The 115,641-nt window shown below is 44.8% G+C and overlaps 13 protein-coding genes across 14 annotated transcripts; 7 read left to right on the forward strand and 6 right to left on the reverse strand.

Annotated features, from left to right (window-relative positions):
* Window positions 1-15,824: 15,824 nt before the first annotated feature.
* On the reverse strand, window positions 15,825-16,682 carry LOC4349125 (uncharacterized). Its single transcript, XM_026020856.2, has one exon. It carries the CDS (start codon window positions 16,576-16,578, stop codon window positions 16,015-16,017), a length of 564 nt encoding a protein of 187 aa, XP_025876641.2. The 5' UTR covers window positions 16,579-16,682; the 3' UTR covers window positions 15,825-16,014.
* Window positions 16,683-18,201: 1,519 nt separating this feature from the next.
* On the forward strand, window positions 18,202-21,433 carry LOC4349126 (rab GTPase-activating protein 22). The gene is made up of 5 exons (XM_015758762.3): window positions 18,202-18,518; window positions 18,624-18,759; window positions 19,014-19,063; window positions 19,685-19,738; window positions 19,972-21,433. The coding sequence occupies exons 1-5, from the start codon at window positions 18,364-18,366 to the stop codon at window positions 21,335-21,337; spliced, it is 1,761 nt and encodes a 586-aa protein (XP_015614248.1). The 5' UTR covers window positions 18,202-18,363; the 3' UTR covers window positions 21,338-21,433.
* A 525-nt stretch (window positions 21,434-21,958) lies between these two features.
* LOC4349127 (cytochrome b5) lies at window positions 21,959-24,482 on the reverse strand. The gene is made up of 4 exons (XM_015758764.3): window positions 24,384-24,482; window positions 24,146-24,262; window positions 22,556-22,622; window positions 21,959-22,444 (listed from the first exon to the last, which is right to left on the reverse strand). Exons 2-4 carry the CDS (start codon window positions 24,230-24,232, stop codon window positions 22,194-22,196), a joined length of 405 nt encoding a protein of 134 aa, XP_015614250.1. The 5' UTR covers window positions 24,233-24,262; window positions 24,384-24,482; the 3' UTR covers window positions 21,959-22,193.
* Window positions 24,483-24,834: 352 nt separating this feature from the next.
* Window positions 24,835-30,476, forward strand: LOC4349128 (protein HLB1). The gene is made up of 14 exons (XM_015759499.2): window positions 24,835-25,286; window positions 25,858-25,980; window positions 26,090-26,159; window positions 26,276-26,386; window positions 26,654-26,737; window positions 27,635-27,685; window positions 28,274-28,303; window positions 28,432-28,494; window positions 28,594-28,659; window positions 28,799-28,915; window positions 29,009-29,044; window positions 29,368-29,487; window positions 29,618-29,788; window positions 30,008-30,476. The coding sequence occupies exons 1-14, from the start codon at window positions 25,021-25,023 to the stop codon at window positions 30,116-30,118; spliced, it is 1,419 nt and encodes a 472-aa protein (XP_015614985.1). The 5' UTR covers window positions 24,835-25,020; the 3' UTR covers window positions 30,119-30,476.
* A 23,753-nt stretch (window positions 30,477-54,229) lies between these two features.
* Window positions 54,230-63,708, forward strand: LOC4349130 (uncharacterized). The gene is made up of 22 exons (XM_015759112.3): window positions 54,230-54,618; window positions 55,691-55,945; window positions 56,028-56,152; window positions 56,245-56,289; window positions 57,048-57,129; window positions 57,529-57,597; window positions 57,706-57,876; window positions 57,960-58,025; window positions 58,839-58,907; window positions 59,001-59,069; window positions 59,614-59,672; window positions 59,908-60,189; window positions 60,716-60,849; window positions 61,317-61,411; window positions 61,513-61,557; window positions 61,680-61,739; window positions 61,913-62,014; window positions 62,282-62,333; window positions 62,412-62,464; window positions 62,568-62,632; window positions 63,009-63,060; window positions 63,210-63,708. Exons 1-22 carry the CDS (start codon window positions 54,421-54,423, stop codon window positions 63,285-63,287), a joined length of 2,226 nt encoding a protein of 741 aa, XP_015614598.1. The 5' UTR covers window positions 54,230-54,420; the 3' UTR covers window positions 63,288-63,708.
* A 295-nt stretch (window positions 63,709-64,003) lies between these two features.
* LOC4349131 (DNA excision repair protein ERCC-1) lies at window positions 64,004-67,500 on the reverse strand. Its single transcript, XM_015757478.3, has 9 exons — window positions 67,186-67,500; window positions 67,045-67,108; window positions 66,829-66,932; window positions 66,382-66,481; window positions 66,200-66,276; window positions 65,732-65,831; window positions 65,437-65,508; window positions 65,215-65,283; window positions 64,004-65,002 (listed from the first exon to the last, which is right to left on the reverse strand). The coding sequence occupies exons 1-9, from the start codon at window positions 67,452-67,454 to the stop codon at window positions 64,694-64,696; spliced, it is 1,164 nt and encodes a 387-aa protein (XP_015612964.3). The 5' UTR covers window positions 67,455-67,500; the 3' UTR covers window positions 64,004-64,693.
* Window positions 67,501-75,048: 7,548 nt separating this feature from the next.
* Window positions 75,049-77,020, reverse strand: LOC4349132 (AAA-ATPase At2g46620). The gene has a single exon (XM_015757383.3). The coding sequence runs from the start codon at window positions 76,916-76,918 to the stop codon at window positions 75,320-75,322; it is 1,599 nt and encodes a 532-aa protein (XP_015612869.1). The 5' UTR covers window positions 76,919-77,020; the 3' UTR covers window positions 75,049-75,319.
* An 8,000-nt stretch (window positions 77,021-85,020) lies between these two features.
* LOC4349134 (uncharacterized) lies at window positions 85,021-88,235 on the forward strand. The gene is made up of 8 exons (XM_015759409.3): window positions 85,021-85,226; window positions 85,407-85,551; window positions 85,641-85,809; window positions 86,594-86,864; window positions 86,961-87,223; window positions 87,306-87,521; window positions 87,649-87,760; window positions 87,864-88,235. The coding sequence occupies exons 1-8, from the start codon at window positions 85,076-85,078 to the stop codon at window positions 87,905-87,907; spliced, it is 1,371 nt and encodes a 456-aa protein (XP_015614895.1). The 5' UTR covers window positions 85,021-85,075; the 3' UTR covers window positions 87,908-88,235.
* A 542-nt stretch (window positions 88,236-88,777) lies between these two features.
* LOC4349135 (mitochondrial import inner membrane translocase subunit TIM23-2) lies at window positions 88,778-89,791 on the reverse strand. Its single transcript, XM_015759411.3, has one exon. The coding sequence runs from the start codon at window positions 89,691-89,693 to the stop codon at window positions 89,106-89,108; it is 588 nt and encodes a 195-aa protein (XP_015614897.1). The 5' UTR covers window positions 89,694-89,791; the 3' UTR covers window positions 88,778-89,105.
* Window positions 89,792-91,651: 1,860 nt separating this feature from the next.
* LOC4349136 (uncharacterized) lies at window positions 91,652-93,351 on the forward strand. The gene has a single exon (XM_015758493.2). It carries the CDS (start codon window positions 91,733-91,735, stop codon window positions 93,050-93,052), a length of 1,320 nt encoding a protein of 439 aa, XP_015613979.1. The 5' UTR covers window positions 91,652-91,732; the 3' UTR covers window positions 93,053-93,351.
* Window positions 93,352-97,964: 4,613 nt separating this feature from the next.
* On the reverse strand, window positions 97,965-100,834 carry LOC136353735 (uncharacterized). 2 transcript variants are annotated; one of them, XM_066304949.1, is made up of 7 exons: window positions 100,699-100,834; window positions 99,553-99,744; window positions 99,259-99,467; window positions 98,859-99,153; window positions 98,684-98,782; window positions 98,239-98,612; window positions 97,965-98,151 (listed from the first exon to the last, which is right to left on the reverse strand). In XM_066304949.1, exons 2-7 carry the CDS (start codon window positions 99,742-99,744, stop codon window positions 98,106-98,108), a joined length of 1,215 nt encoding a protein of 404 aa, XP_066161046.1. In that variant the 5' UTR covers window positions 100,699-100,834; the 3' UTR covers window positions 97,965-98,105. The 2 variants fall into 2 exon arrangements, with proteins under 2 accessions (XP_066161046.1, XP_066161045.1); XM_066304948.1 differs by lacking the exon at window positions 100,699-100,834 and having other exon boundaries at window positions 99,553-100,652.
* Window positions 100,835-102,191: 1,357 nt separating this feature from the next.
* On the forward strand, window positions 102,192-103,605 carry LOC4349138 (F-box protein SKIP23). The gene has a single exon (XM_015757897.3). The coding sequence runs from the start codon at window positions 102,223-102,225 to the stop codon at window positions 103,456-103,458; it is 1,236 nt and encodes a 411-aa protein (XP_015613383.1). The 5' UTR covers window positions 102,192-102,222; the 3' UTR covers window positions 103,459-103,605.
* Window positions 103,606-108,183: 4,578 nt separating this feature from the next.
* LOC9268809 (putative F-box protein At1g65770) lies at window positions 108,184-109,703 on the forward strand. The gene has a single exon (XM_015758233.3). The coding sequence runs from the start codon at window positions 108,235-108,237 to the stop codon at window positions 109,348-109,350; it is 1,116 nt and encodes a 371-aa protein (XP_015613719.1). The 5' UTR covers window positions 108,184-108,234; the 3' UTR covers window positions 109,351-109,703.
* The last annotated feature ends 5,938 nt before the right edge of the window (window positions 109,704-115,641 follow it).

Consider the following 115,641-nt stretch of genomic DNA (forward strand, 5'->3'; position numbering starts at 1 on the left):
TAAGCTCCAACTTCAAGAGAGGTAGAGCTAGAGGTGGAGCTGTGCTAACTGCCAAATAAACCATTATTAAGATTTTATAGCTTTAAAATTTTAAAGTCCAATTAACAAAGTTAAATTTTGAGGAAGCCAAAGATTACTTCGTCCGTTTCAAAATGTAGTTATTTTTGAGGTTGGCATGAGTATTAAAAAAAGTATGTGAGAATGATTGGAGGAAGTGTGTAATTGGTTAAAAAGATAAAGTAGGTGAAGAAGAATAGTTATTATTGGTTGAGATAATCAAGTAGGTGGAGAAATAATTTCATTTTGACAGGACATTGAGCTAGAAATAGCTACTGTAGTACATTTTAAGACTGAGTTCGGTGTTAAAATTTTTTTAAGTATACGGACACACATTTGAATTATTAAACGTAGATTAATAATAAAATAAATTACAAATTTGGACTGTAAACTGCAAGACGAATCTTTTGAGCCTAATTAATCCGTCATTAGCAAATATGAGTTACTGTAGCACTTATAGTTAATCATGGCGTAATTAGGCTTAAAAACTTCATCTTGAAATTTATATGCAAATTGTGTAATTATTTTTTTTCTGTCACATTTAATGTTCCATGCATATATCCAAATATTTGATATAATGGAGAAGTTTGAAGTTTTTGAAAAAAAATGTTGGAATCTAAACTGTTCAAATTGCAGCTGTGGGCTTGGGTGGTGGGCAGCTTGGGTACGACGATGAAACTTTGGAACTCACCGCGGACGCAAAAGCCCCGAAGCATCGCGCGGCGGAAAACACGTGGAGCCGGGCGTGGCGGCCGCTTTATCCGCAAGGAATCCGAGTATCCGACCCACGCATCCGGCAATCCGCGACATTGGGATGTGGTGCGGTGCACAGGGCCACAGGCGGCCAGAGCCCCGGAGGCCCGGAACTCCACGGGTTTAGGATATGATTTGTCATCGTGTCTTATCGCATCATCATCACCAGCGTTGCATCGACTCTCTTATCTTTTCCATCTTCTAGTAGTATTTCTTTTCCTAACCTTTTCATTATGGCATATGTGGTGCACTATTTTATACTCCTGGGCCCTGGCTAGGCAAAGATAATCCCAGTGCCGGTGTTTGTTTGCGTTAATTAGGTGTATATGATGGACAAAACACGTTATCGTACCTAAACATTCTGGATTCTGAAATTTTGATCTTCATTCTGAATTCTGAAAGGAGACAGCAAATGAAGATCTCATTGTTTTCATTATGTAGAGAGCAAGAGAGGAACTTGTACAATAGCAGTGAAGCAAGCGGCCTGTCAAGTGTTATGTCAAGTTGTCGAGACCCACTCAAAGTATTTTGCACTGTGGAGCATGTATCTTTATTGGGGCTTGGGCCTACTCCCTTTATAAAAAAAAATCTTTAGAATTGAATGTAACATATCCTAATAAAACGAATTTGAACATAGTCATGTTTAAATTTATTGTATTGTGACGTGTTACATCCAGTACTAACTTGATTTTTATGACAAGAGGGTCATCAAGTACTACCCGCACTGCTATATCGCACTAATAAAAGATATCGAGCCTGCCACTTGTATCCCGTTCTGTCGGCCATTTGTCCTAATTTATTCAAACCCTTTTTTTTCAATGGAATAACCGGTGTATCTAAAGCCAGACAACTTAACTTGCTTTCATGAGAATGGCACTGAAGGATAGAGTGGAGTGAATTAGCACATGCTTATCAGATAGGGGCACACTAGTACGGACTTCCTCCGTTTCACAATGTAAGACTTTCTAGCATTGCTCATATTCATTTAGATGTTAATGAATCTAGACATATGTATGTGTTTATATTCATTAGCATCTATATGTATGTGGCCAATGCTAAAAAGTCTTACATTGTGAAACGGAGGAGTACCACTTAGAATGACGCGATACACGTTGGAAATTACAAAAATCGAACACAACCAACTACTTCCGTTTTATATTATAAGTCATTAATTTAATTTTTTTTCTTAGTATTTTAAAGTTTGATCAAGTTTATAGAGGTATATACTAATATTATCAATACAAAACAAACATATTATCATAATATATTCAATGTTAAATTTAATGAAACTAATTTGATATAGTGGATGCTGCTATTTTTCCTATCAATTTGAAAAAATCTAAAGAATTTTGACTAAAAAAGTTAAATAATTAAAAATATAAAACAGAGGGAGTAATAAGCATTCATAATTCAAGCAGGACCATTACTTTGGCAGATTCGATTCGATCCTGCGCTGTTACTGTCATTCTCCCGTACTACTACTGATTAAGGCGTGCTTTTTGTTGGAATTAATGAATGGGCCTTAGCCCACTCGAAGATTAATTCTTTGGAAAATCACAAAAGCCCACCTCATGGGATGGCATGCATGTGGAGTTTAGTACCACATTGCTTATTCTAGGAGAGAGGGACCTCCTTAAAAGGGAGGATGCCCTCCTAGCCACTTGAAGCATGTGTGGTGGAGAGAAGAGGGGAAACACGCGCGCACGCTCGCTCGCCTGGCCTGGCCTGCTAGGCGGCGCGTGTGCACGACGTACGCGTCGAATGGTCCGAAAAATTGGCAAAATTGGCGTCGAATGGTCTGCAAAATTGGCTCCTCACCCTTGCGCAGATGCAGCCTCCTTTTGCAGTTTTGTTTTGCTGCAAATTCGGATTCGTTTTTGTTTTGGAAACGTTCCGAAAAATCCGGTGCGTGCAAACGGCGTGGAGTCCGGATAAGTTACGCGCGACTTATCCGGTTCGGTTACGCGCAGTAGAGATCGTGCGGGCGCCCTGATCAAGCGACCCTTCTCTATATAAACCGACCCGCCGTCTTCACGCAGGATATGCGAAAATCAATCTAGGGTTTGCCTCCTACTCTGTACTGCGCCGTCGCTCGTAGACTAATCCATCCCGCTCGCCGGCATGCACCAGCGATCGGGAGAGCAGGTCTTCGGAACCTCTGCCTTTGACGTCCTGCACCGGGAGAAGGCGGCAATAAGGTTTTTGGGAAGCGCTTCGCGCGACTGCTCCCTGTTCGTTCGCGACGGCTCGCCTTCCTCTTCGCTCGCGTGTTTCGTGCCTTCGTAGACACCTGCGAAAAGTTTCGACCAAGCAGCCGGTCTTTTCGTCACCTCGGTATGTGTTCAATATGTTGCGCATATTTAATCTGTTCATGTTATTCTGCGTAGTTTACATGTGTAGATCTAATGATGCGTTCATACTAGTTTTCATCTGTAATATCATGATTTATTTATGGAATAAATTAAATCATTATATGCCCATAATCTCAACACTTTTCGTGCCGTTCACTGTGGGAGATATGATGATCTATGCATGATACGATGGGGATCGAAGACGTTATCATTCTTAATATGCTAATGTATTTAGGGTCTTAAAATGGCATTATCGTTTAGGCTTACTGTATCTTAATTTGAACGTTGAATCTTAGAGAGGGACATCCTGTTAAATTTTGAACGGGAAAGAGTACGTGCAATGCGTGGTGCATGTGAGCAAATCATTTATAGTTTAGCGAGTCGTAGCTCTAGCAATATGTAGTAATAATTAATAATGTCCGTGAAATAACCATCGTCAGTTTTTGCTATTTTTCTGTCTTTCCAGGAAACCGGTAAGATTTTCTTGTCCTTCTGAAAGCAGTTCATGATTTTTTTTTTCATCGCAACGTGACATTTGTAGATAGAGCAATCGAAACAGTAGCAGACAAGCTCACAAGTCACAAGGCAGAGGGATCTTGACAAAGCCGTCGTCCATATCGAGCTTTTGAGCAAGCCACCTGTACTATCCGCGTATATGCACTCTTGTCTAAAAAACCCACTCCTTGATATGACTCTGGGCACCAGATTCATACACAGGAGAAATGAGGTTTTCTATACTGTGCTTTTGGATGGAATCAAATTTGGTGTATGATTCAATGGCTCGGATTAATTCACTACTGCTTCCTCCATGTCATATTATAAGACTTTCTAGCATTGCTAATATTTATATAGATATCAATAAATTTAGACATATATAGAAATTTTGAATGACAATGCTAGAAAATCTTATAATATGAAACGGATGGAATCCGTATTTTCTATTTAAATATATAAGTATGTTTATTTTATTTGGTCACTTTTATAAAACTTAGACTATGAATATATTTCAAAATATTCAGTTTGAGAATATGTAAATCTTATGGGTCGTTGTATTTGTTAGATATTATCGGTATATTTTGATAGAAAATAATGGTCAAAGTAACATATTAAAACCCGAATAAAGGTACTACCGTAGTAACGATCGGTTGAGACAAAAATTAACCAAAACAATAACATGTTTTCTAAAGAAATACTTAGTTCATCGAAAGCCAAACAACTTGCTTTCATGAGAATGACGGTGAGCATGGGCCACGGAATGGAACCAAGCGCATGCCCAAACCACTCCTAACAGAAGTTTCATTCTCATTGAATAGAGTGTTATGTCAATATTTTTATGATGTGACAAGGAATTAATAAAGAGAGATGGACGGATTTCATTTAGGTGAAATCATGTATGCATTATTTCCAATATAACTTGTGTTTGCATGTACGGTCTACGAAGAGGTTTTTTACTCTCTTTGAGGTTGTGCAGTATCAAATCCTGACTGTTGATCTGGCATCATTCAACGGTTATAAATCGTCCGTACCTCATCGTACTGCACCTTCTCATTAAAGCGGTACCGTGGGTGGAAGGATATTTCTGTACTTTCGCGTGGGCATCTCTTTCTTTCGCGTTCGCTTCCTTCCCTTTTCACGAGAGGAAAACATTGCTGGGGAAGAGCAGCGAGAGATGGCGGCAAGAGGCAGGGGCAGCGAGAGATTGCAGGACGGCGAGGACCTCGATGTGCGACGGCAGCGGCGCGGCGGGCTCGACGGGCGACGGCCTCGATGTGCGACGGCGGCGGCGCGGCGGCCTGGATGCGCCTCGATGTGCGACGGCAGCGGCATGGCGGCCTCGATGCGCGACGGCAGCGGCAGCGGCGGCCTCTCTTTTCCTCCTTTCTGCTATGAATTTTGTTGACGGCGGTGGCAACGACGGCCTGTCTCTTCCTCCTTTCTGCTGTGAATTTTGTTGTTGGATTTGCTGAACCAAATGTAAATGGCTAAATGGTTGATTACCAGCTTACTCTTGAATTGCAAGTTTCGTATTGATGAATAAAAAAACAAGGTTCAGAAATTGGATCTGCTGTAAATAATATCGATTCATGAGAAAGTCTCGTGTACTTTGAGTTACGCATTGTTTTTCCTCCTAAATCCTTCCTCTACAGATTAAAGTTGCAAACTCAAATTGAGCATCTCCTCCTGGTATTTCTCTGTTCAGATTAAAGCAGCAAACTCAAATTGGTTGCCTCCGAGCAAGGCAGGCTCGATGCACGACGGTAGCGGCGCGACGGCCTCGATGCACGGCAGCGGCGTGACGGCCTCGATGCGCGACAGCAGCGGCAAGCTCGATGCGCGACGGCGGCGGCGCGGGAGGCTCGATGCACAACGGCGGCAACAGCCTCGATGCGCGACGGCCTTGATGAGCGACGGCGGCTCGACAGCCTCGATGTGACGGCGGCAGATGGAAGAGAGAGACCTCATTTTTGTTAGCCTGATCATACCCAGCTAAACCAACGGTTAGATTAGATTAGATTGGTACCTCGTGATATCTTCTTAAGGATGGGAAAAATGCTCGTCTACGAAACAAAAAAAACAAAAGAATGTATTCTATGAACTATTTTAACCATCAATTAAATATTTTGTTGTTTCTGTAGCACTATTGTTGGAAGCATAAAAAAGAAACCACCCACTAGGTGGATGGCCTAACCAGAAATTCAGAACAACGAAGTACTCTTTCTTTTCAAATTACTTGCCAATTTAGCTTTTTTACTAAGTTAAACGCTTATGTCTTTGATCATAAATATCTAATAAGTTATATGCTTTCATTACATAAATCATAAATATTTATGTTTTTATATTATATTACAATAAAAATACTTTCATAATATATAATTCGTATGTTATTAAACTATATAAATCCCCTTCTTCCATATGTATACATGCATTTCCTAGAAACAGGCCAAGTTTGGATTGGGCTATGGAAGCCACGGATGCCATTTGCTGGCCCTGTCCTTGGGCCAAGTTTGCGCTGAGGTTTGCGTTACTAAACACTAACGCATTATGGAAGTCCTTACATGTGAACTGATCAGCAGATGTGTAGCAAATCCTTTTATTAAAAAATTAAAAAAAATAAAACCATAAGAATAGCATGTATGTACCACAAATTAATATCTTTTTGAAACACTCAGCATAGATAGTGCGATATTTCTATTGATATAGCAGAAAAAAAAATACAAGTCTATAGTCCTCATAAGCTATAGTCATAGAGAAAAAAAGGACAAACAAACCATTCGTCTACGTTTTATCATGCTAAAAAAACAAAACAAACACACAACATCCTCACAAATAGATCTTCTAAACGATGTCTCTAAATAGAAAACGATGTTAAGATTGTTGTCGCCGTCCGTCCTATAGAACACGGGTTCGCTCCTGGATCGTCCGCGCGGACGCGGAGGAATGACACTGGGGCTGTTCGGCTGCCATTTTTCCTAGCCGCACGGCAACACAGCTGTAGCCGCACAACGCAAGGTTGCAGCCATATGACAGCTGAACAAGCCCACTCTAAGTACTTTACCACAAAATTAATATTGCACCCTTGCTAATGTCACGTGCCTTTGCTTTAGGAACAAGATTAGCAATTCGTCACTGCATCACGTTTTTTAGGCTGCGTTAGTTACCTCCTGTTCCAACTTCCCTCTCTTATTTTTACGCGCACGTCAAACTGCTAAATGGTGTGTTTTTTTTTTAAAAAAATTCTATACAAAAGTTGCTTTAAAAATCATATTAATCTATTTTTTTAAAAAAGATAGCAAATACTTAATTAATCATCCGCTAATCGCTACTCTGTTTTTCATATCAGGCTCCCGAACGCAGCCTTAATTAGTTTCACCACAATAGTCAGTAGAAGTAAATATTAGCCTCCCCTGTATGATTGTGTGCAATAAAACGAGTAGATTGAGAAAACAAGAAAAATAGTTCTAATTTGGTAGCAGCTCAACTACTAACTATTTCTGGCCGTCAAACCATACCGAACATGTACTGTACTCCTTTCTAATACGAATAGATTGAGTATGTTTTTTTTTTGGATGACGCTTAATTAATGCTTGTCATTATAACTCCTTTATAATAAATTGATGCAACTCACATGAAGACAAAAAAAACAAAGGAAAAATGTTGTCAGTTATTCACTAGATTAATTAACGATTAGGACTAGCTATTATGCATTTTCATTATAACTGGAAATGTGTTTGTTGGGGAAGGCTTTTGCATTGTATAGTCTTGAAGTTGTTGCATTTCCCGATCGGTTCACTGTGCGTGACTGATTGCGTGCAGTGCGCGGCTGGGGTGTTGAAACAATTAAGCACAAATTTGGAGATGGCAATGAATAAGTTGGGTTTTGCTCGCCGATGGGTTAACTGGATTATGAAGTGTGTTACCTCGGTGAGATACATGGTAAAATTCAATGGAACCCTACTTCAATCATTCGCTCCAACTAGAGGTTTAAGGCAAGGAGATCCTCTCTCGCCCTTCCTATTTTTGTTCGTGGCAGATGGACTGTCATTGCTGCTGAAGGAAAAGGTGGCCCAGAATTCTTTGACCCCTTTTAAAGTCTGCAGAGCTGCACCTGGAATTTCCCACTTACTCTTTGCTGATGATACCCTCTTATTCTTTAAAGCACACCAAAGAGAGGCGGAAGTGGTAAAAGAAGTGCTCTCATCCTATGCCATGGGCACTGGACAATTAATTAACCCAGCCAAATGTTCTATCCTCATGGGAGGAGCCTCGACCCCGGCTGTCAGTGAGGCTATATCAGAAATTTTACAAGTGGAAAGAGACAGGTTTGAAGATAGATATCTGGAATTTCCTACCCCGGAGGGACGGATGCACAAAGGACGTTTTCAGAGTCTGCAAGCTAAGATTTGGAAAAGAGTGATCCAATGGGGTGAGAACCATCTCTCCACGGGTGGAAAAGAAGTGTTGATCAAGGCTGTGATTCAAGCCATCCCAGTATATGTGATGGGGATTTTTAAATTACCTGAATCTGTTATTGATGATCTAACGAAACTAACAAAGAACTTTTGGTGGGATTCCATGAACGGCCAGAGAAAAACGCATTGGAAAGCCTGGGATTCGTTAACGAAACCAAAAAGCTTGGGTGGCCTTGGTTTCAGAGACTATTGGCTTTTCAACCAGGCACTTCTGGCCCGGCAAGCATGGAGGTTGATAACATACCCAGATAGCCTGTGTGCTAGAGTTCTTAAAGCAAAATATTTCCCCCATGGTTCCCTGATTGACACTTCCTTTGGGAGTAACTCGTCCCCAGCATGGAGAAGCATTGAGTATGGCCTAGATTTGTTAAAAAAGGGCATTATTTGGAGAGTGGGTAATGGAAATTCAATTCGGATCTGGCGGGATCCATGGCTGCCAAGAGATCACTCAAGAAGACCAATCACTGGGAAAGCAAACTGCAGACTAAAGTGGGTGTCTGACCTAATTACAGAAGATGGATCCTGGGATGTGCCGAAAATCCATCAGTATTTCCATAATTTGGATGCAGAGGTTATACTGAACATCTGCATTTCTTCAAGATCGGAGGAAGACTTCATTGCCTGGCACCCTGATAAGAACGGTATGTTCTCAGTTCGAAGCGCTTACAGATTGGCAGCTCAGTTAGTGAATATAGAAGAAAGTTCTAGCTCTGGGACAAATAATATTAACAAAGCATGGGAGATGATTTGGAAATGCAAGGTTCCTCAAAAGGTCAAAATCTTTGCTTGGAGGGTGGCCTCCAACTGCCTGGCGACCATGGTAAATAAAAAGAAGAGAAAATTGGAACAATCTGATATGTGCCAAATCTGCGACAGGGAAAATGAAGACGATGCTCATGCTCTCTGCAGGTGCATTCAAGCTAGCCAGCTTTGGTCATGTATGCATAAATCGGGAAGTGTTTCAGTAGATATAAAGGCCTCTGTTTTAGGAAGGTTTTGGCTGTTTGATTGCCTTGAAAAAATTCCAGAATATGAACAGGCCATGTTCTTGATGACTCTGTGGCGCAACTGGTACGTGAGGAATGAGCTAATACATGGCAAGTCAGCCCCGCCGACGGAGACGTCACAGAGATTTATACAGAGCTATGTCGATTTACTGTTCCAGATCCGACAAGCTCCTCAGGCTGACCTGGTAAAAGGAAAGCATGTGGTGAGGACTGTACCTCTGAAAGGAGGGCCTAAATATCGAGTGCTTAACAATCACCAACCATGCTGGGAGAGACCAAAAGATGGCTGGATGAAATTAAATGTGGATGGATCCTTTGACGCTAGCTCCGGTAAGGGGGGTCTTGGAATGATCCTCAGGAATAGCGCTGGTGATATCATCTTCACTTCTTGCAAACCCCTTGAAAGATGCAACAACCCGCTAGAATCAGAGCTGCGTGCCTGTGTTGAAGGGCTTAAGCTGGCGATCCATTGGACTTTGCTTCCGATTCAGGTGGAAACAGATTGTGCCTCAGTGGTCCAGCTTCTGCAGGGTACCGGTAGAGATTTTTCTGTTCTAGCCAACATCATTCATGAAGCGAGGCATCTGCTGGTGGGTGAAAGGGTGATTTCTATTAAGAAAATATGTCGTAGCCAGAATTGCATTAGCCATCATCTTGCAAATACGGCTAGAGCTGATTTTCTTGCTGGATTTTGGTTGGGAGAGAGTTGTAATCTTATCTCACATTTATTAAGCGAGAACTTTATGAGTGAGTAATATATTTCTTTCCCCCCGCAAAAAAAAAATTAAGCACAAATTTGGCTGCTCAACCACTCAATTTCCAACCCACGCGGATGCCGCGTTGGCCGCCATCCCTTTTAAACCCATTGACGGATGTACACTGATCAATTAATCGATATTATGCCAAAAAATGATACAAATACTCCAGTTATAAAATAACAACGGAATATGTATAACCCATTCTGAAAAAACTCTCAATTATAAACTTGACCTATGCAATCGGAAATAAAAGGACGTGTTTTTAATTCAACTGGTTATCTATGAAGTGGGTGCAACTTAATTGGTTTTGACTCCTAGAGATGTAATATGTCCACTATGCACTGGTGGAGAAATGACTTTGCTGGGTCGACCCAAAACCACAATAATCCCGGTTCCAAAAAGAACCAGAATTAAGAATGATCTTTAGTCCCGGTTGAAAACCCCAGAGGCATTCTAACCAAGACTAAAAATCATCTTTAGTCCTGGTTCATCCCCTATCAAATTGATGTCCGGGGGCCGAGGATCTTTAGTCCGGTTGGTGTTGGTTGGGAACTAAAGATCGGTTTGATCTTTAGTCCCGGTTGGGAACACCAACCGGAACTAAAATTCGAAGCGTAGTATATAATCCCTATCCCTTATCCTCTCCTACACATATCGAATCTCTCCCCTTCTTTCCCTTCCTCCTCCGCTTCCTACATCCTCATCCCGATCCATCCCCTCCACCTCCTCCCCTTCCTCATCCGATCCCCTCCCCTCTCCTCCACCTCCTCCTCTCCCCTTTCCTGCCCATCCTCCCCTTCCTATCCGGCAACCGGCGGCCGGCGGGGCCATGCCCGGTGGCGGGCCGGCGGCCGTGGCAGGCGGCGGCGGGCCGGCGGCCATGGCGGGCGGTAGCAACGGAGTTGTTTTCTCTTTTTTTTAATTTGTGATTCACATGTATAATTTTGTGATTTATTGGATGGATCTGAGATGACCTGTGATGTATTTGATCTGTGTGTAATTTTTTAGAATTTGTGATGTATTTGATTTATGTGTATATGTAACTTTATGATTTGTGATGTTACTTTATTTGTGATGTGGGTTTGGGATGTTACTTTGATTTGGGGATATGCTTCCCACTTGATTTGGGAGAAAATAAAAAAAAAGAAACGGTACCATCTGGAACTGCCGTATTCTCTCTTTACTCCCCTAAAAAGAGGGATTTTGTAGCGCCCGTTCCGTCGTGGCGCCTAGCGGGAAAATTATCTCTTAAAAACCCTAATTGCGAAATTTGTTTCTTCGCTTGTCGTCTAGGGTCCATGCCATCTCAAGATCTCAGTCCCCGATCTATCGTCAAGTTCAAATCCGAATCCAAATCTTTCCAAATCAAATTCCTCCGCAAAAGTCTATTTTGCCTCCCCCGGGGTCGATGGGCCGAATTTCTCTCGGCCCATCTTCCCCTCTCCCCCGGCCCTCTCCTCTCCCCCGGCGCGCTCCCGCTCTCCCTCTCTCTCTCTCTCTCTCTCTCGCCCCCTCCCCTCCCCCGGCGCGCTCCCTCTCCCCCTCTCGCTCCGCTCCGCTCCGCCCCGCCCGCGCGCCGCGCGCGCGAGTGCGCGAGCGCCGCGCCGAGCGCCCCCTCCCTTTCCCCTCGCTCTGCCCGCGCGTGCGCAAGCGCCGCGCCGAGCGCCCCTTCCCCTCGCTCTCCTTCTCCTCTCCCTAGCAAGCTCCCCGCTCGCGAAGACGGCCCCCGCGCGCCGTCGTTCGCGCGCGCGCGCCCGCGTGGTTCCCCGCCCGAGCCGCGTCGTCTGCGCCGTCCACGTCGCCCGGCCCCGCTGCTCTGCCGCGCCTGCAGCCGCTCGGCCCCGCGAGCCAGCGCGCGTGCCCAGCCGCGCCGCCCGTTGTTTCCCGCGCGCGCGTGCTGAGTGGCCGACCGCCTGGTCGCCGCCGCCGTCACCCTCTGCCGCGCCAGCCCGCGCCTGTCGCCCGTGTCGTCGCGCCGCTCCAAACCGCCCCGCCGTCATCGCCGTCGTCATCGCCTCGGCCCCGCCACTCCCGCGCTAGCCTCCAAGGGACGGAGGCAGAGCCTCCCTCCTCCCTCTGCCGCGACGCCCCCGCTCCCTCCTCCTTTTCCCGAAGAGGCAAGGGGACAAGCCCCCTTTTCTCTCCCTCTTTTCCCCCTTTTCCCTCCCGCCGGCGTCATCCTCCTCCCTCCTCCCTGTCGCCGCTTTGGCCGCGACCGCCGAGCGCTAGCCCTCTCCTTTGACCGCCCTAAGTCGGTTCCCAAACCGACATTGCCATCCTATAAACCCGAGCTCCCCCCTTTTTCCTTTCCTCTCCCATTCACCTCCGCGCCATTGCCGCCCCTCTGTTTCGCCGTCGCCGTTCGTGTCGGAAGAGCCGACACGAGCAAGGACGCGGAAGGGGACTTCGGCCGCGCCCTCTCCTTCCTCTTCCCCGGCCCGAGGCCGGAGAGATTACTCCCGCGCCGTCGGCCTCTCGTCACAGCGCCCCGACCCGCACGGTAGTGCCTCTCTCCATTCTTCCTCCTCGCTCCATCTCCCCCCCTTAGTTTTCGGTGGTAGCACGAGTAGCCTCCCCGTAGCTAGCCGGCGCCGCCCCGACCGTTGCCGTCGCTCGCCGTGTGCTCGCCGCCGTCGCCGCTCGAGCTCCGTAGCACCCGCTCGTCGCCAGCCTCGCTCGGCGTAGCTCCGCCCAATCCGACGCTAACATCGGATTCCCGTAGCCGCGTAGATGCTCTCACCGTCGGGAATCGGCCCCTCGTGACCTCGTCGCCGTTTCCCTCTTCCCTCCCCGCCGGTTGCCGCCGCCGCGATTCGCCGCTGTCAAGCTTCCTCCGGCGAATCCGAGCCGTTGGCTCGTCTCCCCTCGTCTCGTGCAACCACCCGGTGTGCTCGTTTTCGCCGGTATCGCCGTGGTTCGCTCCGCCGCTCGCCGCTGTTGTCCGCCGTCCGTTCTGGCCGGCGTCGTCGTCTACCTCCTGCCAGCCCACGTGGCAGCCACGTAGGCGCCACGTCGGCGCCAGCTCAGCCGAGGTCGGGACGGGCCGACCCCGGTCAGCCCCTCCCGTGCGCGCGTTCCACCGCGAGCCGTGAGGCTGCGCGTGGGCCCACCGCATCCGTTCCTCCGCAGACCGTGCGCGTGCACCGCGTCCCTCCCCCGCCCGCGCGCGTGCACCGCATACTCCCTCCGCACGGTGAGACGAGCCGCTGACAAGCGGGTCCCACCCGGGACCGCGCGCGGTGAGCCCGGTCCACCGGCTCTCTCTCCTCCCTCCCGCGCGCGCGACCGACTTGGGCCGGCCGGCCCACCCATTTAGCTCGGCCGGACCGCCCCAATTCTCTTGGGCCGCGCCCTAGCCGCCCGATAAAAGTCTATTTTCCCTCCCTCTTTTCTTTTCTTTTCTTTTCTTTTCCAAAAAGGATTTAATTAAATCCTTTTCCTTTAGACCAAAAATCCAATAATCTTAGAAATTCAATATCTTCCCAACCGTAAATCCGTTTGACTCCGTTTAACTTCCAAAATTCCTCAAATCTCGAGATCTATCTAATGGCATGCTTAGAGGTCATTAATAGGGCTTTATTTTTCGCCGTTTGTTGAGTTGTCCCGTTTCACGTGTAGTTCCGGAGCCCGAAGACCCGCAGTGCGAGGATTTCGAGGATCAAGCTCCAGATCTCGAGCAAGGCAAGCCACCTTTGAACATCTTGAGCCTATATTTGAAATTTAATTATGTTGCTTGAAAATATTATGCACTGATAGGATCGCACTTAATCTGTTGTCCCGTCTGCAAGGCAGTTTGGCGGACCTACCTAATTTGTTGCATTGATCCTCCCTTTGTTAATTGTTATATCATGTCCCCTTGTAACCATCTAGATGCGTCTCGATATTCGTGCACCCTGTGCGAGTATCGACGGACGCCTTCGAACTTAAAATCTGAAAAACAATTTGGGTAAAACTTGGGTTTTACAAAAGACTTGGAAAACCCGACACCTGGGTCGGTGCTTGCGAACTAAATGAATTTCCAAAACCGCGGACCGGGGAACGTACCGGGTGTACGGTTTCCCGCTCTCGCACTTAAGGACCGATTCCTTGGAATTTCATCCAAACATAAGTCAAGTACGACCACATGGGTGGAATGGGACACCCCTGGCTGAGTAACTAGCTTATCAGGGGAGCCTTGATGCCGAGAGACATGTGGATTCGCCGGGGTGGTGTCGGGGAGGACCCCTGGGCTTCCTAGCACAATATGGTCTGGGACCTAACCTGTTGTTGGTCTGGGACCCCTCTCGTCGGCATATGGTAAACCTGTGTCGGCTTTGGAAATGCCTTGTCATGAAAGCTTGGAGGTCTCCCGACGTGGCTGATCCCCACGGGCTGGGTGATCCGGGTTAGTAATGTCGTGTGGGTAAAGTGTACCCCCTCTGCAGAGGTTAACAAACTGTTCGAACAGCCGTGCCCACGGTCATGGGCGGATGTGAGGTGATTCCTAGCGTAGTTTTGTTTGACTACTGCTTGTGAAATTGCTGTTGTGGAAAGGGGTTCGATGTTTGAAAAATCAGCAGCTGACGGGATCAGCTAGGCCCGGGTGGCCGTTTGAAAGTTGTTGTCCCGGGTGGCCGTTTGAAAGTTGTTGGCCGGGTGCCAATCTTGATCAATTCTAAAGACTGATACATTGCACAAACTCCGACCGGACGAGACGCACTGTCTTAACCGTGTCGTTTGAGAAGCACTCACTTAGTTATTTTCAGAAAGGTGTACAAATAAAATCAATTATAAAAACAACAGCCTTTCCTTGAAGCCTGCATTAAACACTTAATTCTCATGGCTTGCTGAGTACTCCCGTACTCACCCTTGCTCTATATAAATATCCCCCCCTCAGTTGCTGAAGAAGATGAAGCGGATCCTGTTGATGAGGAGTTCTTCCAGGAGCAAGCCAGCTACGATGAGTTTTAGGGTTTCGGCCTAGTTCCCAAGTCGCGCCTGTGTTGATTGGTCCAAGTCCTGGCTTCCGTTTCCCTTTTGTAATGCAGTTGTGAGCTCGGGATCTGTCCGCAGCCCAACATGACTGTACCTCTACTCTATAATAAAGAGACCTCTGTTGCTGTGATATTCTGTCTTCCTGTGATACCAGCACTATTTCCTGGGACTGGTATCGATTAACAGGTTAATTTGGAGCGTCACGGGCTAGTTTCGGTCGGGACTAGTTCGGGGCGTGACAGATTTTTAGTCCCGGTTGGTAACACCAACCGGGACTAAAGATCCATCTTTAATCCCGGTTATTTGAACCGGGACTAAAGATAGCGATCTTTAGTCCCAGATTCGTAGTCCCGGTTGGAAAACCGGGACTATAGGGGGTTACGAACCGGGAGTAAAAATCACTTCTCCACCAGTGATGTTTCAACTCTAGATTTGACATAAGTGTTCTCATTTATAGCTAATTATTTTTTCAATGATAAACTATGTAAAGGTGGACACTTCATAATCTCAAGATATGCCGTTTAATCTTTTGAGGTGCTTATAAAGGTGGGGTGTATGTATAAGGCATGCATACGTATGTTCATATGGATAGCGCGTGCGCATATGGGCGTCTATGTTTATATTATGTTTCGAAAAAAAAGCTAGCTATCTTTTCTTGAGGACTTCTTGGCATCACTTGGTATTCTTTTTCCCAACAACAGAACTTATTATGTATTTATTGGCATATGAAGGCGATGTAAACCATGTCTACTATACCTTAAACTAGAATGCACTATTTACAGCCAAATTATCCATTTTTTTTCTACTGCGTATATTGAGTTTTGTAATTGAATTTCAGTATACATAGTGGTTTGGTATACTCCTATAACAATATACTCCATTATACATGAATATATTGTGTTTGGTGAGTAAAAGCGCACAAGGTGGTGATGTCTTCTCTCAAGAGACTAAAAATTCGTCCGCAATATTTTGTTTGATTTTATTCATGCAGAAATTAATCGTGATTACATATATATGCAGACCCGATCATAAACCGAAAAAACAAAACAAAAGAAGAAAAGATACATGCACGTAACCACTCACGACTTCTTGCGCGTCACAACTCGATTACAATTCTCAAAGCACCATGATCGGTCGTCATCGATCACTCGTTGGCCGTGACGGCGGTGGCTGTGGCGGCGGCTTCTTTCTCGGCGGCGGCGGCGGCGGCGTCGGCTTCCTTGAGGAAGGCGGCGGCGGCGGCGGTCTCGTCGGCGAAGGCGGAGGCCGGGAAGGAGCGGCCGATGCCGACGTTGGACTTGAAGTAGACGCGGTCGGCGCCGTCGAGGCTCATCTCGACGATGGGGACCCAGAGCATGAGCTGCTTGCTCCGCACGCCGGTCATCCGCTTCATCCTCCCTTCCTCCACGAACGCCGTCACCTCGACGTCGTACCGCACCCGCGTCCCCGTGCCGCGGAAGTAGTGCTCGTACGGCGCCTTCTGCCGCATCCACACGAACCCCGTCTCCCGCACCAGCCCGCACTCCTCCAGCCCCCGCAGCGGCATCATCCCCTCCGGGAAACCCAGCGCCCTCATCAGCTCCATCGACTGCTTGAAGCACTCCACCGCCCCGCTCACCACCTCCGCCCCCTCCCTCTCCTTCCCAACCTCCGCCGCCGCCGCCGCCGCCATCGTGCCCGTCGTCACCGTCGTCGTCACGGACGCCATCGATCGATCGATCGCCGCGCGCTGCAGGTGACTGCTCGCTCGCGCGGTTGTGATGAGATGAGAGTTGGGTTGTGTGTTGCGTGATGCGGTGGTGTGCGAGTGAGGGGTTTTATAGGGGGGAGTGATCAGTAGGTGAGTGGTCGTTGAGCTAACGGTAAATGGAGCAAAATTTTGAGGGATTTGGTCACATTAGCTCACCAAGCGACCTGGGAGGAGGGAGGAACATAATGTTGGGTTCGGTCACGTTAGCTCACCAGCATGCGGCAAATGGATCAGCACTCCCTTCCCGATCCCGGGATCAGAACAGCTTCACCTGGCAGATTGGTGGTTGCAGGCAAGACTCTGTTTTCAGAAGGGCTACAGGGACAATTTCGACAGCGCTTGCATGCTCATCTGTTGGCAAATTTGGAAAGATCGCAATGCTAGAGTATTCGATCAGCGAGTCAGCAGACCAGACCAGCTTGCAGAGGCTATTAAGGAAGAGATTATGATCTGGAAAGAAGCCAGCTATTTCGCGAGTAGTAGCTCATAAAAACTTCTCTTCCATTTTTTTTCGTTCTGTAGCTGTTCCTAGCTTATGGGTGCTTGTGGCTAGGCCATAGCATCATTTCGACAGCTTCCTGTCGCTGTAAAAAATGTTGGGTTCGGTCGTTTGGTGTGTCGAATGGGTTTACCAAGATGCAATATCTAACGTACGTACGCAAGGATATCATGCTACGCCACACAATCTCTTCACGTGCTCCTTGCCTCTTGTTATGCGTGATGTTGGTGGGAGTTGAATTTAATGGGCTGTTATTGTAGTGGGCCTATTGAGGTGGATGTGCCATTAATGTCCCTAGGTGAAATAAGTTCACTTTTGCTCCTTTGACATAGAGTTTCAGAAACGTTCTTAAACCGCAATAACATATATAGCGTGTCCTTTAACTTGCAAAATTGGTTTAACTGGAAAAAAAATACCCGTGAGTTGCAACGGGTGAAGTCTATTTTAATCTTATTATTGTTATTTAATTTAGTTAAAATGAAATTCACGGTGGGAGTCCACTTGGATATATATATTTTTAGAAAATCATGAGCTGTAATTAGGAGTCCGATCGTCTCAAGTTAGCGTGCGAGTTTTTTTAAACAGATTTCTTATATGATTCCTTCTGTATTACCAAAAGTGAACGATCTTAAAAACTGACTCAAATACGGATATGTAATTCCAAAAGTAAACAAACTTAAAAACCAACTCATACACGGATAATGTACCAAAATACCGGTAAAATCATCTTCAATTTCTATAATAGTAGAGATAGGGTCCCAAGGTAGCATAGGTTTCGTCCGACGTGTCGTTTTGGCTCAAGCGTCAAACGAAACCAGGAGCTATACTGGCTTAGAACCCCCTTTAACCTGATTTTGTAAGTTAAAGGATATGGTATGATGTTTCTGAAATTCGACGTCGAGAAGAGGAACCTAAAATGAACTTATTCTTTTCCTAGGTAGCTGGTGTGAACAGCCCGTTGTAGGTGGTGGGCTATTGTTGGGCCGTTAATGTTGATGGTGCCCTAGTGGCCTGGTTTGCTAGGCACCAAACCGACACACGACGTGTGACGTGTTACACGCACCCCTTCCTCGAAACCGCTCGGAAATTGTAAAAAAAAAAAAAAGGAAAAAGGAAATCAGGTGGCCGGAATCCATCCATCGCGAGAGCAGAGGGAGGGGGATCGCGGCGGCGGCGGCAGCTGCGGCGAAGGGGGAAGCGCCGGAACGGGAGCCGTGGAGCGATCCGTCGGGCATCGGCGCCCGATGTGGGCGTGGGGCCTCGTCGAGCGCGCCGCCGCGGGCCTCCTCGGCCCCCTCGGCGGAGCCCATGGCGGCGGCCGATGGAACACCGCCGTCGCCGTCGGTGTCACGGCCGCCGCCGGCCTCGTGCTCGTCGTGATCGTTGTCTCCTCCCGCAGGTTCGTCGCCTCCCAACCCTTACTCCCCATCCTCTAGGAGGCCTGGTGTGGTGTTCCCTTCCTGGCTTCCTTTCGCTGAGTTGCTAGCGGGTGCTTTGATTGCAGAGGTGGGCTCAAATCGCCGTGGTGGCGGCGGCGGAGGAAGGCCGCGCTTAAGCCCCATGAATGGGTCAGCTTGTTCACGCCGGAGGGGAAGCTTAAGGACGGCGGAGTGAAGCTTCTGAAGAAAGTTCGAAGCGGAGTAAGAGAGTTTTGCTTTTTCGTTTATACTCCCTCCATTTCACAATGTAAGATTTTCTAGCATTGCCTACATATATATAGATGTTAATGAATCTAAACACATACATATGTCTAGATTCATTAACATCTAAATGAATATGGCAATGCTAGAAAGTCTTACATTGTGAAACGGATGAAGTATTCTACTATTATGTTTCCATGATTCGGTGTAGGTTAAGGAGTTATATGATTTTGTTCTATGTGCTTCTGTGACAGGGGATTGAGCCAAGTATCAGAGCACAGGTCTGGCCATTCCTTCTGGGAGTGTAAGTACTCTGGAAAACTTAATTTCGAGACGGCTATAGTCAAGGACTTACGTGTTCAGATGAATAATTATATCGGCAACATGCTATGATCATCTTGTACTTAAGCAAATGACAATTGATTTTGCCTCCTGGATTTGAGGAAAGACTTCTAGGCTAGCATCTCAACTTCTGAACATAGGCTAAGTGTGCAGGAGCATAACAGAACTTCTGATCATACCAGTTGTACACACATGCTGAGTAGTTACTAAGGGTGCGTTCTAAAGAGCTTATCTGATTGTCTACTCCCTCGTTTATTGTGAGCATGTTTCCCGAACCGCTAAATGGTGTGTTTTTTGCAAATATTTTATATATAGAAGTTTCTTATAAAAAAACAAATAAATTCATTTTTCAAGTTTGTAATACTTAATACTCAATTAATTATGCGCTAATGGCTCGCCTCCTTTTGTGTGCCAAGTACAACTTATAAAGTGTTTTTTTTTCTTTCAATCAGCAGAATGTGAGAAGAATGTATTGCTACAGTGAGGAATATTGTGTGGTTGCATATTGTAGCATATATATATGTGTGTTAGTTGTGTCTTGAAGATAGCTTCCATGTGATCTGAATTTTTCATTCTTATGCAGTTACAGTCTTGGTAGTTCAGAATCTGAAAGAGACGCGGTTAAGGCACAGAACAGGTACATTCTTCTGCATGCACATTTTGTATGTCTCTCTGTTCTTCCTGCTTTATCGCATCCTCATATACCTGCCCAAAGCTGACCAATCAAACCAAATCCACTTGAGAACCTTTCCTGATAGAGTTAACATGTTATATCTGCTACTCTTTATTTTGAAATTTGACTAGTGCCTCTTGTGTTCTTTTTTCTGGGTTATCTGAAGTTGACTTTTTAATGGTGGATGAATTTTGTAGGAAAGGTTATCTGTTATTGAGGAACCATTGCCTGCGAAAATCTGTCTACATCAATGAAGAGAACAAACAATCAAATGAAGCCGCTGGAGCCAAACATGTGGAGTGTGTTAGTTCTGAAAAAGGCGAAGACACTGTCAATCCAGCTGGATCTGAAGAAGTACCTGATAAATCTAGTGTAGAAGAGCATCTTGTTGGCGATGACACTGTTGGTCCCGTTGTATCTGAAGAAGTGGCTGAAAAATCTTTTGTCGAAGATCATCTTGTTAGTGAGGAGGAAAATCCATCTGCCAATCCAGGAGAAGAAGTGCAGGATGACACATCTAAAACAAGCCCTGAGAAGCTGACAGATGGAAATCATTCTTCATCTAGTTCATCTAGTGAGGAAGAAAGTGAATCAAGTGGCCTGACTCATGTAGAAACATCTCATATGGTTGTCGCCTCAGTTCAGCAATCTTTAACTGAGGATGAACAAGAAAGTATCCCGAGATATTCCAACACAGGAGGAAACATGGAAAATGATAGCGAGTTATCTAAGGCTGCTCGTCCTGTGAAATCTGTACGCACAATTGAGGATTTTGAGACTTGGCAACGAATTATCCGCTTGGATGCAGTTCGTGCTAATGATGAATGGGTTTCTTACTCCCCATCTCAAGCTGTAGTTTCCAGGGAGAAGGCAATTGAATCTGCTAAAGCTGTTTGTCTGAAAGATTACGAACATTTGGAACCACATAGGATCCGTCATGCAGCACGCCTTGTTCCAATTCTTGAGGCTTATGCCATCTATGACCCAGAAATTGGATATTGCCAGGGCATGAGCGACCTTCTTGCACCTCTACTTGCCGTACTGGAAGATGACAATGAAGCCTTCTGGTGCTTTGCTGGTTTTATGAGGAAAGCCCGTCATAATTTCAGGCTTGATGAAGTGGGCATTCGCAGGCAACTGAACATGGTAGCCAGGATAATCAAATACAAGGACTTCCATCTTTACAGACATTTGGAGATGCTCCAAGCTGAGGACTGCTTCTTTGTTTACAGAATGGTGGTGGTCATGTTCCGAAGGGAGCTGACCTTTGAGCAGACCCTCTGTCTATGGGAGGTTATGTGGGCCGATCAGGCAGCAAACCGTGCTGGAATTGCAAAATCATCGTTGGGGAAACTGCGGTTAGGAGCCCCTCCAACTGATGACTTGCTACTATATGCAATTGCGGCCAGCGTGCTGCAGAAGAGGAAACTGATAATAGAGAGCTATAGCAGCATGGATGAGATCATAAGGGAGTGTAACAGCATGGCTGGGCAGCTGGACATTTGGAAGCTCCTGGACGATGCGCACGATCTAGTAACGACCCTTCACGGTAGGATTGAGTAGTGATATACTGATACACTCTACTCATTTTGTACACGGCTTGTTGTATTACTTTACACATTTTCATCCTTACGTCATATTTCATCTCTTTTTCACTAACACTCCCTCCATGGATATGTGTTAGTTTGGGACTACAGACCTACAGTACCACAGGCTCAGTTGCATGGTGTCCCAGTCTAGCTGCCTCTCAGGATTAGGCCATTATCTTTTCTTGATCATAGTGGTGTAACTGGACCATCTATGCGTGTGGATTTCTTTCTTGCTGTGGTCGCTGTCAGTATCCTGCAAATCCATGTGATAGCATCATACCAATGTGCAAGGGGCAAATTCTACTTCCTCCGTTTTAGGTTATAAGGCTTTCTAACGTTGCCTTAAACAGAGCGTTTTAGGTTATAAGGCTTTCTAACATTGCCTTAAACAGAGGTAGTAGTGGACATGCGGTTGGAACCGGTAAACCAGTACCTAAAATAGAAACAAATCAATGGCTACCCCCAGTGTTTCTTGTCTGTGTACATAAGCATAGATGTTTGCTTCGTGAGGACTTCAACAAACAGAACACAAATATCAGAAGTTACATCAAAGAAGAATAATTTCACTTCTCTTTGTGTCGAATTCTCCGAAGTGTTCTACGCTACGAAAGTCATTTGTTATGTTATTTCATATCCCAGCCGTTCCAAATGAACAATATTTGGGCACAAATATGTAACACGGATGTTCGGGATACATAATACTCCATAATATAACAATACAACATACCGTTCCCCTCAACAAATATCATTATTTAGTTCTTTTGATCCAAATCATTTCACCTAATATAGCTTCATGGACCATATTGATTATCAACATTGTAATAACAGATCTACTCAGATTTGGTGTACTGCCGGATAGCAAATGCAAGCCCCAAGATCAAGATGGGGACAAGAAACTGCAAGATCTTAATGAGCATGTCATCGCCCTTGTCTGGGTTGCCGGGCGCTTGCTGGGGAGTGACATGAGTACGCTTTACTGGGATGGTTGAAGCATCAATCTCCCCAATGAGATACTTCTCCATCATCTCCCTTGCTGATTCACTGTGGCCAATGTCTTCAAAATCATTGGTTGCGTCTTTGCCTACGTGCATTGGAGAGGAGGGGTCAGCTTTGATATTGAGATGGCAATGGTTTAATAATGTTGACAGTCAGTTTCATCATTAATTATGAAATGAAAGAAAATATATCTCACCAGTTACTGCTAGCAACACTTCATCGCCACCAGGGTGCTCATCCATAAAAGAAGTAACATCATATACCTGAAATGTTAACAAGGATGAGATGTTATGGTCAAGTGCATAAATCTCCATATTAGCACAATTTCTTATCGGCAAGCAACATACGGCAGATGACATTAAATATGGGCCAAACATAAGTTTTTTATGTTTTCACCATGTTTTACTTCATACTCCCTCCGCTCCAAAATAAACAAGTCTAGAATGAGATGGGACATTACCTAGTACCATGAATCTAGACACTAGGTAATGTTTCATCCTAGGTTTATTTATTTTGGGACAAGGAGAGTACAATCCTAATCTTATGGAAGAGATGAATATGCATGTCTATACCAACCATAATTACTTAACCCAAGGAACTAGACAATTTAATGGTACATCTCTTTTTCACTGCAGAGAAAACCTACTGTTATGCATAGGCTGTAGTAGCACATGGTTCGTTGTACACAGGCCATACTAATCCATACACTTTCCAAATATCATAATTGTGAAGGGGAGAGACAACCAAAACTATTGACCACACGGAGTACAAATGCATAATGTTTTAGAGGGTCGTATGAATCAAATGCACTAATAACTCCTTTAATTCCACCATGCACGACTACTCTCTCTCTCTAATTCAAGTGGGTTGAATGTAAGCCATATCATTATTTGAGGTGCATGCAGTACCTAAGCACACTGAACACTAAATGAAAGTCACTCGACCTGCAATGGACATACCCGCTGATAGAATTATGCCTGCTTTCCATCTCTTTTTTTTTTTACGTAAAAAGGTAGAGAGATTCTACCTTGTAACCATTAGATTAATGGTGGGTACTTTCCATCTTAAAAACACATATTTGTTCGAGACTCCACAGATACCTTGCAGACATACCAATCATGAGTCCACAAAAGAATCTGATCGAGGAACTTTGCAAATACAAGTTACACAACCACCACATACTGTAATATGTTGATAGCCATATGTAATGCAAGCCCAAATGAATTAATTCTACCCTTCAAGTAAACAATCTATCGTGTATTGTCCTCTGGCTTCAAGTATCTAACCATCTGGCAGATAGCGCATTTATTTATCCTAAATGATAGAGGGGAAACGAGTCGATTAGTCACCAACAAGAACATTCTGCACAGTGCCCACAAGCTTTGTCATGGTCAGCATTTTATTTTGCTGTGTTTTCTTATGTTTGCTTGCTCTTACACTGAAGCAGATTCTTTATTCCAGGGATGTAGTAACCCAACATCCAAAACGAGGTTTGCTGGTGTGGAACCTATGCCCAGAGCAGGATAATGATGTGAGCTTGGTGTTTGCTTAGGGGTTGGGAGGACTACTACCTTTTATTTTTTCCTAAAAAAAGGTTATATCCCAGCTAGGGGTTAGGGGGTCATGTCAAGTCTGAAGTCATGTCATCTCAGATGCTGATAATTTGGACTCATTCCTATGAATAGTATGGGTTGCGAGTGATTTATTATACCTTCTTGGTGAGAATTGGTGACCACGAAACAAACACTAATCGCAGAGAAAGAGGATAAAGAAAGAAAAAAAAAACCTTCCCGGCGATGATGAGCCAGCAATCCTTGGTGACGTTGTGGCCGGCCACCTCCTCGAACCCGAACACCTTCTTCTCGCCGGCCATGTCCGCCGCCCACGCCCACGCCCTGCAACGCTGCAAAGAGAAATTCCCCCCCCCAAAACACCAGAGAAACAAACAATCAGCCCCCCTTCTTCGCGCACCCGAGAAGAAAGGAGAGAACTCCGCCACGCAAAGAGGCGCGCGGCTGGCTCACCTGCGAGGTGGTGGGAGGAAGCGGAAGCCGACGAGGAGCGCGTGGCCGCGGGGGGAGCGGAGCGGAGTGTGGGGGAGTCACGCGATCTGGACACGCTCCGCTCTCTCGGCGGCGCCGGAAACCCCGCGGTATTTGAGACGCTGCGCACCCCGACCCGAGTCCACCGTTTACTTGCTTGCCCATGTGGTTTTACCGAAATACCCTTCGTTCCCTGCCTACTACGCAACGCACGGCTGCTTTGGGTAATTGGGTCCGGCCCATTATCATGCCTCGTGGTCTCTTCCTCGCTCTGCACCAGTGTACCGTACTACTCGACAAGTGGTTTTACCCAAATACCCTTCCCTTCCTCAGCATGGCTGCTTCTTATGTGGGCCTTCCGTTGGGCCCGGCCCATCGGCTCGCCTCGTGGTGACGTAACCGTTGACACGTAGGCGGCGGCTTCCCCTACCTCGGAGTCAGTCGTCTCCTCCGCTTTTTGCTTCGCCATTTGATTTTTTTGCCAAGTCCAACGTCGCGCGAGGCGAGGCGAGGCGAGGCGAGAGGAGGAGTGGAGACCACCGCCGCCGCGGCGCGCGCGCGCTCGGAGATCTCGCCGCGGTAGCGCAGCGCGGGTGCCGTGCCCTGATCCGTCCGTGCGATGAAAGAGCCCGCGCAGGTGAGGACGGCGCGGGGCGGCGCGGCGGATGGGGTGGAGGTGGGGGTGGAGGAGGAGGAGGAGCCGCCGCGATCGGCGACGGTGAAGCAGGAGGAGGCGAACGCGGTGCTCGGGGCGGAGGGGTCCCGCCCGTTCGCCATGCGGGAGCTCAAGGAGGACCACGAGGTCGCGGCCGGGAGCGGCGTGAAGGCGGCGTCTGGGGAGAGGAACGGGATCGGATCGGCGGATGCCCAGGGTTCGTCGTACAGGTTCGTGGAGATGCAGTCCATTCAGATCTCACGACATGTACCGTATCAGTTCGATTTAGTCGTGTTTGCGTTGAGTGTTAATTGCTCTGTTGCCTGCAGAGTTTTATTCGATGTTTAACTATTGCTTTAGTTAGAATTCCACCACCATAGTTGAGTTAATCTCATCAATGTGAATTGTGATGCTGATACTTATGATAGTTGTTGTATTGGAATGATTAGCTGCAACATGCAAGCCTGCAACCATAATTCTTTGTTTTGATGAGAATTGTTTGTCAAGTATCAGTGGTCATAGTTGAGCAAAGCAAAATTACCGCCCTAGCAAATCTAGCAGACCTCTCACCTAGTCGACCTTCTTTTAGGTTAGTTTTACTGCTAGATAAGGATATATAAAAGCCACTTTTCGTGCCACTGTACATTGCTTTGCAATATCATGGGTAATTCTTAAACATTGTGGAATGTTTAATTCCATTCTTAAACATCATGGGTAAAATATTGTGTTATGTACAACATATAGTGCATGTCTATCCCATTCTCCGTACACATTGATGAGACTGTCTCGAATTTATTTCAGCCAAGAGAGTATGCAGCAGTTTTCATCCCATCATGATGTTGCAATGGACTTAATAAATAGTGTCACTGGAGTTGACGAGGAAGGCCGTTCTCGCCAGAGGATTCTTTCTTTTGCTGCCAAAAGGTTGTGTTATCTTTCCTGAATATCCTTTCTCTTGCTATTATCTTACACTTTAAATGTCCTTCATCTGTAATTACTTGTTCTGTCAAGTCTTATAAAATCTTTCATGCAGATACATAAGCGCAATAGAAAGAAATCATGATGACCCTGATGCATATTATAATTGGGCCCTTGTTCTCCAGGTACATCTGCATTCTTCTTAAGTTATGTGATGTGCCAGTTATTGTGTTGTACTGTTGTTAATACTTAACTGTGACCAATGTATGATTGATAATATTCTCTCAAAATATTGATTCAGGAGAGTGCAGACAATGTAGATCCAAATTCTAGTTCGTCCAAAGATGCATTGCTTGAGGAGGCTTGCAAAAAGTATGCTGAAGCTACCCGTCTTTGCCCAACTCTTTATGATGTAAGTTTTTGTTCCTCACATTTGTTTGATTTGAAGAATTTGAATTGATAAGAGAATTTTCTGAGTTGGTCTTGTCCAAGAAAAGATGAGAAGAGACATGGCCATTTTTTACCACCAATACTCTATCAAAAGCATTTAGAATTGTAGATCATCCCGCAGAATGTAATCTATGGTTCTGGTGGATAAAAAGTGCTCTCATTTGCTGTATATTAGATGTCCATATTTGACTATTTTGTACTTATTTCAAGCACCCATTTCCCCTTTTAGGCATATTATAACTGGGCTATTGCTATTGCTGATCGGGCTAAAATGCGAGGTCGTACTAAAGAAGCTGAAGAGCTCTGGAAGCAGGTTTACTTACAAGCCTCACACATGTACATGCTTTGTTAAAATGTTTATGCTATATATCTTGTTGCTCCCTGTTATCAGTATAATGTTTATTCATCTAGTGAAATTCCATTGATTGCAATTTGCATTATTTAAATGATCAACATTGTGCAATTTTCCTTTCAGTTATCAAGTTAAAATTCTATATGATAATATTTTTTAGTTATACTAATAAGTTGGTTGCTTCCTTCATATATCTCGATGGCAGTGTAAGCCACAACTTTCTCAATAGCCAATTGGGTAGTAAGCGGCATAAAACTCATAATGGCACTTCGTGATGACATTAATTCTTGCGGTTTACTGTAAGCTATGCTGACACAATGTGATCATCATATTTGAGGCTTATTTTTATCTGTCTTTTTCTATACTAAACTTAGCCAGTTTGCCTTTGATATTTGGGGCAAAATCAACCTAGCATATTCTTAAAAAAAGTTCTGTGTATCTCTTAATACCGCTGTTTGGTTTCGAACATATTCTAACGAAACAAACTGTATTGGTGGAAATAGGAATTGATTCCTACTGCAAATTTTGATGGTGATTTTCCAAATCTACCTTGTCCAGATAGTCTTGGAATGGGTTGTTCTAATGATCCATCACTTTATTGAAGCATATATGCTGCCCTGAGACTTGTTTTTTTTTCGGTTATGTGCTTGTAAATGGAAACCGGAATCACACTTCTAGTTTTGCATAGACTAACTTTTGTCATCACTCATCTATAACAAATGATACCTATTTTTTTCTACTAGGTTTTACTGAGTCATAAGGTGATCTTTTTCTTTACAAGGAATACACTGTCATACTGTTTAAAGTTTATAATGAAGTTTGATGCCACGTGTTATGTATGGTTCCATTCCATTGCAGGCAATACTGAATTATGAGAAGGCTGTCCAGCTAAATTGGAATAGTCCGCAGGTCAGAACCTAGATCCTTTTTCCTTATCTTCAGGACTTTACAACATAAGAAAAAAAAAGAGAAGATATGAAATGTTTGCCTTTTTGTGAAGAAGAAACATTCTTATTTGATTTAAGTGGAAGAAATTCACGTCAATGCAATTAATGAAATGGGAAGGTTCAAAAAAATATGGAGTTGTGCCATACCATAAAAATGCTATCATATGGGTTGTAGAATGTAGAGAACCGTTTGTAGAGGCCTTACCTTTACATTTAGAATACATTTTTTTAATCTAAATCCTAATATGCCCTTTAAGGAAAAAAGGCCTCACTGAATGTTCATTCTTCCATCAAATGGTCCAAAAGAAGAAATTTTAAAATTACATCCACTGAGAAACCAAAACTTGATATACCTCAATCGTAATACTGTACAATTCATGTCACTTCCTTTTAACCATTCTCTTCATTCTTCATTTTGGGCAAAGCTATGAGTTGAACATTGACAGATCATATCAACTTGGATTTTCTTTCCACACACTCCCCCTATTTTCAGTTCTCACTTGAGAACCCATGCCATTGTTGCTTATATTAGTTATATCTTTGATTACAGGCTCTTAATAATTGGGGTCTTGGACTACAGGTAATCCCACATTTGACTTCTTGTTATTGTAGCCTTCTCAATCTGGGATATTCCTTAGCTCTCTGCTCTTGAGCTATATTTGCTATGCTGTATTTTTTTTCAGCTAGGAGTATGAATTTGTATTGCAGGAACTGAGTGCAATTGTTCCGGCTCGTGAGAAGCAAACCATCATAAAAACAGCTATAAGTAAGGTAGATGCAATTTCTATTACTGTGCGAGAATCATTTTTGATGATTGTATCTTCTATAAACTATTGGGCTGTTGACGCCCCCCTTCTGATGTCTTGGCAGTTTCGAGCTGCAATTCAACTGCAATTTGATTTCCATCGGGCAATATACAATCTTGGGACAGTCTTGGTATGATTCCTGACTTCCATTACTCACCTAGCAATAATCTATTGTTTTAATGTAGCTGCAGTGACTTGTGAAAACCTTAGCTGATTAAGTTTTATGATAATAACAAGAATCTGTCTTCTTGTCTTATTAAATGTCTCAGTATGGTTTAGCTGAGGATACAATGAGGTCTGGGAAGCCAGGTGTGTCCGCTAGCGAGTTTTACAGTCAGTCTGCTATCTATGTTGCAGCTGCCCATGCACTGAAGCCAAATTACTCGGTATTTCTTTTTGTCTTTTAATTTTCTAATTTATGTATGGGACTTCTTCATAAAAACTTTATAGCTGACAATGTCCCTTTTTGTATAATTCAGGTCTACCGCAGTGCTTTGCGATTAGTCCGTTCAATGGTAAGACACTAATTTTATTTCTTGACAAACTCTTAATTTATTGTTTATTTTTATCAGTTGTTAGCCAGCAGTAGTTAAGATATGGCTAGAATATGTTTATTTCTTAATTTATTATCTTAGAATTCACTTATCTTTTTTTTTGTTAAGTCGTTTTTATGTGGAAGATAAAAGATGAATAGACATAGGACTTTGAACCTGTCAAATTTTTACTCTGCTGTTCTTTAGTTTTGAGTATACATTGTTATTTCAGTACATGGCTTCTTATCTTATTTCTTGATATGGCAGAAGTAACCTTGTTCTTGCTGTCATTCTATGTCATGCAGCTGCCTTTGCCATATCTCAAAGTGGGATATTTGATTGCTCCTCCAGAAAATAGTGCCATTGCACCACACAAAGAATGGGAGAGGTCACAGTTTGTTTTGAACCATGAAGAACTCCAGCAGGTAGTTCTGCCACTGTTCTTTGTGCACTTGCTTTAGATGATAATATTGTCCATTTTGAAGTTACTGCTGTCTGTAATTGTTCTTTGTCATTATCGTGCCTGCTCAAACTGCTATGTGTTGTAAATTGTAGGTCAATGCCTCTGACCAGCCTCCATCACAATCACCTGGGCATGTGGACAGCGGCAGAAAGCTTTTCAGGATAGTTGTTGCAGACATTGTTTCTGTGTCAGCATGCGCTGATCTAACCCTGCCACCCGGTGCTGGCCTTCGCATCGATACTATTCATGGCCCTAGATTCTTGGTATGCATTTCAATTTGCAATTGTTCATTTGTTCTATCGAAATGGATTACAGATGTTTTCCTTTATCTACAAATGGACTATTTTCTCTGCTTTCCTTGTAAAATGGATAACTACAACTCTATGCCTATAATGTCCTCAGCTATCATTATCAAGTTAGTGACAAACAACTGAGTATATAGTTTCGAGTGCATAACAAATGTTTTGTTGTGCTTGTGGCAGGTTGCTGATAACTGGGAGACCATTGACAGTTGGCTAGACGCTATACGCCTAGTCTACACCATATTTGCAAGAGGGAGGAGTGATGTCCTTGCTGGGATTATTACTGGCTGATGGCTCGCTGCTAGTGAAAAACTGCCAACAAGTATAGGCCAAGAGACTGTAGGAGTATGTCCCGGAATCAGATAGAAGTATCATAGAACTCATGGTTTTAGTAGGCGTAAGAGCAGATGTTATTTGTAACCCATTTATGGACTGGTAGGTCATAGGCCAATTTTCCTTTGTACTGTGGCGTTGTGTCGTCATGGTACATATGATGTGATATAAGAAATAAAAACCGTAATATCCTCTCTAGCCTGTGAATAAAGATGCAACGGCTTGTGGCAGGCGAGTAGGTTGTGTGAACTGCTGTCCTATCTCCCTCTCAAAGAAGGAATAAAATGTTTCCCCTATCTGTTTTTCAGCCTTCAAATCTCTGTTTCTCGGAAAGGAAAACCACATATTATTTACAATGTTACACGTACACAGTTCGGCTTAGCGAACATTTGTTTTCAGACATAATTTGGACATGCATGTCAGTACTTGATATCAAAGGCTCAAAGCGTGTATGCAATTTGCTCCTTGAAGTTTCATAATCTAAGCGTGTATACAATCTCGAGCCGCAGGATCCAGCCGCAGGAATCCAGTGCTGTTCAGATTGAGGTCATTTCAAACCATACTAATTTTTAGGTAAAGTTGTCAAAGATGTGCATATATTTAGTTTCTTATCAATCTTTGGTAAATACATAATAAATCCTGCCAAAATTTAATAAGGTTTATTTTGGTTACAATCTGAAGAGCCCCTCAGTCACTTGATGCTGGACAAGAGATGAATCTCTGAATTGACATCTCCAAGTATTCCACCACTTACTGTAAAGCTGAAGGGAAAAAAACTGAAAAAGAGAAATATTCCCCCGCCTGAGATTTCTCAGAGACATTTCGAAATTTCTCCTCCTCCCAGATCGCCAACTCAAGAAAGAACACCGCCTCCTCCTCCTCCTCCTCCACTCCTACTCCACCGCATCCGCCTCAACCTCCATCAATGGAACTCTCCTCCAAGCGCGAGCGCCCCAAGGACTCCAGCTAGAGTGAGCTCCCTGATCGGGCCATGGCGACGATAGCAGCAGCCCGTGGAATCTCCACCAACGACATCGCCCACATGGCGTTCGTGTGCAAGCGCTAGGCGGGCGCTCTGTGAGTTCACTGCTCCACCTTCGGAGAAGTCTTCAGCTCTGATGCGTCCGTCTCCATTGATGAAGCGCTTCTCCAAGGGTCCTATGGATTCGGGCTGGGGTGAGCTCCCTGCTTGCGCAGTCGTGAGGATCACAGCAGCAAGTGGACTTGCGGACAAGGACGTCAACCACATGGTGTTCCTGTGCCATCACTGGGCGAACGTTCTCCTCGAGGAGCTCACGATGGCATCGGGTGAGTCCCCCTCTTTCCCTCCCTTAGAGAGTTCTGCAGCGGCCACAGGGTGGAGAGGGGGGATGCATTCAGCTGCTATGTCATCATCGCGATGGAGCACCATTCTATACGATTTGTTGTTCGCAATTGCTCTTCGCCTGAAGGATTTGGCCGTGCTGAGGCTTGTGTGCAAGCCATGGTGGGATGCATTCCCAGGTCCACCGTTTCTGGTATGCTCCACACACTTGCTGGAAGAACCACTGGTTGGGGAATCACAAGTTTTGGGTCATTTTCTCCCATGCAAGTTGCAAAAAATTTTCCCCCAAATTCAGTCTGTTGGGGTGGATCTCTTGATGTACTTGGGATAGTCGATTCGGACGGCCACCATGATTGCAGGATTTTTTGTCTGCTCTGTGAGGGAGAGGAGAGATTACCACCATTGCCAGATTCACCTAATGGACTCTTCGTGTTCTAGATCTGTAACATTCTTATGAGAGCAGTTCATGTTGTGGCATCGTCATTACTTTATCATTTCCATGAGAGAAAATTTGTGCTAGTGAATGAGGGTTTACAACGATTTGTCGAGTAGGTCCAAATTAAGATTCCAAGGAACTATACCATTGGTCCAAATTCGGTCGTGGAGACAAACATTAATGGTATTGTTATCCAACAGCCAAAGGTAGCAGAATTTGCCCAAGGAAGTCATTATTCGAGACCAAAAAGACAACACCTCTTTATATGTAATGAGGAGATGTACTTATGTATCATCTTGCATGGAGCTGAAAGGGATGATATCATAGTTAAGCTATTCAGAGCAATTGAGCTAACACTACCACCATCAATTTTGTTCTTGCGAATAGTATTGGTACTTACTCACTTTACCTTGGTGCCAATCAACCTTGGTTCGCCACTTGAATAATGTTTCTACATGCAGAAGGATCAACACTGCCTATTTCGAGAATTGGGACGACAATATGTGGATTGCGTGTTTTAAGCATTAATTTCAGTAGCATCACATCTTTAACTAGACAGGTGAAATAATGGCACAGGAGAACATTAGGCCCCTGCAGTGTGGGTGTGTAAAAATCTCCATAGAGATACAAGTACCGCATGTCATTTATGCTATTAGAGTAGGGCAATACGATGGTCGACCAGAAGGATTGATGATGGCACATCATGGGTGCAATGTGCACAATGTAATTTGTTGTATTAATATCGACTAAGGAAAAAATCTCGCTTGTAAAGGATTATGGTTTTCTATCAATAAAATTGGGTTTGAAATTTTTAACCAAGAGGTTACAATACATGCTTGCATAATTGGCTGTAGTTTTTTTTCTATAATAATAAATGCTTATATAATGAAACATAAGCTATGAATTGGTTACAACAAAATCAGGATCACAAGACTATAAATTCACCCTATGGTGATACCTTTTAAATGACTATAAAGATGTTCCACAATGATTACGGCTATATTAATAGTATGGTGGAAAATATAACTTATTTTTTATGGATGAACTTAATAACTGGGTGTGTGGCAGTTAACTTAAGTTAGTTAAGAAATACATAATGTTTAGAAGTAGCTTTTATCAACCCATCTTACTATTCTTATTCGTATTGTCTATCTCCTCCTGCAGTAGAAGGCCCTTTTGAAAACTGAGTTTAGTCACTATTGAAAACTGAGTTTAGTCACTATGCCAATAGGTTGTCAACCGTTTAAGACATGCTAAAGTTAGAGTGTGTTGATTTTAGTTTAGTTAGAGTGTTTTATTTTAGTTTAGCTCTTGTGAGATGTTTTGTAAATATTGTTATTTTAGCTTTGGTCTATTTGATGGCTGTCTTTGAGATTGTCGTATACAAATGTTGAATTTATAATAGAACGTCATGGATAGTTGGTGTCCCCAACAAGACTCCTTCTATCTATCTACTGTATTGATGTTTTCTTCAGAATTTTAATTACTTAACTGATGTTTGCTGGTAAGTTTGTCATATGCATTATTAATATTTTCCTTCTATTATGGTGATGCTTCTTATTTAGTTTTAAAAAAAAAGTTTTCGGTTCCGCTTAAAATTCAGTCAAATATGGTTGGGATGTTAGATGTTTTGTTAGAACCATAATGAAGAATTTAACATCAAAAAGGTTTGTTTCATATTCATATCAAGTTTTTATTATGTTATTTTGTTTACAACTTATTCAAGTAATTTTTTATTTGTAGTTGCTTAAGATTAGTTGTGAAACTTTATAACAAAAAATATGCCAAGAGCTAAGCCCTTATAAGTATTTTCATCACTTATTTTTTATTTTGTTTATTTTATGATACTATGGTACATAGTGAGTATATTAAGTATCTTATATTCATTTATGTGTATAAAGTGATTATGGGAGGGAAGGTACTGATTGAAGGATAAAACCATTTTGTTTTTTATGTTACTTGAGTTTTATCCTGCTATTTTTTGTTTGTCCCTTTACGTAATTCACTATATAAACAAGTAGATTATTTCCATTTATTTAATCTTTTCAACATTATGAATTATGCAGCTATTTTGAATTTGTACATATGTGTAGTTAAAAAACTATCAAAAATAATAAGTGTTAAACATACTGCAAAATATGAATACGTATCCACCGTAAAAAAAGTAAAAAAAAGCTTTAAATTATAAGATACTATACATGTGTACAGATTTTTGCCTTAGACATTGATAATTACGCACAGATTTTTGCCCTTTACCCTGAGATTGCTAACATAAATAGATTATTTTTATTTTTACTGTTTATTTTTCTTGTTAAGCCTTGTCTAGCATTAGATTAAGTTAATATCACGGTGTTACAACATTTTTTCTGTTAAAAATATAGTTCTGAAGTTCCACAAACTTCAACATAGTAAATAAATGTATAATTGTTTCAGTTTTTGAAGGTTAAGTAGTTTAATAGATACATCCTTTTATTTATTTGAGTAAATTTTGAAACTTGGTGTTGTGTAAGAACTCAGGATCCTATTGTGCATGTGGGGAGGGGTGGGAAGATGAAAGTTATCGTGTGCTTATTAGAATAGTTTTCTACCGTTGGAAATTAATTTGCATTAATCCTAGTTAGACAGAAATATGTATTGATAATATGAATAAATAATTGTACCATTATGAGTATGTATGCATACAAGTTCTAATTATTACATCTTGGAAATATTTTTTTGGTACCAAAATATTAGAATTACCAATGAAGTAAAACTCATCCTAGTAATGTATGATTGTATGTTTTCTGAATTTGAATTTAGATTAACAAAATTAGTTCTTTAACGTAGCTAAGTAATCCACATTGCACTTGAATCTCTAGATAAATCAGCAGAGTATAAGCCTCACAAGCCTCATGTGAGTGCATGGAGTGTTGAAATAAGCATAAAGTATTTGGTGTTCAAATTATTCAGCATTATCACCAAAAAAAACAACGTGAGTAAACAACTGCAACAATCCACAATGATTATTTTTTTATATTTTTCTTATAACTACCAAATATCCCCTCTATTAGGCCCATTTTAAAAACATCAGCATTAACTGCTCATTTTTGTTTGAGCTTGTTACTGTCTACCTACAAAATCTTACACTATGATATTGTTAGTCTGATTGATAAATCGTCCTCTCTTCTCTAACATTTCAAGGCTAAGTAGATTTGTTAACGGTTGCCGTACCGCCGAAGGGCGGGCTTCACTAGTTAAGCGGAAAATGAAATGGTGAAATTGTATTTATTTCTTAAAAATTGGATCCTCTATTACATCCCCTTGGGGTCTATTTATAGGCTTACAGCCCTGGATTCTCAGTTCTAGGGTTTTGATATTACATGAATGCCCCTATGTCAGGGATATTTACGGGGGTAATGATAATATTTTAATTGCACTATGCAACTCATGGGTCCAATTATCCCTTTTTCATGGTGTCAGTGGGCCTCCATGGTTGAATCGAAGAGGCTATTCAGCAATCAGCCACTCACCGCGCGCGGCGCGCGTAGGGGGGCGGCGGCAGGACGCGTGTAGGGGAGGGAGCACGTGTCTCAATTTGGTTTTTTTCTTTGGTTTTTGCAGCTTTCTGGTTTCTTTCCTTCGGTTTTCTTTGGGTTTCTTTTTTATACGTACGGATACGTTCCCGGTTCAGTTTTTCTATATTTTTTCCTTTGGTTTTTTGCGGTTTTCTGGTTTCTTTCCTTCGGTTCTTTTGGTTTATAAAGTTTGTATACGTGAATGCAAAGTTTGTATACGTACGTATGCAAACTTTATATTTATATATGTGTATACATACATACATACATAAATTTTGCATACTTGTATATATTTTTTATACATATAAAAATATAAGTTTTATAGTAGTGGTATCAGTGTAGCAGTAAGTACTAGTTATAGAGGTAGTAAATAGTACTAGTACTATAGTAGTAGCACGTACTGGCACGCCGCGCGGGAGGCTGGGCGCGCGCCCAGCAGCGCATTAGCAGCGAATGTTGATTAGCGAACTGTCGTGTGCCTCTCCTCCCGTGCGGCGCAGCCGTGGCACGCGCGGAGAGGGGGCGGCGACGGAACGGCGCGGTGTGTGTTTTTTTTTCATTTTTCATTTTTCTTTATTTCTTTTTTCTTTTTTTCATGATTTGTTTCTTTTTTTTAATATGTACATATACAATTATATATGTACAAACATATACAAAGTTTGTATACATGCGTATAGAAAATTTGTATATGTGATTTTTTTTTTGTTTTTGTCTAGTTTATTTTCCGGTTTTTAAATATATATGTGTGTATACAAAATTTTTTGTACGAAATGTATATGTATAAAAATATATATATTATATACATACGTAAAAACTTTGTATAGTGTAATACAAGGTTTATATATATGTACACATAGTAGTATAGTAGTAGTATAAAATAGTATAGTAGTAATAAAGAGGGAGGATAGTATACTTGTAGTAGTACATATGAGAGACTAAGGGGTTGGCCTGGTGGTGGCGCGTGGTGGTCAGTTGCTAATCAGTCGTCCACTGGTTGTATAGGTCATTGCATTTGCTTCGGCTCCTGGCTTCGGCTTGCTTCGCTAACCGGCGACCCTCTTTCGGCAATCACCGGCGTCCAGCCTTCGCCTCTTTGTGCTTCGCCGCCAGGTGATCTTCTTTGATGGCATTTTGGCAGGCTTGGTCAAAGGCCCTTAAGGCATGCCTCTAACATTAACCAATGTCTGACTTGTCTTCTTTCAACCTAACTGAAACATCTAGGTTAGGAAGACAGCCAGAAAATTTGTTTTGTATTCGTCATATATGAATCTAGTATATTTTTCTCATTTTAGAGAAATGAGCTTAGCCTTATTAACGAGTGCGATAACCAGCCAAACATCTAGTACTTAAAAGAAAGCGAGCAATCAAAGAGAGCATGTGATTTTTTCTTTCCATTCTCATTCATTGGGGATCATTTGGTAATCCCATCTCTGGCGTCCATCATCGATGTTCATAGCAAGGCTTCCGTATGTCCTGCTGCAGTTTTAGTTCGATGTTATCACCACTGGAGCTACTTGAAGAACTACTGGCATCACCGGTAAGCTAGATCATCTGTTGTTTATCATTATTATTGCCAGCTTTATTCTTATAGCCATAGGATTTGGTTAAGCATGTTTTAGCCATTGTTCCTTCAATAGTGGTAGCTAAAGATGACTACATCGGCCTCTCTATGATTTTTTTTCTTTCGAGTTTGCGTATTTGTGTCTCATTATATTTGTTAAGAATCTTACATCATTTTATCCTGCCCTGTAGGTTAGTACCATAATCCAATTGACTAACAAAAGCAGAATGAACAATTTATTAATGTCGAACTACCATCGAGAATTACTGTTAAAATGCACACTGTCAGCTGCAAGTCTACAACATCATCTATTTCATGATGGATTGCATTGGGTAAGCTATTTTTTTTCTTAAAGTTGAGTAACATATCTATATAATGAATTATAAAAAATATTGAGGGCACACATTTTGTTTTATTTTGCGCAGTTAATATGATCATTCTGAGATTTCTCAAGTGATGTCTCTATTTTACAAACTTCACTCTATACATGGCCAATCTTAGTTTTACTATTTTCCTCTTCTTAGTACTCCCTCCATTACTAGGGGGTTGTTCGCTTGAACTAAATTGCAGCCAGTTGTGACTGTAGCTGCCTGCAGTACAGTACAAGCCAATATAAATTTTACTGCATTTGTTGTAGGTGTTGTGGTTGTACAGCCGCAACTATGTCCACCGAACACACCCTAGGTTGGATTTTTTAGGACAGAGGGAGTATGCATGAGTAGGATCAATAGAACCGAAATTTCGTTTCAGAATTTTGAACCCAACATGAGTACAAATTCCCTTGACATTAAGATATTGCGCAATAACGCGTGGAGTATCATCTACTTCTACAATAAGTTGCATCTCGATCCTGCTTTCGCTGGTTTCAGTTTGATGCTCTACTGTTTCTATCATGAAGTGAAGGTACAATCACTACTTGTTGAGGTTGCAAACTTGTGATATCCTTTTCTGGTTAATCTATTTGGATTTGGACAAAGGGAATGCATGCCCATCTCGACTTCCAGTTCCACCGGAGCAGCTTTGCCTACCTTTATGACTTTACTATCTAATGAACTGCAGAAATGATAAATATCACAGGAACAACTCCGATCCCTCAGCTTACCAGTTGCTGCACGACCTCCATTTTTTTTTTACGTTAATGGACACCCAAGGCCAAGGGCACATGCCACTAATTTCTACAACCACAAGATGCCAACTTATTCTTTCTCGATTTAATGCTGAGTATGTTTCTTTTTTCGAATAAGAATGTTGAATATGTTTCGATCATCCAGAATTTGGCCTGATTAGTATCACACGACACAAAATCAAGTGTACCCACATATGAGTTTATCTGAGAGGAGAGAAGTTGGTGAAGCTCAGTTTTCCTTTTTTCTGTAAATACTGTTGAAGCAATAGAATTATTTAAAAAATAGTCTTCATCACTGCTAACTACTCCTTGAGGAAGGGAGGAAGGGCCTCTTGAGACACAACCAAGAATAGGGCCAGCAGCTGCTAATTCCTTCCCCCTCATGATATTGCGGAGGACATGGAATTCTCTGCAGGACATCAGACTGTACAAAATATCGTTCCTTGCATAGTAGACACAGTTTCCTCTGATCAAAGGGAAGTCTTGTGCATGAACGGCGAACCCTTCTCCCCGCCCCAAGAAGACCGAGTAGCCGCCGAGGTCCGTCACCTTCTCCCCAAACTCCAGCTGCCACCGCTCCGCCGGCGCCGTCCACTCGGCGGCCGGCGGCTTGTAAACCTCGGCGAAGGACGGGAGCCATTGCACCTGAACGCCGGCGGCGCCGGTGGCGTCGTCCCGGCGGCGATGGAGTTGAGGTCGTAGACGACGAGGAGCTGCTGCCAGTCGACGAAGATCAGCTTCCCGTCGTGGAAGGCGACGCTCTCTATCCTGGAGGTGGAGTAGTTCGGCCTCGGTGGCGTCATGAGGCTCCACGACGCGTCCCCTGGACGCCAGAAGTACGTCTTCTGCGAGTCGGCGCGTGGCACGTTCTGCTGGCTCGCGAGCGCCATCCACTGCTGCGGCGGCGGCGAGGAGAGCGGGTCACCGGAGAGGAAGACCTGGAGGACGGAGCGCAGCGGCGGGAGCTCGACCTCCGCGCCGGAGGTGGGATCCCAGAGCACCAGCCGCGCGCGTCGGCAGCTCGTCGTCGTCCGTCAGCGCGAGCCAGCCACGGGGCATGCCGCAGCAGCGCGGGACGCCGGCGGGCGGCGAGGCGCCACGCAGGTCCACGTGCCCGACGCCGTCGAGGTGCCACACGGAGTAGGCGCCCACCGGCGACATCCGCCGCCACGGGCGGATGGCGGCGACGAGCCACGGCCGGCGGGTGGCGGACGGGAGAGCGGTGGAGGCGCGCCAGTGCGCGCACACCTGGTGCACGTGGACATGGTCGGCCTCCGTCACCAGCCGGCCGGCGATCTCCTCGAGCAGCTCCGGCAGGAGCCACTGCCATCCGCTCTCCGCCATCTCTGATCAACTTCGGATTACGTACGTGAATGCAGGTACAATCTTGTAGTGATCGAATCGCAATCCTTTTGATTAAGAACTATGCACGGAGAAAAATCTATGAGTTTCTTGGCGAATCCGCTGTTTCCTTCCATACATAAAGACACGTCTTGCAATTGCAGGCCCGCGGGCTCTATGTTTGGGTAACTATGATACGTGTTTGGGCTTTAGAATCGATTTCTAGAAGGAATAAGTCCATTTTACGTTTCTCATCTTTTTATCGTTCAATCGTATCCCTAAATTCCATTGCTGAGAAATCTTAGCCCCCAACTTATAAAACCAGATTAAATAAAGTCCATGGTATATGGATGTATGTTTTGGCTGACAAAACATCCTAGTCGGCAAAAAAAAATAGAAAAACATATGAGACCCACATGTAAGTAAACTTCCACCTCTCCCCCACCTATCCCTCTCTTTTGCAAGAGTTTGCCGACCAGGAGAGGGGTGGTGTCTGGTGGGAGAGGAGCAAGACGACAGCGACGGTGACTTAGATCCTCACCGGCGAGATCCACGTGGGAGGTCGAAGGAGGAGACGCGCGTGGTGGAGAGGGGATGGAGCGATGCAACCCTTCAGTTGCCAAGGAATGGTGGACATAGTGCAGCATCGACAGCGGTGCTTGGGCAAAACGCAACACGATGGCTCCCAATCTCTCTAGCACGGTGGCTGATGGCATGGAGGCCAAGCTCCATGGCAGCAATGCTGCCTCGTCAAGCTCATGTGTCCTCCTGCGTCACCATAGCCTTCCCGAGCTCCTGTTGTTGCATTGTCGAGGTTCTCCGTCCCTAAGCCGCTTTCAGCGTCGACGCGCAAAGGGGCTCCCCAGTTGACGGCGTCAAGGAGGGCTCGATTTGGCTATTGTCGCTCTAATTCGCCCTCCGCCATCGCTGCCTCCTGGCCCACCTCGCTCCTCCTTGGCGAGCTTCGCCGCCGGTTCTCCATCTCATAACATATACCCATCCCCCCCCCCTCTCGTCGGCCAACTACCACGGCTCCCGGCGTCGCTGACCATTGACGAGGCAACAAAGCTCGAGCTCGCGGGAGAAAGTGGTGCCTCATGCTCCCCCTACCTTCTCCCGAGCCTTCCTTGGCCTCCACTTAGGGGTGTAAGTGGCTAATCCGCAAAACCCACTTATATGCTAAATTAAACCGCGAACCTGCTTATTTGACCTATAAGTGGGTTCGCGGCTGACCCACTTACACCCCTACCTCCACTTGCTCCTTCCCCGCTGGCCACCGCTAGGAGGAAGAGAAGGGACAGGTGGAAAGACCAGAGATGTGGTCATGTGGAGAAGAGAGGAGAGAGGGAGATTAGAGGAAGAATATAGAAGCCTGACATGTGGGCCCACGTGGATCCCTTGTTGTCTTAGTCGGGTTGATTGTAATCAATTCGTCACGTCAACCAAACCGACCACTCATACCGCCATGGGACCTAATTTAATCTGGTGTTGCTAGTTTTGGATGGTTAAGATATCCAATATATTGCAGTGCAGGGAACGATTTGAACTTGTCGAAAACATGAGGGATGTAGAATGGACTTTATTCATTCGTACAATGCAGTAACACACGCACGGCCTGGTCCAACGGCATAAGAGAATCGTTGTCAAATAAAATCATGAGATGCCATTTTCATTATCTTAATTTACCATTTATTACTTGTAAATCATGAGATCGTTCAGATCCGATGCCGCGAGAGCCCCGAAGTCATAGATATGTCCATCAGATACCTCCGTCGTGTAGCCATCGACTTCAAAAGGCAGAAAAAACTTTGAATGAGCTTTCACCAATATGCAGTCAGATTATGGGCACCTGATAATGACGTAAAGCAATGACACGCTCTATTATTTACGCATGCAGACCAGTCGCTGTAGGCGGTACATTACAATTGTAAATATAAAAACAAACTAATAACACCCCCCCCCCCTCCGTTTTTTAAGTAGATACCATGGATACATTACACTATTTTATAAAATAAAACTAATGATTAAATATTATTTTAAAACAAACGGCATCATCTATTAAAATATGGAGATAATTAATACAACAAAGTTATAGGGCTAACTCTATGCATGATTCCATTTCTGGATCTTCTGGTCCGTAGCTATCTGAAAGTTGAAATATTACATGTGTTTTTATATAGGCGTATTAATCAAGATAATACAATTAATTAGTACCACCTAGCTAAGCTATATGGAGACCGACATTATTTGCAAGTTGGAAGAGGAAGAACCCAAAATTTCAAAAGCTTTCGATTGGATCTGCTTTTTCAACGAAAGACGGCACAAGATCTTCCAACAATATTCTATTGGCACCAATTTGCGTGTCAAGAATGCCAATGAAACAGCTCGCGGCGGAGACGACGACGTTGATATCAGCTCTGTGATTGATTCTGTCTACAAAATTTCTCACCGATATCATGCCTGGATCGATGGATCAGTACAAATGCGTATCAATCAAGTCTCGCACGATGCGTGCGAAAGACAACACATTTCGACTCTCGTTAGATTTTCTCCCTAGTGATGAATGCTTCTCTGAACGTTGAATGAGCAATCGAAATGCATGCGCATGTCTGCTTGCTTTTTTTCCACTGCCGTTATTATACGTCGTAGAACTACGTACCTGGCTAGTCCCATTTGTTCTTTTATCCTTATGAGCTTTGTAATTAAAAGTTGCTGTTGCGATGAAATCAATGTAATTAGTACTCCCTCGGTAGTGCTCACTCCCTCCGTTTCCATCTGTTTCATGTTATAAAACGACTTGACTTTGATTAAAATTAAACTACTTTAAAGTTTGATCAAGTTTATAAAAAAATAGTAATATTTTCAACCCAAGATAAATTTATTATGAAAATATATTTAATTATTGATTTGATGACACTAATTGAAATTAGTATTATAAATATTACTATATTTGCCTATAAACTTAGTCAAACTTGAAATAGTTTGACTTTAGTTAAAATATCTTATAACCTGAAACGGAGGGAGTATTAAATATATGACGTTGTTGGTTTTATTCATCATTTTTTAAAAGAATACCATTAATAATTTTAAAATATTTAGTTTGAAAACATAAAATCATATTCCTTCATTTTTTTAATATATGATGTCATTGACTTATGTTATAATATTTGACCATTCGTCTTATTTAAAAAATTATAAATAATGCTTAAAGTTTCTTTAGTGGTAAATCAAGAAAAAAGGAAAATAATATTTACTTATATTTTTTAAATAAAATGAATGGTTAAACATGATATAAAAAGTTGATGACATCATATATTAAAAGACGGAGGCAGTACCAGTATATTGTTGGAAATATAGTCATTAATCGGCATATTTTAATCCAAGAAAATGAAACAATGATCATGGCATAAGCAGTGTAGGATGATCTTAACATAACCAGTAGCATACTATGCGCATCATGAATGTCAGGAACAGGAACATACCAGTAACGCGATAACATGCTAGAGGCATCATGTAGAACAGGAACAAAAACATAGCGCACATAGTATAGCGCTAACAATGGGAACAGGAATAGCGCTAACAGCAGTAGCAGGAGGAGAAGATTATACCCCGAGAATGGCCCTCCGCTGGATGGTGAGGCAGAATTGCCTCCGTTGTTGTAGTCGTTCACGGCATCTCCTCCTGGCGCACCAGCTCCGGATCCAGATCCAGCTCCTGTCGGCGGCGGCGTACCACCTCCGCCAGCAGTGGCGGCAGCAACTCCAGACATGGCGATGAGCAGTCGTGCGGGAGGCACTCCCCAAAAACCTGATCACCCGCCTACCCGGTGCAGATCTCAGGCGAAGGTGTGGTTTCGGAGGCACTACTCCTTCCAATCTCTCGTGCGCGCAAGAGATCAGAAGCGGGGAAGCGAGAGCAACTCAGGCGCGAAGAAGGAGAAACTAACACCGGGGAAAGAAGCGAAGAAGTCGGATCGGACTCGCGGCCTCCTTATCTATCAGGAGAAAGAACGTGGACGCGCTGTTGCGGAGGGAATTGTGGCTGCAAGAGGATAGCGACGTGACGCACGCACGCCGCGCCTCGCCCTCGCCCTCGCCCTCGCCCATGGCCCGGCCCGGCGCGCGCGCGCGCGCGTGTGGCATTCCGACCCCCACCTCAACTGGTCAACAAGGAGCCTCTAATAACTCCCTATTTAGGTTGAGATATTTCTCGCTTAAATCCTGAGGTGGTATTATTATCCTCAACATTTATTATGGGCCTTTGAGATTTAATATTATAAATTGGGCCTAGCCCAATTATTCTAACAATCCCCACCAAATTTCAAGGCTCATAAGAAATGTTCCCAATGTTGTGCCTGTTTGATATACCAGGGTTTTGGTGGAGACTGTTAAGTTGAACTTCCACCTAGGAAATGAGCTACATCAAACCACAACTGAACAATGGACTATGCCTTGAATTGTAAGTTTTGTGTGATCAGGTTTCACTCAGAACCTTGACTGGTACTGGGCTGCCGTTCGCATCCCCTCTGTTTGGAGCATATAAGTCAAACTCCAGGCCTTTCATGAGTATCTAGAGATTGCCCAAACCTCATAGACTGTGACTAGCAGTCGAACTCATATAGGTGTGTTCCTTCTGAGATGTTCTGCAGGTCAATATCTCTGCTTGGAAAAGCCACTCGGATCACATTAAGACATAAGCCATCCTACCATGCAGGAAAGAAGAGAAGCACATCATGAAAATGAGCCCTTTTCAAGGGTCTCTTCTCTCAGTCACACAATAGTTTGTTTCACCATCCAAATTCACGGGATCTCCGATCACAATGGACAGGTTTCCACTATTATGCAACCTTAGGTGGGTATCAAGCCCATTTCCCTCGATGCACTGTCTATCACATTACGTGGTAGCCCCTTGGTAAACTGATCTGCCAGATTTCTAGCCGTTTGGACATAGTCCAATGCTATCACTCCGGAGTTTTTCTGCTTTCTGACAGATTTCAGTCTTCTCTTGATGTGTCTAGATGACTTCATGTTGTCCTTTGAACTGTTCACTTTAATAATCACTGTTTGATTATCGCAGTTCATTAGGATAGCTGGCACTGGTTTTTCAACCACCGGCAAATCCATCAGGAGTTCACGAAGCCACTCGGCCTCAACTGTCGCAGTATCTAGTGCTGTAAGTTCTGCTTCCATTGTTGACCTCGTTAAGATGGTCTGCTTGCAAGACTTCCAGGAAACAGCGCCACCTCCAAGTGTGAACGCATATCCACTTATGGCTTTTATCTCATTAGCATCAGATATCCAGTTTGAGTCACTATACCCTTCTAGTACTTTTGGATACCCGGTATAGTGAATTCCATAGCTCATAGTGCCCTTTAGATAGCGCATTACTCTTTCCAGAGCCTGCCAATGATCATCTCCCGGATTTGAGACAAACCGGCTCAGCTTGCTTACAGCAAATGAGATGTCAGGCCTCGTTGCGCTAGCCAAGTACATCAATGAACCAATGATTTGAGAGTATCTCAGTTGATCCCTTGCTATTCTTCGGTTTTTCCTTAATAGCACGTTAGGATCATAAGGAGTAGGAGCTGGCTTGCAGTCACTATATCCAAAGCGACTCAAAACCTTGTCCACATAGTGGGATTGCACAAGTGTAATCCCACCCTCATCTCCTCTTTGTAGTTTGATGTTAAGAATAACATCAGCCTCTCCCAAATCCTTCATTTCAAAACTCTTGGACAGATAGTCTTTGACCTCCTCAATCACATTAAGGCTAGTCCCAAAGATCAGTATGTCATCGACATATAAGCACAAGATCACCCCTTCTCCCCCACCATAGCGATAGTATACACATTTGTCAGCTTCGTTCACAACAAAGCCTGCAGATGTAAGCGTGGTGTCAAACTTCTCATGCCATTGCTTAGGTGCTTGCTTGAGGCCATATAAGGATTTCAATAGTTTACACACCATTCCCTCCTGACCTTCTAGTACATACCCGTCTGGTTGATCCATATAGATCTCCTCCTCCAGCTCTCCGTTTAGGAAAGCTGTCTTAACGTCCATCTGATGGACGAGAAGACCATGAGAGGCTGCCAGAGCAAGTAGTACTCGAATCGTGGTCAAGCGAGCAACTGGTGAGTATGTGTCGAAGAAGTCCTCGCCTTCCTTTTGGGTATAACCCTTGGCTACAAGCCTTGCCTTGTACTTTTCGATTGTACCATCAGGCCTAAGCTTTTTCTTGAAAACCCATTTGCATCCTACGGGCTTACACCCATATGGATGCTCAACGACTTCCCAAGTACCATTAGACATAATCGAGTCCATTTCACTGCGTACTGCTTCCTTCCAGTAGTCAGCGTCAGGAGATGAATATGCCTCTTCTATGGTTCTTGGGGTGTCATCCACGAGGTATACAATGTAGTCATCTCCAAAGGATTTTGCAACCCTTTGTCTCTTACTCTTGCGAGTATCTACAATGTTGTCCTCCTCAGGATTTTCCTCAGGCGTTTGATCATCGTGTTCTATCGGTGCAAAGTGCTCATGGGGCATGACAGTTTCTTTACTAGAAGTGCTAGGTGTATATTTCATAGGAAATTCATTCTCAAAGAATGTAGCATCTCTGGACTCAAGAATTGTACCAGCATGCATGTCGGGTACTCCAGAGTTTACTATTAAGAATCTATAACCCACACTGTGGATAGCATAACCAAGAAACACACAATCAACAGTTTTTGGTCCAAGTTTCCGCTTTTTGGCTATAGGTACATTTACCTTGGCCAAACAGCCCCATGTTCGTAGGTATGAGAGATTTAATTTCTTCCTTTCCCATTCCTCGAATGGTGTTACTTCCTTATGCTTCATTGGAATTTTATTCAGGACATGACACGCAGTCAAAACTGCCTCACCCCACCATTCCTTGGAAAGCCCCGCAGTATCTAACATGGCATTCACCATCTCAGTTAGAGTACGGTTCTTTCTTTCGGCCACCCCATTTGATTGGGGTGAATAGGGAGGCGACATCTCATGAATAATTCCAAACTCTTCGCAAAAGGATGCAAACTCATTGGAAAAATACTCCCCACCTCTATCAGATCTCAACCGTTTGATTTTCCTTTCAAGTTGGTTTTCTACCTCAGCTTTATAGATTTTAAAGTAATGCAATGCCTCATCCTTTGTTTTCAATAGATACACATAGCAAAATCTAGTGCAATCATCTATCAGTGTCATGAAATATTTCTTTCCCCCTTTAGTCAACACGCCGTTCATTTCGCACAAATCGGAATGAACAAGTTCTAGAGGTGCCAAATTCCTCGCCTCAGATGCCTTGTGAGGCTTGCGAGGTTGTTTCGATTGAACACAAGTATGGCACTTGGAACCTTTGACCAAAGTGAATTTTGAAATTAAACTCATGTTAGCTAAGCGCGTCATACAACCGAAATTCACATGACAGAGTCGCGAATGCCACACATTAGACTCATCATTCTCGCTAATATGGTTCACAGCATTATGATTATTACACATGTCATTCAAAGAAAAGCGGAACAAGCCTCCGCTGTCATAACCTTTTCCAACAAAAGTCCCATATTTAGATACGACACATTTATTGGACTCAAACACAAGTCTAAAACCTTCTCTACACAATAGAGAGCCGCTAACTAGATTCTTCTTTATTGAAGGGACATGTTGCACGTTCTTCAGCTGCACGGTCTTTCCCGAAGTAAACTTCAGATCGACCGTACCAACACCATGAACAGCCGCAAGCGACCCGTTTCCCATCAACAAGGAGGAACCTCTCCCGACCTGATAAGAAGAAAACAGAGAAATGTCAGCACATACATGAATATTAGCACCAGTATCCACCCACCAATCAGGTGAATGAAAAACAGAGAGAACTGTAGGTAATATTTTACCATACCCCGATGTTCCTCCGCCCTCGCTAATGATCATGTTGGCAGACTTCCTGTCTTTGCGCTCAGGACAGTCCTTGGCCCAATGCCCAGACTTGCCACACACAAAGCAGTCTCCCTTTGCCTTTCCCTTGCCTTTCTTCTTAAAATTGGTTGCAGCCTTGGGTTTGACATCAGGCTTGACTTTCTTGTTGTTGTGGGATGCATGAGGGTTCTTCTTCTGTACCATATTGGCACTAGAACCTCCCTCAACCTTTTTGCCCCGGACGTACTTTGCCCTCGCCTTCTCCTCAACACCCAAAGAGCCAATGAGATCAGGAACACTGAACTCTTGTCTCTTGTGCTTTAGAGAAGTGGCAAGGTCCGACCAAGAAGGTGGTAGTTTGGCAATAATGCCACCCGCCACAAACTTGTCCGGCAACTCACAGTTGTTGTTCTCAAGTTCCTTAGCCAGCATCTGAATCTCATAAGCTTGTTCTACTACAGAACGGTCATCGACCATCTTGTAGTCATAGAACTGCTCCATGACATACAGCTCACTGCCGGCGTCAGAAACTCCGAACTTGGCCTCAAGTGCATCCCACATGTCCTTCCCAGAAGGCATGTGCATGTACACGTCCACTATGTTGTCAGCGAGTACACTGATCAATGCTCCACGGAACAGGCAATCCGAAGCCTCGAACTTAGCCTCTTCGTCAGGAGAAAGAGGTGGTTCACTTCGTTTGCCCCGTGAAACATAGAAGCACTGCATCGCTGTCAACCACAATAGTGCACGTGCTTTCCATCTCTTATAGTTTGAACCATCAAAAGCATGTGGTTTCAGTGCAGCAGCAAAGCCAACTACCGAAAATGACCTATCAGGTTTTTGGATTGTTGGAAATATAGTCATTAATCGGCATATTTTAATCCAAGAAAATGAAACAATGATCATGGCATAAGCAGTGTAGGGTGATCTTAACATAACCAGTAGCATACTATGCGCATCATGAATGTCAGGAACAGGAACATACCAGTAACGCGATAACATGCTCGATAACATGCTAGAGGCATCATGTAGAACAGGAACAAGAACATAGCGAACATAGCGCACATAGTATAGCGCTAACAATGGGAACAGGAATAGCGCTAACAGCAGTAGCAGGAGGAGAAGATTATACCCCGAGAATGGCCCTCCGCTGGATGGTGAGGCAGAATTGCCTCCGTTGTTGTAGTCGTTCACGGCACCTCCTCCTGGCGCACCAGCTCCGGATCCAGATCCAGCTCCTGTCGGCGGCGGCGTACCACCTCCGCCAGCAGTGGCGGCAGCAACTCCAGACATGGCGATGAGCAGTCGTGCGGGAGGCACTCCCCAAAAACCTGATCACCCGCCTACCCGGTGCAGATCTCAGGCGAAGGTGTGGTTTCGGAGGCACTACTCCTTCCGCACTCCCCAAAACCTGATCACCCGCCTACCCGGTGCAGATCTCAGGCGAAGGTGTGGTTTCGGAGGCACTACTCCTTCCAATCTCTCGTGCGCGCAAGATCGGACTCGCGGCCTCCTTATCTATCAGGAGAAAGAACGTGGACGCGCTGTTGCGGAGGGAATCGTGGGAACGTAGGTTAGTGGCTGCAAAAGGATAGCGACGTGACGCACGCCGCCAGCCACGCCTCGCCCACGGCCCGGCGCGCGCGCGCGCGTGTGGCATTCCGACCCCCACCTCAACTAGTCAACAGGGAGCCTCTAATAACTCCCTATTTAGGTTGAGATATTTCTCGCTTAAATCCTGAGGTGGTATTATTATCCTCAACATTTATTATGGGCCTTTGAGATTTAATATTATAAATTGGGCCTAGCCCAATTATTCTAACATATGAGCTAATCTTTTATAAATATTTCTCATAGTATTATAATTTTATTAGATATTAACCACGAGAGAGCGATGTGGTATCTCAAATCGGTCAAGGGGCTGCTTTTGATGCCACGGATCGATTAGACAGAGAAGAAAAAGTATGATCTCCAATTCACTTTGGAGATACTGCCAATTGCTAACACGTCAGTTCATGCGTTTGCATTTGCCACCGTATATAGACTTCAAAGTGACGGGATCAAAGAAGTCTTTGTTTGTAGGGAAACACTTTGTTTCGTATGTGCGACACTGTTTTTTCCCCCTGTCTTTTGCATGAGCTCGTGCGTGGAATTAACGTACGAACGAAATTCATGGACTCCTGGATTTCATACGAAAGGAAGAAAAATCCTGATCAAAAGACATAGTACCAATAATGATCAATATATTCAGGAAAACGACTAGACATATCCACTTTTTCGGAAGCAGTCATAGAAGACTGGGGCATGCTGAAATTTCTGCTACGTATACGTACTAAGTTTTCTCATAGGAAAAATATGCCGTCATATATAGTACTAGCATATATGCATTGCATGTTCTATTTTCTCTGTTAGTTATATATGGTCAATATCCGCTGGTCACGTTAATAATGCGAAAACTGCTGACATCTGCGTTCATTGACCAGCTAATCTCCTTTGTGCGTAGAAACGGAAAAAGACGTGTCAAGCTTGTTAAATATATATAAACGCACGCATAATTGCATACACAAAGTCAGAGAGATATAGGAGTATATGCCTTCCAAGGATTAAAGGTCTTTTTTATGTCATCAACACCTAGACAACATACTATAAACAGCTAATCACTTGTTGTCTTCTGGGGACGTTGAGAAAAACGATATAATGACATCATATCATACGATTGACGCGACATGTCAGTTAATTGTACTTTATACTACTCAATATGATCTCATTATATTGCTTGCCCTCTGGTAGACAAAATCCGATCGCTTTAGTAAGTTGTGTCGTCTAGAATGAACAGTGAAATGTACGTGAACTTTAACGTACGAACCGTGAGTAGTTATCGGAAAAAAATCTTCGGTTGGTTCAGGATTTGATTCCATTCAATTCGTCAGCACGAACAATGGCACGGTTTGTTGTTGTTTTTTTCCATTCGATCAGAGGCTGGCTGGCTTGGGTTACGCTTCATTAAGCTCCAGTGTTGTCAATTGGGTCGTCCCGTCAATCCCGTTCCCACGCCACCAACCTAGCCCACGTAAACCTACACCCAAAGAAAAAAGAAACGAGTCTACACGGCAATAATTCTCGCGCCACCCACGCAAAAAAGCATAGCCTAGCTCGCCCCCCCTCGCACATGGCCGCGCCACCCTCGCCGGGAGGCAGGTAGGGGAGGAGCGAGGCGCCACCGGCCCACCGCACGCGGGGCCACACGTACACCACCCCCTGCGCGCGCGTTCGCGCCCGTGTGCGCGCCGCGCGGTTAGTCACACGGTGTGACGGCCGCGGCCCGCGGGGAGCCTTGGGGGACGATGCGTTTGACGAGAGTTTTTGGCGGAAACGGCTTTGTGGGCGGCGGGGATCCGCGTCGCTTTTGCGCGGTTTTAGTCAGGGCCGGCGCGGGGAGCCGGTAACGGCTTGAGAAGAGTTTTTGGCGTAAACGGCTAGGGCGCTAGGCGGCGAGCCCGATCACGGTGCGGGGAAGCCGGGGATATGAGAATACGGTTCGTTGGCGGTAAGGATAAAATCGGGTAGTAGTACGGTCGGTATCTCTGTTTTGGGGAAAAGGATTACCAACCATTTTAAAAGAACGTAGCTTATAAATCTTAAATTTTTATTCATGATTAACAAAATTCACATATAGTTCTTGCGCTCGTCAAACATTTGTCGCAGGATTTTAAAGTTAAAACAACATGATTCTAAAGTTAAAATAATAAAGAGGATATGTCGTCGTCCCAAGTTATAAATTTGAACTTGAAGTCTTAAAATAGACTCACCAAAATTAGCACCCGATCATTCAGTTGATTAGATCTTTGCACATATCAGTGCCGACAATTATACTTCCTCCGTCCCAGTAAACGTGACGTTTTAAGGTTAGAAACCAAAATTAACTGAGGTGTAAAATGACCAAATTGTCCGCCATGATTTGATTGAGCTATCATTTTCAGCATTTGTTAGTGCACCCAGATTATCATTTCCAGAAGTTTCCTGATTGCTAATGAAACCACAACTCCGTGCCACGTGCCTCTGTAGATTGGTCCCACCTCTATAGATTGGTTTGAAGTAGTAGTGCAGAAGCAGCATAACGACATGTTTACTGGGACATGGATAGATCGGTAGAATGACATATTTACTGGGACGGAGGAAAATATAGGGTTGGTGGAACTGAATTGCAAATTAATATCCCTGTTTTCATCACGAATGGAGAACTACACACTGTCGCTGACAAGACATAGGGGTCAAACACGCAACACACAAAACTAACAACAACAAGAGATGTTATTGTGTTGGCATCGTCGTTGTCCTGCTTCAATCACCACCACTATCGATGCCAATCACGACGATGATTTCGAATAATCCACGACCGATAGCTCAAGGTGAAACTGTCTCAACGATGTCGTAGAGGAGCTCGAGCGATGTGGGAACAAGCAGCACCGCTGGCTCCACTCTCAACGTCGCGGTGCAGGGGCGGCAAGCAGACACCACTCTGAATGTTGTGCTTGGCATCACTATTGCAACTCCATGGTCCCACGAGGAGGAAAAGAGCTGGGGGAGGAAGCTGCTGCGCCATAAAAAGGAAAGCACCCCGACATCTGTAGCAAGAAGATCGAAGGCAGAAGGTGGATGCGAGAAGAGTCCTCCACATGATCAAAAATCACGGTCATGACTTTTCCATCAACTATTCAATAAATATTGAGGAAAAGTTAAGCAGATGCTATGTGAAAACCCATAAATGGTGATCCCCCCTATCAATCATGCTTATAAGTGGCAGGACAGACAAAAACTTTTACCATATTCAATCTTATACTTTTAGCGAATAGCTTCATACATGTATACATATATAGTATCGAATATTCATTTTTCTCTCCCTTATATTTAATGTAAGCCGTCAGGAGCCATATACGGAGCTAGCTAGTGGTACCGCGAGTCATGGATCACATTAGAATTTCATTCAAGGTTAAAGCTCGATATGTTGTCTAAAATCATAAAAACTTATATACGAGCCACCTTTTGATCTGACCCATTATATTTTGATGGCCGAGCGTTCCCATGTTATTATACACGGGGTCATTGGACATGGGTATTTTTAAATTGTTTGTCTAAATTAACTACATTAATATTTCAGAATTAGAATATTATATATGTTATGATACACAATCTTGTAATTTTATTCTGGGTTGGTCAATATAAACTACGGGATAGGTGGATGATCGGGAAATAGGCCTTGTTTAGATTCTAACTTTTTTCTTCAAACTTTCGACTTATCCGTCCCATCGAACTTTCCTACACACACAAACTTACAACTTTTACATCACATTGTTCTAATTCGTTCAAACTTTCAATTTTAGCGTGGAGGGCGGATCCAGAAAAAAAAATGGGGAGACTCAACTACACAGTTTTTTCAACCTCCAGCCATTTAGGGACCTTTAGTTTATCATTTATGATGAAAAAAATTGAATGAGGTGTTTCGGGAGGTATTTATGGGTCCCGTGGGATCCGCCCAGTGAAACTAAACACAGCCATCGTACACCCATCTCATTTATACGACCAGCTGTCAGCACAGTGAGCGTCGCACGGTTTAGTCACGGTCACGGCGCGGGGTAGGCCGGGCCCCGGGGAACGAAACGCGCCGGGTTTGACAAGAGTTTCTCGCGGAAACGGCTCGTTGGCGGCGGTGGCCGGTGGGACGGATCCGCACGGCGCAAATCGCGCGTCGCGTGTGCCGTGCCGTGCGCGAGCCTAGCCTAGCCTTCTCGGCTAGGTGGGCCTGGCCCGCGCGAGGGGGGTTTCGTAGCGTACGTACTCCGTCCGTCCTCGGCCGTGGTACCACCGGGCGGGCCGGGGCCGCGGCGGCTTAACCTGGGGAAGCGCTAGTAGTAGAAGCCGCTTGGCAAGTTGCGCGCCGCTGCCGGGGGCGCAACACGCGGCCGCTGGCCCGGGCGAACTGTTTGGTGGGGGATCCTCTCTGCCAGAGAAGACGAGCCCGTTTTGTTTGTTTCTTCCGGCCTCCGTGTGGTACATCCGTACATACTACCGCATGTGTACAGAAACTGACTGCTAATGCATGGCACGACAATTTACAGTACTGTACTAGTACTAATCCATGGGATTTGCCAGTTCTCAAGCACGGCTGTTTTTTTAGTACTAGCTGGCATCGATTGGTTTCTTCCGTGTTCCTTTCGTAACAAGGGAGTTCTTCTTAGATAGGTTGTCGATACCACCGGCAACATTACATCAACAATACCAGTATAAAAATCTTATCTTAGTTGCTGTATTGGATTCGATTTAATTCTGCAATTTGGATCTAGTATATCCGCAGTTTGATATCGAAGAATTCTGTTTGTGTAAAAAAAGAAAAGAAAAGAAGAATTCTGTGTAGAAACATTCAGGAAACCTACTCCTACTCCCCATCTGTGATGTGCACAAACGATCCGCGCCGAAGGCCCAGCATCGGGAGGCGGAGATCTATCAGGCGGTCAAGCTCTGCTGTACCCCGCCACGCCGCTCCCTCGCAGTCACCGCCTTGAGCAGTTCCCCCCGCTGCCAGGTGGGCCCCACCTAACAGCAGGCCCCACGTGTCACCGACCCGCCTCCCACGTTAAAGCCTCCCCCACAGCCCACAATCGCCGCTCCCCCGCACCGCTTCCTGCCACGTCACCCCCTCGCCCCCGAAATTATTATTTTCCTCCCTTTTACGACCTCGTTTCTTAAAGCGTCCTTCCGTTCGCTATCTCTTCTTCTCCTCTTCTCTCCCCTTCTCTCTCTTGGTTTCTCTCTCTAGCCATCGGCTGCCTCTCTCTCTCTCTCTCTCCTCGCTGCCCCATAGGTGGACGCGGGTCAACGGGCCGGTCGCCGGCGGCGGCGGCTGCGGCGGCGAGAGGAGGTAGAAGCTCCGGCGATCGCGAGGGCAGGCGGCGGGTTGGTGCGCTGCCGGCTTCGAGTTCGAGCGGGCGGGCCATGGGGAGGAACGGGAGCGTCAAGCGTACGTCGTCGTCGGGGGCGGCGGCGGCGTTCACGGCGAATCCCCGCGACTACCAGCTCATGGAGGAGGTCGGGTACGGGGCGCACGCCGTCGTGTACCGCGCGCTGTTCGTCCCCAGGAACGACGTCGTGGCTGTCAAGTGCCTGGATCTCGATCAGCTCAACAACAACATCGTGAGCATCTGCTGCATCGCCCCCTGTGCTTCCTTGCTTTTGTACGGTTTCGGGATTGTAGGTATTGTTTGCTGTTTGATCTAGCGAGAGATCCGTAGGTAGATTGGAGTATCTACTACTGATTTGGTAGTTTCGAAGATGAGGATGGAATTTTAGTTCGAATGACATCCTATCAGGCTCTGATGCTTCGGTGTTTGCTTTTGGATTACGATGTTAGCTACTTAGCATTTACTGTATTTGGTACTGCGGTAGTAGATGCTGCTAAGTCAGGTTAAGCTCAAATGCTGTCCTGTGCATGTTTGTGTTTCTAGATTATTTCGGCGCGGTTACTCTTGCAAGTGAAATTGCTGGTGAGATTTTGAGTTGAAAATTTTAGTCGATCACTTAGGGGGAGAATCTTTTTTAGTCATAAACTGGACGAGATGAGTTGCATGTTGTGGGACATCATGGCTCACTGGCTACAAACCTGGGTTGTTGGGGTGAGTTGATTTTGCATGTGTCAGTTCGGGTCTGCATAGGCAGGGATGCAGTTTATGCTGATACTTCAGTACATATCTGCACAAGCATCTTTGTGTATATATTTCTGTGTATGTGGATGGTGGGCATAACATTGGGGACAATGAATTCTACAAGACGTCACCTAGTGCTACATGTACCTTAGGAAGTTCACAAGATAAGGTTTGCCTTGTGTGGTCCTTATCCTTGGGGACTTTGAGGGAGAGGGGAGGGGGGGTGGCATCTGCATTCTGTTGGTATCATCAGTATACCAGCATGTATTGCGGTATCGGTAAAGCAATTGATATTATACCAGACTAATAAAGCAACTATAGTACCAGGTCAACCGAGTTTCAAACAATACCTCTTATATTTATGCCATGGACTTCTACTTCTAGCCATTTGTTAGGATGGATTTACCTATCACTTTTTTATTAAAAGAAAGATGCGAAAACCTTTCTTGGAGTAAACAGTGTGGCATTTATCATCACTGTTGATATGTCTGACTTTCGTTTCTCATTTCCCCTTCCTGAAGCTATAAATAAATTTATTTCTTATAGTTGTGCACCATTTGTAGGATGAAATCCAACGGGAGGCTCAAATCATGAGCTTGATAGAGCATCCTAATGTCATCAGGGCTTACTGCTCATTTGTTGTTGAGCACAGCCTTTGGGTAGTAATGCCATTTATGACTGAGGGTTCATGTCTGCACCTAATGAAGATTGCATATCCTGATGGTTTCGAGGAACCTGTTATTGGCTCTATTCTAAAGGAAACACTTAAGGCTTTGGAGTACCTTCACAGGCAAGGACAAATCCATCGTGATGTCAAGGTTAGCTTCTGTCAAATATTGTAATCATCTGATTTGATGTTATTTACTTCAATTTATCTTTGCTCAATGTGACACTTGGCAGGCCGGCAATATCCTTGTTGATAATGCTGGTATAGTGAAGCTTGGGGACTTCGGCGTGTCTGCTTGTATGTTTGATAGAGGTGATCGACAAAGATCTAGGAACACATTTGTGGGAACACCGTGTTGGTAAGAACCATTTTTTTCTTCTAATGAAATTAAATAAACATTATGGAACTTGAGAATGCTGACTTGTTTTGTGGCTCTAATTTTGCTTTTAGGATGGCTCCAGAAGTGCTCCAGCCAGGCACTGGATATAACTTCAAGTATGTTTACATTGAATTATACATGGCATATGACTTGTGTGTATATTTACATCGAATTATACATGCCTCAATGCAATCCTGAATGTAAATGAAGCATATTCTTTGTTAGATTTGGTGCAAAAAATACAGCCATCACATTTTCCACGAATAGATTTTATACATGGCATACTTGCATTTGTATTATTCCGTGTATGCGTTTTTTTTTTCATTCATTGTTCTTGTTAACCATCATCAGCATGTTAGAACAAAAAATAAAGTATGATAGAACCAGTAATGTCCACCCTGGTTTACATGATTGCATTGCATTTTGTCATATTTTTAGGTAAGCCAGGAGCTTTTCTTTTCCATTAGGAATACAATGCAGAATAGAAAGAGGATAATATGGTGGCAATAGTGTCGGATGTCAGATCATGTCACACTTAATTTAAGTTCGCTAATGTATTCCTGGGCACACATTTATCTTCTATATACATATTTCACAATGATGCTATGCTTGCTTTTGGAAAAGTAATTTTTGACAAAATCTATACTTGCTGAATGGATGCAATCTGCTCACAGTGAGAGAATACATGATGTCATGACACTTAAAAAGATGATAACTTCTGATAATTTATATTTTTCGCACTGCATTTGATGAATTGCCAGCACTCCAATGTTTTCTCTTTGCTGTGTATATCGTCAGTTGCTAACAAAGATGGACTTACAACCTTCCTCTTTGTGCTAATAAAGATGGACTTACGATCAGTCTATTTATGCAGAGCTGACATATGGTCATTTGGAATCACTGCACTTGAACTTGCCCATGGCCATGCACCGTTTTCAAAGTATCCCCCTATGAAGGTAGTGATTTAATGTTGTTCAAGTAAAAGTAGTTATTTATCTACGTGAAATTTTTCTGATGGATGTTTGCTCATATTTATGGCTAGATTTGGTAAATCAGTAAATGTTATAATAATATTTTCTGTTCTTCCCTCTCTTCTTTCATTTGGTGAACTAACTAAATATTTCATAGATTGGAGTCACCAACTTATGTCAATATGCTTTCCATGATCTTTTACTATTACCTATGTAGTCTTCCTCTCATATATTTGAGCCCATAATTTGTTTAGTTAATCGCAATGATCCTCAATGGCATGTGAGATCATCTGGTGGTTCTGATAGTTTTGCCACTGTATTGGGCAAGATAATTGAGTCTATGGAATCATCATATTTATTCACTTTACTTCCTTTTGGCTGCAGGTTCTTCTCATGACCCTCCAGAATGCTCCACCTGGTCTCGACTATGATCGAGACCGAAGATTCTCAAAGGTAGTATCCATTCATCTAAATATTGACCATGAAGTTTGTCATTGTTTTCAACTACTACAAATTATATTATAGAATTTACCTTTCTAATTAAGCATATTTTGTGATCAGTCATTTAAGGAGATGGTTGCAATGTGCTTGGTAAAAGATCAAACAAAGAGACCAACAGCTGAGAAGTTGCTAAAGCATTCATTTTTCAAAAATGCAAAACCTCCAGAATTGACAATGAAGGGTATCTTAACTGATTTACCTCCTCTATGGGACCGTGTAAAGGCTCTCCAGGTATACTTCTATACTAAGTTGTCCCCCTTTTTCCCCTTGATTTTTAAAATAGCAGATGTCTTTACGCCTCTGTGTATTTACAGCTTAAAGATGCAGCACAGTTGGCCTTGAAGAAAATGCCTTCTTCTGAGCAGGAGGCACTCTCCATGGTTTGTGACATGCAACTTAATGATTATGTTGTTTTATGCTTAAGATATCTTTTCATTTTGATCATTCAAACAGTCCGTCATTTGTGTGTGTTTAGAACATGTTAGGTTGTAGAAGTGGCCCTAAAAGCACCCATTATTTTAATTGTACAGACTGCAATGCATGCTTATGAAAGAAACTCTAGAAAACTGTACAATTGTATTTTGAAAAAGGAGGAGACGAGTTCTTTGATATGCATAATTTAGTTAAAAGCACCTAGTAGGCATAAATGGATTAATCAACACAGAATTGTTATAGATGTTTTGCAACAGAGGTGCTTTTTTCATGAATCATGACAACTTTGGTGGGAACTGCATTTTTTTAGTCACCTTCTGTTTTAAAAATTGTCCATGGATAATTTTGCAAGGATATATTAGAAATAAAAAAGCATAAATCATTTGAGAAGAATATAATTTACAGTAAATTTCACAAAGCTGCATTTATTTGGCTGTAACTATCACTTTGCTGCAACTTTAGCTGGTATTTCATGAAACTACAACATTAGCAAACGATTTTATCATAAAACTGCAACTTTACCTCCAACATATGATGACATATGGGCCCAACTTGCAACATTATGAGCATTGCATATGTGTATAGCAGGTGGGACCAAACTTTTCAGATGAAGTTGCAGCTTTCTGGTAAAATCATACACTATTGTTGCAGCCATCTGAAATACCTGGCTAAAGCTGCAGCAAACTGATTTTTTTTTAACAAAATAGTTGCACCTTTATGAAATATACTCTCTATCATTTAACAAGTGAACTATCTAACAGAGTGAATACCAACGAGGTGTTAGTGCATGGAACTTCGATGTTGAAGATCTCAAGGCCCAAGCATCACTAGTATGCTACTATGCTTATTCTTTCTATGCCAGCTTATTTTTCCATTCTACCTTATCTGCATGTAACTTATTCCTAAGTTGACTGACTTTATAGATTCGTGATGATGAACCCCCTGAAATAAAAGAAGACGATGATACTGCAAGAACCATTGAAGTTGAAAAGGTTGCACATATTCTTGCTTACCTTTGTTTTTCATGGGAAATTTTGTTGGCAGCCTGCGCTACAAAGCTTCCAAGTTCTGAATATAGCCAGAGTCACTTTGGCGACCCTGGGCAGCAGCCCAGGCTTGTTGGCAAATAGGCAGTATAATTTTTATATTATTATAATGATTGAAAATAGAATTATCGTAGCAAATACTAAACGTAGTTAGATTTGCCAGCTCAAAATTTGTTGGCTCCACCACGGGCCATGGTACTACAGTTTCGAATAAGTATCAGCTAGGCTATCCAACTGAAGCTGTTTAGCATGACCACACAGTGGGCTTACTACATGCATCTGGGTGAAAAGGCTTGTGTAACATTAATTCGTTCAAATCTAGACTGATCTTGTGCTCAGGGAACCTGAGGAATGTATACCTTGTATTAGTTTTGTAGCGCACTTATATGGAGCCATATAATTTCCTTTCTTTAAGTTGTTAATTTAATTAACACAAAAAAAAACGTGTTGGGTAATTCTGATTTGCAGTCACTTTTTGTTCAAACCTCAGGATTCATTTTCTAGGAATCATTTGGGGAAGTCGTCGAGTACAATTGAAAATTTCTTCAGGTTAAGCCATTCTTTTATCTCTCTTAGTGAAATATATTTAGAGCTGCTCATTTTATATCTCCATATTTGCAAATCTGTGTATTACTACAGAGTGCTGATCCAATTCTTGAACTAATGGGGATATTAGAAATATAATAGTTCTCTAGCCTTTCTGCTGTTATAAACTTACGTAGTTTTTATTATTATTATTTTTGTTAAAGCATCTTTAGTGAAATGTAGCCTTCTGTTATTTCAGTGGACGGACCTCTACCACTGCAGCAAATTCGGATGGAAAAGGCGATTTTTCATTTGAAGCTTTTGATTTTGGTGAAAACAACGTTGATACTAAAATTATGCCCAATGGGTATGAAAACGCTAGATCAGAGAATAGCTCATCACCCTCTACATCAAAGCAAGATCCAGAGTCAAAATATTGGAGAAGTACTTCTGGACAGAAACAACAAACTTCTGGCACTCCAGCTGTCCATTCTGGTGGGGTTAATAGCTCAACAACTGAAAAGGGCCATGGTGTTGAAAGGTCTGTTATCTGTTTAACAATTTTTCCAGCATGCTATTGTTCGGAATTGTGATTGATTAAGAGTACCTTTTTCATTTTGATTCATCTAGGCAGTAGCTCAGCAAGTGAATGGGAATTACAGTTTTTGGAGGAATCATTCAACTTTTTCTTGTTTACTTTGCACTCTTTTTTTTTTTTGGTGGGGGGGGGGGGTCAGTGTTGGTATGCGATCATAGCCATCATCCAAGTTATATAGCTTTACAAATTTGGCATGTTTCTCATTAATTCACAACAAATAAAGAGCAAATAACGTCTTACCTTGTCCTCTTTTCAATAATCACAACTGCTTAATTCTTCTGATTATTTGTTTACCATGGGATAGTAGCTTTTTTCTCTTCGCTTTTTTTTTATTAATCTGGCTCATCATTACTTGTTTATGGCCTCACTAGACTTTTCTTCTTGAAAATGCTGCAACATGATAAGTTGTTTGCTGGCATTTCCTTGTGCTCTTCCAAGGTTCATTTAATTATTATATTGGTTATGACAGGGATGCAACTGTTCAATTGGCATCTGATAAACTTAGGACTGAAACGAGAAGAGCAACAAATCTTAGTGGTCCATTGTCACTGCCAACTCGTGCTTCTGCAAACAGTCTGTCAGCTCCTATTCGATCTTCAGGAGGTACAAGTCGTATACTCCCTCTATCCCAATTTGATCATCCCCTAAACAAAGAGCACCAAAACCAAGGACACCAAAACATCCATCATCTAAAATTTATCCTCATTGATTAAAGTGCTTTGCCCCTTCACGTCCAACAGAAATTATTTCACACTTTAAATGTTGCATGGGTTGAACGAATAGAAACTAATCTTGGTTGGCTGCATGCATGCAGTGCATTGCATGATGCACATTTACTCTTTGCACAAATAAACAAAGAAACAATTTGTTAGATGATGATCATTTTGCGAAAACCTCAAAAATCCTACATGATGATCAAATTGGGATGGAGGGAGTATTATCTTGTGGCAAACATCCATTGTTTTCACTAGCATTACTGTTGAACAGCAACATATGGAAAGGATTTTCTTTCTTTATCCTGTTTAGATATGACTTTGAACATCTGGTTGATATTCTTTCAATCATTGTAGGATATGTAGATTCTTTGGGCGACAAGTCTAAACGTAACGTGGTGGAGATTAAAGGACGGTTTTCCGTGACATCTGAGAATGTTGATCTTGCTAAGGTGAGTGCAATGGCTGGGTGCATTTCTAATTAAATTAAAGTAATCTAAACAGATTAGAATTACATCATGTGGACAAAAATGAATAATTTATTACTTTCCAGGTTCAGGAAGTTCCATTGAGTAGCCTCTCCCGCAAATCACCACAGGTGAGATTTGTAGTACTAATATTACGGTCATTTTTTATCTAGCACATAGTTACAACCCATGTTAATTGATTACACTTCATTCATTACAGCCCACGCTAATTGATTTATACTTGTTTTTTCAGGCTTCACCACTAAAAAAATCTGCTAGCGTTGGTGATTGGTTGGTGAACACTAAGCCAATGGTATAAATCTTTTTTCACATGATTGTATAAAACCCATGAAAATAATTTTCTTTCTGGAAAGTATGTTACTTCCTGAAATGGGAATTACCATTGGATCAAATCTACCTACTTTTACTCTTTTGCCATTTTTGTCAGAGCTGACCTGATTTTTCTAAAATTCATATATGCTGCAGTCTAACAGTCATCATGTGAAGGAACTCTGCAATAGCTCCGTATCATCATCAATTTTAATTCCCCACCTTGAGAACCTTGTGAAACAAACTATGTTTCAGCAGGTATGGAGGGAACTTACCACACTATGTTTGAGAATGTATAGGACATTATGGTAAAGTGATAAATTATCTACTTCCTCCGTTTCACAATGTAAGTCATTCTAGCATTTCCCACATTCATATTGATGTTAATAAATCTAGGTAGATATATATGTCTAGATTCATTAACATCAATATGAATGTTGAAAATGCTAGAATGACTTACATTGTGAAACGGAGGGAGTATCTGATAGATTTCTAAGTAACACTTTTACTATTTCATTGCCTCAGGATCTGATAATGAATGTGTTAAGTAGCTTGCAACAGAATGAGAAAGTTGATGGTAAATATTTCTACCCTATCGTTATTGAAGTTGCCTGATTTCTGTTGGCTAAAAGCCATAATTCTTTCTTCTTGTCAGGAGTATTGTCTGGAATATCCCCACAACTCCGAAATACGGATAGTGACACAATGGTAAGCATGTTTTTGAGTACTGATGTGAGTTGGCCCTTTCCCAATTACAGCACTTCCTCTAAAAGTCTTGTGTAACTAAAAATGTCTGTTTGTTCTTTGGCAGGTTGGATCAGTTAATTCTGAAAAAGAACGGTCGTTACTTGTTAAAATTTCAGAATTGCAATCTAGGTAGGCCTTCTGCGGATCTGTCAGCTATTTTACAATAATCCCACCATCAAATCACTGCTACAATTTCCTATTTATAAGTTCACGACCCACATATTGCCAGTATAGTGACAATCATGTTCAAGTTTGGCTACTCCAGTTGGGTAGCTAAACTTGTTTGAGCTGCAGTTTTATCAGTTGCCTCCTTGTCATGTCTGTTTAATTTGATTCTTCAATAATGCTACAAGTTATCTTTATTTTGAATATACATATGGACTGCACATATCATTTATGGCCTTTTAATATTTTTAATATTGTTTTTATCTTACAAGGTATGCTGTAGCTGTATGGCTTTGATTACTGAATGATCAAACTTACCCTTTTTTCCCCTTTCCTGCAGAATGATTACTTTGACTGATGAACTGATTGCAGCTAAGCTAAAGCATGTACAGGTCAGTGTTGATATTTCCTTATATAGTTGATTACGTTATATTCATGCTGTTAAGCAGCTGCAATCACGGGCCCTCTTGGCCAGTTCTTCCACAATTCATGTCGGCAGTTAGACAAATTATTCATAGTGTTTTGTTCCACATCATTTCAGTTGCAGCAAGAGTTAAATGCATTGTACTGCCGAGAAGAAATAGAAGACATTAGGGATGATGACAACGAAGAAACATGAAGAAACATAACGCCAGACATTCGACTGATATGAATTGCCTGCCCTGGCTTGCATCGATTGCTTCGCTAACTGCCAGTGAAGATGAGTTTAACAAGAGAACCTCATCAACCTGCACTTCCTGAATCATAAAATTGGTAGAATTCGCAGAAGCCAGCTCATGCAGGTGCTCTAAGAAAATTCGTTCTGGGAAGGTTGACATGCCCTGGCCTGGTGCCATCAGTGTGTATATTAGTTTTTTGTTAAGCTTTCTTTTCCATTTATTTTTTCAATGGTGTTTTGGTGGTCATGAAATTATGGTGCCGTGTATTTTACAGCTTCGGCCACAACTATCATTGAAATAGCTGTGATTATGTAGATCCTAGGGCGACCCGTTGGTTCTCATAGCAGAAAAGACAGCCTAATAAAATGTATTTTTTTTCTACCTGCTCTGGTTATTCTTTTATTCTTGTTTCAAATATGGCGACTTGAAAACTCCAGAACAGTTTGCATATCAATGGATCGTATTTATGAATAATGATTTAGATTTGGGAGTTTTTTCCTGGGTTTTTCTTTCATTCTTTCGATGTGTCTTACATCCTGATGTTTCTTAAGAACCAATTGTGTTCGGAAAAACATCATATGTTACCTAATTGCAAGTGTTTGGTCACGAGGTGAGAACATTTTCCATTTTTTTCGTTCTGCAGCATGGACCATAAGAGATAAGAGTACATAATCCATGTTCGGAAAAGGTCTTCATAGTCTCTATATTACAACTTACAAGGTAAAAAAGTCTGGACGTGAACATGTTTTGAAACTCATCCTTGCTAATAAAATTGGCGGTGTTCCTGTCTCTCTTTGGAGCAAATTACACGGAAAAATACAGAAAAAGCTGCAGCTACAACAACCATTACCAAACCGGGGACATTACATTTGAACTCAGCATTTTGGACTGTCATGGACCTCCTACCAAGCTACCGCTAATCTAATTATTGGTATTTTTCATCTGCTAACTTCCTTACTCATTGTAGCTGCTTTGATGGGGGACATGGAAGGATTGAAATAACAAGAGGTAATGTGAATCAGCTAAGGTTGCCTTTTTCAAGCAAGTAAACTAGTGGCTTCGCCTACCTTATTGTGTTGTAGACATCTTGAACAGTAAGTAAGGATCAACTTAGGCTTAAGCTAGAGCTGCTCCTTCTATCACATCGGATTCTAGTAAAGAGATGGCCCTTCTCGTCTGATCTGCATCAACAGGAATGCGGGAAAAGCTTCTTCTGGCCCCAGAGTCCCTAGCAGCCTTAAGCCCGTAAGCTACTTCCTTTAGTTGAACTGGTTGCTTTATAGGTCAATTGAATCTTAGCCAGTTTCTTCTTACTCCTTTTGTTCTCAACTGTCATGGACCTCCTACCAAGCTACCCCTAATCTAATTATTGGTCTTTTTCATCTCCCATAGTTGACTTGCTAGTACCTTCACCAGCCACATTTGTTGAATCACGATTCTGGTTGCGTATCTTTTCTGAATACTTGGCAAAGGCTTCAGTAAGGGCTGATCTTACATTAGAACTCTTCTTGTTCACGGATGCGTCTGGCTTCTCCACAGCATCCTGTGCACCATCATTTGTCGATGAAGGTTGGCCTGACGCCTTCTCTCTGTCAGGAGTGTCAGGCACTACAATGTTTGGGCGGCTGGAAACCCGTTTGAATGGCTCGTGGAAAGTGTCATGAAGTCGTTTTACCTATAATAATTGAATAATGTCTAACATTAATTGAACAAAACATGACAAAGGACACCAACATTGAATGAAGGATAACGGCGAAGCAATATAAACAAGACTACAAGAAGTGTGCTTCCATAGTTTCTCTCCAAAGGAATAACCAACATGTAGGTCACAAAGAAATATTTCCAATGAATGATAACAACAGAAAACTGAGATCTAAAAGGTAGTACCTTCCGCTCACCAATTCCTGGGCATCGAGCTAGTTCTTCCATAGAAGCATTCATAACTTGTGAAAGTGACTGTAAATATATGAACAAAGGCACATTTAGCTTATATCGTGCATCTTCTGTGGGGAGCCCTATTTTTTCAGTCTCGCAAAATAGAACTTGCTACCAAACAAGTATACTATACAATGTAAGCATGCCATATTAGGGCATCTTCATCCAGCTTACCCCAAAAGATGAGCCAAGCGTCACAACATCTGTCTTGTTAACATGCCGAATGGATGTAAGAGCATGCGTCAACTGCAAAACCATATCCAAAACTTAAAATGAGCAGTATCAATTAAATGATCACCATCTATATAGAGATTAATCATAACAGAACAGTCAAACAATTGAGTTAGTTGTGGGGAAAATTTTCTGATAACTTATCCATAGTAGCTCAACGCTTCACCAATTGTTCAAAATGAGATAGTCAGATGTACTCCATAGTATCTAGTTTGAAGTTGAGTGAGTACATGCATACCCTTGATAAATAGTCATTATCCATATGTTCACGAATGCTGTCAGCTGACTTGTTTTCGTACACTTTAATGGTCTCCAAGTACCGACCACACTCCTCCAGGCTATAGGAGAAAGTAGTGTGATCACATAACATGTTCATAAACATTGGCATCCATATGAGTACATTATTGTTAGTTCGTTAATACAAAATTCTCCAATTCACATGATGAAAGAGCCATTAGAGCCTATTTTTCAATAGCTAACTCATGTGCGCATCTATTCCTGAATTTAAAATTTCTAGATAAAATGTTTGACAAGCGGTCCCATTGAGTCATACAAAATCCTGGTTCTTCAGAGACAATATAGAACAATGAACAAGACATGGTGATCTAGAAAATCATTCAAAATTACAGTGAACTGACAGAACAGTATATAAGTACTCCAAATTGAGCGAAAGAGAAAGAAAAAAAAAAACGTTACAGAGTATTACCTCCATCCACACAAGAGGGTGCAGTCATGTAGCAGTGATGTTCTTGTAACTTCATGTAAAGGTTTGACGACATCTTCCTAAGCAATAAATTCATAAACGTTAAGATCACTAAACTTCTTTTGCACATTTCTCCAAAAGCATGTCCACGGATAAATCAAGATTGTCAAGTGATTGAAACTTACAACATCAATATGGCACAAAATGACGCGGAGCTTGAAATTCTTCTGCAACTCTCTTATCCGATAATACAAGTAGTCAGGGTGTAGAAGATGGTACCGGAGACTGAATCCACCACAGCACAAAACACATAGTAAGAATCAAGAAATGCCATGGTCTCATGCATAATTATTGCGCGGCATAGCTCCTTTCCCTGAGAAGGTTTAAGGAGTAGCTATGATTACAGTTCACAGTGCAACAGACTAGAGTCTAGAGCTACAACATTGAATATTTTTTTTCAACAAAGTTTATGCTGCGCGCATTCATCTACTCGTCTTCCCTGGCAGCAAAAGAGGCAATCGACAAATGCTTCCCTTAGAAACACATACTAATCTAATGTCACTCTCTGTTCGAATTATTGCCACACAGATATACTCACAGGAGCAAAGCTAGAGAGGGGGGAAGTTAAAAACCTTATGTACAGTGCGCATGACGATTGCCCGAGCACGTAGTCCGGCACTATATCGGCGTACGTCCACCTCGCGTTCCTGATGTGCTTCAGTAAGGGATTCCCTTTCTGCCCAAAAGGCACGAAATTCCCCACAGAAAGTGGGGAAAATCAATCTCCAAACAAGAAAAATAAAAGAGAGCCGATTCAAGGTGCGATGGCAATAATCGCATACGGTTACCTGCCTATGGCTCACAAGAATGGCGTTCTTTGGCGCCTGAGCAGCTGAGCTAGCCTGAGGCGGTCTGCGGGAAGAAACCGAACTCAGAATCAGGAGGCGAGGCGTCACAGAAAGAAATCGAGGGAGATAAGAGGAGAGTACCTTGGGGTGGTCGTCTGTGGTGGCGGCGGTGGCGGGGAGTAGAACTCGGTGGATTTGAGGAAGGAGAAGGCCTGCGAAAACGACGACGAGGAGGAGGAGGAGGAGGCGGCGGTGGTGGGTGGAGGGTTGTAGGAGGGCGGCGCGGCGGAGGATGAGGCGCCACTCCCGAACACCTCCTGGTAGGAAGGGATCTTGATGAGGTTCTTCCCGGGCTCCGGCTGCCGCCGCCGCCGCCCCGCGTGCTGCGGCTCCTCCCACTGCCCATCCATGGCGCCACCGCCACCCTCTCTCAGCTTTGCCGCCGCGACGACCCGCAAGCCGCGGACTCGGAGGGGGTGGAGCCTTCGTGGACTGGACTGGACTGGAATTCCAATTAGATGGGCCCTGTTCAGGCCCATGGATCCGAAACGTCACGGGCCTCTCGTAGTTGGATGCAAGTTGGGCCCTCCAGAACAGAAGTCCAGATTAGCACAAAACCTGGTTGGGTCTCAACCGTTTGGTCACCAAAATGGATTGCCAGAATTACATGCACTCCTTAAGCAGAGTGATTGTGTGTTGATGATTAAAATTGACGGGTATCCTTGTTTGTTACTACTACTTGGAGCGAAATGATTTTCGATTTCAACAGAGTACTACTCCGTTTTTTTTTAAAAAAAAAAAAGATACAGCCGATTTGAAAGTATGTTAGGTGAGCTGCCGAGCCCCAGGCATCCTGTCTTCCGGTAGCCTGGAGAGTTAACAAATGGCAAGTCTTCTAACGCCAGCGGCCAGCTACGTAGTCGACGGCGACGACGGGGTACTCAGGATCGGTGTGGGCGATGGATGGTTCAACAACTAGTGTACGCAACTACGTAGCGCATGCGTGCACTTGGGCAGTTGGACACACAACATGATAATGTACCGGAAATATTCCCGGTGGATATGCCGCGTATCAGTGTCGACGGCGTACGTACGTCTGGGAGCATTGTTTATCACCACCCACCGTCCTCGTGTCTCCAAAGTCCAAACCATCCAGCAGAGGGTTGCTGTGTCGTGTCGTGTGTCACCGAGTACTTAGTAGTACTAGCACGCACTACTTATGAGGTTATGCCATATAGGAGTACTGTATATCCGTGCACACAGTACTATTCTTTGTAGACGAAATGAATCAACCACCACCTGCGTATACGATTTGCCTAATTTGTTTCCTGTTCCCGACTTGCTCCGATGCTTTAGCAGTAACATAGCTTGTCGATGGCATAGCATATATATCTAGTTATAAAAAAAAAGCATAGCATATATATCTCCCGACAATATGGGAATAAAATCACTCGCGCGCACGTAACAACACCATGTCACCATCCATCATCAAGGACCACCACGTATCGTACGTAGTGCGAAACGGCACCGCAACGACTCAGCTCACGGCTGGAGTGGACCGCACCCGCGCGGTGTGACCCCTGCACTGCATGTCTGCAACGGCGCCAAGACGAAGCTAAAACGGAATGGAGTATGAAATACAGAAGGTGTAACTTACTTAATTTATTTTATTTTAAATTGAGTTTAAACTTATAAGTTTGTATTAAAAAGATGCACACATGATGAAAATAGATACGAGCTATATAAGCCTATAACTATAAATTTTTTATCGGATTCCTGAGCAACCTTCATATATTTTAGCTCCGCCCTGAAGGAAAGTATCAGCTCAGCTGCATCAAGCTATCACTCCGTTCAAAAAAAAAAAAACTTCTAAAATCAAATTTGGACAATCATTTGTTCAAAGGTCGTTCACAGAAATTAATATATATTTTTTTGGAAGGACCGAGCACCGGCGCGCCTACGATGCAGCCCGACGTCCCATGACGCGCATCGCCACTCACTCGCCAACGGTAGGCGGAGGCGCAGAGCCGCGCGGATCGTCAGAAAAACGGGGACGTCTCGTGTCGAATTTCCGGAGAAATACACGCGTGACGCGAGCCTGGGGCCTCAGGCCTCAGGCCAGCACGCGTGAGGGCGTGACGCATCAGGCCAGGGAAGACGCCAAGAAAGGGCATATGATGTGAGCTATACAGGCCAGCTCGCTTAGAGCAGGTACTCCCTCTCAAAATAAGACAAATACTTATTTAAAAAAATTATGAAAAAAAATTAAAAAGTTAAGTCACACATAAAGTATTAATCATGTTTTATCATCTAACAACAATAAAAATACTAATTATAAAAAAATTTCATATAAGACGGACAGTCAAATATTGGCACGGAAACCCATGGTTTGTCTTTTTTTTAGAACAGAGGAAGTACAATATAGCCAGCTATAAATATATTTTAAGGAGATAAATGAGGTGAGAGAATAGCAGCGGGCTATAGATTTGTAGCCAGCTGTAGCACGGACTCCAAGACATAGTGTGTGTATGACAGGTGGGACCAGGTATTAATAGTGTAGTATATAACTATTGTATAAATGAACTACTAGATTGTCTATAGATAAATTTGAGCTATTAGTTAGCTATACTACTATTAAACTTGCTCTCAGTTTCATCAGGTTCCCAGAGCAAAGGAATGCAATGATGTGAGCCCGGGGCCCTGTGCTGCACTTACACCGACAAAACCATCATCCCCTTGCCTTGTGCAGTACCATCCTCTGTAAATAAATGAAATGAAATGAAATCAACAAACAACCTGTATATTTGCTTGATTCGATTATAAGATTATTGTTCTATGTTTGCTTGATTCGGTTCTTGTTCCGATGCCCTAGTACCATTTCATCCTATTGCCCTGAATGTATCGTATGGTACGCCCATGACCCGATATCTCCCGACAGTACGGGAATAAAATCGTCCAGGCCTGGACCACGTAACCGCAGTACCGCAACATCTCGCTCACCGTCATCGCGTGGAGTGGACCGCAGCGCCGTGCCGCGCGCGTGGTGACACCTCAACAGCAGCGCAGCGCCAAGGAAGGAATCAAGCCGCGACGATGATACCGCGCGCACGGTGCAGCCCAACGTCGTCGTCACTGTGGGAAGCGCGCATGACGCGCGTCATGCCGCGTCGCCACCGATCAGGGCCTGGCACCGCATGCCCCGCGCCCGGGCGCCGGATCGCGAGAAAAAAAAAACGGGGACGTCGCGTGCGATTTCCCGTGGAATCCACCGGTGGATCCCCGCGCGCGCCGTGCCGAGGGAGATAGGCGCCGTCCTGGTTCGCCTCGTTTCAGGATGCGTGACGCGTGCACAGGTCCTGTTGGAATTAATAGATGGGCTAAGGCCCATTCAAAAATTAATTTTTGGCATGCATATGGAGTTTAGTACCACTTACTTATTCTAGGAGAGGAGAACCTCCTTAAAAGGGAGGATGCCCTCCTAGCCACTTGAAGCATGTGTGGTGGAGAGAAGAGGGGAAACACACGCGCGCTCACCTCGCGTTGCCTGGCAGGCGGCGCGCGTGCACGACGTACGCGTCGAATGGTCCACAAAATTTTGGCTGCCGTGCACACGACATACACGTCGAATGGTCCGCAAAATTGGCTCCTCACCCTTGCGCAGATGCAGCCTCCTTTTGTAGTTTTGTTTTGCTGCGGGAAATTCGGATTTATTTTGTTTTGGAAACATTCCGAAAAATCCGGTGCGTGAAAATGGCAAAATCCGGTGTGTGAAAACGGCATGGAATCTGGATAGGTTACGCGCGACTTATCCGATTCAGTTACACGGAGTTGAGATCATGCGGGCGCCCTGATCAAGCGACCTATCTCTATATAAACCGAGCCGTCGCCTTCACGCAACACACGCGAAATCAATCTAGGGTTTGCCTCCTACTCTGTGCTGCGCCGTCGCTCGTAGACTACTCCATCCCGCTCGCCGGCGTGCACCGACGATCGGGAGAGCAGGTCTCCGGAACCTCTGCCTTCGACGTCCTGCACCGGAAGAAGGCGGCAATAAGGTTTTTGGGAAGCGCTTCGCGCGACTGCTCCCTGTTCGTCCGCGACGGCTCGCCTTCCTCTCCGCTCGCGTGCTTCGCGCCTTCGTCGACGCTCGCAACCGCGAGTAGTTCCTGTCGAGCAACCGGTCTTTCCGCCACCTCGGTACGTGTTCGACATGTTGCGCATATTTGATCTGTTCATGTTTTACTGCTTAGTTTACATGTGTAGATTTAATGATGTGTTCAATCTAGTTTACATCTGTAATGTTATAATTTATTTATGAAATAAATTAAATTATTATGTGTTTATAATTTCAACCGGTCCAGTCGGGGTTGCACTTGCAATGCCCGGCTGCCCGCGCAGTTTGAGGCAGCCGAGGAATGCAATGATGCGAGCCGGGGCCCTGTGTCTGTGGCCTCCTGCTGCTCACAGCCATCATCTCATCTCCGAACAAAGCTGCGGCGACCAGAGCAGAGGGAACTGTAGGAACACACGCCCGTACATTGCTGATCTCTGCAGTCAATAGTACAGTGCGGACCGTGCACAGAGATTGAACATCTTGAAAGTAAGCAGAGTCAACAAAGACCAGGCTTAAATACGCTTATCTGCATTGCAGAGCGTACAACAACCAATTTATCGGCCCCATCCTTCGGTATTTTTATAGAATAAGTCAAACGGTATATTTATAAATAAAAAATAACTTGTTAATAAAACTTTATATACATGTTTTTAGCAATCTAAAAATAAAGACTGAAAAATAAATTTTGATGAAAAACCTCTAAATTAATTTTACATTTAAAATTGAAAATTTAAATTTGAGCTGATAAGTATAAACATAAGCGAAATGATGAGGCCTAAATTTCTAGTAGTAGTAGTAGTATATTGGGGAAAAAACAACTATACATAATTGTCTCGACTATTTATGTGCGAAATAGGAAAAACTTTCTCATTTACTACCTTTGATGGTTTAGTATTTCATCAAAACAAGAACACGTATACTTTCATGAATCACATAGAAAAATCTCATAATATCTGCCTTTCACTTTCCAAGCGAGCCCAAAATTAATCCTTCTCCGACATGGGAACACCGAAGCAACAGGGAGGAGAAGATAGTGATGAGCTTAAACCAAAAGCCTAACAAAACGTGACACAAACCGGAGCACGCTGTCCCGCCGCTAAGCCACATTGTTGGCATCTTTAGCAAGCAGAAGTAGCCATCAAATCACGGACTTCGAGTTAGGACAGGAGACTTTGTTTGCTCATCATGGCAAAGGTTCCCCGAAAGGCTAGCAACGAGCTGAGTGATCTTTTCTTCTTCCTTCAAGATAAAGCCCTTCCGCCAACAACTCTTGCGTTTCACGGCAACAAACCGGCTTTGATTCCCTCAAAAAAAAAACGGCTTTGACACAGCTGCGATTAGTAATATTAGACCTGTTTCATAATGAAAGAATTTTATGGGAAATCTTGTATTTTTTATTCTTTTAGATAATTTAAATATTTTACTTTCCTGCCTCTACCATAAGGCACACAACTAATGAAGCGATGAGTTCTTAAGAAGCATTTTTTTCCTTAAAAAGCAGCACAAAAACCCATGTTAAAAAAAACCTTAAGGCATGCTTATGAGGTTACGATTTGGGGTGTAAATATCAGGGTTTACGATTTCGACAAAATCAGACCGGATTTCGCGAAATTTCGACGTTTCGACGAGGCTCGAAAGTAGAAACCATATGAGATTTCGAGAAGTTTCATCCAAATTCAAATTTGAATTGATAAAAAAGAAAAAAATCAAATAAAATCTTATAAATACTATGATATTCATAGAATCTATTGGGATATAAATTTTCGAAAAAAATGATGCATTGTGTGTATTTACTGAAACTTACATTAGTAAAGAAAAGAATAAAGAATTAAAAAAAGTAAAACACTTACATGGGCCAAAACCGACCGGAATTAAAAAAAGGAAAACACTTACTGATCGAAATTTCGATGATTTCGATAGAAATTTCACCAAAACCGACCGGTTTTCGAGAACTTGTCAGTAAACTCATGGTATTTGTATTCAAATTTTGGTTTATGAAATTTGTTCAAAATTTACCAGTTTTCCACCGGATGAAATTCCGAATTCCGCCGGTGTCCAAAACGGAAGAGATTGTCTGAATCGTAAACCCTGGTAAATACTCCATCCGTTTCATATACCATGTAATATTATAAGTCGTTTTAAGTTTTCCTAGTCAAACTTTTTATGTTTGATCAAATTTATAAAAAAAAATTAGCAACATCTAGTACATCAAATTAGTTTTAGTAAATACAAATTAAATTTTGATAATATGTTTGTTTTGTGTTGAAAATATTGTTATATTCTTTTATGAATTTGATTAAACTTAAAAGGGGTTTGACTAGAAAAAAATCAAAATAACTTATAATATAAAATAAACGGAGTTAAGTAAATTTTAGTCCTCCTTGGACTTGTCACACCACAATTTTGAAAGATAATGGATACTAGATCACATAAAAGCGTACTTTAGTAAAATATTGTCCTTTTAATCTCCTTTAAATCTGCTAAACTCTACCAATGCTGAAGTTTAAAACCGGCATAAGGTTAGCACATTCCAAATCTCACGGATACACCGATGGATGGTGTGTCTTTGTGCATGCATCGTGTGAGCCTGTCATCCCTTTTCCAACCTCCACACAGTTCATCAAACATGAAACAAATTCCTTACCAGCAAAAAAGGCTGGAACAACAGAAGGACACCTGTGCAGTGGCTGGCTGGTCCTAACTCACAATGTACACACCAGGCGCTAGCTGTGCCGTGCACAAGCTTGTGAACGACATAAATAAATTCCTCAATAAAGTTGTTAAAAAAAAACTAGCTGATATATCCAACTAGACAAATTTTGTTAAAAATAAACTTGTTAATAAAAGCAGCACCGCCGCGCCCGACTCAATCATCAGATCGGGAGCTTAGGTTAGTTCCCAAACGGCAGTGAGCTTAATCCATCATTAGGTTGCATAAAACTATACCCCTAATCGGCTAATCATCATCATCATCACTAGATGCTAAACAGAAGTGCCTGATGAATCATTCTTTGATCACATTGTTTAACACTAATTGCAAGCTCTTCCCAGCTATGCACTAACACAAACTTTTCCAGTTAATGCACTGAACTTTAACCTCTAGTACACATGAATTTCTGAAGAAAAGTGCGAGCAATATATTGTCGAACCCTTCATTTTAAATTCCCCTGTTCAAAACAGATATCCTATAAATTTTATTTTTGGTTTAGATTAAGCTGCAAACGAACACAAGTTTAACACCTGAAAGCAAGACTGATTGGAAAGTTGCAACCACAATGGACAATTAGTTGGAGCCTGTACTTGCTTTCCTTTGTGTAGGATCAATCAATCATAGGAGTTAGATGAAACAAAGGAAAACACGAACGGACGGGCCCACATTCAGAGGCACACATAGCCTGCCCAAACGCGATCGCCGGCGAAAGTCTCGAGGGTTGCCGCCGGCCGGCCGGCGACGGCCGGGACCAGTGGTGGTGGTCCAGATTAGCAGCAAACCTGACAAAAAAAATGGTTGGTACTGATGCTGATGCATAGTGCAAAACTGCGCTGGACATAGTGCATTTCGTGGTTAGACAGCAGCTACCGTGCTAACGACCAATCCTAGGACCAGCACTCCAGCAGTACTACAGCACTCGCTACTCCATTTTCATCAGTGATCGCTGTAAGAGCATGAGCATTGCTCGACACCTGACAGATAGTTCAAACACTGGCTATGCTGATTGGTGAGCTACCGAGCATACAGTAGTACTGATTGACTAGTAATTGAGATATACTGTTACGATGCTGCCAAATGTCAACATAAACTCAGGTGTAATTTGGACGCCAAACGTGCAATTCCGCATGTGGACTATCTGTGTGTTCTAACTTCATATGCGGAACAGGCAGGCAAGCAGTAGTTTCGAATGTTTTTGATTTGTTTTTGCCACTCCAAGTGCATTGAATTTGAGTTTGAGCCATCCTTTTGCAATTGGCTACTACACTACAATGTACAGCCCCCAAATTACAAATGAGAAGAACAACAAATTTAAAACAACCGTGATCAAGTGCGAAGATACACAAGAAGAAGAAGAAGAAGAAGAAGAAGAAGAAGAAGAAGAAGAAGAAGAAGAAGAAGAAGAAGAAGAAGAAGAAGAGGGCAAGTGCAAAATGTTTTTCTTTAATTTATCACCGGTCCTTATCGGCGCTGACGTCACTGCCCCGGCCGTTCGCCGACGCCGTGTCGTCGACGGGAACGACGCCGCCGTCCTTGCGGCTCCTGATCTTGATCAGCCCGTAGAGCTTCTTGAACTCCCTCATCGGCGCGTCCTTCCCGAATCCCCCGCCGCCGCCGCCCGGCGATTGGTTGGCCGCGCTTGCGTCCGCCGCGCTTGCCTCGTCGAGGTGACCGGACCATCTCGCGGTCAGCCTGGGCGGCGGCCGCGACGCGGAGCTCGCCCGGGGCTGCTGCTGCGGCGGCGCCGGGGCCGGCGCCACGTGCTGCAGCGCGTTGATGACCGTGCGGAGCGCGCGGCTCGGGGACCCGCGGTTGGCGAGCATGATCTCGCCGAGCTCGGCGGGGCTGAGGCGCGCGCCGGCGGCGTGGAAGCCCTCCTCCACCTGCGGGTACAGCTTGTGGTCCTTGAGGCCGAGGTAGTTGCTGGCCAGAGTCTTGAACCCCTCGAAGTCGCACATGGTGAAGTGGATGTGCACGTCCAGCCTCCCCGGCCGCAGGATGGCCGGGTCCACGCCGTCCTTGTCGCCGCTCATGGTGAACACCATGACGCGCTCCTCGCCGCAGCACGACGAGAGCCCGTCCATGAAGCTGAGCATCCTCGACGTCCTCGCGGCGGACGTCTCCCCATCGCCGCCGCCGCGGAGATACCGGTCCAGGTCCTCCACGAGGATGAGCGACCGCGGGGTGGTCTCCAGGAGCAGCGCGCGGAGGTCGTCGCAGCCGCCGCGGGACATGTCGATGTCGTAGACGTCGTACACCAAGAACCTCGCCATCGCCGCGGCGAACGTGGACTTCCCGGTGCCGGACGGGCCGTAGAGCAGGTAGCTCCGGCGCCACGCGCGACCGAGCCGATGGTAGTACGCCCTGCCCTTGAGGAAGCTCTCCAGGTCGGCGCGGACGCGGGCCTTGAGCTCCGGGTCCATGGCCACCGTCTCCAGCGTGGCCGGGTGGGTGAACGGCGCCGACGTCCACTTCGGCGAGGGGGCGCCATCGCCGCCGGTGTTCGCGTACAGCCTCAGCTCGCGCCGGCGGAGCTCCATCTCGTCGGCGACCGACTCGACATGCTGCAGGTACGGGCGCAGCACGCGCGTCCTGTCATGTCGACGCACACGCAACACCAGGCGCTCGCGGCCGCCGCCGCCGTCGCCCGCCGGCCCGGCGTTGGTCCACGCGAGGCGGGCGCCGAGGAACGCGTCGTGCGCCGTGTGCCCCGGCCCGAGCTGCAGCGAGAAGTCGTTGGTCTTGCACGCCGACGACAGCACGCACGCCGCGTCCGCGTCCTCCAGCGACGGCAGCGCCGCCACGTACGCCGCCGCCTTCCTGAACAGCGGATTCTCCACCCCCTCGCCGCCGCCGCCGCCGAACCGCGGCACCTCGTAGTACTGGTACGCCTGCGCCCACTCGTCCGCCCACCGCCACATCCTCCGCACCGCGTGCGCCACCGACTTGTACGACAGCACCACCCGCAGCGCCACCACCGCCAGCGCCGCGTACGCTACCAACCCCACCACGCCGCCTCCGCCGCCGCCGCCGCCCTCCCGCGGCGTCATCGCCCCCCTCTCCCCTCCTCTCCCCTCCCCCCTAGGTGGGTGTGGGCTCGTGCGGTTGTGCGTTTTGATTCGGTCGCGTCGGTTTGTTCGCTTCCGCGAGACGGGAGAGAGAGAGAGAGAAATCGCGAGGTTTTTATGGGGGGACGACGAGACGAGATGAGACGGCGTGCGGGGGATTTGGTCGGGATCGGTGTGGTGTGCGGTGTGATGTGGTGTGGTGCGCGGCGCGCCCCGCGCGGGTCAAAGATGGCCGCGCGGGCGCGACGCAAGGCGTAGCCGGACAAAAGGATTTCTTTCGTTTTGTATCGTCTCTTTTGATCTTCTTTCTTTTTGTGGTGGTTTGAAACTGTTTGGACTTCTCTGGTGATTGTGTATTGATGTGGTGGAGGGTGATCGGGATGGGTAAGTGGTTGACGAATTCCTGCATTATTTACATGCCCATGTAATTGAAATTCATTCGTTATTTGGTTGGTGTGCCAGAAGTTTATTATCGTTTGGTTGGCTGTGTAGTAGTACGAATTTGAAGATTGAGGTGTGTGGACTGTACACATCACGAAATTGTATTTTTTGGGGGACGAGTTAAAACTGTATCTATCAAAGTGGCAACCCAACAGTTGAATAAGGTAGTAGAAAGATCCCAATGCAAAAGCATCTTACCCCATCCGTCCCATAATATAAGGGATTTTAAGTTTTTACTTGTTGTAACGTTTGATCGCTCGTCTTATTCAAAATTTTACTTTAAGCACAACTTTTCATTTTTTATATTTGCAAAAAAAAATTAAATAAGACGAGTGGTCAAACGTTACAAGCAAAAACTCAAAATCCCTTATGTTGTGGGATATAAGTGGGACGGAGGGAGTACCATTTATATAAGCTAAATACCTAAGGTGATGTTTGGTTGGAGGGACTAAAGTGGGGCTAAACTTTAGTCCCTCTCACAAAAACATAAGTCCCTATGATAAGTCTCTATGGTAGGGACTTATGTTTTTGTGAGAGGGACTAAATTTAGTCCCTAGTTTCCAAACACCCCCTAAATCAACCATATGCCTTTGTCTCTGCTGTGGACAAGGATGTCGCAATTAATGGCCAATATAATCTATCGATTTGGATATGACAGGATTCTAGCAACAACCAACTTGGAAGGTTCGATACTCTGTCCTGGATGTTCTTTTCGATTATTTAGGCCGCGTACGCACCGCGTCTGAGTTTTAGCTTAACAGCGTGTTTAGTTTCAACGTTAGGTTGTCGCCTAATTTGGACTGAGACACTAGTGTATATCTACTGTGGTTTATTTTGGCTAATTAATCTTCATCTAAATTTTTTTGGCTAATTGATTCTGGGATCACTTACCATTGGCAATTAGTATATGAGTATATCCACTGCCCTGTCAATTAAAATTTATTCACGTTGTTAACCTTTTTAAGTGGCTAATGTGATCCGCGTCCTTGTTCACTGCAAACGGTGCATGCATGGAAAGCATGTTCATCGCGTGGATCATTTTATCCATTTTTACCCTTTTCCCATTTGGTTTGTGTTAACCTTTTCACAAGTGAAATGCGCTTTTGGATCATTTTTTATTATCCAAGTTTCACTTACCACACATAAATCTTTTCTCAAGCACACCAATAACTTTAAGCACATCGCTAGTTGTATACCAGCAATCATCTCGACTAACGCATAGACTTTTATTTGTTATATGAGAGTGTAATTACATCTAAAGAAGAAACTTTTAAGATACATAGTACAATAAAGGTAATTTTACCTAGTATATTCTGAAAAAAATAACTAAAGAATGGTCCAAAATGAAACTTAGGTAATAAAATGTGAATCAAAACGCAATTCATCTTTTTTAAAAAACAAATAATTCTAGCCAAAATACATTACTACCTCTGTAAAAATTTATAGCTTATGCATGCACCTGGATAAGAATATGTCTAGTACATAGTTAAGATTGTATCCTTTGAGGTACTCCACTTTTTTTTTTCGGAAAAGCATATTACTCTTTTGTCAGATTAATCTGTGTCACTAGCATATGCTTGACAACGAAAATGAACGCACATGTCGAAGCTTCAAACATGTCTGCCTGGTCAGCAGCTATACTAGTTATTTTCTTTCCCTGCATGGTTTTCTTTGTGATGATCACGTCGTTCTCCTAATCAAACAATGGGCATAATGTCAGCATTAGAGAGACATATAAAATGAAAATCAAGTGTGCCTCGGCAAACTGATTTTGTTTCATTAGCTGTTGACGGTCTAGAAGTCGAGAGCATATGTCAACTTTTTTGACAGCCCAATGAACACATCGAAATTGCCGTCGCGTCGTCGACTCTGCTACGAAGATTTTGACGCAATTTTAGCGAAAAATGTGTATTGTACTATTTTTCGACTCGTTTTTGTCAGCCGAAAGCAAGTAGAATTACCGTACCTGCATCTCGGAAAGTAATAGGAGAAGACGTGGCAAAACACGTGGTTTTTTTTTTAGGCAGAGACCGTTCCTTTGACGATGAGTCGGTTGTTTATACCAAGTGTTTTAATGAGTTCTGAACGGCCAAGGTCGGTAGGTGAACTTTTGATTACCTAACAGCACTACAGTAGTCGCATGTATGAATGTTACGAACAGCTGTGAGTCAGAGTGACACTTATTGACGAAACCGGCGTTCATTTGCTGCCTGAATTGGACAACGTTTGCACTGTGCCCGACGTGTGTCTCCTCCTGAGAACAACTGAGACATGGCGTTACTTCTTTTGCATACATGCAGATGCAGCTTGGGCGTTGAAGTGGTCACGCGTCGGCTGGTCGTTTGTTAGGTTGGTGCTAGCTAGATGGGTCAGTTCAGGTTTTTAAATCTCAGATTATCCATGTGATTAAGATTTTATCCGATTGATGATGCGCCGTAGCAGTGTCGCGCTGTTGCGTGCTCAGGTTTGCCGATGCGTGGGACAACCGGCCGCCTCTCGGAAGGGAAGATGACGAAACGCCTAAACTAAGCCGTGCGAGCGAGCGAGGAAGCCGGAAGCCGCTGCGCGGACGCAACGCAATAATCCCAGAGGAGAGGAGGAAGCGACCGCGGGCGAACGGCTGATCGATCCGGTGATTCACCGCGCGTCTCGGCTGGTAGTAACGTTGCGGCCGCGACGAACGGTCGTCGCGGCGGCTGGCACCGTGGTACGCTGGGGCCTGGGGGTTGGACGGCGCGGCCGTAACGTGCGGGTTTTTCAGCCAGCCACGCATGGTCACGCGTCCGCACGGCACGGGTGGGCGGGCGGGCGCGCGCCGGTGGCGGCTTTGCCACGCAGATCGCGGTCGTTTTCAATCGCACCGGCCGCTCGCATGCGGTCGTCGCCACGGGGGGAGAGGGAGAGGCGAGGGATACGGCCGAATCGCGCGCCGTCGTCGCTGCGTCACGGGGTGGTGACACGACGAGTATCGCGGGTGGAGTTGCGCGATTGCCTCGTGGGCTAAGGAAGGGGATTCGGACACATTTTCCAGATGAGTAGGTAGACGGGGGAACGCTTCACCCGGTGGGCCAATGCTTAACGCTAAGAGCATCTCCGACAGTATTTTCAAATACTTATATAGTCAACTCTTTAACTGATTTGGGTAATCAAACTAAATGTTCACTTCAATAGTCTCTCTATTAACATCTCCAAAATAACAAAGGGACCCACATGTCAGCCTTCATTGCTTTCTTCTTCCTCCTCTTTCTCTTCCTCTTTCTCTTTCTCTTCTCCCACATCAGCCCATCGACGCGCGGCAGCGATGGATCCCCGCGCACGCGAGGTGGGCGGCGACGGCGGCGGCGGCTTCCCGCACGCGCGGGCAGCGACGAGGCGGGCGGCTCCCCTCGCGCGCGAAGCAGGCAGCGACGGCGGCGGCGGCTACCAGTGCACGCGGGCGGCGACGAGGCGGGCGGGAACGGCTGCAGCGGCTCTCCGCATGCGTGAGGCAGGCAATGACGGCGGCGGCGGCTCCCCGCGCACGTGGGCGGCGATGAGGCAGGCGGGAACGGCTGCGGCGGCTCCCTGCGCGCGCGAGGCAGGTGGCGACGGCTCCCCGCACGCGCGAGGCAGGCGACGACGGTGGCGAACGACGAGAAAGGCTACTGCAACACCACCGCTGCCATGGTCCTATGCTATTTGGGCAAAGAGAGAGATGGTAGGAGTGGTGGGGCCCATGGTTGGCCAGCCAAAATGACTCTCCAAGTTTGACCAGTGAGTGTTGTGATTTGGTCAGCCAAATGGCTTAGGCAACCGAATAGAAAGACTGTTAGAGGGTATTTTCTCTTCATATTTAACAAAATTTAGTTTGGAGAGTTATTTGGCTATTCTCTTGAATATACTATAAGATGTGTGAAATGTTGGCTTGTGTTGGACTACTGCGTCCCGGGCTGAGCTCATTTTGGTCAGCAAGAGACAAATGGTCTACTTTAGATGGTCAGAATGTGAAGGTATATGTGTTAAGTTTGCAGCGTGTTTTTCCGGTCAATCAAGTGGCAAATTATCAATGGAAAGACATGCAAAAACAAACTTCACCTACTGTCTACCGATGCCCATTTGCTACTAACATTTCTCCCTCGTTTCTTTCCGATAGAACAATACTAATATAGAAAAGTGGTGCAATCGCGCTTTGGCAGAAGTAGCCTCCTAGAACTAGAAGGCTTAAACAAACCAAAAACAGTTTATAAGATATGCTACTCACAAAATTGTCGTACGGTTGTAAGGAGTACTTGCACCTTCTGGAGAAGGAACCCTTCTGGTTTTCTTACTCCAGATGTAAAGCAGAGAAAAGAAAAACATATTTTGGCAAGATCAGTTATGCAGCTAGACCTCCAGTGCATTGACATTTTTTGGGAGAACCCTTGGTAATTATAGTTTAAGCGCATTTCACTATCCGATGACGAATATGTGAATGAAGAGGTGATCTCAATTTACAACCTGCATAGCTGCATGGAATATAACCTGCACTTATTCTGAAAAGATCCGTCCATGCTATCAACGTCGCCGTTTTTAGTACGAAAGCGATCACCAGCTCAACACTATCACCTTGAGCCAAATAAGTGAATAACATTTTCGAGATGAGACAGGTCGGCACACAAGTTATTGTCGAGATAATCCCCTCGACGATTGGAATATCCTTAATTTTGATTCACTGGCAATTTGGCGTCCACTATTTGCTGATTTGACCGCTGATATACTTGTACATACGTTTTTTTCTTGGATTGAACCTGATACAGACAAATACTGGTGAATTTCATATATTTTTCCAGTATCAAATCAGCCGAAAGATCAACTTCAGATAAGAGTAATATAATATGCTCGCACTTTAGCCAAGCATGGGTTTTGACTCAATTCTCTGAATCAATTTTGCAAGTAGTATAGCTCCCATTAACTGCGACCACAAAAAAAGCTATTTCTTTCCGTAGGAAAAAAAAAGATTGGAATCTGTTGCAACATGGCTTGCTATCTGAAAGCGACTCATGGTGTTTTCATTTCATGTGAATTGTACTGCGTATTGGAAAAAAAAGCGTAATTCTGGCATCGATTCCATTTGCACTAATGCAGGTCCACTAGCTCATCTGCTTTCTGCGGATTTCTCCAGCAAAACAGAGCAAGCTTTGCATCTGGAATTGCATTTGGACAAACCAGAAAGGTAAAATGCACTGAGGCTTTTCCTAACCAGAGATTTGATCATGGATTGCTATGTACACTTTAATAGCAAATACAGTAGATTAAAGGAATAGACTTGACAGGGTTAATCCTAAATGGCTACCTACTGACAAGTTTTCTTAAAAATATGAAATACCGATGAGCTGCCTCTACAAGAACATATTCCTGAAAACAATTATAGAGAAGGAAGATAAAAGGAAAGATGCTTACAATTATTCAATAGCAGAACCTCATCTCTGAAAAATCCTCAAATGTGAATAGTACTGATAAAGCACAAGAAAAATTCTCTGTACATCTGCCTCAAAAGGGAGTAGATGTTCAGGGATAAAGTATTTTCTGTTTCTCAGCTGAGCAATTAATTACATGGTCACAAAGAAGAAATAATGGCACCATGGTAACTATGCAAGTGGTGAAAGTCTTCAACTGAAAAACCATTTGCTTTTGTTTTCCTTATGGTGCAGTATTCTAACCAAATCAAGAATCATATGTAGAGATTGCAGGGTATTTTATATTTTAATGAAACATTTCACAGGATAAGCATACAGATGCCTTCTCCAATACTGGCTTCAGACAAAAGCAAAGGATATCAGCTAAGACAGAATGATGATGTCATTGGCAGGCAGCAGGGAAGTGGTAAAAGCACCCACATTGTGTAGGTAAGCATTCCATAAGTTAATCTGGATAAGCATAGTGAGACAGATTAAAAAGATAACCAACAAAAAGTTCATACGAAACATTGCACAATCTCCTGTGCTAATCTGGATCAGCTCTGTACAACTTGGAATCAGGCCTAACCATACAGACAAACACGAGTTGCAGACTATAGATTGTGAGATGCTGATGCAAGAAAAGGGGAGCTGTTGCATGTAAAGAGAGCCTTGTGAGTTGTTTAGGCCAATCAACTTGCATGGTTATTGTTTCCTAGTTCAACCCAGATGTGTACAGCTGAATGAGACATTTGGAGATGCAGAAAGCAGAATGGCTGATGAGTGCGAAAAGATTGGGAGACTTCTGGTGCATCAGGAATTAAATAAAGTTTTCGTCTTACCTATAATCGAAGTATCTAGGAGCAAAAATACAAATGAGAGTCTTTATGGTAACACAGTACTATGACTAATGTAAAAGTAGCAGTTGGGCTTCTTTGGGAACTCTATTATTCATCTATTACGGATATCCTTTTATTTTTGCATATCGTTTAAAAGGTCATAAAAAAGTTAAAAAATAGTAAGATATATCAACATGCATGTTCAAAGTCAACTTATTAAGCCACAACTATTTGTATATTTCCTCCAATTACTCAATGAAATTTGGTCACCGGTTCCTTCGGCCGACCCGACAAAGTCAACTTATATACAAATAAAAACAAAAATAACAGTTTTGACTATGAATAGAATGCGTAATTCATGATCAAATTTATTATTTTGTTTCGAATTGTATAAGTCGAATTTTAACATATATGTGTGTGGAAAGATATATCATATATTAATCTATCTTGAAACTTTTTTTAAAAAAATTAATTAATTTTAAATAATATGCATAAAACGAGGGGATATTCTCTCGAGGGATAAAAATCAATCTCCGGACTTTTGGTCTACTTCTGTGTTTTTCCTCTATGATCATAGCTGAAACCATTATGGTAAAAAACGAGATTACACCAGCTTTTTATTACCACTATTATTGGAACTATAGCGAGTCGTTGCATGTCTTGCGCTGCTATCAACAAACTTCAAACTAATGTGACGATTACTAGCATGGCTACCAATCCAACTTAATAAAACGTGGTGATTGTTTGGTTATCCTCCAATATGTCACTTGCTGCTTCATTCTACATCTACCATAATGATATACCCATCTCGCAGGGTTTATATATATACACTTACCAATTATAGGTTCATCTCTCAAGCATCTCTACGTAAGTGAAGTGTTAGGCGAACAAAATTGCATGAAAAGGACACGCAAAATGTTCCCATCTCTTCGGCTTCTCATGAAAAGCACACGTAAAATGTTCCCTTCTCTTACGCTTCTCATGCAGTAAGTACAGTAATACTATCACAAAAATCCTGTGTATTATACAAAGGCCAATGTTGGGCTCTGTGGGCTTAGACGGCCCAGTCATGACCCTTTCATTTCGTGGGCTTCGTGCTACAACTAGATCCTCCATTGTAAACACGTCGTTTTGGTGTTTCTCGTGGTGCCCTTGAAACATTCTGTAATACCTTTTGAATTTGAATTTAACAAAATTTTATGATATGTATGCAATTTTTTTTTAAAAAATCTGATATGTTTCTGATTTCTGAACCGTCCGGCTCGCGGGCAGCACAGCCGCAGGATCTCCGCAGCCCCCTGAAATCCGACGGCTACAGCACGCCCGTGCAACCCTTAATTTAATCCAGATCCCCAACCAAACCCACTCTTTCTCTCTCCCACTTCACCTCGCGATCTCTCTCTCTCTCTTCCCCACCTCTACGCGCCTCCGCCTCCGCCTCCGCCATGGAGGTGTTCTACTACCTCGTCTTCGGCGGGCTCGCCGCCGTCGTGGCGGGGCTGGAGCTCGGCAAGTCCGGCAAGGACCGCGTCGCCACCACCCCGGCCTTCAACGCGTTCAAGAACAACTACATCCTCGTCTACTCGCTCATGATGTGTGCGTAACGCCTCCCCCCGCCCCCAGATTTCCCCCCCCTTTCCCCCAATCTTCGAGTTCCCCTGCGGCGTGGTGGCTGGATCGCTCAGATCTGAGCCGGGTTGCAATGCCGGATTGTTTGGGAGGGTTTCTGACGCTGTTGCCGTGGTGAATCGCGGGTGTGGGTGTGGGTTTTTGCAGCTGGGGATTGGCTGCAGGGGCCGTACGTGTACTACCTCTACAGCCAGTACGGCTTCGACAAGGGTGACATTGGCCGCCTCTTCATCGCCGGCTTCGGCTCCTCGATGCTCTTCGGCACCATCGTCGGATCCCTCGCCGATAAGCAGTGCGTGTCCCGTGTTTTACTCGTTGATTTTGTTGTGTTTGTTTGGATTTTTTTTTTGATGAGGTTGTGATGCTTCCTGGTTGTCGTAGGGGGAGGAAGAGGGCGTGCATTACCTACTGCATCAGCTACATCCTGAGCTGCATCACGAAGCACTCGCCTGAGTACAAGATCCTGATGATTGGGCGCGTGCTCGGAGGCATCGCCACATCGCTGCTCTTCTCGGCGTTCGAGTCGTGGCTCGTCGCGGAGCACAACAAGGTCAGATCCGTGTGCCCGTGGTGGTAAATTGGTGGTGACCAGGGTTTAACCTTGATCTTAACGAGTTCTTCTTTTGCTCATTAGAACTCGCTGGTATTTTTGAAGCTACATCTTTGGAATGATTTTGTTTTTGTAAAGTGTGTGCTTCTGCTAAAAAATGGGTACAAAACGTGTGAACTGTGAAGTCAACATGACAGGGATTATGGTAGTTTGACTGCTAGTATACAATGATTTACATATAAAATGACTTTGAGGTATATAAAATTAAAGAGATCTGAATAAGATCTCATTTATGATAGCTTTGTCGACTGTGAAGTACAAGTGTACAACTCACAATAAACATACTATCTATATCAGGAACTATGGTTTGCTGTAATGCTAACTCTTGCCACTGATTATCTTGCGGTCTTCCTATCAGTACTCCAACTATTTTTATATGCTTTTTAAAGTTCTGGTGGATCTAGTATTAAAATGACATTGTAGGAACTCAGAACAGCCCCAGTTAATACTTAATAGGCCCTGTTCAATAAAAGTTCCAGGATGACCCTGACTGAGAAAGTGAGCCATTTGTTGTAGAAACTAGAAATCGATTGATAAATGCAAATATAATTAGATGTCCGTTGTATTCAACTGCATGTCTACATACATACATTGTTCTATTTTGTGTATGACAAGATTGTTAATTCTACGAAACTGATTAACTAGTTACAGCAATCTTTTATTCAAATCTTTTGGGAATTCCCTTGATTATCTGTTGACACTGCAAATCTACCTTGCTGTACAGAGAGGATTTGACCCACAGTGGTTGTCGATAACATTCTCCAAGGCTATATTTCTTGGAAATGGCCTAGTTGCGATCATCGCTGGGCTATTTGCAAATCTGCTTGCAGATAACTTGGGTTTTGGGCCTGTTGCTCCATTTGATGCTGCTGCTTGCTTTTTAGCAATAGGCATGGCAATCATCTTATCATCATGGAGTGAGAACTATGGAGATACATCTGATAACAAGGATCTGATAGCCCAATTCAAGGTTGCAGCCAAAGCCATTGCTTCAGGTAGATTTATCATGTCCACCATAGCAAAGGGCATAATGTTTTTTTAAATATTTTTTTTTATTTTAACATATCAAATGGTTTCTTTTGAAATTTCAGATGAAAAGATTGCATTGCTTGGAGCTATACAGTCACTGTTTGAGGGTTCAATGTACACTTTTGTTTTCCTGTGGACTCCTGCTTTGAGCCCAAATGATGAAGAAATTCCTCATGGCTTCATATTTGCCACATTCATGCTCTCCTCTATGTTGGGTAGCTCAATTGCCTCTCGTTTGTTAGCTCGGAAGCTGAAGGTTGAAGGTTATATGCAGATTGTGTTTTCGATATCAGCTTTTACTCTTTTCCTCCCTGTTGTCACTAACGTAAGTCTGCTGCACTCAGTTTATTCTCAATGTTTTCACTTTATAGTTCGAAAGTTTAACACAATCTGTTTTTGTTAAATAGTTCCTAGTACCTCCCTCCTCGGTCAAAGGTGGTGGCATCTCATTTGGAGGCTGTCTACAGCTGCTCGGTTTCTGTATATTTGAATCCTGTGTTGGCATTTTCTGGCCATCAATCATGAAGATGAGGTCCCAGTATATTCCTGAGGAGGCAAGAAGCACGATCATGAACTTCTTCCGCATACCACTCAACCTGTTTGTTTGTGTGGTTCTTTACAATGTAAGTAGCTAAATCCAACTTCTGTTTTTTTTTCTTTATGAAAATAACACACCAACAAGCAAATGCAAATGCAAAAAAAAAAGACATTTGTCCCAGTAACATTAATCATACAAATGATGTTCTGCAGGTGAATGCATTCCCCATCACTGTCATGTTTGGCATGTGTGCTATTTTCCTTTTCATGGCAGCAATCTTGCAGAGGCGGCTGATGGTTGTCTCTGATCTCCACAGATCAACAAGTATGTTCCCCACTATGATTTTCAACACAAATAAATGCAATCTTCTTATAATCAGATGCAGATTCTGTTTTGAAAGTGCTAATTATGGGTAAATTTCCTTCAGAAGCTGTAGAGATGACTGGGGAAGATGAGCCGTTAAACCCATAGAAGACAAGACAATAGATGTGAATTGGACATGAAAATTGCCATCCAACTTGAGCCGCTTTCCACTGGCTGCTGAATAAGCTGGAAAATAGCAGGCTGGAATGAAACGTACTAGTAGTAGTTTAGTTTGCTTGTAGGTAGTCTCAATTCATTTTTGTCAGGAGAGAGTACACGGTCCAGAAAATATTGAGCTACAGGCGGCATAGTAACGCCTTGCATAGGTCTCCTTCCCATTCTTTTCCACTTTCTTCTCGAGTGTGATGATCGATGCTTAACCATTTTGGATGCAAAACATATTGAGTAGTGTAACAAATTTGGTGATTGTTCCTAATGTTTCGTATACGATGATTGAATCTGTTTCGTTGAAAATGAAATTATTGGTGAACTCGCTCTTTCGGTTGAAGCTTGCAACCTTGCAGGCACAACCTCGTCCAGTACCTTCAAATGTCCAAGATATTTCGATACAAAAGCCAGTTATAGGTTTCTTTATGGACAAACAAAATGTTCCTTTACCATTCTATTCAAACTGTCGTCTGTCACAGGGTCACCACAGTACAGTGATAAATTGGAGTAGTTGTTGATCTTACAGGCCAACAGAAGAGCCAGGGTTGTGAAGTTCTCATTCCGTCCATAATCAACCACAGAATGATAAGTCCAAAAGCTTGCCGAGCAAACAACATTCCAATTTCCAAGTGACCATTGAATTGAGAACAGTTGAACAACGATAATTATACAAAACAAGATCTAAGGCTCTAAGCTGAGTGCCAAGAAACCAAAATGCATCCAATCCCCATTTACCGTGTAACGTGAATAAGCACACTGGTTGCAACGATCATGAACAATAGGTATAACGATCAAGAACAGATCTGCAAATAGGTGTCAACACGATTCTTTTTCATAACTCGGATTGCCACAAACTCTTGGATCATCTTCTCATCGCTCAGCAACATCAGCAAAATGTATGCAGTTATACATTAAACATGATGTTACAACATTGCAAGGAGAGGTCAAAATTTTCCATTCAAACCATCCACATACGACTAAACATCACATATTTTTTTTCTCGAGATGGCTAAACCATTCCCAAATCGATGAGCTAACCTGGAGATCAGACAAACAAACAGAAGACCATTTTTTTTTTCGACGGATTGATTGATTCGATCCTTTGATCAGAGTGAACAAGGGATACCGCGGCGAAGCCTCATATGGCAGGCACATATCGCTTGGCGAGCTGCTTGCCGGCCATGGCGGCGCCGGCGAGGACCCCTCCGATGGCGCCAGCGACGGCGGCGGACCGCGGCCCGTTCGCCGCGCGGAAGAGCGCGCCGGTGCCGAGCCCCGCCGCGACGCTGTTGACCCAGTCGTCGCGGTCGCGCGCGGCGACCATGGCGCTCTCCATCCCGGCGTACATCAGCCCGATGACGCCCAGCCTGTTGCCGAGCCGGCGGCCGCCGCCGCCGCAGGAGTTGAGGACGCGGTTGGCGCGGATCTTGGCGGTGTCCCCGGGCTCCGCGCCCGCGGCGGCGTCGCGGAGGCCGAGGGCGGCGCCGGCGACGGCGCCGGAGAGGTACCCGACGCCCGTGTAGTAGGTGAGGTTCTCCCCCCACGAGCGGCGCTGCGCCGCGGACTCCTCCTGGAAGAGGAACTCCGGCGAGGTGGGGAGGTCGTAGAGGGTCTGGTAGCTGTAGGGGGTGCTGAGGTCGTGGTAGGGGTTGTACTTCCGGCGGCCGGGGCCGGAGGCGTCGCCGGAGGAGTTGGATCCCGACGGGAACAGCCGCGGGTCGGCCATGGCGGCGGGAGGGCTAGGGTTTGGGGGGGAGGGCTGTGGTCGGCGGCGAGACGCCCGGAGTGGGGAAGGAAAAAGAGTTGCCTTTAGGTAGGTTTGTCGCCTTTTGCGATGAGGTCCCTCCAGTGTCTGATATTTGCTTCCAGAATCTGGAAGACTCCAGTTCAGAGCATTTCTGTTCACTCTTCCTAGATTTTCTAATATGCTACTGGGCAATAAAGAAGAAAAGAAAAAAGAATATGCCACTAGATAAAGATCTTGGACTGGAGCCAACATATGAGGGGTGATTGGTTCAGCTTGGCCATAGCAAAAATTTGGTTGCTGGATGCTTAAGATTTTCGTTGGCATGTTTTTTAAACTTTAAACGACATGTTTCGTGTAGAAATATTTTTTTATATAGAATATATAGAAGTTACTTTAAAATATTAAATAAATCATATTTTAAGTTTAAAAATAATTAAAATTTAATTAATCGTGTACTAATTATTTTCTTACTGTGCGACCTAATTTCGTCTTTACCTTTATTCAAAAAACACCACCATATAATTATTACTAGTGTTCCAAACTCAACCAACATAGTCGTGGAAGAGGCAATCATACCATGAATTCATCCACTTCAACAAACACTAAATCAAACATAGTTCAAGCTTAACACATCTCAGTAATATGAACCTATGGATACTACTTTTGCTCTATTCGAACTGTGAAATTATATAGGAATGTTATTATTAAAATGCAATTTTGTCTAAAATGATTCCATGAACAATTATTGTCCTTCCAATTTTGAAATATATGACGCTACCAAAGTTTGGTATTAAGGTATAGGATTAGTTCCCCACCATCAAAATGCACAAGCTCAACTTATTAGGGAACGCAAGAGCTTATTTGAAACATGAAAGTTGCATATGTTTTTTTTATTATGCCAAAGGAATTTTCTAGGTATTATATATTATTAATAATTTTATAAAGACAACCGAACATCTTTAGATGTATGTGGAGATTCATGCTCCACTTCTTTGTCTTTGGTGGGCTCAAACCTCAAACGACTACTGGCGGATCTAGGGCTTCATAATCCAAGGCAACCACCTGAGCTTTTTAGCACACAACAAAAGAGTAGATATGCCACATCACTAGCAGTTAGTCATAGCAGGTTTCTCCCAAGTTCTAAAAAACTCATTAGATGTATGGATTTACCATTTGCAACTACATATGATCAGATTAGGATATCGGATGGGTGGGCGCAAAGGATGACAGCTGGAGTGGTAATGCCACCTTAAAAGTGGGATTTAGGGGGCATGTGGTGCAACCTTGTATTCATGATGAAGAGGAGGGAGTTAATCACGGTGAAATGTAAGACTTAGAGAAAAGGTGGGTGGCAAGGGATAGGCAAGAGATATGCAAAGGGGGTTGACGACACGTGGCGTACATGTGCACGTCGATTACGGAAGTTGGCAGGTCTGGTTGGCGTTACTTGGAGATAGGTTTATATCGTTTAAAAAGCACGGGAAATCTTTTACGGTGGTGATACATTATATATTGATAGATAAAGATAGATCCAACCCGTTCATCTTCCATCCAACATCTATAAACTTCACTAAACAAGTGGGAAAAAAAACGTTGCCTATGCAGTTGCTCTGTATAAAATGCTCCAACGTTCTAAAACTGGTCTAATGAGCTCAGATGAACACTCAAAAACAAATCTGAATCACACACCACCACAAATCTCTACACATAAATACACCAGCATCCCTAACCATGAATGCAGCAGCCCATCGCATATACCAACAAAAATGAAAGCCAGAAACCAGCGATGCTCCATGAATGTCCCCCTGGAAGGCTGTATGCCTATCATATGTCGACATCAGTGACGTCACTCAGGCAGTCAACTATCGTCACTCTACCACTGCTGGGCCCCCGACTATATATACCCACCCCTCGCTTTCTACCCATCCTTCGCTTCAGTTCAGATTGTACTAGCAAATCTCCCCCAAGTGGGGAAAAAAAAATTTGGGACAAGAAAGCGAGAGGAGAGGAGAGCAACCATGGTGTCACAGGTCGCGTCGCCGCGGCCTCGTCGCGTCCGCCGCGCCGGCGGAGGGGGCAGCGACTGGGCGTCGCTCCCGGCGGATCTCATGTCCTCCGTGCTCAGGCGCCTCGCCGGTGACCGCGAGCGCGCCCGGTTCGGCGCCGTGTGCAAGGGGTGGGGGGCCGCCGCCGCCAGGCTGCCGTCGCGGCCATGGCTCGTCGGGTCCCGCGCCGACGACTGGACCGGCCTGAGCGGCGCCACCATGTCGTCGTTCTGGCTCTCCCTCGGGCAGCGCGGCCTCGTGCCGTTCGCCGTCGACGTGCCCGCCGGATCTGAGTACCTGTCCTCCTCCCGTGGCTACCTCGCGCTCTCCAACCCCACGGGTAACCCTAGGGTGATCACCCTCTTCAACCCCGTCACCGGCCGCCGGATCCCGCTGCCGCCGATCGGGTTCTTCAAGAAGTGGCACGACGTGGCCACCATTGTGCTGTCGGCTGACCCGGACACGGCGGAGGCGTGGTCCGCGGTGGCCGTCGGCTTCCCGGCGAACTGCCTCGCGTACTACAGCTCCGCCACCAACGACTGGAAGCCCATCAGGTTCAACTACTCCTCCGGCTACGCCGGCGTCGAGCACTTCAGGGGGCGGTTCTACGTGGCATTCAAGTCGGAGATCAGCGTGCTCGAGGTTGACGTCGCCACCCCCGCCGCCATTAAGATCGAGATAGCCCACGACGACGACGACGAAGACGCGGACGTCTTCGACATCGACCTCAACCTCGACCACGAGACCTCGAACAGCGACGACGACGACGACGACGACGACGACTGCGCCGACACCCTCGCCGGGTTGGGCGACGAGGATTACCCGCTCAAGTGCCTCGTCGAGACCCACCTGGTGGACTGCGGCGGCGAGCTGCTGGTCGTGTCGATGCACGACGAGGTGGCGTACAAGAAGCCGAGCCCGGAATCCGCCGTCGGCCGCAAGCCCCGCAGCCACGACGACGAGCGGTGGGTGGACGTGCACAGGGTGGAGTGGCTGGAGAGCGGCGCGGCGCGGCTGGTGCGCATGGAGGACCTCGGCGGCTACGCCCTGTTCGTGGGGCGGAACCACGCCTTCTCGCTCTCGCCGGAGGAGTTCCCGGCGTGCCAGCCCAACTGCATCTACAGCGTCGAGCAGCAGGGCCACCCCGACGGGCTCGTCAGGGTGGTGAACTTCAACGACGACACGACCGAGTGGGCTTGCCCCGACGAGGACATCTTCCCCGACGACGACATGCGAGGCTCGCCGACGGCAGGCTGGGCTCGCCGTGGCTGGGTCTTCCCCAAATACTCCTAAGGTCGGTAAGCTCAATCTGGATGCCATTATGATCCAAGAGGATGCTTTGCTTAATTAGTTGCTTCATGGCTCCAGTATACCATACCAAAATCGTTCCGAACTTTTGAGTTTAACTACATTGCAAACATTGCATTGTAATTTAAGTTGCCAAACATCGATCTGTGGCTGGGTTTAGTTCGATCGCAAGCATTGTGTATGTGGCCAAACATTTGGCTGGGTTTAATTTAGTTTCAACTTTCAAGTACTGTGAATGAGTCGCCAAACATTTGGCTAAGCAATTGTCTATGTTTCTTTGTTGATTTTTTTTTGATATGTTTACCGGTAGATGAGGGTCTAAAAACCTATATTTGTCGATTCATGCGCGTAGACATAGTCGGTGCATCGCGCTCACGCCTTACGTAATTAATGATATGTCCTATATATGCGGCCCTAGGTCTTTACGTAATGTCTTTGTGATCATGATTTACAAGTTAGGGTCTAAATTTTCAAAATTCCTGAAATTTTGAGTTTAGTGGTGGGTGCTAGTAGTATATTCTACTGGCCGAAAATTTTAGATTTTATTGAAATTATGGACAAAAATCTGTTCAGATCTAGCCTTTTTTTTTCCTCTAAATTTTCATTTGAAATCCTCCCCCCTCCCCTCCCCCCTCTTTCCCCTAAGAAAATGAATTTCGATTCCCCCAGGACAGGTCTATGCATCCCAAAAAAATAGTAAACCATGTGTGTGACCCTACGCCCTTATGTAACATCTCTTGCTGCAAGTTTGTCGATCATCGTCTTCCTGATATAGCATGGTCTAGCCCATCACTTCTTATCACCTCTACCATCCCATGGTTTTACGATGCTATGATAATTTCGACTACCACCTGCCTTGGTACCTCCCCATACTTAGGAGCCTATACCACAAAAAAAAAAGCTCACCAGAGTTGGCCGTAGTGATTTCAAGAAAGATAAAAATAAACACTAGTTTTGTCTTAAAAAATCTATTTGGTACTGTATTGCATGTTTGCATTTCCGTGTCGCAAGATTGCTTGGATATATAGCATTTGGTTTCAACAGCCAAAACGGAGGAAAGTGTTTCAATATTTTAGTAGTTTTTATTAATCTTGAGATCTTGTGGCTGCATTTGTGCCATGCGGGTAGTTTATAGTATGATCAGTAAGCATTAACCAATATATTGATCTTGGCAAATTAATGTGACAGCCCAGCGATTAATTGCACTACCAAATAGCAACACTGTAGTGTGAAGGTATCCTCCCTCAGCTTGTCACATAATGTCCCTCCAGGTTCCAGCCATTTTTGCCATTTTTCTCGATGAAAAGTACTAGTATAACGTTTTGTGAGTAATAGGGCATGGAAGGAAATTTTCTACGAAAAAGCTAGCTAGTGTGCAAGACTGCAATCCACTGCACGATGTGCTTTTTAGTGCTTTCTAGGGAGATCGCACGCAAGGATCTAAGGAAAATGAACTGTTTTATGTGTTCAGTTTTTTCTATCTAGTTTCTCGTGAGTCGTTTTTTTTAAACACTAGGTGGTTCACTGGTTTGTTGTTTTATACGTGGGGAAAGTGTGATGTTTCGGGACTTCGGGAGGAGGAAGAGGATAACTCCATATTTAAAGTAGTACAGATAATCAAACTATTGTTCCATGAATAACTAAATGTGTCTAAAATCTTTTTTTCCTGAATTAGACATCTTGAATCCGAGTCAGATTCATAGACCTGCGTTAGATTTAGAGAAGTATTTCGCGTGTCAATAATCAATTCTATTGTGCCAAATCTAGAAGGGATTTGCAATTTCACTCGCGACAGATTTGTGGGTTCATATCTTATCACTTTTTCGTCCGTAGAATCTTGCATAAAGATTCGTATTCCTGTGTATCCAACTTATAGTTATACTCAATTATGGATCACTTACACTAAGTTACATTACACTTATACTCCATTACATAGTATAGTGCATATATACTCAGTTACAATGCATCAAACTTATATTCTACAACAGTTTTTCTCTAGATTTATGGTTTTTGACATATTTATCCATTTGGGGGTTATTTAATTTATAATGGCTATATCCATTGGTTGAAAATTTTGTAAAATTTGAAATTATAAATCTACTGAAAGATTAATATATATGTAATTCCTTCTAAAGTCCGAGTTGGATTCCGACACACGTCTCTAGGTCAAGGTAAAATTGTCGACGTTTGATGTCGTGATTCCGATATTTGCATAGTATGGGGATCGTTGGTATTAGGATGTATGCGAGATTGTAATAAAAGAAATGGGGACGAGGATTTTTATACAGGTTCGGGTCCCTGAATTGTCAGGTAATAACCCTACTCCTGTTGGCCGAAGCCGGTCGTTGCTCTTATTCACCATAATCACACTAGTACAATATTTGGGGTAGCCTATCTAACTGTTGTCGACTTGGCGGTCTGAAGTGCTGACTCGTAGTCGACAACAGGGTAGCCTTCCTCCTCGAATCCGCATCCAGCAAGATCAAAGACAGCGTTATGTCTCTCCTATCAGTATCCGTAGACACCGTAGGGGACTAGCCATGCTTATCTCTGAAGTCGATATCCGGTGTCTTGTCTTGGCGTATGTAGGCTTATATGTTGATCTTGTGTATTGATCTATTGTTCCGTGTCCCCTCTCCTCTTAAGGGGCCTTGTATTTATACCCATAGGTGTCTCCTTGTCCAAGTAGAACTAGGGAAACCAATATGGATACAATCCGAGTAGTCCTTGTCGTTTCCATGTAGAACTCTATTTATCCTTCCTTATGCGGAACTCCTCCTATATCCGAAGGTTGTTTTTCGTATAAGATATGGTATGTGGTGGGTCCTGCCGAGATTTAGTCAACTACTATTAGATATGTGGTATCCATAACGCTGACAAAAATGCATCAAGTTTATTAGCTTGAGATGTCGAGTGTCACATGGTCTCCGATCCCATGAAGTGCTAATGACCATCTCGATTCGCCCTTCGTATCATGGAAAAGTGGTAGACACCATTCGGTTTGACGGTGGGGAAGCCGCTCTCCCGCTCGCTGGGAGTTTTTATTTTTTTATTTTTTATTTTTTTGATAAAGAGAGGCCGCACCTCCCCGCTTTCATTAATGAAAACGATGGAAATACAAGGTTCTATAGGTTCAGGAAACAGATTAAACAAAACAAACAACAAAATGATCACAGCCAACATATCACAAGACATTGCTCCCATGCATAGACAAGAAAGAAAAGCACTGAAGGCCAGCAATCATCGCAGCATCATCCTGGGTCATCATCAGGTCTCCATCCCAAACGTCTATTAGCTCCTCTCCAGCCAAACCTTGAGTGAAAGACTTCATTTGCTACCTGTTTGAGAAGCTGAGCCCCCCAAAACACCTTTTCTCTGTCTGCCTCCTTGATCTGCAAAATGCTTCAAGACCCCAAAGTGGAACAAATGGTAAATATCAATTCAATAGGATCAGTTGGTAAAATGTGATCAAAACAAGCTTTATTCATAGCTTTCTAAAGGACCCACTAGGACTAAATTTTTTGTATTATTCCCAAAGAAATTCCTTTGCCCAAACATACTGTCAATATGCTTATTAGGTCTCACTCCCAGGGCACACTCTATCACACACCAAATAAAATGAGCTAGAGGACAATCAAAGAATAAATGTTGAACAGTTTCATCCTTCTCACAGAACTGACATTTTTTTCTCCTTTCTCCAGCCCCTTTTGTACAGATTATCTTTTGTCAGAATGCTACTCCCTCCGTTTCACAATGTAAGTCATTCTAGCATATATCTAGATTCATTAATATCAATATGAATGTGGGAAATGCTAGAATGACTTACATTATGAAACGGAGGAAGTATTTCTAATCGTGTGAGCCAAACAAACACTTTCACTCTTGGAGGGATTTTTAATTTCCACATTTTCTTATAAGGGCAAGAGGCTCGCCGGGAGCATGAAAAGCCTAGGCTGTGTTTAGATCTAAACTTTGAATCCAAACTTTCAACTTTTTCCATCACATCAACCTGTCATATACACATAACTTTTCAGTCACATCGTACCAATTTCAACCCAAACTTTTAACTTTAGAAGGAACTAAACACAGCCCTAATAATGCTATTGTCCTATTGACCTTTGAGCACGGTGCGCCTCCCTGAAATTTTTATATTTTGGTCCTTTTTAAAAACTTATTTTATAAATAGACCCCTGAGAAAACTTAAACCGGAAATGGTCCTTTTTGGGACGCCAGAGTGGCTAGCGCCGTACCCCAACATGGCGGCGCCAGCCACACTGGCGCCGTGCCCGTGCCACCGTGGCAATAGGGCTGTCGTGGAGGTGCTGACTAGGCCGAAGGGGGCGCCAGCCAAAGTGGCGCCGCCCCTCATACCACGGCGCCAGCATGGCTGGCGCGCCCCTCCTCTGCGGGCCCCACCAACTTTCTCCCCCCCCAAAATTTTCGCCAAGTCTGTTCTGCCTCCAGGCAACGGCTGGCGGCCCCCCCCGACCGCGGCGCCAGGGTGGCTGGCGCCCCCCTCCTCCCCCCCATCGAAGCCCTTCTGCCTCCGGGCCTCGGCTGGCGCCGCCCTCATGGACCACGGCGCCAGGGTAGCTGGCGCCGCCCTCCCCCAGCCCGAAACCCTTCTGCCTCGCGGCACTAGCTGGCGCCGCCCTTCCCAACCGTGGCGCCAGGGTGGTTGGCGCTGCCCTCTGCCTCCCTGCAAATTGAAGATCCATATTGCACAAATGTACCAATTCACAGTTCGCAATTCAAATCACAATTCACAGATTCGTACAGACTAAAACAGGTTCCAATTGCACAAATCACAATGCCAAAAGTCCATCACATAGTCCATCACATATTCCACACATCAAACAATGCCAAAAGTCCATCACATATCCCACACATCAAACAATGCAAAAAGTCCATCCTATATTCCACACATGAAACAATGTCAAAAGTCCATCACATAGTCCTCACATAGTCCATTACATTTTATATCACATAGTGCACCACATATGTCATACTACCAATCAATAGATTAACTTCATACAAATTACTTTTTCCGTTGGCGCCGAATTGCTTGCGAGCCCGGAGTGTACCTACATTTGAAAATCCAATGTTTAAAACATTTTAAAAACAAAATAAGGGAAATCAAATAACATTTGAGAATGGTAAGCTCATTTTACCTCTTTTTCGCTGCCCGAGTGGATCGCAAGTTGTATTGCGTGGGTTGCGTCCCCTGAGGCGCATCGGGAAGCTGTGACATGTCTATCTCCTCGGCGTCTGATGCGACGTAGTCCTCATCCTCCTCGTCCTCGTCGTCATCGTCGTCGCTAGGTGGAGCCGGCGCCTTCCCCTTTCCCCTCCCTTGCTTAATGCGTGACGACGACGAGCCACCAACTCCTTCACGCACTTCTATCCTGATGGAGTGTCGAGCAGTACTTGGACGCGCGGATTGAGGTAGTGGTGGTGGTAGTCTCCCCGGTTGGTACACGTCGTCCAATCCAACCGACCTGCAACCTAATCTTGCTGCAAGTTTCCGGCACCTTTGACGAACTTTCTGCATTTCAAAAAAAAAAAGAAGTTTGTTAGGCATAACTCAAGTAATGCAAAGTGCTAAATAAATTTTACCTCTAAAACATTGCGGAGCGTGTTCTCCGTGTCCTCACCACCCCTCGGAGCTTGGAGGGCATGCCCTATTTCATTCACACTCCTGAGGAGCTCTCTCGACTGAAAGCGTGAGAAGATATATGTTAGGGTCTAGGGTGCAAATGGAAGTAACTTTGACAAATGCAAGAAAACTTACGACTCTGTCTCTAAGTGGGGCGTGCTCCATTTGATATCCAACTCTAGTCCGGACATCATAGGGATTCCGCCTCTCATCGGAGTCGCGGTCATCCTCTTTGTCGGCTTCCGTCCAAGTAGGGCGGAGGAACAGTCTATATGTCCTATGCAGCCAACGAAGGTACTCTGAGAAAAGATGATTTTGGTGTATAGTCTCGATGTACCTATCGTTCCTTCCGGCTGTTCTCCATTCATCAATGTATCTATTATGCTCTAGCCCCCAGTCTTTCACCTTCTTTGTTCTCACCCTGTCATACCTAGACAAGTAGAAGGTGATGAAACAATAGTGAGCATCGACAAGGGTTAAATGGTACAAAATTGAACATTGACAATGAAAGCAAACAAAGATAAGAAATATTTACTTGTGTAATTCAACTCCAGTTGAGATGTCCTCAACTGGCCAATCTTGTTTCTTCCCGAACTGTCGCATGACACGGTGCGGAAGGTGGTACTGAACTGCCCAGAAACAAATCAATGGGCACTGGTACATGAAATAGTCAGAGTCTCGATTGCACATCGAGTTCAGGGTCAGGCTTGAAGCCTCATTTGTGTGGTATGGTAACCACTCAATCTGCAAAAGTTGAAGAGATGTCGTTGGTTAGTATCTCAATTAAAGAAGTAAATGTCTAACTAGAAGTGATATTGAAAGTACTTACATGTTGAGGCTGCAAGCAGTCCATCTCATTGACATAATGCTTGTATGCCACATCCCGGTGAGCATGTGTAGTGGCAGTACTCTCAAAAAGGTAGGCCACTGTCTTCTCCATGTCTGGCTCATTGTAGGGCCAAGGAGTGAAGCTTTGCCTCCACTTAGGCCTTCCAACCGGTAGTCTTAACCACATCCACATCTGAATCAATAGCACACAACCACTCATGTTGGATGATGGTGCCTGACGACAACAGGCCTCACTCTTACTTGCACCCCCTCCACGATGAGAATAATATGTCACAAAATTCTTCTCAACGTAATGATAAGAAGGAGATTTGTTTAGATCCAAATTTTCTACGGTACGAACTAACTTTGATGCAAACACCTCTAGAGATCTAAACTGACTATTTTACCAAATCAAAGTAAACTTCCCATTCCAACTGACCTATCACATTTAATATATACTTATGCCCTTGACCAACATCGTATCTCCCATAAAAACGAATCTCCACATTATCCTTGGTCCATCCAAGAACTTCTTTCACTCGTGACCTTAGTTCATCTAGAGTTGGGTGGGTGGGAAACAAAATGGTCTTCAATGACATATCCTCAAACTCAACATGTCCACCAACATAAGGTTCCACCACTCTACCACCGTAGTAAACACGAACAAGTCTATCCATCTACACCAAAAAATCAAATGTAACTTTGCAACAAAAATTAAATCTTCATTCCTAAACGTAGTCCAAACCGACATATTATAACCAATGCATAACTTAAATTGTCCCAAAGCTACTACTCCAAAAAAATATTTAATCCACCTACAACTATCAACAAGTTTACTACTGCATTACACATCGAAATATTACAAATACTCTATCATACAACCCAAACCTCCGTCATGCCTCAACCATAATTTTTCATCCATCCATCCAACCAAACCATCCAAAAATTAACATTACCACATATATGGTTAAAAAAATCATGACACCAATGAGTACATTGCAAACATGTAGCACTACAACAAGCCAATCCTAAGAACAAATGCTAAAAATCACAAATTTGGGTAAAAAAGGGGTTCTAGGGTTACCCACCGATCTACAAATTCAACCAATAAAAACGAAAAAAAAGAGGGGGGAATGAAGGAGTCTACCTTTCTCTTCGATTTCCACAAAAAATCCCGCGAAAAACGGCTTCAAATTGAGTGGATTTGAGGTGGAGAGGTGAGGGGGAGAGAGAGGGAGAAGAACAGCAGCTCGCTGCTCGGGCTGGGAATGGCGAAAATGGGAGTGGGGAGGAGAAAGGTGGTGGGGCCCACGGGGTTTAAGGGTCGGCCCACAGAGGAGGGGCGCGCCAGCTATGCTGGCGCCGTGGTATGAGGGGCGGCGCCAGTGTGGCTGGCGCCCCCTTTCTGCCCAGTCAGCACCTCCACGACAGCCCTAGTGCCACGGTGGCACGGGCACGGCGCCAGTGTGGCTGGCGCCGCTATGTTGGGGTACGGCGCCAGCCACTCTGGCACCCCAAAAAGAACCATTTCCGGTTTAAGTTTTCTCAGAGGTCTATTTGTAAAATAAGTTTTTAAAAAGGACCAAATTGTAAAAATTTCAGGTGCGCCTCCAACCCGCACGTTAATCCCGTCCGCCGGTGGTCTAGGCTGCACAATGCAAGATTTCCTGATTTCGTAGTACTGCGTGCCAATTTGGAGAACAGATCAAGGTTTGTCGACGCAATCTCCGCGTCCCACAATGCATGAAGCCTGGAATCCGCCGAGTCGACGCCGACCTTGAAATTGCCCAGAACATCGTAATCTAGATAAAATAATCCCTCCCCATGCATAATAAATCATTCGTACACGGCACAATGTCAAAAAGAAATAACCACATGAGACACATGACTGCAACGTAGGTACATTCCATGAAATTTCCATGCAGGATGAATCGATCGCGCAATGACTACTCCTAGTAGTCAACGACCAAATAAACCCCACTACTCCACCCACCCCACCATTCTATTCCGTCCACACATTCCTTTCTTACAAGGTAGGCAATATATCTGAGACTAATTTTTTCACTTGTGCATATACTTATCAGCCAAAATCTAAATTTTTAAATTTGAAGTTAATTTTAAGGCTTTTATCGATATTTATTTTTTCGCCAATTCTTTTAGATCGTTAAAAACACGTACATAAAAAATTTTATTCACAAATCATTTTTTTTTACAAATATGCCATCTGGTTTATTTCCTGAATAAGGGAGTGTTTAGATTCAGGGGTGTAAAGTTTTGGCGTGTCACATCGGGTATTTTATAGGGTATCGAATAAAGTGTTCGGACACTAATAAAAACTAATTATGCAATCCATCGGTAAACCGCAAGATGAATTTATTAACCCTAATTAATCCGTCATTAGCAAATGTTTACTGTAGCACCATATTGTCAAATTATGGAGCAATTAGGCTTAAAAAATTCGTCTCGCAAATTAGTCACAACCTATACAATTAGTTATTTTTTTAGCCTATATGTAATACTTCAGATGTTCAAACGTTTGATATGATAGAATGTAAAGTTTTGGGATGGGATGTAAACAGGGCAAAGTCAAACGATGGGTTCATGAGTGTATATAAAGCAGGCCATGAATGGTTGATTGGCATCGCGGTCTCGATCGGATCAGCCGTTCAGCATGAGCCGCACTAGTAGAATGGATTGGTCGTCGCTCCCGGCGGATCTCCTGCTCGCCGTGTTCGCGCGCCTCCCCCGCGACGCCGACCGCGCCCGCTTCCGCGCCGTGTGCGCGGGGTGGGGCGCCGCGGCCGCGTCGTGGCGCCCGCGCCCCTGGTTCGTCGGGTCACGCACCGACCGCTTCGGCCGGGGCGCCGCCATGTCGTCGTTCTGGCTCTCCCGCCGCAGCCGCGGCGGCGGCGGCCTTGTCCCGTTCGCCGCCGCCGTGCCCGCGGGGCTGGAGTTCCTGTCGTCGTCGTCGCATGGGTACCTCGCGCTGTCCGACCCTATGGCGACTCCCAAGGCGGTCGCCCTCGTCAACCCCGTCACCGGCCGGCGCATCCGGCTGCCGCCGATCGGGTTCTTCAAGAGGTGGCATGACGTGGCGACCGTCGTGCTGTCGGCTGACCCGGACACCGCCGACGAGTGGGCCGCCGTGGCCGTCGGGTTCCCGACCAACTGCCTCGCGTACTACAGCTCCGCCGCCGGAGCGTGGACGCCGCTCGGCTTCAGCGCGGCCGGTTACGCCGGCGTCGAGCATTTCAGGGGGCGGTTCTACGTCGCCTTCAAGTCGCAGCTCTGTGTCTGCGACGTCGAGGCGACCGTCCCCGCGGTCATCCCGCTCGAGCAATTAATCGACGACGACGACGGCGGCGGCGAGAACGTCGACACCGGCAGGAGAGTCGTCGAGACCCACCTCGTGGAGTGCGACGGCGAGCTGCTGCTCGTGTCGGTGCACGACAACCTGGAGCGCAACCCAGAGGACACCACAATCTTCGGCGACGACGACGACCACGACGGTAGCAGCAGCAGCAGCAGCGACAGCGGCGACGGGCGCGTGGTCGAGGTGCTCAGGGTGGAGTGGGTGGCCGGCGGCGCGGTGCGGCTGGTGCGGCAGGAGGACCTCCGTTCCCGCGCCCTCTTCCTCGGCCGGAACCACGCGTTCGCGCTCTCGCCGGAGGAGTTCCCGTCGTGCCGAGCCAACTGCGTCTACCTCGTCGACCAGCAGGGCCACCCCGACGGACGCGTCAGGGTGTTCGACATGAACGCGGACGAACGGTGGGAGCCCGAGGAGGCGGCCGTCGTAGCGAGGAACTATGCTCGCCGTGATGAGACCATTTTCCCCCCCGACGACGGCCGCCGAGACGCACAGTCGGCAGGTTGGGCTCGCCGTGGTTGGTTCTTCCCCAAATACTAGCTAGTTATTCACGCGTTGGTGTAACCTTTTTTCTTTCTTTTTTGACGCAATGTTCGTGTAACTAGCCGGGTCATGATTGGATTAAGTACCTTATATTTATATTAGGCTTATTTTTAATGAGAGTTTATGGCATTATCTTTTCGTTTATGCTTATATTTATCAGCCAAAATTTAAATTTTCAATCTTAAATTTGAAGCTGATTTTGGGTTTTTTAATCAAAGTTTATTTTTAACCTTTACTTTTAGATCGCTAGGAGCATGTATATAAAAGTTTTATTAACAATTTTTTTTCATTTGTAAATATGTTGTTGAGCTTATTTCATGAATATGCCAAATGATGGGCTTCTACAAATGCAGTTAAGTGATATATTACATATTAATCTACTTGTCAATTTTTTTATTATAGCCATTTAGTTGACATGTAATAAATGAGTGGACATCCACCCAAGTGGTTAGAAACCATCTTCTATAATTCGATCCTAGTTTTAGACGATGGATTCTGATTTTTTAAGTTGCCCTACACGTTTTTTATACGGAGTACCTCCCAAATGCAATATACATGGACATGGTTAGTGAGGAAAATTAAGTTAAGTTCGGTTCATGAGACAAGTAAACCAACCAGGATAGGATTGCCCGATCCCAGCTCCGGATAACTTTTCGAGTGTGAGAAAAAAGTACTACTAGAACTTATCTCTAATTAACCTAGAAGTACATTAGTAAGCGGGCTTCAAATTTGAAACAAGAATGCCTTAAGGCTAAAATCTAATGAAACATATCTGAAAATTTTAGTTATCGACTAATGCATCGTCCGCGACTGCGTTGTCCATGGTGGGCGGCGCCGCCTGCGCGCCGGCCGCCGCCGCTGTGCTCTGAATTACTGGCCGGCGAGGGCAAAACCAATGCGATGGAAACCACTGTGTCCGGGGCTCAGGAAGATCGTCCAATGGCACGGGCTTGAGACGGCGAGTCTCCCACGGTGCGCAGACGACGACCTCGCCGCGTAATCTGACCAAGTGGTAGATGCGATTCGGCTCGACGCCGGGGAAGCCGCTCCGCTAGCCGGGAGCGCGAACGCGTGGCTGCGCCGCGACACGAACAGCGCGTACTCCCCGATGCTCTCCACCTTGGTGAACCCCACCGGCACGCCGCTGCCGTCCGCCGCGAACTCCAGCTTGTACACTCTGCTGGTGAAGCGGAGCCGCCGGCGCCGGTGGCGGCCGCCGGCGAGGAGAGGGAAGCACGACCTCCTGGGTACGACTTGCCGCGACACCTGGACGAACAGGAGGTCGTCGCCGCAGCGCACCAGGCATGTGGCCTCGAGTAGCTCGTCATGCCGCCACCGGTAGGCGCCGGAGAGGCCTACGCTGGTGGCGATCAGCATCCGTGAGACGACGTCGCCGACGGCGACCGTGAGGTTGGAGAGGAGCACGTAGGCTCCGCCGCGGAAGAACTCGAGCCCTCTGTATCGCTGCGCCTGGATGGCCTTGTCGAGGAAGGTCCACTCGTCGTCGCCGGCATGGCAGAAGGCGACCCGCCGCGTGTGCGGCCACAGGATTTGCTGGTGATGGGACATGAAGGCGAACGCCGTCCACTCGCCGGAGGCGGCGGCGGCGAGCGGGTCGTCGGGGAGGATCACCTTGCTCAGCTCGTACCTCAGCTCGTACCTGGAGCCGCACGGAGGAAGCGGGACCTCGCTCAGCTCGTACCTGGAGCCGCACGGAGGAAGCGGGACCTCGTCGCCGGAGACGGCCCTGACCAGGTGGCTCTCGCCGTGCTTCATGGCGACCCAGCCTCGCGAGACGCTGACGAGCGAGACGGCGGCGGGGGCGGGGCTGCCACCGCGTTCCGGCCGCAGCGACACCTCCCCATCGTCAACTCTCTTGAAGCGGCGCCTCCCCCGTCGACGGCGACGCGACGGCCGGAGCCAGGCGTGGCGGCGCTGCTCGGGCGCGTACACGGCGAGCCAGGGACGGGGGACGAAGACCACGCCCGCGCCGGCGGCGGCGGCGCGCCATTGGCTGCACACGGCACGGAAGCGCGCGGCGTTGGCGTCATCGTCGAGGCGGAGGAAGATGTCGTGGAGGAGGCCTTGCTCCAGGGAGGCCCAATCCTCCTCCGCCGCCATACTCGATCTCCCAACTCAACACCGACTAGTTTTAGTTGCAACAGATTCCAACATGCATGAGATGGGATGCTAGTTTCCAACATGCATGATAGAGTAGCGATGTGAGGAAGAAGAAAGACTGACGTGGCTTAAAGGCTACTGCGGCTTCATTTCCTACTAGCTATCAGCGGTTTGTTAGGAAGAAGAAAGGCCGCGCGCCCGCGCCTTCAGCGGATCCAAAATCCACACTCGTCAGTTTGTTTGTTTGTTTGTTGATAAAAGGTCGTAGAGGAATATGGCTACAACAATCGGTCTGCCGTTCACTCCTCTTAATCCTTAAAACCTCTAAAGATTATCAGCTCCAAAGCTCTATCTCTAGTCCGTGCCACAAAGGAAGAGGGGCAATTAAGCAAATCGAGGTTGTGTGATTGACTTCGGTCAAAGATATGCTCTTTTTCTCCCATATAATATGAATCTCTTGGCGCACATCTAACAACCAAAAATGTTAATTATCTTGTTTTCGGTTCGAATCTTAGCTCTTCCAATGGTTTTTTTCTTCTCCTACCTAGCACAAATCTTGAAAAAAAAGAGAAATATTTTCTCTTAATTTTCTATCGAACGTCATATAGTAAATCCGCTTATAAAAATCGATGTAGCGCACTATACTTAAATCTTTTTATTATTATTATTACTCACTACTTAGAGCATGCCTAACCGCATATGAGAATGGTTCTCAATCAAGATTTTTTTTGAGTTTTAAAAAAAACACGGTCCAACAGTAGCCTTATACAAGAAACCCAAAATCCTGATTCCCATCTCCGGGGAAAAAAATTCTCTGGGGCAGAGCCCCAATCCTCAGTGCGTGAGGCACCATCCTAGATGAGTGCCACCTGTATTCTCACAAATCTTGAAGCACCGGAAAAAAGTAAAGCAATTTGGATTTTTTTTCTTAGCGTATACCCTCCGTATTCCAGTGGTGCCCTACGAACTTGTATTGTATTCTCTACCCTAATCACGTCGTTAGCGTTCTTCGTTCCTCGGAGCCGTAATCCAGCTATTCGCCCTTCCGTTCCGGCCATCGCCGCGCGTGTAGTTCGCCGCCCTTCCGCCGTCGCCATCGCTGTGGCCGTCGCCGTCGTCATCACTGTTGCTGTCAATGTAGATGAATCCCCGTGGCGGCGCCTTCGCCGGTGCTGCTGCCTGCCTATCCGCCGGTGGTGACGATCCTCCGAGGCCGCCCACCACAAACACCACGATATCGATGAATGCAACTGCCAGCATAACCTTGACCACAACCATATGGCATCGACATTCTCGACGATGGCGCATTCGTTGATGCTCAATGAATTGGAGATTAGATTTTGAAGGAGCTGTGATTCCTAAGTAGACATTGTACTTATCATATAAGTAGAAAACAATAATATGAATTATTTTCTAATTTGTAAGCTATTGCAACCTTTATTTCTTCCTAGAAGCAATTTGTAGTGATTCGATATACTCAAACACATTATTTCTTTCTAGTATATTTTTCTTTGGAGCTTCGTGTCTTGTAAATGGGCTGCCATGCATTGTTGATCGGTCCATGGTTGATCAGGAGCCTCGGAGGATCGTCACCGCCGGCGGATGGGCAGGAGGCAGCACCGGCGAATGTGCCGCCGCGGGGATTCATCTGCATTGACTACGACGGCGACGGCGATAGCCACGGCGACGGTGGAAGGGCGGCGAACTACACGTGCGGCGATGGCCGGAACGGGAGGGCGAATAGCTGGATTACGGCTCCAAGGAACGAGGAACGCTAACGACGTGATTAGGGCAGAGAATACGATACAAATTCGTAGGGCACCACTGGAATACGGAGCGTATACGCTAATTAAAAAAATCCAAATTGCTTTACTTTTTTCCGGTGCTTCAAGATTGGTGAGAATACAGGTGGCACCCATCTAGGATGGTGCCTCACGCGCTGAGGATTGGGGCTCCGCCCCAGAGAATTTTTTTCCCATCTCCGGTGTCCTCGCTCCCTAGAAGTAGGTGGCCACCCTCGCTCCCAATCGCCCTCCTGCGGCCATTTCGCACACTCATTATGATCGCCATCGTGGGCTCACGACCTCTGCGGGCGCAGCAAGCGGGTGTCCCCCCCTTTTTTTTTCATTTTTTCCTGTTCTTCGTTGCAAGTAAAAAACTTACGATGTTTAGGAGTACAAAAGCATTGCAATTTTAGTGTTTATGTAGCTGATTAAATCAATAGTCAATGTGATTGATTCTATACTTTTATTTAACTTCTGCTGATGCCGAGCGGCGTACAAGGGAGAACGATGCGAGACGAGGAAAAACTAATTCCTGATGGTAGTTTTGTATGGACCCATTTTTTATTTTAGGGATTTTATTTTACCTAATATCTTGGAGAAAGAACTATTTTCACACCTCAAATTCTTTTTAGGATTCCCATTATCAGATTTTTAGGATGAGATTTAGCTATTCTCTTGGTGATGCTCTTATATCCAATGGTATAATTTTTTTAGGGAAGGGTTTTTTTTTCTTAGTAAGAGTTTAGCAAAGAGTTTTTTTTAATAACGTACAGCATCTGTCCGTTCAATTTTAGGAGTTCATTACCGAAAATTTCCCAAACATAAAGTCGTAATATTTTTTTCGCCTAGAGAGGAAAAACCCTACGCGATGGCCGGCGGCGGCTGGTCCTCCCTCCCCGCCGATCTCCTCCGGGAGGTCTCCGGCCGGCTGTACTCCGACGCCGACCACCTCCACATCCACCAGGTCTGCACCCACTGGCGAGCCGCCACCCTCCCCGTCTCCGCCTGCCGCCCATGGGTCGTCGCCGGCCGCGCGCTGCAGCGTGGGCTGGTAACAATCGGCGACTACTCCCTCCGCCTCCCGGGCGGCGGCGCGGAGAGGATGGACGCCGGCCTCCGCCGCGCCCCGCCGGGCCTCCGCCACTGCTGCGGCGCGTCGCGCGGGTGGCTCGCCCTGACCGACGACGCCCGGTCCCCCACGCGGCTCGCGCTGTGGGAGCCCCTCTCCGGCGCCGAGATCCCGCTCCCGTGCCTGAGCCCCATCACCAGGGTCTCCCTCTCCGGCGACCCGCTCGCCTCGCCGGGCTGGGTCGCCATGGTCTCCCAGCTCAAAGGCCGAGAAGGGCAGAAGACCCTCGTCTGCCGCCGCGGGGACGCCGCCTGGACTATGCTGTTCGAGCATGGCACATCCGAGATCGGCAGCGTCGTGTTCCACGGAGGGAAGGTGTACTACATTGACATCATGAGCAACATTGTTGTCTGCGATCTCGACGCCGACGGAGCTAGCGGTGCAAAGTGCACTCAATTCTTCCATGTTCGCACATCGGTGTCCATGCTCTGCAGTTGTGACAAGTTTCATCCGGAGCGTGGGGTGCATCTGGTAGCCTGCGATGGCGAGGTGTTGCTCGTGGTGTTGCGCTGGGGAGGCCACCCATCACTGGCTGAAATCTACAAGCCTGAGTGGAAGGGGAACCACCAGTTGGGGCTTGGCGAGAGGGTGATGGACCTTGGTGATCACTCGCTGTTTGTGGGCCGAGGTGACACATTTTCACTTTCTGCTAAGGAGTTTCCTGCGATCAAGAGAAATTGTGTCTACTATGCAGATAAAAATTACAAGCAGCAGCATTGGATATCTGTGTTCCATTTGGAACAACCAGATGTTTTGGAAGAAATTCCATACCCGGAAGAGCTGAAGGAAGACATGACCAACTGGATGCCACATTCCTGGTTTTGTTCTAGGAGACCCTTCCTTAAGCAGCAGTGAAGCTCTCCTTTTTGAATAAGTGTCTGGATGTGGGGCTTTCTTTATGGAATTCCCACAAAAATCGTTTAGATTGCAGGAATTTCCTTATGAAATTCCTTTAGTAATGCTGTGTGTTGGAGAAAATGGCTAACCATCCATTCCCCTTCGTGTTGCTATCATCATGTTCATAAGTTATATCAATATTTGTTTTGTTGTTTCAGTGGGATCCTCTTTTAGGTATTAAATGTGTTTTCCTCTATATATGTTTGATTCTCTCTTCTGTATGCCAGTATGCCGTAGAGCTGTCTGTATTTGTTGGGTTTTTATGTACTATTTACTATTATATATGTTGGAGAAATGATGTGTTAGTGGCATCAACTGTATAATTGAGGGTATCGCAAATTTTGTAGACTCATGTAATTTCTGATAAGATTTAGAAGACTTATCCATCCCTTAGATTCTTTTTTTTTTTGTCTTTAATCAGTTTCAAGAACGCAAGCACCCTGTTTGTTTATGGGAATTGATCTGTATTCCCTGTTTACTCAAAATCAGATTCTGCAAGTAATTATCCAGAAAGTTTGATGTTCCTGCACTGCTGCTTTTTCAGGTACGTACAAGAGGATATCCCTTTTGTTTTCTATGGAAGTGCCAGAGGATTTTTCCATTTCATTGCTTTAGGTTTGATTTGACATTGAAACCAAATATATTGAATATGACGGAAAGAGTTCAATATATCAGTGGAATGTACAGAGCAATCAGCCGCATTGCCATACTAAACTCGTGAGGTTAAGTCAAAATGTTGATTTATTCACATGATATAAGATCATCTCCCATGCACATTAGCAAAAACTATGCACATAGTTCTCCGGCACAATAGAATGAATCAAAGAACAATGTTATACATTGATTAGGGATTTAGTGGATGCTTTTGTGATATTGACATCATATTAGGGGATGCATTTTGTTTGGAATTTCCAGCGATTCAAATTTTTATATTGCAGCAAACATTGCAGATGGCAAATTTCTGTCACTGAAATTGCTTGCTTGAATGCTCATAGCATACACTATCCTCACATCGATGGTAAAATTTCCTGATACTGAACATGTTGGGGGAAAAAATGGCTTACTGATATGCTCTTCGATGTTTTTTTTATGCTTTACTCAACTGCACCTTTTCCACACTGGCTTTTATCATCTTTCGTAAAGGTCAACAGATGGACATTATGAAATTGGTTTCTTCACATGCTGCTTTATGTTTATTTCTGAGAGCCATTGCGGATACTGAGAAATTGTTTTCTGAATATGTTATCTATCATCTACTATGTTGTGGAAATAGCAAATTTCTGGATAAATTCAATGAAAAAATAAACTATCGCCTAATGGCCTGAATAGAATGTTGTTTCTACAGTCTGGGAGACTATAGCTGCATGTGTTATGTTATGTAGTATGATCATGACCTGATTGGTGGAATTTGTCATGGATTTATTAAGAAAACCCATAATACATTGGCTGCTTCCAGTATAATTGTCCAACAGACCCTTCATATGAAATCTCTTAACATATCCTACTGGATGGATTTGTGTGCTTTACTGCAGAAAGAACAGCAAGGAGGCTAACAGACTGACATAAGGGGCATCGCGAGCTGCTGAATTAGGTGCTGGTTGTCTTATCCTATAGTTGTCTGTCCCTGTTTGACCCTGCCTTTGGAAGTCGTGCCAAACCTAGGCTTGAAAGATTGAAGACAACCTTGGTGGGCCTGTTCAATGAATATGCTAAACGATCAACCAAGTCTACTGTCACACCCTGAAGTTCTTTCCCAAGCCTGAAATGGAATTTATAATCCACCCGAGAAAATATTGGTGTCAAAGCAAGAGAAAACCCTAATAAATTAATGCAAATAATAATCGGATTTGGCATGTGGAATTTTTTTCTTGAGTTCTACATGTCGAAATACGCTAACAAGATTTTTAGTGGAATTTTCAGAGCCCTCGAAATAATTTTAACCAATTAAAAATGAGTACAAGCAATATTTAATTTCAGGAAATCCTTTTCTTCTTTTTTTTCTCTCTTCCTTTTCTTTTTCCCTTTTTCTTTTTCGAATGGGCCGCCGGCCCATTCCCTCCCTCTCCCCCTTCTCCCGTTAGGCCGGCCGCAGGCCGAGGCCCAGCCAGGCCGGCCGCCTCCCTCCTCTCCCCGGGGTCGCCGACAGGTGGGGCCCACCTGTCGGGCCCTTCCCCAACCTCCGGCCGCCCGCCCACGTCACCACCGTCGCCGAAACCGTCGCACCCCACCTCCTCCGGTCCACGTCGGCCACGCCTGTGCGTGCGCCGCGCCTCCCGCACCCACTCCCCCTCTCTCTCGCCGCGCCCTCAACCAAGATGGCCGGGATTCAAATTTGAATCCCGCCGCTCTCTCTCTCTCTCTCCCCACCTCCAACCTCCCATGTCGCTGGCGAAATCGGGAGTGCCCCGGCCACGTCCGTCTCTCCCGAGCCCCTATAAAGCATCCCCGCACTCCCCTCCACCTTTTTCCTTTTTCCACCGCTCTCTCCCGTGCCCTCCATTGCTCCCGCGCCGTGCGCCCATCCGCCGCCGTCTCTCCTGCTACTCCGGCCGCCTCTAGCCGCCACTAGACTCGCCGCCGCACCGCGCCGTCGCCGCCGTTGGGTTCGCGCGGCCGAGGTCCACCCCGTCCGCACCTCCTCCGTCGAGGTTCGTCGCCGGAGCCCTCATCCCCTCGCACTCCGGTGAGCACCACCTCCACCGCCGCCTTTGGCCGTGGTTTCCGATCGCCGTGGTTCATCTCCCTCCCCCTAATCTCTCTCTTTTCCTCTCTTAGGGCATCCCGGAGCTCGTCCGCCCGTCGCCGCTATCCTCCCGTGGCTCGCCGTCGCCGTTCGCCGTCGTCCCCCTCCGCGCCGGCCACTCTCGGTGAGGCATCCCCCTCCTCTATTCCCCTCCCTCTCCCTCCTAGCCGCGCCGGGTCGAGCCACTGCCCCGGTCGTGTGCCGCCGCCTTTGCGCCGCCACCCCAGTCGCCGGTTGCCGTCGCCGGCAACACGCGCGCGCGCCGCCGCCTTTGCCATGACCGGTCGACCGGCTTTGTGCCGAGCCGAGCCGAGCCAAGCCGCCGCCGCACCGTCCGATCGGCTCCGGGCCGATCTGGGCCGTCGATCCCGTGGACCGGCGGTGGACCACCCGCGTGGTCCCGGTCGACGGTAGACCAGCCACCCGTGCGCCACTGACATGCGGGCCCCGCCTGTCGGCGCCACCCCCCCTTTGATGACGTCAGCCCTGGGATTTATCGCGCAATAAATGATTTAAGGACTTTTTGTTATAGTAATAAAACAGTGAATCTTCTAAAATTCATAACTAATTCATCCGTGCTCCGTTTAAGCTCATTCAAGTCTCAGTAAATCAAGAAAAATGTGTAGAATCCATTAAAAATGGTTTTGTTCTCTGTTTCAGTAGTCTTATAGCCTGTTTGCATTGTTTGCCTTGTATGTCGCTTAGATTCCGGCTCTTCCGACGCTCCGGTGTACTTCGAGATAGTCACCGAGGTTCCTCCAGCAGCAGAGCAAGGCAAGTCATGCCTGTCACTTGATCATGTTGATCCTATATTGCAAATGTTCTAATGTTTTCCTTCAAATACTGCATCGTTTTGCAATAATACTATGGGATGTTTACCTATTGTTACAGCCATGCTATTTTGGTACCATGCTCCTTGTTAGCTTGGGTTATAACATGAATAGACTTTGGACTAGGAATTGCTTAGCCATGCTTAGTTCAACTAGCACACATTGGGGAAAAATCCTATTAAAGTATAGACTGCAGGTTCTAATGGTGATGTTGGATTAGTACCACCGCTTTGGTGTTGATTAATTAAAATGAATCACATGGTGGGCTATGGGTGCATGGTTTTGCTAGTCGCACCCATGGCAATTAAGGACCGGTTCGTGGGAAACCCTGGAAGAATTTATCGTGCTTACCACAAGCCAGCGTGGGCAACGGCTGGGCTTGTAGTGTAGCTTTCCTCTAACTGATGCATCCAGGCAAGGGTGGGCGTGATGGAGCGGGGCGGGCCCTGCGACGGCCTCTGTCGCTTCCGGATTCACCTAGGCACGAGAGGGGACTGCCCGCTGCCTTGCGAGGAGTGGGGGTGAAACCTGAGGTGTGGTGTGCTTGGCTAGAGGGGGTTACGCGAAGGGTCCTGTCACGGCCTCTTTCCGGTATGTCGTGGTGGCATGTCGGCGCACGGAAACGTGTCGTGGGGCTGTGTCTTGTGGGTACAATTGTACACCTCTGATCAGAGTAAAACTATTCGAATAGCCGTGCCCGTGGTTATGGGCGGTCAACCAGATTCACCGTGATTAGTCTCATCCTAGTTTAGTCTAATGAAATTGGATAGTATAGGTGGATGGTTGGGCCTATTGCAACGTGGTATAGCGTTGGACAGTGGATGGTTAATATTGATTAATTATTACAACTGTTTTTCCGCTTTCAACCTCTGTTTATAAATGCCAGTATTACGCAAATGAACCTTTATAGCTATCCCTTGATAAATCCCTGCATCATACCACTATCCCGGTATGACTTGCTGAGTACAGTGGGTAGTACTCAGTCTTGCTCTATTTTCCCCCAATTCCAGAGTATGAGTATGTGTCAGATGGTGGTTTCTCCGAGGAGTAGGCTTCGTCCATGCCGTCGAGGATGCCTGTGGAGCGGTGTTCCCGCTGCAGATCAAGTCAAGGCTTAGGTCCAGTTATCTTTGTTTTACGCTGCATTTTTGTAAGACTTTTATGATGTTTGTAAGACGTGGATCTGAATGTCAACATTGTCGTTTGTATACCCCGGCCGGTCCTGGACGGGGATTTTAATGCACATTCTGCTTGAAATTCTATTCGGGAATTTCTGGGCATGACATCTACTCAGCAAGGGAGTGGTGATGTTGGGATGGATATAGGTAGTTGTGATGAATTGGCCAATTGGAATCAACACGTGAGGCTCGCTGCCCAACCAAGGATTGTGCCATCATCAGAATTAAAAACTTATCTGTCAAAAGCATCCACTCCCTCATTGTGAACCCTTTGATATCTCAAAATGGTGGCAGGCAAACTCTATTGAGTTTCCAGTACTTGGTCGCATGGCTCAAGATATTTTAACAATTCCTGCTTCAACAGTATCTTTAGAGTCTGTGTTTAGCACTGGATCAAGATTAGTATCTGAATTTCGAAGCCAGTTGACTCCGGAAACAACTAAAGCACTTGTATGCCTTCAAGATTGGATTAGAGAATCAGGTAAAATTAACTTAATATGTTTGCAATTACTTCTGGGCTTCATTTTTTTTATATTTATAATACTTCCTCCATTTCATATTATAAGATTTATATGTGTGTCTAGATTCATTAACATCTATATGAATATGGTCAATGCTAGAAAGTCTTATAACTTGAAACGGAGGTAGTAATAAATAATTCTTGCATGCACCTTTGAAATTGTAGGATCATCTTCTGAGCTAAGCACTGAATCGATCTTTGACTGTACAATTCTAGACCCATTTCTGGGGTAATCGATCTTTGACTGTACAATTCCAGTCCCATTTCTGGGGGTAAATATCATCTTAAACCATTTTCTTGTCAATTTTATACTAACTGGTGTAATATATATTGTAGTGTAACTAATATATTGCTATAGGTGCTTTGTGATCTGTGAATAAGGGTAGTTTTTTTTTTCTGCAGAGAAGCTCCTACACTTGGTTTCTTTGTGAGCTGTGAATAACAGTACCTATTTTCCCTTCTTTTTTTTAGGAAGCTAGGACAGTAAAGGAGTGTAGCAGATGGTGAGGAGCTGTTTTTTTGGACAACTGTGAATGTCAAATTGATGCTGGAATGTAATTTATTTTCAGTTGCTGGATAATTTTCTGGCTTTTCTGAGACACTGAATCAATTGGGATTGGTGTGGTTTTAGCTGAGATTAGCATGTTTTAAATAGTGAATACAGTACCATTCTACTTAGCCTCACGATTACTTGGACTTGCTCACAGTTCGTGCATTTTATTTGGCCTCGCAATTAATTGGACTTGCTCATAGTTCGTGCCCCGTGGCTTTGTGCCATCGACCTGTTGTAGCTTTCATTTTTGTAGTCGATAAGGGAAGAGATGCGGTTTTGTAGTCGGGCAGTAGAAAAAAAATAATGTTAGAGATGCAGAACATAACCTACTTCAATTCAAAGCAAATTAGGCCTTCAACATGGGAATAACAAAATGATTAGCTCTTCGGATGTGAAGAACTTGAAAATTGTGTATTAAGATACTA

Source organism: Oryza sativa, chromosome 10 (assembly GCF_034140825.1).
Source record: "Oryza sativa Japonica Group chromosome 10, ASM3414082v1".
Classification (NCBI taxonomy): domain Eukaryota; kingdom Viridiplantae; phylum Streptophyta; class Magnoliopsida; order Poales; family Poaceae; genus Oryza; species Oryza sativa.

Bases quoted from the DNA above. Each gene is read 5' to 3' on its own strand.
- LOC4349128 (XM_015759499.2), top strand. From the start codon at position 25,021: ATGAAAGAGCCCGCGCAGGTGAGGACGGCGCGGGGCGGCGCGGCGGAT. The intron at 28,660-28,798 runs GTATGATTCCTG...TAAATGTCTCAG, and splicing joins ACAATCTTGGGACAGTCTTG to TATGGTTTAGCTGAGGATAC. The intron at 29,045-29,367 runs GTAAGACACTAA...TATGTCATGCAG, and splicing joins TGCGATTAGTCCGTTCAATG to CTGCCTTTGCCATATCTCAA.
- LOC4349131 (XM_015757478.3), bottom strand. From the start codon at position 67,454: ATGGATGGGCAGTGGGAGGAGCCGCAGCACGCGGGGCGGCGGCGGCGG. The intron at 65,284-65,436 runs GTAAGCTGGATG...ATATATTTACAG, and splicing joins CGCTTGGCTCATCTTTTGGG to TCACTTTCACAAGTTATGAA. The intron at 65,003-65,214 runs GTACTACCTTTT...CAATTATTATAG, and splicing joins CAGGAATTGGTGAGCGGAAG to GTAAAACGACTTCATGACAC.
- LOC4349125 (XM_026020856.2), bottom strand. From the start codon at position 16,578: ATGGCGTCCGTGACGACGACGGTGACGACGGGCACGATGGCGGCGGCG.
- LOC9268809 (XM_015758233.3), top strand. From the start codon at position 108,235: ATGGCCGGCGGCGGCTGGTCCTCCCTCCCCGCCGATCTCCTCCGGGAG.
- LOC4349138 (XM_015757897.3), top strand. From the start codon at position 102,223: ATGAGCCGCACTAGTAGAATGGATTGGTCGTCGCTCCCGGCGGATCTC.
- LOC4349136 (XM_015758493.2), top strand. From the start codon at position 91,733: ATGGTGTCACAGGTCGCGTCGCCGCGGCCTCGTCGCGTCCGCCGCGCC.
- LOC4349135 (XM_015759411.3), bottom strand. From the start codon at position 89,693: ATGGCCGACCCGCGGCTGTTCCCGTCGGGATCCAACTCCTCCGGCGAC.
- LOC4349134 (XM_015759409.3), top strand. From the start codon at position 85,076: ATGGAGGTGTTCTACTACCTCGTCTTCGGCGGGCTCGCCGCCGTCGTG. The intron at 85,552-85,640 runs GTGCGTGTCCCG...TGGTTGTCGTAG, and splicing joins GGATCCCTCGCCGATAAGCA to GGGGAGGAAGAGGGCGTGCA. The intron at 87,224-87,305 runs GTAAGTCTGCTG...TTTGTTAAATAG, and splicing joins TCCTCCCTGTTGTCACTAAC to TTCCTAGTACCTCCCTCCTC.
- LOC4349127 (XM_015758764.3), bottom strand. From the start codon at position 24,232: ATGGCCGGCGAGAAGAAGGTGTTCGGGTTCGAGGAGGTGGCCGGCCAC. The intron at 22,623-24,145 runs GTTTTTTTTTTC...TTAACATTTCAG, and splicing joins GGCTCATCATCGCCGGGAAG to GTATATGATGTTACTTCTTT. The intron at 22,445-22,555 runs GTGAGATATATT...CAATGCACGTAG, and splicing joins AGTGTTGCTAGCAGTAACTG to GCAAAGACGCAACCAATGAT.
- LOC4349130 (XM_015759112.3), top strand. From the start codon at position 54,421: ATGGGGAGGAACGGGAGCGTCAAGCGTACGTCGTCGTCGGGGGCGGCG. The intron at 56,290-57,047 runs GTATGTTTACAT...CTATTTATGCAG, and splicing joins GGCACTGGATATAACTTCAA to AGCTGACATATGGTCATTTG. The intron at 59,673-59,907 runs GTTAAGCCATTC...CTGTTATTTCAG, and splicing joins ACAATTGAAAATTTCTTCAG to TGGACGGACCTCTACCACTG.
- LOC4349126 (XM_015758762.3), top strand. From the start codon at position 18,364: ATGTGGGCGTGGGGCCTCGTCGAGCGCGCCGCCGCGGGCCTCCTCGGC. The intron at 19,064-19,684 runs GTAAGTACTCTG...ATTCTTATGCAG, and splicing joins TGGCCATTCCTTCTGGGAGT to TTACAGTCTTGGTAGTTCAG. The intron at 19,739-19,971 runs GTACATTCTTCT...TGAATTTTGTAG, and splicing joins GCGGTTAAGGCACAGAACAG to GAAAGGTTATCTGTTATTGA.
- LOC136353735 (XM_066304948.1), bottom strand. From the start codon at position 99,771: ATGAGTGGTTGTGTGCTATTGATTCAGATGTGGATGTGGTTAAGACTA. The intron at 98,613-98,683 runs GTAAAATTTATT...TTTGAAATGCAG, and splicing joins CGCTCCGCAATGTTTTAGAG to AAAGTTCGTCAAAGGTGCCG. The intron at 98,152-98,238 runs GTAAAATGAGCT...TTTCAAATGTAG, and splicing joins ACTCGGGCAGCGAAAAAGAG to GTACACTCCGGGCTCGCAAG.
- LOC4349132 (XM_015757383.3), bottom strand. From the start codon at position 76,918: ATGACGCCGCGGGAGGGCGGCGGCGGCGGCGGAGGCGGCGTGGTGGGG.